The 101,658-nt window shown below is 37.8% G+C and overlaps 2 protein-coding genes across 3 annotated transcripts; both read right to left on the bottom strand.

Moving 5' to 3' along the window:
• Window positions 1-6,325: 6,325 nt before the first annotated feature.
• LOC127444423 (F-box only protein 41-like) lies at window positions 6,326-67,158 on the bottom strand. Of its 2 annotated transcripts, none has more exons than XM_051703788.1 (13): window positions 67,095-67,158; window positions 51,013-52,001; window positions 34,585-34,792; window positions 29,107-29,180; window positions 23,604-23,968; window positions 20,562-20,785; window positions 18,441-18,556; window positions 16,996-17,148; window positions 16,604-16,699; window positions 15,345-15,463; window positions 14,198-14,356; window positions 11,460-11,575; window positions 6,326-9,226 (listed from the first exon to the last, which is right to left on the bottom strand). In XM_051703788.1, the coding sequence occupies exons 2-13, from the start codon at window positions 51,729-51,731 to the stop codon at window positions 9,164-9,166; spliced, it is 2,412 nt and encodes an 803-aa protein (XP_051559748.1). In that variant the 5' UTR covers window positions 51,732-52,001; window positions 67,095-67,158; the 3' UTR covers window positions 6,326-9,163. The 2 variants fall into 2 exon arrangements, with proteins under 2 accessions (XP_051559748.1, XP_051559749.1); XM_051703789.1 differs by lacking the exon at window positions 67,095-67,158 and adding an exon at window positions 66,866-66,942.
• Window positions 67,159-90,623: 23,465 nt separating this feature from the next.
• LOC127444429 (zinc finger protein 302-like) lies at window positions 90,624-92,956 on the bottom strand. The gene is made up of 2 exons (XM_051703797.1): window positions 92,800-92,956; window positions 90,624-92,501 (listed from the first exon to the last, which is right to left on the bottom strand). The coding sequence occupies exons 1-2, from the start codon at window positions 92,954-92,956 to the stop codon at window positions 91,207-91,209; spliced, it is 1,452 nt and encodes a 483-aa protein (XP_051559757.1). The 3' UTR covers window positions 90,624-91,206.
• Between the last annotated feature and the right edge of the window lie 8,702 nt (window positions 92,957-101,658).

Here is a 101,658-nt window from a genome sequence, read left to right as displayed (position 1 = left end):
ACTAAAATTGTCTACAATTGTGTGGGGTTTTTTTCCCCCCGAATTGTTAGAGTACTTCTACCTCAATTGAATGTGCAAAGACAAATTCTGTATTATAGATCAGTGATAAACACTCTTTGACGTTTTGATCTGTTTGTTTGAGTAATCTGACATAGCAAATTCTGACTCAATCAATGGAGCGAGTCTTGGGCAGGACTACCTGTTTAGAATTATAAAACTATTAGTACACAATTACTCTTTTTTTGCAGTTCTGTTTGGTGCTGTTTAATGGTGCAGAAATTACACACACAACTCTTAAAGGGATAGTTCACCCCAAAATTAAAATTCTCTTATCATTTACTCACTTTCATGCCATCCTAGATGTGTATGAATTTCTTTCATCTGCAGATTTCTAGAAGAATATGTCATCTCTGTATGTCCATACAGTGTAAATCACACAATGGCAGCATAAAAATAATCCATATGACTTTACTGGTTAAATCTATGTCTTTAGAAGCGATATGATAGGTGTGAGTGAGACTTTACTCTGTTTAGAAGAGAAAGGTAGAGGAATACTACAGAGGTGTGGGCATCACTCCAAAAAATGGATGTGGTTCAGGGGGTGGAATAAGGTCCCGGGTCACTAAAGATGTGACGTAGGAATTAAAGAGTTAACTTTTAAGAAAGAAAGAAAGAAAGAAAAAAAAGCCTGCCTATTGCACTATACCGTTTGTAAGCTTTAAACATATTTATGTCCCCTTCATAGTGCAAGATCCTTATCAGACCTCAGAGCTCTCTTTGCTGAAAAAGCCATCTCTGTCATCTGCATTTTACAAATCAATCCATAGTGTTTTCTCTGGCCTCTGCGCTACTGACCCACTAACTTCACACTATGCGTAGCACCTGCCAGCATGTTCATGTTATCAAACACTTCACCTGCAAGTTCTTACACAACACACCTTCCTTTACTGATAAGCTGATAGGAGTGCAAGTAAGAGCTTGACACAATGAGAAGGCTGTACTGTACACAAATACACACAGTTGTCAGTTTCTTTCCTAAGGGGAAATTCCACCTGAAAACTGTTGTATTTTTCATCACACACAGGCTTTTACAGAAGTGCTAACCTCAAACATGGTGTGATAAAGAGAGGTTTATATAAAAACAAACTGTGTGATATGCATGGTGTAACAAATAAGTAGTGTATCATTTACTGTATGTCATGATAATAAATTATTTTCAAGTCATTGGAAAAGAAAAACTAAACATTGCACAATATTTTCAGCTTATTTGGTTTTAAGTGATGAATTAAGTTATAGGGTAGTGGAGACTTGGGCTATAGTTGTGACCTGGGGAAGTTGTCACAAAAGCTAATCCTCAGTAACTATAAGGTAATAATTCAAAAGTCCACTAATTACACAACACAAATCTCTGTGGTTTTATATCTTGGTTTTAAAAGTATACTTCGTCGTTTCATGTTCATGTCATGTTCAAAACTTTGTTCTCCAAACAAAATTTCCAATACAATCATATTTTTGTTAGCTCTTGGGAAAACAAGTGAATATAATACAATTAAATTGTCTTTACTGGGCTATAGGATGAAGGGAGATTTAAACCAAAAGGTTTATGTATGCACCTTTTACATTTTTGCGGTTTCATGTTAGAATCTAGCTGAAAACCCTAAAAAAAGGTTATTTAATGGCAGGTGCCCATTGTGTCAACATACCCCATATATTGTGACAACATGCCTTGTATTAGTGTGTTCAGTGAACTGTACCTTTTTTTACTGAGTAATAACAGCAAAAAATAGTTTTGTTGCCAAAACTTTTGGGTACGTGTATGTACAGAAACTGACTTTAAACAAATCAACCTGCACTGAGAAATATTCACTGGAGTAAAAATTGAGACAACTAACCCTGCTCTGCTCTTTAGCTACTCTACAGAAGCTGTACACTACTGGCCTCTGGTGGAAAAATTGCTGTGTTTTTATAATAATAATTGTTTCAAAACTGAAAATAAAGGTAAAATGAAGATTACCTACATTTTTAAAATGCAAACAATCGGAAGGAGACTAAAGAGGAGTACACAATGTTCAGTCCATGGTTTGTACAAAATGAGCCCACAATTAGAAACATTTGTTGACAATAAGCTCTGTTTTATCTGGCCAAGTGTGATAAAACTACTCTAATGATACTCCCAGAGGGTGCAATGCACCTCTTATTGAGTTTTATTTGCATGTAGACTTTTCACAAAGAAAACTTTAGAGGAAAAAAATCTGATTTGTAGTGTTGGCAGTGACAGTTTTTACAGTCTTTACAAACTTCGGTAACAACTGAAAAAATCAATTCAATTCCATTGCATTTGTTGGTGCTTCAAAAAAATTTGGAACTAAAGAAACAAACTAGTACATCTATTACTTATTCATATATGCATTGTAAACTTGTACTATAAAATACAAAGATCTCCACACATGATCCGAGTACATGTATCAGGGTTTTATTATAACTCATAGGGTATGCCTAGAATAAAATGGCTTGAAATTTGGAATGTAAACAATTTCATCACACTCTTACAGTATATTCAGCTTTTTGCAAACAGTGATAACCAATTGAACAGACAATTAGAAATGCTACAAAGCAGGCCACAGCAATACAACCAATGATAAAATGTTCTGCAATTAGTTGTTCTCACAGGCAAGAAAAGAGAGTTTAAGCATGGACATTTACAGACCATTATTAAACCAACGAACTTTGGGTAATGAATTGCCTTTGTGTGCAACGGCATATGCAGGGCATTCATTAAGCAATGCCAATGCAATTCACACTGATCTATTGGTATAAAGAAAAAAGAGCAACACAATTAATATTTTGTTGCCCAAAGATGTTTGAGGTAATGCATGAAAGCAAGTGGAAGTAAAATACAATCATTCAAACAAGATCCTAAGAGGTAATGACAAGCCAGTAAATATATCATGGCTAAAGAACACCATGGCACAAAGCTGGACACTGGAGAAGCAGTCAGATAAAGTACAGTACACAGCACATTTTGAAAAACAGAAAGATGCTTATAATGGACAGAGTAGCAGAAACATAAGAAAACAGATAAATTAAAGACACATGGACTCGATCACATCGTTATGCATGTACAGAGATGTATATACATTGTTGTATAATCATTCCAGGGCTGTAGAATTTAAATATGGCTATTAAGAAATGGCAGACTGTGAATGCTATTTGTACACATTTTGTCATATTTTACTGCAGCCTATTCCATAAAACTTAAAAAAAAAAAAAAAAATTCAAATGACAATAATAATTTAATACTAATAAATCATCAATTTATAGATCCATGTCTTTTTGACATACTCTTAAAAATAGCTCACTGATTCGTGATGGTTATAATTACAGCTACACATGAAATCTCACAATACCTGTTTTGAGAAGTTCTGCTCAGTGGTTCAAAAACAACAAAAAACAAGTCATATTTGTCTTTCTGATTGCTTCCGTTCTTCCCTGCTAAAGTAGCATACTGTGATTTATCCCTTTTCTTTCAAATTAGTTTTCTGTAATAAAAAAAACTAAATTTTCAAAGCATTTTATTTTCCCTTAAAGGGATAGTTCACCCAAAAATGAAAATTCTCTCATCATTTATTCACCCCCATGCCATCCCAGATGTGTATGACTTTCTTTCTTCTGCTGAACACAAACGTAGATTTTTAGAAGAATATTTCAGCTCTGTTGGTCCATACAATGCAAGTGAATGGTGGACAGAACTTTGAAGGTCCAAAAAGCATATAAAGGCAGCATAAAAGTAATCCATAAGACTCCAGTGGTTAATTCCATGTCTTCAGAAGCGATATGATAGGTGTGAGTAAGAAACAGATCAATATTTCAGTCCCTTTTTACTATAAATCTCCACTTTCACATTCTTTTGTTTTTTGCGATTCATATTTTTTGTGTATATCGTCACCTACTGGGCAGGGAGGATAATTTATAGTAAAAAAGTGATCTGTTTCTTACCCACAACTATCATATCGCTTCTGATTATATGGATTTAGCCACTGTAAGATTGGCAAACAGAGCTGAGATATTCATCTAAAAATCTTTGTTTGTGTTTAGCAGAAGAAAGAAAGTCATACACATTTGGGATGGCATGAGGGTGAGTAAATGATGAGATACTTTTCATTTTTGGGTGAAATATCCCTTTAAATCCACAAAGTTCAGAATCTCTTGACTAAATGTGCTGAATCAGGCATATTGCAAGTGCTTTCAGTTCACTAATGCACAGTTCACACATTACTAATCTTGCACATCACCAAGTACACCACCTCATGAAAGCAGAACAAATTAATAAAATAAAAAAATAAAAATCATGATATAATGTGTTTACATGACCAAGCATTATAACAATATATTAAAATTACTATTTATTTTATATTGCAGGTTATATGCATCAAATATGACCACTTCAATGGTTTCATAAAAAGTCACAAAACTTATTAACGGAACGATCACGTGATGAGCATGTTTGTCTTTGAGAGCTGATAGTCTTCTGTTGCAATATAGGAAAGCTTAGGAACATGAATTCAATGAATTCAACTGGACGAAACTAACCATCACAGAGCACTGTGAGCGCTCTGATAAAAAAAGTGCGTAACGTATGTCCAGTTCTTTAGAAAGGCTTGACATTAAACAAAATATAACATCCACAGCTTAATACTAAACATTAGCAGTTACTTTTTATTATAATAATGGTGCAACGGTTACTCATACTAAAAATGAAAGGCAGCAAGCAGTAATCCAGAGCACTTAGATCTAATAATCTAATAACATCAACAGCAGAACAGTTGAAAAGGCAACATGATACTGTATATATATAATGCTTTAGCACAAACATGCCATCATCATAAACATCTCTTTTTATAGAAATAAATAGTTGAAATAAATTGTTCTCTCTTTTTAAATTATTTCCATCTCTATAGGACTCTGATACACATTCAATATAAAGCATCTATCATACACAGCATACTACAAATTCAGTACTTTTGAGCTTTGAAAGTCATGTCTAGTCAATATGGGCACCACGCAAGAAATCTCAAGAAGAGTTGGTACCCTTGAAAACACTACCAATTATATCTTTCTTTATGTTACATTTCAAATATTTACACCTTTCCTATAGAAACAACATACAGTATACATACAGATTTAGAAAGTCTTCAGAAGACGAGAGTGCCAGCACACTCAAAAACTCATTAGGATGTATTGTGAATAGGTCGCCCCAGTTCTGCAACTTTCCACTTGGTGATGGTCTTAGTTAATGTCGTGTTCCATTCTGGTCCACATTGCCAGAATTTCCACATTGTGTTGTGAATTTCAGCAAACAACACCAAGTTTGTGGAACCACTTCCAGAAAAAAAATTTAAATAATAATTGTCAATGAAACTCATTCATCCTAGGCAATGTAAATACTCCTCTCATGTTAATTCAAGCCCCATAATGTATTTTAAGACAGGAAGTAGAACGTTGCACCATGGGAGTGCTCGCCTTGACTAAAGCACTTAGAGTAGACAGTTTGGACAGTAAGTGTTATTTAAGCTCTTAGGCAGGCCAAGGGGAGCAGCAATGCCTGACGGGTAAGTTGTACAGCACTGAGAGCAAAGAGAGAAGCAGAGAACATTACTTGCGTCAGACTTATTGCATCAACATGGCATATTGTATTATCTCTGTATCACTGAATCTTGGCCAAAACATATTTAGGTGCGTTAACGTTAAAGTAAACCTCTACCATGGATTAAAGGGATAGTTCACCCAAAAATGAAAATTTTCTCATCCTTTACTCAACCTCATGCCATCCCAGATGTCTATGACTTTCTTTCTTTTGCTGAACACAAACGTAGATTTTTAGAAGAATATTTCGGCTCTGTAGGTCCAAACAATGTAAGTGAATAATGACCAGACCTTTCATGCTCCAAAAAGCATATAAAGGCAGCATAAAAGAAAGTAATATTTTATGGTTAAATATATATATTTAGAAGTGAAATTATAGGTGTGGGTGAGAAACAGATCAATATTTAAGTCCTTTTTTACTATAAATCTTAACTTTAACTTTCACATTCTGAAAGTAAAAGTGATAGTGGAGATTTATAGTAAAAAAAGGATTTAAATATTGATCTGTTTCTCACCCAAAGTGACTGCATCACTTCAGAAGATATAGATTAATCCACTCATATGGATTACTTTTATGATGCCTTCATGTGATTTTTGGAGCTTCAAAGCGCTGGCCACCATTTATTTGCATTGAAAGGACCTACAGAGCTGAAATATTCTTCTAAAAATCTTTGTTTGTGTTCAGCAGAAGAAAGAAAGTCACACATCTGAGATGGCATGAGAATTTTCATGTTTGGGTGAACTATCCCTTTAATATAATACACAGTGAAAGCTAAACCTAATACATCAGTTGACTTACTCAAAAACACACCAAAATATATACCTATAAACCTTTTTTTTTTTTTTTTTTTTTTAATGCATGAAATATTGGTGACTATATCAGCATCAGCATATATTCATATTTTTTTTATTATAAGTATTGGTCTGAATCAGAGGTAACTCTTTACAATAAGGTTCTACACATTAACATTAGTTAAAGTTGTTAGTTAACTAATAACTAATAATGATTTTACAGAAATGTATAATGTCGGATAATGCTAATTTATTACTATACGATTGTTCATTGTTAGTTCATGTTAGCTCACAATGCATTAGGTAATGTTAATAAATACTTTTATTGTAAAAGAAATTTAGCAATTAATATTAACCAAGATTAATTAATGCTGTAAAAGTACACTATGTTGATTGTTAGTTCATTTTAACTATTGCGTTAACTAATGTTAAAAAAAATATTACCTTATTTTAAAGTGTTTCCGAATCGGCCAATATTGGAAGCATACTATCAGTACTTCATTTTTTCCATTTCAAACTGAACTTTTTTGTCAATGCCAGGGTTCAAAAGTACTAGACTCTTATCCATATTCTCTATGGTACATTCAAAAGTTTTCATATATGATTTTACTTCTAGATTGAAAATGTATAATATCTGGCTGTATAATATCATATCAGTTATCCATAGAAAACAAATATCAGCCCTCAGAATCGGTCCTAAATTTTGGAATTCTAAATTGGTTCATAGCTAAACTTTTCCCTTTGAAAACAACAGAGATTTAACTATTTAACTTCACAATGCTGACAGAGAGCAAGCCTATGAAAAGGAATTAAATCTCAGCTGTGCAGAATCATTTCTATACCTTTTGATTTTTGTAGTTTGACGTGACCACACAGACCTACTATGGATATTATTATAACTTCTCTCCTAGTTTAGACAACTTAAGGTCTATTTACAGAAACCAAAGCCAAACTCTAACCCAGAGATATCAGGTTCTTGCAGAGTCTGAAATGAACCCAATATAATACCTGAAAATATGTTTGTTCCTTCAAAGATGCATATGTAGTATGTCTCTAAATCCCTATTGGTAAGTGCAGTGTCTATATTCAGAACTCAAGTTCAGAACTGACCATTTCTCAGTCTACATTTAAAACACTTATGGGCCGTTCAGACCGAACGCATTAGCTAGAACAGAAAAGAACGGAGGCGTCTCAAGACATGTTTTTAAAAGTTGATGTTCTTTTACCTTTTTATAGTGTAAAAAAAGGGTAAAGTGCGGCATTCCTACGCAAAATGTTGCAAAAACAGTGAGAAGGTGCACAACAGTCAAAGAAGCCTGTCTCATACATGTTTACATACAAAAACTAATTGAAAAACAGATGGATGCAAAATTGCTCTCGGTGTGAACGGCCCCTTTGAATGCATCCTATCGATGGAGCAAATTTGGGGATGCAGTAGTAATCACTGATCTGCTAAGTAGCACCAGCCTGAGTTCCATATAAAACAAGAGATGTGAGTTCATCAAAGATTTGACTGGTCAGTAATACAGAGACGGAGACATATATATCTGAGGTGACAGTACACTGAAATGACAGCACCATGACTTCTGAATGTGGATTTGTACCATTCCCTCAAAACACAAATTTTCCCTTATGATACCTTTTGGTAAGTGCACACCTTGTATGGTATAACATACTGTAAATACCTCTGCTGTTCCACTAATTCGCTAATGGCACATTGGGAAAAATCAAGAACATGTAGAATGGCACGTTGGATGGCACATTATGGACAAGGCATTGCAAATCTGTCTGGAACCTCATTGAAGAACAACAGAGCCACAACATCAGAGCCACAACTCTTGGCCAGAGTTACTCTGGTCTCGGAAGTATGACTAAACAACTCTAAGGTCTGGCATGAATGAGGCAGAGGAGCAGATGTTAGAACAGCTTGCCAGAGGAGAAGTTCTTGTGTTTACTGGCTTCTTCATTCTGTATGAACTCATACATGATCTCTGCGAGTAATAGGAGTTTCTATGGAGACAAGGCATCCCTAAATAAGGGTCTCAGTAAGCCATGTCTGAAGCTGGTGATTATGTTTTGTTGAAATTGTCCTAGTAATATGGCTGACTGGTGCATCCAGTTTAAAGTGTAATGCTCATTAGTGACAAGTAATGTATTAATCTGTCTCTTTGCAAGTGTTGCTAAATACTCATGTTGACCACACAAATATAAACTCCCACATTTGTGAACACATCCTATTAACTTACTCCTGCCTAAAATGTGCATTTTAAATTGTGCTAATTAGATTTGGATGTTGATTTTATGTTTCAGGTGGCAAACCTGTCCACCAATCTGGAATATAAGACTGCTCCCACCTTGCAATTCTGTGCTATGAAGAGAGACATTATCTCTGGGATCTAATTAAAATTTGGCAAGTAGGGGAATAAGCCTCTGTATAGTGTTTTGAAATGGGTCTGATTGTATTTCGGAGTGTTTGTTTAACTGGAACAGCATTCAAGGCAAGTGATCATGCCTTCTTGTAGAGTGTGTTGAAGCTGTCTTTATAGACTCCTGTATTTGGTAATGTCAAAGCGCTAACAGATGTGCTCCCGTCTTGATATGGTAGACTGGTTTTTAGAGTTCAAACTGAAGTGTTTGATTCTTCCTTGTTTCATTGAGGACAGAATGACTCGATCAGGTTGAAATATTCTGTGAACCTTCATGTGGCTCTGGCAGCAGTAGAACAGCATTAGCACAAGCCATCAGCCTTCACATGGAGTATTTTGGAGAAACCAGGCCTCTTCTTTAATGCCTGAGAGGAGACAGCAAAAAGACATGAGTATAAATGTACAAGTATTAGAGTGGTCTTATAGAAGCCTTTCCACCAAAGACATTAAAGGTGTTAAAGCTACAGTCAGTATACTGATGCACACACCACAAACACACATAGCACTTCGTGTCAGTAATCAAATGATAGGGAAAGGAGCTCTTAACGCTATTTAATGTACAAAGCAAATCCAAAAGAGACTTGTGATAGAAATCAAGTATTTTTCAGCCTATGTAAGTCACATTTTAATTATCACAGAAGCACATAAAGTCTTAACTATCACCAAAACTCTGAATGAGATGATTTTGTTTACAAGCGCTTTTCATGTGGAGTTCAAAGCAGTGATGGACACTGGCGTTGACGCCCTGATGTGAATCATGAACGCGTCTTGAGGATTGCTGTAGGAAAGCGGAAAGCCACAGTCTACTGGCAGATTAATGTTATGGAATATGAGAATTTAAGAGATTTAATGCCCATAGCAATGAAAATGCAACCTATGGGGAGACTAGTTCTTTCAATAAGTCAACCTCCCAATTAGACTTTGGGAAAAGTTTAATGATACTTTTAATGAATTTGTGATATTTTAGTGCATTTCTATCTTTACACTATGGAAGGCTTTGTTTGGAAAATGTTAATAAAGCATTATATTTTTACATATTGTTTTCTTTTCTTTCCTAACATAGAAATAAATGCATTTTGGCAGGAAAAGAAGTATATATAGTCAAATTTCAGCACTTTCAAAATCTGCGATTAATCGCGATTAACAATTTTAATCGACTGACAGCACTAAATTATACATACAGTATATATCTATCTATATCTATCTATCTATCTATCTATCTATCTATCTATCTATCTATCATATATATATATATACTGTATAATACAAATCGATAATTCCTGCTAGCAGTGGACTCATCACAGAGCTGTCGCGTGACGTAAGCGTGATGGCTCGTTCATGCGAGAAGACAGAAGTGTGTGCTTTGTTTACAACAGAGGAACAAACATCATGTGAGAGTTAGGTCAGTTCAAACAGCGCTGGCAGGAAGTAACGATTTAAAGTTAAAAACGTTTTAGTTATTGATTTATTTCTTACACAAACCTATTGATTTGCTTCAGAAGACATCGAATGGAGTCATATGGATTACTTTTATGCTGCCTAAATATAACGTTTGTACCATTAAATAGCCAGCAGCCTGATGGCACCCATTCAGTTGCATTGAATGGACACGAGCTGAAATGTGCTTATAAAAATCATCTTTTCGGTTTCTGCTGAAGAAAGACATATACATCTGGGATGGCTTAAAGGTGAGTAAATCATGAGAAAGTTTCTGGGTGAACAAATCCTTTGATTGCTTAGTTGTCACAGATACACTCATATGAAATACCATTCGAAAGCTTAAAATTTAGGGAGTTCCTGTAGTTCAGATAATAGAGCATGGTGCTAGCAAATTCAAGGACGTGGGTTCAATTCCCACGTGATAAAATTTATACTAATGCATAAATGTTAGTTTAAATAATGGCAAGTACCAAAATGATCCAATGTGAAACATTTAGCTTTTTTTTAAAGTTAGAAAATGAAGAAATGTTCATCAATAGAGCCACAAGAAGGAGCCAAATCACCAAGATTATACTGATCTGCTTATAGTTATGGACACTTAAATTTGCTTCAGCATTGAGGTAGAAATCCACAGTGGGCAGTTCCTGAACAAGTACAAAATATTTTTGAGCCTCTTTTAAAAATGACATACGATGAGCAATGCACTCTGTCATCTACGGCAACCTATTTCAGCACCGCTTGTGTAAGACAGCAAGCCTGCATCCTAGAAGTTACATTAACTGGAGTTTTAATGTAGGCGGGTGTAACCCCACTTCCACTTGCCACACTTCCTCTCACAGTTTATCTAGAAACAGAGAAGAGGCAACTTCCTGTGCCCTCAAAGCAAGCAAACGCATGAGATGAATCACTATCATTTGACTCATTGTTCTTCGACACGGCAGCTGCGAGGGAGCTCTTCTGATTTCACTTACTCATCTTTGATGATTGAGTTTCAGACACAGGAAACCCCAATGGCCTAAGATGAAATTACTGCAGAACAGCTTTCGCTGGTAATTTTAGTCTGGCAGTGAATAATCAGAGGTCATATTTTTGTTGCCCTACAGTACCTTATCATGAAATGTTCCAGTCTAAAAGATCTGAAAACAGATGATTCCATACCTGCAGCTTGTTCACCATTTCGTCAAAGAGTTTTCTGGCCTCAGGACTGTTGGGGTCTTCAAAGTAATCTTCTACACCAATCTGCACCACAATAGACTTTAGGTTACGACACACACCTGTAAAGAGAGAAGAGTGGTTGAGTGAGTGAGTTATTGAGGGAAGAGAGTTTATTTCACAGGAGGTGTGGGAGTATTTTGTGCCATGCAAAGCCTAAATCTAAAGGTATTACCAGGTCCCAAGGAGGAATCTTAAATCTCTAGGAAAATACAGCTGTCTGAAATGTTTTTATATAATCCATTTGCCACAGGTAAGAGGTGTTCTTAGGCACAACCTGAAATAGTACTTTAAAGTGTTTTGCCCATCCTGATCTCATGAAATTTCCATGACAATGACAACATTTTTGCAAACCAAAATTAGGTGTTTCATTACACGTTTGGCTGCAGTTTGCCAGTGACATGTCCTGCAGGGGGCGCCATAATTGAGTGGAATGATGTTGTAATCATACAAGGGTTTTAAGGTGAATATTAGTTGGATGTTTTAATGAGTAAAATGTACCTCCCTAACCTAAAACATTAACCTAAACCTAACCAATAGTGTTCAAAAAGATAATTGAGAGGTGAACAAAACAGACATCTTTACCCTAAATCAACACCTAAACCTAACCAATAGTGTTTTAAAAGCAAGTTTGACATGAAAAACACAATTCCTAAAGAAACCACATTATTTTGTGTCGCTTCTATGGCACTTTCAATTTACGTGTCCTTGGCAGGGCTCGAGGCGTGGTCCAAAGTCCAACACTCTTCAGGAGAGCTACCGTGGACATTAATCACATTGGAATAAGTGTGTAAATGTTGGTGGGTCTGTAGTGCAAGCATTAAAATGTATTGTTTTTCAAATGAAGCGTTAGAGTAAAAGTCCTTTGTTTTAATAACATAGCAGGGTGTAAGTTATGGAGCGAAAAATACGTGTTTATAAAGTCATAAACAGCCATAGTACACGAGATTTGTATCAAAGTTAATAAAATGCACAGTTGTTGTAGTACCTCTAGTGCCAATTTCACCAGGAGACTGCAGCAAAATGTAGGAAGCGGCATATAAAACTCGTTTTGCAAAATTTTTGTAATAGTAAGATTAATTCAATGAGACTAGGTTGGTTTCCTTATGGTTATTTTGATTTCCTCTAGTGATACACTTTCTATATGCACTATTTAATTCACATAAAATAAAACAAAAAAATCAATTAGAAATTAAACAAAAACTAAATATTATGATTCCATATTTGGAAGCCCTATATGGGTTCTATATGCAACTTTTTCACTTAAAAGAGAAGCAATATGATAAAATAATCCAATGTTAAATAAACAGTTAAATGTATATAATAATAATAATAATAATAATCAGAACAACATCATATCATAGGTGTGTGTTTAGAATTTCAAGTCAGAGCTATCTGTTTGATAAGGCAAACTGAAGAAATGTCAAGTTTAGAAAATTAGACTGTTAGATTTCATTTTGTACAAGAATATCACTTGTACAAAAAGTTCAAGTTTCAAATTATAAAGAGTTTTGTTTCAGTGTACAGCCAGATGTTTTACAAGACAAATTGTGTAGGAATATTCTAGTGAGACGATTGTCTGCTCAGATAACAAAATTTTACTTGAACAAAAACTTTCTCTACACCAGCTGATTAATACAAGTTTAATTTAAACTTAAAGGCATAGCTCACCCAAAAATGAAAATCCTCTCTTCACTTACTCACCCTAATGCCATCCCAGATGTGTATGACTTTCTTTTTTTCTGCAGAACATAAACGAAGATTTTTAGAAGAATATCTCAAGTGAATGGTGACCAGAAATGTGAAGCTCCAAAAATCACATAAAGGCAGCATAAAAGTAATCCATTTGACTCCAGTGTTTAAATCCATGTCTTCTGAAGTGACATGATAGGTGTAAGTGAGAAACAGATCAATATTTAAGTCCTTTTTTACTATCAATCTCTACTGTCATATTCTTTCACATTTTAAAAAGTGAAAGTGAATGTGGAAATTTATGGTAAAAAGAACTTAAATATTGATCTGTTTCTCACACACACCTGTACAGATTCTGAAGACATAGATTTAACCACTGGAGTTTTATGGATTACTTTTATGCTGCCTTTATGTGGTTTTTGATGCCTCAAAGGTCTGGTCACTATTCACTTGCATTGTAAGGACCTATAGAACTGAGCTATTATTCTAAAAATCTTTGTTTGTGTTCTGCAGAAGAAAGAAAGTCATACACATCTGGGATGGCATAAGGGTGAGTTAATGATGAGAGAATTTGCATTTTTCGGATGAACTTTTCCTTTAAGCTCAGGAGGGATTCTTCTTAACTTTTTTCCCCCCTACACTTAAAAAAAAGAAAAAGAAAAAAAAAGAAAAACTTTTCAGGCCATGAAATACCACTAAAAATTATTTGCAGTAATGAATAATCAGCATAAGTGGTTCAAAAACATTCATTAGTTTCTAAATGAAAAATATGTACACATTATTATTACATTATTAAATTGATGCAAATCATCAAATGTAATAATGTTTGAGTAATTTTTTTATTTTTTATTTTTTATTACGCAGATCTGCTCTTGAAACCAGGTTTCTATTTGGTTGGTACTTAGAGATTTTATTCTTAAGCACTAATAAAACATAATGCATCAGTACAATACAAAATAATGTTCAGCATTCTACAGAAAGTGTGCACTCACTGTTAAAGTGGAGCAGGGCTTTAGGAGTTACAGGAGTGGAGGTGAGCACCAGCATCTCCAGACCCTTCAGACCTTCTCTGCACATCTCAGCAGCTACTTCCTGATTTATCTCACTGACATGGTCCAGTTCCAGCACCTGCAGCCTCATGCAGTTCCTTGCTGCGAGATATACACACAAAGAGGGTCATTATAGTGTTTCTTTATCGGCAATGACTACATATAAAGCCTATTGCCAGTCTATTGCTGCACTGGTTGGAGGCTGCATTAGTAATGCTGCTAATATTTTTAGTCGAATAATGTGCTGTATGACACTAGGATATTCTATCCTAATTAAATAAATTATTTTAAATAAACATTTTAAATAAAATGTGAGATACTGAGGAAAGTAAAGAACTGGAATGGCATTACAAAAATAAAACTTCTTGAAATACCACTGGCACTTAAACATAAAAATAAGACTCGGTGCTACTACACACAAAAATTTCATCACATGAGAAAAAACAAAATTTTTTCGGCAATAATAATCTGTATGTATTCCTGATTCAGTCTTCTGAGTGGTCTATTTAAGGCTGAGTGGATTTTAACTTAACAGCAGCAACAGACATAATAACATCTTGTGATTTAGAAAGGTCAAAACCATTATATCTAAATGTAGATGGCACAGTAAAGTGGGTAAAATGAATAACAGAAAGCAGAGCAGAAAATTGCCCTTCTTCATTCAAAACATGTATATTTTCATTAAGTCATGTACCATAAAAATGTGTCTCCAGTTTGATCACAGAAGCATGTTAAAAGTGTTATTTCCGGTGTCTCTGTGTCCTAGTGTGTAATGTGAATTATGAGTACTTTTCTAGGCTTGACATTTACAGTTATAAAATTCTCTGACAATTCATGTTTTCCATGTCTGTGGGAACCCTGAATAAACAACCCTATTTGGATACAATCTTGGGTTGCTAACACTGCACAACATTTAGAAGTTCACACCTCCCGCTAGGCCAAGTCTCCAACCTGACCCTCTTTTTTTCATTGTTAGCACAATTTATGCGCCATCTTAAAAATATATATATATATAACTGGGTTGTTATGCATCTTTTCTGACTAATTTGTTATAAACTGAAGGTCAGACACTTTTTTTACTCTCACTCACCCAAAGAGGCCAATCCCTGTATGCCACAGCCAGCCCCGCCCACACCCAAAGCTCGGAGGTGTGGCCAGCATCTGCCAATGGTCTGCAGGCACCTGTTACTGAAGCGCGCTGGCTGCTGACTGCAGAAAAATCATTAGAGAAAAAACTGATTACATTATTTCTCAAAATAACGACAAAATGCCAAATTTCAATGGATTTAATATTTTAGTAAACAAGCCTTTTAAAACCAGTTATGTTTCAAATGTTATTTTAGTGGATTTAGAATGTTAGAAAATGCATGTTAGTTGATTCAAACGTTTAAAATGCAAAAAAAAAAAAAAAAAAAAAAAAAAAAAAACATTTAAATGGATTTAATACTGTAAATAAAATACATATAATAGTTACATTTGTATTACTGTTTTTCACAATTGCTAAAAAACATTTCTTGAAACCTTCACCCACTTTCTCACAACTTTATACACAAAACCAAATCTTTCAACTATATTCAGAAAACTCCTGACACTTCTGGCAAAATCAAACAATCGCCTCAAAACCATTTCATCTGTGCTCAAAATCAAACAATGCTTTCAGATCATACACACAGCCAGACAATATATAAACACTACAGAGCATTCATTAAACACTACATATAAAAAAAATGGAGAACACAGCGTCCAGGGCATGTAGTTACAGTTTTATTTTTTTACATATTGTATATAGTAAATGCATTTTGCAGTTACGTAAAAAAGTATAGTACAGTGAATATATTGTGTACTGTAAGTACTGCAAGTAATACAGTATTGAATGTCTGTATATTCAACACTTGCATACTGTAAAAATACAGTAGCTCATCTGCAAAACCCCAATGAACAAAGAAAACTCTAAATGAAAAGCACATTACTGTACACTCAAAAATGTTGTGTAACTGAAAAACCGTTTTGCAACACATGTGCATCACAGTGTGAAATGTGTTTTAGTGAGTGAGAATGTATTTAGAGTTTTGCAAAAAGAGTGGATGAGATTTGCAAATGGTGTCTAACTACCTGAACTTGTTTAATGTTTTGCCAAAAGAGTAATTGATTCGACAAATGGGTGTAGGTCACTGAGCATTTGGTTCAGAGAATGGGGTTTAGTGTTTTAGCAATTCAGAAAAACTGTAATTCAATTGATTTATATATTAATGCATTTAAATTTATTTAATAAAGCCATATAAAAGCATCCACTTTAGCAAAAACAGCTGTCATTTTTTTTTAACCAATTACTGCATATTTCTGTCTTACCATGGATGCAACGGCGCCACCTGTAGTGAGATGATGTCTCGGCAACCTGCTCCCAATGCCCAGATAACCTCCTGTCCCACAGGATCTGTTGCACTCCTAAGAAACATAAAACATGAGACAAACTTGCAGAACAAATCTTTTTTTCTTCTTTTTTTTCTGCATTTGCAAACCCTGCAGAGTGACCACACATGTTAATTGAAATGGCTATTTGACTTATACTGCCCAGGCAGATAATGAAATCTTATTATGCATGAATTCCCTAAACACACAGTTAAAGATTCACAAGTGAGTATCTTACATGAGAAAACTCATCTTGGTGACTTTATTCCCTGAATAAAGTTAAATTATGCCAATTATATATAAAACTAAATAGTGCCATCTTGAGGACCAACCTGTATGTGACAGCCTGCAGTGCCCGGCAAAAACAGCTCGCCAGCCACAGAGAGCGATCAGTCAATAGATTAGGACAATGAGACACTTTCAGGATGAGCAGATTACTGCCAGTGGCTTTCAGCAAGGCCTCTAGACCTTCCTCCAGACACCCACTAGATTAAAGAAAGAAAGAGAGAGAGAGAGAGAGATAGATGATGGATAGAAAGAAAGAAACAGAGATTAGATAGATAGATAGATAGATAGATAGACAGAAAGATATATAATACAATACAATCCTAAATATATCAAAAATAGAAATAATTAATACCTAAAATGTGCAATATAGTATTTAGAAAATTAATTTGTGGACCAAAGATCATAAAGAATATTTTACAAATAATTTTTGATGAAGACATTCTTTAAATTTGGAATTACATGTACTTATCAACCGAGTACCATAAGGAATATGCATTAACCCTTTAAAGAAAAATCTGGTCTTTAGTGACCCGGGACCTCATCCATTTTTTTTGGAGTTATAACCATACCTCTTTAATATTCCTCAACCTTTCTCTTCTGAATGGTGTAAAAAAAAAAGTCAAAACTGCAATAAATAAATAAATACTTGACAGTGGTGAATTATTATTCCATATGCATGTACACATACAGGTGCATATTATACAAGATATTTCTTACTCAATGTGGCGCTGATGTTTCAGTGATCGACTTGATTTACATTTGACATTGCTATTTGATGAAGAAGCAATGTGGAAGTAAACTATAGCAAGTGTAACATGAACAGTATGATGTAGCTATTGTCATTTGGGTGTACTACTGAAATTAAGTAAGCTGTGCGTTGAAAAATAAAGCATCAAAATATATTAGAATACATTCCATTCTATTCTTTTTTTTTTTTTTTTTGGCTTGAAAATGTTTTGAAAATGTAACGCATTTTGTAGATCCATTTGCGATAGATCTGTACCAGGGTGCTGAAGACAAAAGTATGTAATAATGTTTGGCAAAACCCATGCATTAGTTCCTATAGCTCAGCTAGTAGATCATGGGTTCGATTCTCAGGGAAATGATCTAATGTATAGCCTTAATGTACTGTATTTAAGAATCAGATCTTAAATTCTTGTGAGGTTTTTGATAGATAGCCCTAGATTTAGACTGGCACTCTGGAAGAGGTGATTTAGCAGAGCAATTAACAGGCTGCTTTTTCAGATCCTTTTTCCTAATGCTAGAACCCTAAACAAGCACTTCACAAGTGTCAGATTGTGTGAGCAAGTGAGTGTGTATCTGTTTGGTGTGAAAGAGTGATGAGAACATCAGGACAGAGTGCAGAAAGTAATAAAATAGTGGAGAGAAGAGGAGGAGGTGTGTGGAGCTGTGGGAAGGCAGGAGCCGCACAAACAACAGGGTCAATGTGGTACAGTAAACAGCAGGTGCAGTGGGAGACTAGTGTTACCGTGTGCTCTTTAGATATTCCTCCTTTGTTTCTTTTTTGCCCCTCTGTCTGGGTTTAAGGTTCTGCAGGATGAGGGAATGAGTCTGTGTGCACCACTGAGACAGAGTGCACAATAACTAAACAAACACAACGAGAAACAAAATTAGAGAGTGCAGCCTTTTTCAGGACTTTCAGCTGTGAAGATGCTTCTATTTTGCCTTTTTATGTCCCCTTTTTGCAAACAGCATTTTGTGTGCTTATATTACTTTTAAAGTAAAACACGTCACTTTTGGACCCCAATGTGTGTGGACAGCAGACAGTTCATGCTACACTGTTATACATCTTATCTAGATCTGTTAAAAATGTTGTGCATTTTCTAGATTGGAGAGTTTAATTGTCTACACATGGATAAATCCTACAACAGCTTTGCAAATAGATTGCATCAGCAGGGTTCTGGAAGTAAAAATCCCATTCAAAATCACCATAGAGAAAATTATTTATAGCAATAACAACCTCTTTAGACTTAACCCATCATCCAAGGTTGTTAAAGGTGCAGTGTGTAATTTCCATAAGACCAAACAGAATTACAATCTGTGTGAGCTGTTTGACAAATTAAAAGGATGGCACACATTTGTGGTAAATCTAAAGAGGGATTTAACAATAAGAGGTGCTGTTACCATGGAAATGGGGATCCAAAATAAAAGTAAATACGGGATGCTGTAGTGTTACAGTTTAAACTACAGTAATAGTATTTTCTGATAAGAATACAGTATACTACATTAAAGGGACAGTTCACCCAAAAATGAAAATTAACTCACCCTCATGCCATCCTGGATGTGTATGACTTTCTTTCCTCTGAAGAACACAATAGAAGATTTTTAGTAGAATATTTCAGCTCTGTAGGTCCATACAATGCAAGTGAATGATTTGAAGCTCCAAATATCACATAAAGGCCAGATAAAAGTAATCCATATGACTCCAGTGGTTAAATCGTTGTCTTCTGAAGCAATGCAATCACTTTTGGTGAGAAACAGATCAACATTTCAATGCTATTTTTTACTATAAATCTCCACTTTCACTTTCACTTTCAGAATGTGAAAGTGGAGATTTAAAGTAAAAAAAAGCAGTTACATTTTGATCTGTTTCTCACCCACACCAATCATATCACTTCTGAAGACATAGATTTAACCACTGCAGTCATATGGATTAATTTTATGCTGTCTTTACATGATTTTTGGAGCTTCAAAGTTTCACTTGCACTGTATGAACCTACAGAGCTGAAATATTCTTTTAAAAATCTTTGTTTGTGTTCTGCAGAAGAAAAATGTCATACACATCTGGGATGGCATGAAAGTGAGTTAATGATGAGAGAATTTTCATTTTTGGGTGAATTATCCAAAATCCAGACAGATTCATTTTCATAATTCACAATGCATTATGGCAGGGTTTTTAAACGTTTTGATGCCCCTTTTGATACCCCTAAATATTACGGCTCCTTTGTAAGGGACCCCTTCCTAAAATATAGGAATATAGGAAGGCAGCCATATTTCTTTCATGTATAAAGACTTATTTATATTGTGTGTCATGAAAAATAGTAAGTGTGATATAAAGACAACATGTTGCATACAGAATTAAATGGCTTTTATATTGACATTGTACAAAGAAAAAAAAAAATATTACAATATTAAATGGAAATATTTACTTTGTGTTAAGTTGACAGCATATTTTTTTCTGCCCACAATAAGAGTAATATGTTAAATGTATAAACCTGAAGAAATTTTTTTTTTTTTTTACACCTGTTATCCATAATTTCAGCGGGCCACCTAGCACCACCTTGTGGCCCCCTGGGGGTTCTCAGGCCCGTTTTATGGGATGAAGACTTCATCCAGTCCCACATAATTTTGCTTTCTTTCAAACGTTGTATGTTGTGATTTATCTCTGAGCTATTTGGTTTGGTTCAAAGGTTTAGAACTCTTTAATGAAGAATTTTCTGAAATGCTTCTGGAGAAAACTAACAGGAAAATACTTCCTGAACCAGGGCTCCTTTAAAAAGTGGGCGGTCCATGTAGAGCTCAATTAGTGAACTGATAACAGGAGTACTACTGTCAGACTGTAAATGTAAAGGGTGTTAAAAAAAAAAACCTTTGAAGAGATGCGAGCATTCTCAAGCAACAATCTGGTCCACACTGCTGGATGACGGGCCACAAATTTCCAATCCCGGCACACCTCGGCTGCCCACAGGAGTGTCTTAGTGTCCAGGTAGGTGAAGATGCAGAACAGAGCGGCACGCATCTTTAGCACCTCAGGACTGATCACCTCATTGACTTTAGAGGGACTTTTCTCATGGCGGCAAGGCTTGTATCCCCCTTCAGAACAACCAGAGGACAGAGAGAGAGAGAGAGAGAGAGAGAGAGAGAGAGAGAGAGGACAATAAAGATTAAGAGAGAGCGAGAGGTAAACAAAGAAGATGCAGCAAACTTAAAGGGATAGTTCACCCAAACCTGAAAAGATTTTCAGTGAATTATGACTTAGAATTTCAGCCTTTGCATATTGCGCTCAACTGGTATAGATTAATTATTTGGTACTTTTTGACCTTTTTGGAGCATGACAGGCTCACAATTTTTTTGTTTTTCATGAAGGCTAGTAAATGAGGACAGAATTAAATTTTTGAGTGAACTATCCCTTTAAGATGAAAGGTTAAACTGTTTCTTTTTAAAGAAAAAAACAACATGACTTTATCCTCATTTATACTTAAATATCATATTTACATTTTAATAAACAACATTACAGTTGCTTTAGTTCTGAATTCCTTATTTACGCTTGGCTTGTCTCATTAGTTGCCTTAAATTTAGTATTATACTTCTTTGGTTCTGTGTTCTTATTGCTATTTAGTACTCAAGATGTATCATGTCATGTCAAATGCAATACATTATATGTGCTTTATTATCACATAAATAAATTATTTATATATAAAACATTACCTTTCATGCAAAGAAAATGGCAATTAATTCTATTTGAATGCACATGATTGCTTAAAACTCTTAAAAATAGGAGGAAAATCAAACCTCTCATTTACGATGATGTACAATAAATGACAATTATTTGCCTCCATGCTGCATTACTAAACATGTCCATATGGTGGTGCCAGAGCTCCACAAGGAGGACAGTTATAAGGCACTATTTGGTGTTCTCACTGCCTCCCACAGGTGCTGTACATCCTCCAAATCATATAATCAGCAGGCCATTTATATCTCACGACTCTAGTTTGACAGACTCATGTCTCTTCAGTCATACATGCTATGCATGAGATCATGGAGATCACACATTTGTTTGTTCTTTTGTTGTTGTTTTTTCAAATGCTGCTGAATAACATGCAAGAAGCTGAATGCTGAGGGGTGGTAGCATGTAGTCATTTCACTAATCTATGAGAATCTCCCATAAATTCAATGCCTCTTGTTTTCTGAAAGATACATATTAATTCGGAAATTCTGATTGGAGCATACAATTTTCACAAGTGCTTTTTTGTATGTAATATGCATCAGACAGTCAGTAAATGGACAGTGGGTGGGCGTGTTGTCTGAGGCCGAAACTCCTGCTCAGGTTAATAATTAAATTTTCTGGCATACAATCTGACAGGGGAGGAGGGAAAGGTGGCAATCTCAAAACAGCACACATTAGCCTTAGTCAATAAAACTTTAAAGCACATATACATAGAGAAACATACATCATGGCCTTAGGTCTCATTCTTTGTGACCATGACATGGTGTGTAGTTATTTATGCTGTTGTATAGTAGACTATTGGTTACTCATTCTGCCTTCTGCCCACAATGACCTTGAGTCCGTAGGTGGAAAACCCTGATCATTACTCATGGCTTTGTGACACATGCGCTCACTGCTCTCAGCCCTGTGTTTCCAACAGCAGTTACGTTCATTCTGACTTAATTTACCTGATACCCTGTACCAGGGTAAATTCTCTGGTCCTCTGACCTGACTGTACAGTCATGGCTTAGAGAGTGAGCACAATAGGTACTATGGCCCCAGGCCTGACAAAATGGAAGATAAACTGTTGACAACACTTTCATATCACAATGTTACATACTGCAACAGGGCAATAGACCTTATTCACAGCAGCGGCATCTTTGATTTTTGATGGGAATGATAACGAGGCTGTGATGGATAGACGTACAGTCTCTTCAATGGGCTGTAATGCAGTTTAAAGGGGTTTTGCATTCTTTCGCGGACAAAACATTGAAAAAAACATCTTCTCAAGAACATTCAGTAGACAAAAAAACTCCAGACAACATGAATGAAATCAGATGTGATCTAGGAGCTTTTTACAGCTTTATACTGTCTGTGCCACTGAAGAGATGGTAAGTCTATCGCTCACAGCCTCATTGTCATTCGCATTAAAAATCAAAGATGGCGCTACTGTGAATAAGGTTTATATTTGTTTGGTGTCATTTTTATTATTCTTTCAAATTTTCTGGAGCTAAAACTAAAAAGGTGTCCCACTCACCTTATCAGGTTCAAACACCAAAGGTCTGAAGTACATATTCATATTTCTGTATGTATTTTAAAACACTGTAGCATGTCAGAAATGAACTTTTCCATTAAGGGGCAAAATTTCAGGGACATATTTTATGGGGCATAGTTACCCTTTATAGGGTGTATAGGCGCATACCTACCCTTTATATGGTACAAATGGAGAATTAAAAAAAATGTTTTACCCTGTACTTGCCATATAATGAAAGTGAATGATGACTTACATTTCATTAACTGTTCATCACACAAAGTGATCATATGGCTTCAGAAGGCTTAGAATATAGTGCATGAGTAATATAGATCACTTTAACTGTGGTTTTATTGTGCTTTTTGTTTGTTTTTTTTTAAAAGGGAGTCACTATTCACTTTCATTATATCATGGAAAATAAACTGTAAAATCATTTTAAAAATTCACCTTTTGTGTTCCATGGAGGTTTGGAGTGACATAAGGGTGAGTAAATAATGTAGAAATTGTGCCATTTTTGTATGAAATATTCCTTTAACAGTGACAAAAAATACTGGGCATAAAAATATAGTGGTTCAGACAAACTGATTAAAAGAAATAACATTTAGGGCTTTACTAAATAAATTGCCCCAGAGCACCGCCCCTAGTAAGCCCATGCATGCAGGTCAACAATGCACCTGTAGCCAATCTGTATCCTCCACGGCTTCCCCTGTGTTGCTGGCAGTCTGCTCTCCTGTCTTGCTCCCACAACTCCGCCTCGGACTCTGTGGTGCGGGAGCCCACATCGGATACATCTCCCTCCTCTCCCTCCATGCTGTTCCGGTATGGCCGGCGCTGCCAGTTCTGGATGGCCTGTTTGCGGAGGCCCCAGCTCTGGGAAACAGCTGCCCTTTCGTAACCTCCCCCTCCATCTCCCTCCCCAAGTCGGCACTGGACGTGATAGTACTGAGCATCAGGGCAGTCCTCCAGAGCATGGAGGTCCACACTGTCACTGTCATAACCTCCTGAACCTTGAGACACAGACTTCATTCGACCTGATGCTCTGTTCAGGAAAAGCCCACAGAGAATAGCACAGATCAGAGAAAAAACAAAACAAAAAAACAAACAGTCAGGCACAATATTGTGGTTAATTTGCAGTAATTCATGCGTAAAAGGAAAAATACATTAGGACAGGAGTTCAAAACATTTTGATCAGCTGAACGCTGATGACCTAAATAATTTACTTGGACCTCCCTTCCACCTGGCATTAAGATGCATTTCAGGTGATCTGAGCACAAGTGGTCAGCGGACTCAGTTCTAAATACAGGTCTAAACATTTTGTGATCAGATCACAAAAACCACACACGAATGTGGTCAAAAACACGTTACCTCATCACATTTGAGGTGTAAACAGTAATCCGTCCTGTATGTGTCCTGGCAGCAGTGAAGCACTGCCCTTCACCTGTCAATCAACCGCTGTGCTAAAACAAGTGTTTAAACTTTGCAGTTTATGAGCGGCTTTAAAAATAAATAACTGTCCGATCGGAAATGTTAAAAAAGCGGTTACATACACAATCACAAGAGCTTCACAGATCTTCTTCAGTGTGTTTGATATCAACACAGATGAGAAGCATGAACACCTGATGCTCCTTTAATACAGGTAATCCACTAAAATAACGGATAATTCTGCATGACATGTTGCGTTTGTGTTTAGATGAAATTTCATCCGCATCTGGTAGAAACAGCGCAATAACAAGCTGACAGAGTGATTGATGTATGTCGTCATGAAACAGAGACTCTGCCCTCCAAATCCGAACACAAGAGGTCATAGGAGATGCATTTATGGGACCAGGTGTAAACAGTGATGTGTCTCACCTGACCACATGTGATCAGATCACTCAAGATGCATCGGAATACCAGGTGTAAATGGGGTCTTGAAGTTCCCTCCTTGTAATGTTATATTATATTTTGTAATATTAAGTAATGTTGACATTTTTAAACATTTTCAGAATTTTTAATTTTAAAATATATGTATTTTTTGAAAGAAAAAATGATTACATTTTAATAAACTTTTTTACATTTATGTTTTTTAATTATTACAGCTTTATAATTTAATTTAATTCAACCTTGACATTTCTTTGTCTACTGTATATTGCCTAATTAAAAAGAAATCAAAAATTGTAGGTGAAACAGAGTGTGTTATGAAAATGTCTCAAACTAGTATTTAACAAAGCTGTCACATGACCTCATTATTAAATTGAGCGAGTGGTGTGCAGTTATATTCTCTTGGATTTCATTGTTTTCATAAATTTTGTTGAAAAATAAAGACAATTGAATTTTTATTCCAATTTTGTGTACAAATGTCAAAACTTTTGGCATTCCAAACAAATAATGAGTCAGATGTAGAGATGTACAGTAGAAGTTAAAAATTACGATAAGATTCTGTTCAATAACATTAGTTAATGCATTAGTTATCATGAACTACATATGAACAGCATTTATTAATCTTCATTAATGTTCATTGCTCATGTTCATTCATAATGCATTTATTAATGTTAACACATAAAACTTTTAATATAAAATTAGCATAGGTAAAAATGCTGTAAAAGTATTGTTCATTGTTAATTCATGTTAACTACTGCGTTAACTGATGTTAACAATTACAAGCTTATTGTAAAGTGTTACCTCACGGCTTATATTTCTGGTTCATTTGACACACTGGAAATTTAAGGAAGGTCAAGTTGAGCTCACTGCATTGTGGAAAACCGTATTCTGTTTAGTGTGCTCTACTCTATACAGATAATTTTGGCAAATATAGTAGGTCATCCAGATATTCTGTGCATACAGAATATGTGCATACTGTGAAGAGTTATACCGTATGATACTGTACATACTGCAGAAATAATAAAAATAGTATGCGAGTATGCCATTCCGAACATAGCCTATGACAATTTCACAAAGCCCTTACAGTTCCCTCACAAACTGTTAGGGTAAACCCTCCTTTATGATGCAGGCAGGGTATGTGTTAAGAGTGTGTAAAAAGAACAGTGTGAGTGATACTGTCACTTAACTGGGAAATATAATCAGATTTGTCTAGACAGACTACCTAAAATACACAAACACAAACACACTCACTAATTTAGAAATATGAGACTTTGCTAATTCACATTGTAGGAAGAAAGATTTATAACTCTCATCTTATGAATATTGTTCTTCAGCCTGAATGAGTAATGGGTTATTCCCTAAATTGCACAAATGAAGTCGAGTCATGGCAGTTTTGATTCAAAACACTGCTCAGCTGAAGATTATTCTCATCACAACACAACAGATTCCACAAGACCTTTGCTTACTTTTTATAAGAAATCACTAAACTCAAATCAGAGGTGTAACAAGGGAACAGTTCGCATGGTATTGTGGTTCAGAAATGTTTTCCAAGGCTTAGCGGGGACAGAATTTCCACCGGGGATTCCAGGCAGACACTTCATCACTCTCCAGATGTTACAGTTTAAAAGTTTTCACTGAGACATAAAGAGACACAGTGCTACTACTGTAGACAATATTCACTATAGACCTAATTAGAGCCTTTAAAGGGATAGTTCACCCCAAAATGAAAAATCTCATTTACTCACCCTCATGCCATTCCTTACATGTATGACTTTTTATCCTCTGCAGAACACAAACAAAGATATTTTGTAGAATGCATGAGGTTTTATTTCGGCATACAATGCAAGTCAATGTGGATCAAACTCCAAAAATCACATAGAGGTAGCATAAAAGTAATCTATCCAATTTGTTTGGTATATTCCACATCTTCTTAAGCGATACGATTATGATATGCTTTGTTTGAGAAACACACCAAAATTGAAGACTTTATTCACTATGAATCTTGACACCTGGTCCAACTGAACACAGTGCAGGCTTCAAGAAGAAAATGCTTTGACGCTGCATGCGGTACCCAGGTACATTTTCATTTTCTAGTGTTTACCATGAACCTTCCAAAAAAAAAAAAAACAGAGACTCTATCATTTTAACCTGCGCCTAGATTTGAAAAAATACCCCATTTGGGCATGAAAACTGCGAACCTGGCAACACTGTGTCTGGTTTGTGTACAGCGCTATGCGTATGTGTCAAGTGCAGAGAGGCGTGAACGAGCTTCTCACATGAACACACATAGGAAGATTTTTAGTGAATAAGGACAGTATTTTTTATTTGTTTCTCACCCAAAACGACAGCATTGCTTCAGAAGACATGGATTAAACCATTTACATTGTACATTTATGCTGAATTTATGTCCTTTTTGGAGCTTGAATATTTTAGACCACATTGACTTACACTGTATTGAAAAAAAACAAAAAACGAGACATTCTTCAAAATATCTTCTTTTGTGATCTGCAGAAGACAGAAAGTCATATAAGTTTGAGACGGCATAAGGGAAAGTAAATGATGCCAGAATTTTCATTACTGGGTAAACTATTCCTTTAAGTCTTTGTTTTGTTATTTAATTTAACATTTAGCTCATTTACCATATAGCTTTGCTGAACGGAATAACTATATTAATAGCGCTTGTTCATTAATGCTATTGGGATTGGGGGTTAGGCCATAATGAGGGAACAGCAGTAATAATGTGCTGTCTGGTATTTCCATCATCTCCAGTCTGATTCATGAAGAAGACCTGTGGCATGTGTGATGCAAATTTAGAGGAGACCAGACAAACCCACGCTCCTTACTTCCCTGTCGGTGCACCAAATGGCTCAGTACACATCCATGCACAGGCGCAAACATGCAGACGTACATGCATAACAGATGGATGGTGCTGTCTCATTCACGGATCAGAACCTTGTGAAAAGAGCACTTACACAAAGGTCAGTTATGGTGTGTTATGAGGAATCGCACCAAAGGGTGAAGATCTAAAAATAAACGAGTTGTGTATCTTGTTTTTGATGCATATTAATGGTATTAGTGGGCGATATTAGTAATGCTGTCAAAGGGTGATCAGTTAAGAGAACAATTCGAGGTCTCACATCTTAAACATAGTAATATTCGCAATATTTCTAATTTGTCTTCATTTTCATCTGCCCAATTAAACCTTCATTAAACATTAGCATTTATAAAACTGACCTTAATGTGACATTGATTCTGTTAGTCATCCCATTATGGCTGCTACTGCATAAAATAAACATGCATTAATTTTACTTCATGGCTTAAAGGGGTCATATTGAACAGTTTTGTAATATTTTGTAGTCAAGGACTGTCCAAAAAAGCAGAGTTGAAACTAATGCGTTCACCACTGTCTCTTCAAGGACTTTGGGTACAAGCTTTGTTTATGAACATGTATTAAAGACCTTGTGCTTTGAGGTATTTTTCTTTGCCACACACTGCAGTGTTTTTATGAGTGTGTCTGTGTGTAACTTCTCTCTTTTCGCATGTCTTCTGCATGGCTGAGAGACTGCACACTGGTTTTACCCTGAGGCAATGCAACAATTTAGCAGTTTTCCCCAGATAAATCCCAAACCAGACTGACTCCAACATATCCAGCACTCACAGTAGATAAAAGACCTAGACTTACTGCTCTTCCATATTTGAGATTCAAAATTCTGGTGCCAAATTTAATGTTAAATTGTATACTTTGACTCTACTGTTATCAGCCATTTTAACACTCCTTCAGTTGCAATTGACAACAGTTCATTCAACACTTAAAACAAGTTTGCATTTCCTGAAGGAAATAAAAGGTCTTGCAAGGCAGCAAAAAAATAAATAAAATAAAATAATAAAAATAATAATAATAGTGTCAAAGCTTTAGGTAAGCTTAGGTTTTAGGCTTTAGTTCTTTGTAAACGAAAATGCTTCCTGCATCAGATTTGCTTTACTTTTGTCATGGCACATGCATGTGTCTTTTTTTTTTAGTCAGCTGCACACAAGAATTAACACAGTTACTGTGCAGTGTAAAGGCAGCTATAAAAATATTACACCTAATGCTGAAATTATCTAGAAAACAAAGTTTCAATGGTGTGTGTACGTTAAGTGGTTTGAGTCCAATTAATTGCTTAAATTTACAGTAATACTTAGGGCTTAGAATAATCCTTACCCAGAATGTTGCGTAGAAAACACTGTAATAATGATAAAAATGCCCATTTGCCGATGCCAAAACATGAATACTTTTGTAAACTCATGCAGGCAGAATTCTGATATCCTGGGACTTACGCAGTACTGGGCGAGGAACGTCGTTCGGACACTTGGTACATTCCCCTCGATGCCCTAGAGATACTGGAATTTCTCTATGAGAAAATGAGAGAGAAAGCAAAAGAGAGCGTGAGAGAAAGATTTTGCCTTAACATTTTCCAGCCAATGCGCTCCAAGTTGTCACTGATCACATCTGAGATAGCTCAACATCAGCCAGCTAAGTATCAACAGAAACAAAGCAAACAGAGGAAGGGTAAAATCTTGAGCTGTCTCAATGGTTCAAGCTAGATGGAGGATAGAGCATTACGTGTGAGAAACACGTCACATATACCTAGGTCAAAGAATATTCAGCATATTAAAGCATTGCTCCATTTCTTTGAGCATCCCGACCAGCCAACGATCGCTCAACCACTATCTGTTTGACCTACCATTGGTAGACAGGGGATATGTTTGGAAATCCTTTTTGAAAAATTGCTAAAAAAATTGCTAATGTAATGGTAGCCAGCTGATAGGTAACTGTACAGTGTGTAAACCTCACTCCCCATTAGCCTTCTTGTTAGCATGCCCACCTCCCCTGCCAGAGACCCCGGTTCAAATCCTACTCGGAGTGGGCTGGCAGGACTGGTTACAGTGGTGCCGTGACCCAGATGGGAGTGAGGATTGGGGGGTGAGTGTAACAGTAGCCAGCTGGTAGGTAACTGTGCAGTGTATAAACCTCACTCCCCTGACCTCAAGAGGCACACTAGCTACTGACGCTAGAGGCTGTAGCCTTTAGCCTCCTTGTTAGCCTCCCATGCTGGAGACCCCGGTTCAAATCTCGCTCAGAGTGGGTCGGCAGGACTGGTTACATTGGTGCCGTGACACTGATGGGAGTGAGGTTTAGGGGGGTGAGTGTAACGGTAGCCAGCTGGTAGGTAACTGTACATTGTGTAAATCTCACTCCCTTGGCCTCAAGAGGCGCACTAGCGACTGATGCTAGAGGCTGTAGCCTTTAGCCTCCTTGTGAGTGTGCCCGCCTCCCACTCCAGAGACCCCGGTTAAAATCCCGTTCGGAGTGGGTCGGCAGGACCGGTTACACAAACATTTGCCGTTTTTGCAATTGAGTTTGGCAATCAGGCCAGTTTATCCATTTTTGACCATTTGAATTTCGACATGTGTAAACAACACCTGTTTATTCCTTCCTTCTAGTTTTCTGTCCTTAAATCTAAATCCTATATCGGTCGACCAGTCAGAGACTGACCAGTCAGAGGAAATACAACAACTGTGCCTTAAAATAACTGCTGTAGAGGGCAAGGTGATAAACCCAAGAAGATGTGGGCCAAGCAAGGTGCCATAGTGCTGACAGGGCACACACATATTCACAAACACCCACTGAGCATAGTGCCCACAAAAAAAGAGGCAGAAGGGAAGCAGCACTATTCACAAGGGCTGGCCGAGATGCAGGAAATAATTTATATTAGAAGAACAAGAAAGTGGCTCCTCTTTCTTTCTTTCTTTCTTTCTTTCCATTTAATCTCATTGATGTCTACAAGAAATGGCTGAGACATTCAAGAGAACTACTTTGCAATTTTTTTTTTCCTATTGGTTCCTTCCTTCTCTGTTGCCATATTACACCACAGTGCCTGACTGTGCACTAGTTTAGGTCAAATGTCCTGGATCACAGCATGTATGCTCTTGTAACACTGTGCCCTTCTGACATCACTAAGCATACTCTGGACTGGAAGGCTTTGGGTGCTATTTGGAAACACAGGCTGCATGTGAACTCAAACTGAGTCATTACTGCTGTGTGCAATAGACTGTAGGAGCAAATGACAAATGTCTATTGCTGTCTCCATAGTGACGAAGGTGTGTTGGATGTAACGAATGTGCCGTTAGCAGTGGACGAAGAGCCTGGAGAGCTCTCAACTAAATAAATTATTTTCAGGTAATAACAACCCAAATGGGTCCTTGGTGATCTGAATGCATATAGACTTGTTGGAGGCGATGTTATGAGAAAGACTGCTGAGTAACCAAGCGTACTTTCAACCCTCTCTAGATGCAAGAAAATAAGACTGGTGCCCCACTGCAATCTATCAACATCCTAAGGGCACCTGGAGGTTTAATAAACACTCAGGTAAGCACTGATGAGCATTTAGTAGAAGACTACTGAGAAATAAGATTTATTTATCCCACAGCCACTGCAGACAGAACTGCCGTGACAAAGCACTTTTAGGGCATTTCCAATGCATACGCAGGGACTTACAGCTATACAGCACTGTATCTATACAGAAATGCCCTTAACCTGTGAGAGACCACATACTGTATAAATCTCTGAAAGCCCAAGAAATGGCTTCTCAGCATGGTCAGGTTACAGTAAGTGAATGCAGTCAGCAATTTTTTTTTTCTGGAAGTGATGGTAAATATTGTTCCCTGTCTGTCACTTGCTTGTTTGATAGCGTTTGTTTACTCACACATGAGCTGAGTTGTCAAAAACGGACTTTGTTCACATTCATAACAAATGGCAGTTTTCAAAATATCTGTTTCATTAAAATTTTAAGTTTCAATGAAAGTAAGAGACTTAGAAGCTTTGAGTGATTCACATTTTATTTTTACTAAGCAGTCTGGTGTTTATGCAAATAATTGCTTAGAATTAATTTGTAGGCACCAATCAGCTAAAACATCTTTCCTTATTAGCTTTATCTTGAACAGTACAGGCAATGAAATCATGAGAAAAATGGAGTAATTGTATTTGAACTAAGAAAGGAAGACCTTGTTGTCATGGGAACGAGAAGTTGTGTCGATGTAGTGACACTAGCGGTCACTCTTGGGAGCCCGAAACACCTCTGATCTTTTGAAAAAAGGCCAATGAGAATTGGCGAGTAGAATTTGCATGCCACTTCCCCGGACATACGGGTATAAAAGGGGCTGGTATGCAACCACTCATTCAGATTTTCTCTTCGGAGCCAAGCGGTTGCATTCAGTGCACTGAATACAATTCCTCAAAAAAAAAAAAAAAAAAAAAAAAAACTCACCCCGCTAAAGACTGCTGGATTTGATGGCGCATTTCAGTGGCTTCTCCCCCTCTGTGCCTGTGCAGTGCAGAAAACGCCCCTGGGCTCTTCAGCAGAGCAAAAAAAGAGTATATTCTGAAAAGAGTATATTATCCATTAATAAAAGAGCGGCACACACGGAACGTCTTTTTAAAGATGCCTTTCTTTTTGTGTGTTATTCCTGGTAGCGGTCACTATCTCTCCGCTTCCGATGGCCACGATCACTGTCTTACGTGTCTGGGCGCTGCCCACGTGGAGACATTGTTCGTGGATGGATCATGTCCTCATTGCGAGAACATGACCATGGCAACGTTGCGGTCGCGGCTTGCATTCATAGAAAGCAAGCCACCCCAGCGGCTCCCCGCCTCGGTCCTTCTACCTACGGGTATGAGGCCGTGCCGGTCAGCGCTGGGGGCGATTTGGGGACCTCAATGGGACCACCTCCGCCGGGTATCCCCCCACGGACCTCCCATTCCCCAGCACGCTCGCTTGCCCCGATCGCGTGCCGGCTCGTTTCAGGGCGGGTTCAACATCTTGTCCGGTGCCCCGGAAGATGATAAGTTATCGAGCGCAGCATCGGAGAGCGGGCTTATCCGGTCTGACGCTGAGGCTTCGGCTGGGCTTCCTCCTTCTGGCACAGTCACCCAGTCTCAGGCCGTCGCGAAAATGATGGACATGCTTTCCCGGGCAGCCACGAGTGTCGGGCTAGAGTGAAACCCTCTGCTCTCCCCTGAACCCTCGCAGCTTGACAATTTGTTCCTGGGTTCCTGGGCCCCGTTCCTTTCTTCCCGGAAGTGCATGAGGAGTTGACAAGGTCGTGGGAGGCACCTTTTACTGCCCGGTCCCGATCTTTCAGCTCCCCCGCTCTCGCTACCCTCGATGGTGGAGCGGCCAGGGGGTATTCAGTGATCCCCCAGGTGGACAAGGTGCTCACGGTGCACTTGTGTCCGCAGAGCACTGCCACCTGGTGCGGGCGCCTGAAGCTCCCGTCCAAGGCCTGTAGGTTTACGTCGTCTCTGACGGCTAGAGCCTACGGTGCCGCTGGACAAGCCGCCTCCGCCCTGCACGCCATGGCTCTCCTGCAAGTACACCAAGCCAAGGCGCTAAAAGAAATTCACAAGGGTAGTTCTGACCTGGGATTGATGCAGGAACTGCGCTCGGCAACCGACCTCGCTCTCCAGGCGACAAAGGTCACAGCGCGGTCTCTCGGGCAGGCAATGTCCACTCTCGTGGTCCAGGAGCGCCACCTCTGGCTCAACTTGGTAGAGATGCGAGAGGCTGACAAGGCACGGTTCCTTGACGCTCCCATCTCCCAGCTTGGCCTGTTTGACGACACCGTCGAGGACTTTGCCCAGCAGTTCTCGACAGTGAAGAAGCAGACGAAGGCTATAAAGCACATCCTGCCCCGGCGCGGCTCAAGATCTCGCACCCCGTCTGCTCGTCGCCAAGGGCAACATATCCGGCTCCGGCGCAGCCCGCCCCCGTGGCCCGGCCCCGGCATGCAGCCCATCGCAGGAAGCAGATGACCCCCATCTCATGGCTGGCCGCCAAAATCCGAGGAAGGCTTCGAAGTGCCCCTGAGATGGGCGACCCAGGGGCACAGACCACTCCATCCCCCGGTGGAGGGCCGGGAGGAGAATCTTTTGTTTCCTTTTTTGCCACATGCCCCAGAGGCTGCGGTACCCAAAGATTCAGCAAAAGAGCAGTTTCCTTGTTTCCTGGGTCACATGTCCGGTGTGCACGGCCGTCATCACGACTGCCATCCACTGCTCCTTTTTGGCAGGGTTGGTGTTCCAGCGGCGGACCCCCCCGCCCCTAGGCACCCAGCTGTGGCACAAATACCCCCACACGGGATTACTGCCGATGGACCTCGGGGACGAGACTCCTCCTCCCCCCTCCTCGGCCAATCTCATGGTGGGCGGCAGGAGCCAGGTAAGCGCTTCGATGTCCCTCGACTTAGCACGGCTATCAAACAAGCAATTGGCTCATTTAACTGAAAGGCAGGACTTCCATTCCTATAGCCATATTAAGTGTTACGACTTATCCCATGCATTATTCTACAAGTGGTCTGTTTCCTCCCCCTTATTCTGTCTCTGGAATGGCCAAATACTATTTTACTCAACAGGATTGCATCCTTGGAATAATATAGAACATACTATGCACTTTCAGATGTAGTTCAATTAGATTTATGTTCACCGGAAACACAAGAAGAAAAAAAATCCACTCTCTGAAATTAATAAAACTGTTAGATATCTAAAATTTGCAATTATAAGAGCTTTTCTTCTTTCAAATCAATTTATTTTTTTGCTGGATTTTGCATTGATAAAGAAATACAGTCACTTCACAATAGAACTGAAACTGTTTTGCAAGAGTAAATTATTACAAAAACAAGCATAATCTATGATTTCCCTAAGTGCATTGCTCTGATGGCATGTTCCTCTCCTTTGTCTCTTTATCACAGTTACTTTACCTGTCGTCCATTGCGTTTGGATCCCTGCAGGCTGCAGTGTCCCAGGCTGCCATTTGGGGTGGTGGCACAGCTGCTTATGATCTGGAGCTGTTTCTCAGCGCGGTCGGCCCGGTCCAACAGCTCCTCTATGAACTGCTGAAGACGCACTTTAGCATTGGCTTCGCGCGAAGCTGTTTCCTGAAGGAATTGGTCGATCTGGGCCACTTCTCTGAGTGAGACGAAGAAAGAGAAAGAAAGAAAGATATAAGGATTAAGAATATAGTGTTGCTTATGTGGTGGTAGTTTGTCAGTTACTTTTGATCAATGTATGATTTTTTTTTAGGATTGAGTGTATTAAGAGTATTAAAGGGATAGTTCACCCCAAAATGAAAATTCTATCATCATGAACTCATCCTCATGGCATCCCAGATGTGTATGACAAAAACAAAGATTTTTAGAAGAATATCTCAGCTCAATGGGTCCTTTCAATACACATGAATGGTGACCAGACCTTTCAAGCTCCAAAAATCACAAAAGCAGCATAAAAGTAATCCATATGACTCCAGTGGTTAAACATATAGCTTCAGAAGCAATAAAACAGGTGTGGGTGAGAAACAGTCAATATTTAAGTTCATTTTTACTATAAATCTCCACTTTCACATTCTGAAAGTGAAAGTGAAAGTACAGATTTAAAGTAAAAAAGGATTGAAATATGGATCTGTTTCTCACTCAAAGTGATTTTATCACTTCTGAAGACATATATTTAACTACTGGAGTCATATGGATTACTTTTATGTTGCCTTTATGTGATCTTTGTTTGTGTTCTGCAGAAGAAAGAAAGTCATACACATCTGGGATGGCATGAAAGTGAGTAAATGATGAAAGAATTTTCATTTTTGGTAAACTATCCCTTTAAATGTGTACTAAAAGTCTAAGGATCCAGTGAGAAAAATCCAGTCATTCAAAAACACTGAACTAAACTGAACAATCAGTTTTATAATGGAAATTAACTGTAAACGAATTAGCTTTACAAGTAAATGCTTAACAATGTACAATTGATCATCAATTAAGAGACAAATCTCAGAAGCAACAGGTGAAAAGGTCTTTCTTTGGCCAATGTATGTGAGATGTGACCCAATCCATACCCCAATCATAAGATGAGACATTTCCTTTCAAGAAATGTAAGTCTGCATAACATGCTAATTTAAAACCTGTCACACCTTGGCAAATGGGAAAAGGATCATCTGATATTCATCGCCTTTTCCCTCCCATTTGCCCATTTGCTCATGCTTGTTTATCTCCTCCAGCATTCTGAAAATCCCTGGAGCATGCAGACAGCCAATGAAAGCATGCTCACTGTTATATTTGTGTAGGAAATGTCTCTACACACATAAATACTGGCTTGCACTTCTATCAACACCATCACTTCAGCTATTCTAGGCAACTTGCTTTCTCTCTTCCCCCCTCTTTCAAATATGCAAAAATACTCTCTCCGTAACTTTCTGATTAGTCACGAGAATTAAAAGCATCAGTTTATTAAGTGGACCAATGGATGCGTATGACTGTAATCTCAATGACATTTAGGTAATTGTGTAATCTTAAATGATCCTGTAAATAAATAACAATATGTATTCAATTATCATGTCTGACTATAGTCTGTGCTGCAGCCTTTTTTAAATTCAGGGATCTGGAGTGCATCATATTAGTATTATTACTTTCAGGATGTTTCTTTTGTGCAATAATGAAAAGCTGCCAAATGGGATAGTTCACCCAATAATGACAATTCTTTGATCATTTACTCTCATGTTGTTCCAAACCTGTATGACTTTCTTTCTTCCTTGTAAAACAAAATTAGATGTTAGGCAGAATGTTTGCCTTAGTCACAATTAATTACATCTTTTTCCATACATTGAAAGTATATAGTGACTGAAGCAATTATTGTGTGTAATATATCCCTTTATTTTCCACAGAAGAAAGAAAGTCATATGGGTTCGAAACAACACGAGAGTGAGTAAATGATGACACAATTTTAGTAGTGGGAGGGGGTCTATTACCTATGGGTCATTGACAAATGACACCCCAAATTAAAATGAGAAACCTTTTAAAAATCTAGTTTAAACACAAATACAGTCATATTCTCAGAAATTTAATCTTTGTCCAATTTGGTTTTTTTTAAACACATTTATACCATTTTCTAAAAAAAATAAAAAAATGGTGTAACCATTAAGTAAAAAGTATTATAATACTTTCTTTGCATCTTGAATACATGAGAGTACAAACAACTTATTTATTAATTTCAAAAAAGTTTTCAAAAAAAGTTTTAATAAATATTATGAATTTTTGAGACAAAAATATCAAGAATTTTTCTCAGGGTTACACCACATGAACAAAATGTGACTTTTCATAAACATGTCAAAATAAATATCAGATTTTTTTTAAACATCTTCCTTTCTACATCCGTTGATTGCTGGGTGTTTACATTTCTCCCATTCATTTTAATAGAAGTGGCCCGTCTATACTAAATAGTCTCAGTACCAGTGTTTATCTCAGCAAACTAAATACTGACAAACACTATTTTACTGTGTTTTATAGTTTTTATGATCAACATAAACAACAAAATGACTACCTACATGTTGGTTACTCCCAAAGATTTTGATTTGGTGGACAAAAAGTGTTTTTAAATATGAATAATATTTAAAACAATTGTTTCACTGTTTATTTTTTTTTTAAGAATTAACAATAAAATATTATTCTGCACTAGTCATGCCAACATTTCTTTTTTCATGAATTTCAGATTTTAATGTGACTTTCTTTTTTTTTTTTTTTTTTTTACTGTCTCTGGACACCACTTGACATTTTTTACTTTAAGCCCCAGAAAAAATATCAATATAACTTTAAACTCAGCAGTTGAAAGATGTTCATCATAGAAGAGATGTATTCAAGTAAATGGTTTGTGTGAATTGCATTTTTTATGTATTTTTAATTTAATAGATCAGGACAAAAATGAGCGTCACTTCATTGACCCTTAGGACACATGGCCATAATATGCCTATAGCATATATTTCTATACCTATAGAAATCTGGCAACCTCATACATGTCAAAATCTAATTCTGACCGGCTAATCGCCCTTATTTAAAGTCTGTTATTTATCAAACGTATTAAAATTAAATATTTAATATTTTACTTGCATGATTAGGTCTAAGTAATACATGACTTTAGATTGATCTAAAAGGGATGGTAAGGGGGGATGGTGGTTTTACAAGGGGGATGCTTTTTTGGTATTTCTTGCAACAAGAGTGATGCCATCCCCTTGCAGCACCCTCAACTCGAGCCCTGACTATAATGTACTCCAGATCATTGAATTAAATAAAGGCTGCAGCAGTGGGATAAGAGAAAGTGTTTTAACAAAAAAATTACACACATCATGTGTACTGACAAGGGACAAAAGGACAGTCGGCTGGGCACTATAAAAAACACTAGCCAGCGAGTCAGTTTGACACATCAGCAGGTCTGAAATGTGAGCAAATTTACAAAGCTGGTGTATACAAGGTCAAAGTCAGTCTGCTGAGCATATAAAGTAGAATTAAACTGAATCTGCCAAAGCACTCATTCACTGAAGAGCAAGAATTTGTTTTAAATAACTTCTAGTAACTCTTTATTGTTTGTACAACTTTGAAATTATTGATTATTACATAATACAGCTTTGTAACAAAAGCTGTTTGCATTAAGCTCAACATTGAATATACACAGGGGATTTCGACAGAAGAGTCTTCATTTGAAGAACTGTATAAAGAGACAATGAACAATAAATATTAAATGAATAAACAATAATTAATAGGAAACCATAGTAGTACAACCAAAAAACTAAAGAAAACAACAACAACTAAAAAACAAACAAACTACATAATACAGACAATAACCACTGTAAACCTAAAAAAGACGTTCATACGGTAGATCATCTGTATATTGTGTGATCAATTATTTAAGTCATGACTCATGACTGCTCTTAATTTGCTCAGGGAAATTAAAGCAATTGAAGTTGTGTGTACATAGGCTGTAACTGGAGCACAATGTTTTTTTTGTTTTTTTGTTTACTAACACAAGAGAATGACAGTCAATCAACAGAGTGTAAAACAGGCTAATTACAGGCCAATTGGAGGCAGGCCAGAACAGTGTGGGTTCACTGTGTACTATAACACACATACATACTGTACATACAGTGCATTAAGTCTGCCTCTCACCGTATCTTGAACTGCAATTGTGACTTTCCAGTAATTAAAAGGATAGCACCTAATTTATTTGGTCAGCTTGATAAATGTTTTTATCTGTCCTTCTTGTGTGATGCCTCTCTAGGGATTATTGAGGACTGATTTTAGACTGTCCATTGTGCTGATGTTTTGTAGTTTTAGCCCATGAACACTTATACAATAGTTACTCAAATTCATATAAATAAATAAATAAAATACAGAAACTGTTTCTTATCCATTGACAAAGCTGTAGATTTTGGAACTGACACAAGGGAGAGGTAGCACTTCTGTTCACTAGTCAAGCAGCCATGGTTATCGGCCAATGCTGATAATCTCAAAACTAGGGTTGGGTATTGACACAGATTTCCTGATTTGACTCTGAATCACAGGCTCTCGATTCAGTTGTGATTTTAATTTGATTCTGTTTCATTTGGGTAATTATTAGTTACAATGTCTAATTTGCTTACCTAGGAAAGCAATTTTCTCTCAGTTAATGCTGTTAATTACACAGAGGATTTTTTTTTTACTTGGTGCATTATGAATGTACACTCACTAAGCACTTTATTAGGTACATTATGGTCCTAATAAAGTGCCCGACGTGGTCTTCTGCTGTTGTAATCCATCCACCTCAAGGTTCGACGTGTTGTGCATTCTGAAATGCTATTCTGCTCACTACAATTGTACAGAGCGGTTATCTAAGTTACCGTAGCCTTTCTGTCAGCTCGAATCAGTCTGGCCCCTCTCCGTTGACCTCTCTCATCAACAAGGAGTTTACGTCTACAGAATTGCCACTCATTGGATGTTTTTTTGTTTTTGGCACCATTTTGAGTAAACTCTAGAGATTGTTGTGTGTGAAAATCCCAGGAGATCAGCAGTTACAGAAAAACTCAAACCAGCCCTTCTGGTACCAACAATCATGCCACGGTCAAAATCACTGAGATCAAATTTTTTCCCCATTCTGATGGTTGGTGTGAACATTAACTGAAACTCCTGTCCTGTATCTACATTGTTTTATGCATTGCACTGCTGCCACATGATTGGCTGATTAGATAATCACATTAATAAGTAGGTGTACAGGTGTTCCTAAAAAAGTGCTAAGTGAGTATATACAGTATACATTTTACACATTTTATTTAATCTTTTTTTTCCCCTTTCTTTTTGTATAATTTTGGTATCATAAGAAATAAAAAAAAAATGACATGTATTCCATCCATAAACTGAAATTGCATTTATAATATATAAACCGTATTTTTTGGAAATAAAGTCTCACCTGGTCAAAACTGCATTATTGAGAGAGAAACAAAACTGTTCATTTAGCACAATTCTAAGGGCACTGGACAGACAGGGAGCTGAGCAAAACCCCTAAGTCTTTTTCTGCATGATTTTGTGATAAATTCGAAACATTGCCCCAGTGGCCAAAGCGTTAAGTGTTGTTGGGCATATGGGCATGTGAGCTCCATTTTTGGGGTGTACTGTCCACAGAGGGACGCCAATTAGATTTGTGAAGCAAGTTGTTTTTAGCTGTACAGGCTGTAATACATTGAAGAGGAATGTATATTTTACAAAACTGTACCCCCAACCTAAACCTTCCCATCAGCGGAGTAAAAATGTAACGTTTGAGAAAAAATGCCACCTCAGAATCGATCTCGTCACTGATAATGCAAACGTGATTACTTCCTGGTTTCATCAAGGGATCTGAACCCGGATCTCCCACAATGCTGATGCAATGTGGTTTCAGTCACGCCATAAGGGAAGGTAAACATTGGAGCTGATGCAAAAATGTCTGATTGCAGATGGAGCTTGTCAGTGAGACGGCATAATGTGGCCGATCCTAGGGAACTCCAGGAAACAACATGCCGACTTCCCGCGTGATCAAGGTAAGACACACTATAAAAGATCAATCTTGGTATTTAAGAACTGATATCAAGATTTTGTTAAAAAGATCACAATTAATTGGAAAATCTCTATTTTTACCAAGCCCTACTCAAAAAAGCCAAATATCAGTCGATTAATTGGACCGGCCAATATTAGTCTATCACTAAGAGTGACATGCAAAATGTGAACACAATTAAGTAGGTGAAGCAGCATGACACATTTTGGTGTGCCTCATGCTGTCTAAAACAAGCTAAAAAAAAGTCAACTAATTTAGTATATATATACAAACAGTTTCATCATTTACTTAAACTCATGTTTCTCCAAATAGATATGACTTTTTATCTACTATGCATACAAAAGGAGATGTTAGACAGAATAATAGTCCCGTTTATAAAACACTTTCATCTTTTCACCAATCATTGCATCTTTTGGCCATACACTGAAAGTGAATGGTGACTGAGGCTATCGGTCCCTAACATTTTCTTTTGTGTTTCATGGAAGGAAGAAATTCAGTTAAATTATAATTTTTTTTGTTTTGTTTTTTTTTTGGCTTTACTATTCCATTATCTCAGCGCAATACTGTTTGGAAAAAAATAGTGTAGTTGTATGATTTGAAGACTGCCTGTAATCAGTTTTAAGTTTAAAATAATCCAGTAAAGACTGATGGGCACTGTAGGTATCAGTTCAGAAAACAAAATATGTAATCTATCAAAAATGACTCACAATTTAAGTTATTTATGACATTTTTGTGTAACATTTTTCGGTCACAGTTTATATAAAGTGTATTTAACTTCTATGCGCTAAGATAAGAATACATACAATACAATGTACTTATTCTGTATCTACATTAAGTTCTGCAAAATTCTCACAAGATTCACAAGTTTAGGTAGGTTTAGGAGTAGGGGTAAAGGTTAGGGTTTAGGGTTAGGGTTGGGGTAGGTTTAGGTTTAGAAGGTGTTTAGGGGTAAGGTTAACAGTGTAACTACAGAAGTAATTAAATGCAGGTACTTTAAATGTAGGGTTAAGTTTAGGGTTAGTAATGCAACAATACTAATGTATACAATAAGTACATTGTATCAAATGCTTAAGTACATAGAAGTTGAATACACCTAATATAAATTAGGTCCATTCACTGTGTTCACTGTATAGTAAAGGCTTATGCAAGGCTGTAAGCAACACACAGTCCCCACAGAGTATGTATGATAATTAGATACAAGAAATAGAAGAGAGAAGAGTTGGCAGAAATGAAGTGAGGAGTGGGTAAAAAGGTCTTCACGAAGTATGCTGATGCATCTATACTTGAAAATGTTCATGTACTTGTGGGTGTGCATTCATAAGCTTGACTAAACTGGTTTAGTAACTCTGAGTAGACCCTCAAACAAGTGTGATATCTATATACATTCACTACATTATAGTGAGCAGTGAGCATAGAGCTCTGGATACAACATGTGTGTACTTTTCAGACATTCTTCTTTGCTGTCGCTCATAGGCTTTATCTATCTATCTATCTATCTATCTATCTATCTATCTTAAAGATCTTGTCATTTCCAGTCTATCATCTCCTTTTTTCCTAGTTACTAGTATGGTTATGTGATCGTGTGCTTGAATGGCATATCCATATGGAAATATATGCAGATGAGGTTATGCGTAAATAAAGAAAGGCATGGGCTGTCCCCTGAAATTGCAAGAGATAACTAGGTAATGATGACAAGATTATGTCCCCAAATTGTGCCTATCCTTTAATTTAGAATAGAGACCTGTATGACAGGATAGGTCACAGTGGTGTACCAGCTATAGTTTGCCAGAAATAACAAAAGTGGTGGTGACACAGTTCATAGTAAGCCTACAAACAGAGAAAAAGAGAGACATCAGAAATAGAACACTGGCAACCTCATACATGTCAAAATCTAATTCTGGATTTTGGATCTGAGTGCAAATAAAGGAGTGAGCCCCTTCTGTCCTCTTCGAGATGGGCACTATAGCACTCTAAATGCAAAAGACAGAGGTACGATGCAGAGGTACTAAGGTATTCTTTTTGCAAAAGACAGATTCATTAATCATGATCCACAAACATCACGTTTGCATAATAATGGCAGCCATGGACATCAGCTCTGTGAATATTTATATTTAAAATAGTTGAATAGGGTATTGTAATACAAATGAGTACCCAGAGAATTCACATAAGGATGATCTGTCTCTTATGAATGTGAAAGATTGCTTTTCCAAGACAAAGATTTAACTGGCAGTCAATCTAACATTTTGTATCTCATGTAAAATAAAACAAAAATAAGCAAGTGACGGAAAGAGCGACTCATCACTGCACACAATAAAGTGATCAGATGGGGATATGAGGTGCTAACAACATCAAGGTGACAGTGAGAGGAAAAAAGAGACAATGGAAGAATGGTATTGAGGGTCAAATCACAGAGAGGTGAGAGGGAGAGAGAAGAACATGAGACCTCTTTCTTTCTACCTGCCAGCAGTGCGTGACCAGCTTCTCAAGGAAGCTCTAATCCACAGGCACTGCAAATCAATCACAGCGGGTATATATTTCAAATGAAGCCCTGCTGAGACTATCCACTCCACATGACTCTCTAAAACTCAGATGACTTCACAGGGAATAGCCCAACTTCTTTGTACAGTATATGGAACAAAAATCAGTTTGGGAGATGTGATATTCTATTTGAATGGGGGATGGAGAGTTAAGAACCCTGTGACCACTTATGGCAGCGCTTTAACCTGTTAACTCTAGGTGTCTCCTCAAAGGGGGTGTCATTTTACTTTGAACTTATTTTTTAACATTCATTATTAACTTATCTTGACAACTAATATACCACTTAAAAGCTGTTATACTCAAGATTCAATATCTGGAAACTGTTTGGATCTCAGACTCATAGCAACAATATTATCTAGAGTTTGTGTAAGTAATGTTCAGGCTTTTGGTCAGAAAGTAAAATCAGAAGTTTTGGAAAGCACTTGTAACCATCACGCAATGCGCGTGACTTGGCAATCCATTTCCAGTGTGACATATGAACAGTAAGTTATTACAGCAGTGATTTTTACAGTTCCCTATCTGTCACTCTCTCGACGTTGTGTCGATGTAGTGACACTTGGGGTCGCACTTGGGAGCCCCAAACACCTCTGATCTTTGAGAAAAGGCCAATGGGAATTGGCGAGTGCAATTTGCATGCCACTCCCCCGGACATACGGGTATAAAAGGAGCTGGCTCACAACCACCCATTCAGATTTTTTCTTCGGAACCGAGCGGTGTTCATTCATTAAATTTATTCATTGAATTCCACTGCCGTTCCATTCACCTCTGCGTATGCTGTTGGATATATGAAATTCTGAGATATATACTGAGAAATTCAATGCCGGCCCAGTATGTGTGCTAGTAGGCCATGTACTGGGGTAGGTGCTCCACATGCACTGGTTGCCCGTGAGTAACCCCGTGTGATGTATCTTCCGCAGTACGGTTTCCCCATTGGTAAACCCACGTCTTCCTTGGGCAGAGTTCCCTCTGCTACCGGTCGCCGTGTTTGTAAAGCTCCGTCCCCTTCACATGTGATACTGCCGGTCGGTAAGTCCATGTGACATATTTACATACAATTACCTCCCCTTCAGGCAGGGTGTGGTCTCCGCGGTGTCTTTCCCCTTGGGACGCTCAAGCGTCCCCTGATGCGGACGCTTAAGACCCCAGCTGAACGATTTCCACTTTTTGGGGAGAAAAAAGAAGAGAAGAGGCCACGGCTGGTGCGGCCTGTCCCCATTTTGGGCAGTCGGCTTGTCCCCGAGGTGTGGGGGACCATATGACGCTCGTGGAGCATTGGGGGAGGTTACATGAGGGCCGGGTGTGCTTGCTTCGAGGCATGCAGTGGCTTGCCCGCACCTGCACCATTCAGCTAGTTGTGGCGTTTCGTATAGGGACCCCAAGTGTCACTACATTGACACAACGTTGAGTGATTGACAGATAGGGATCGTCTTGGTTACTGTCGTAACCTCTGTTCCCTGATGGAGGGAATGAGACGTTGTGTCCCTCTTGCCACAACACTGAACTAACCGCTGATATGGCCGGGACCCTGTCTCAGCTCCTCAGTGCAAAACCTGAATGAGTGGTTGCAAGCCAGCTCCTTTTATACCCATATGTCCGGGGGAGTGGCATGCAAATTCCACTCACCAATTTCTATTGGCCTTTTCTCAAAGATCAGAGGTGTTTGGGGCTCCCAAGAGCGACCCCTAGTGTCACTACATCGACACAACGTCTCGTTCCCTCCATCAGTTAATGGAGGTTTACGACAGTAACCAAGATGTTTTTCTTAATCACTTTGGCTCAATTCTCGAATGAGAATAATTTTTTTTAAAAACAATAAGTTCAAATCTCTGAACAGTTAGTTTCTTGTTCACAACAGATTTGAATTTCTTATACATTTAAGCAAATTGCACGTGTTTTGGAAAGAGTAAGTACAATGTCTACAATTTGCACAATAACTAAATGCACATGGCTTGCTGATCAAAACTGATGAGTTGATTCTCAGTGAAATTGTCATATTCTTCACAACTTCTAAACATTCTTTCATTGTGTGAGCCATCGCATGCAAAATTATCCATTCAGTTATCAAAATCTGTCAGACATACATGAATATTCCATAAATATCTACGACATGGAATGTTTGTGATGTCTATTAAATCTCTGGCCAGACCAACAAGAGCGACAGGATGTCCACCAAGAAGATGGGAACTTGTAGTGTTACGCACTGTGAGGAGGTACAATTTATTGTTTTTTTACAGAACTACCGCAGGTTTTTTCATTGTTGTGTTTTTTTTTTTGTTTTTGTTTTTTTTGCATGGATGTAATTTTGTGGCAATTTTCTGTTGACTATATATGACTTTACATGTAAGAAATGTGTAAAAATGGACACACAAATGTGAATTTTCTGTTTACATGTAACATATTGCAACAAAAATAAATTTACTGTATACATACAAAAGTGCATATCCTTTTTCTGTGTACTACAGTATTGTATAGTATTGACTTTTCCCAGTAAACACAATACACGATAGCATTCAGCTAGACAAAACTGACATTCTTGTATAGTACAGTAAGCAGTCAGTGTCAACAAAAAAGTAGAGCAAAAATGAAATTTGTATATAACAAAAATTTCCAGGGTTGACTGCCATGGTGAAAAAAACATCTAAACATATTAACCAGTATTGCTCACACGATGAAAAAACAAAACAAAAAAACTGCTCTCAAAACAATTAACACAGCCATCTGAAAACTTTGTAATTGTCCTAAACAGATTGTGCATGTTTCTTGATTTTCCTAATTTTCTCGAAACACTAAATACAAATTTCTCTGACCCAAAACTCATGCTTTCAAAACAGTTAACACAGACAACTATATTAAAATCATATTCTCAAATGCACGTCAGGTTGTCAAATCCCTTCATATTAATATCGGCTGTGTTAATAAATGCACACAGCAAAGAAAATGCAATTTACTAAACTTTTCACACAAATATCATGACTCTGCTATCTATAAAAGGGGTAAAATATGAAAATTCAGAGCAAACAAACAATGAGGAAGAAGAAGAAGAGGTAGAGTGTGTAAAGAAAGAGAAAATCTGAGGAAGAAGTGATGAGAAAAGGAGAAAGTTTTCTCAACTCTTTCAGGTGTGTGCATGGAAAGACTTCAGGAAAGACCAAATGGAGATGGTGTAATGATGGTGAACAGAAAGAGGACATTATGGTGGAAGATTAGAGTAAAGAAGGCTAAAATGATCTGCAAGTCCCTCTAATTGATCATGTTATGAATTATGGTCTCTCTAAGACACACAGAGTGTTCAGCCTAATGTGAGCAGATCTACAGTGACTTCAATCTCAACAAAAAAGACGAGGGAGGAATGGCATTGGAAGAGGAAGAGCAGGGACAACTAGAAATTTAGAGACATTTTATGAAAATGCATGGAAAAAGGTCTTTATGGTGGATTTTTATGATAAATGTGTTAATTCAATAGTAGAGTTGTGTGTCTATAGCAGAACATGTCATGAATTTAATAGAGAACACATCTATTGCTTTGATATTAGTATTTATTTTTAATAAACGCATTATCAGAAAATAATACATTGCTTCATTATGCAGTGAAATTTAATTGTTCTGCAAATTTGAGTGTCTGTTTCTACGGCTGTGTGAATTGTTTTGAGAGCACTGATTATAGTTTGGAGAAATGTATAAAATCGACTGAGAAAAACTCTAAAAATGTAAAACAACCATATTATTCCAATGATAGGTACATGAAGTAGTGCATGTCGGTTTGAAATTTTGTCCGACTTTAGAAGGCGCCAGAGTCGTGTAACCGTGACGTATGCCATCAAAGTACTGCAACTGCGATTCGAGACCAGCCATCTGGCTAAACCGGCGCATTTGCTCCAAAGCGGCTGCACAAGCTCTGATGACGACACAACTTATTTGCGATTAGCCAGACTCAACGATGAAAACGTATGCAATGGCATACTACACATACTACACATACTACTCTTACTACTTCTGCTATGTCAGTCTATGGCAGAAATAATAAGTGTAGTATGGTAGTATGCTATTACCAAGGTGTTTATTCCGTTGAACTCTCACAAATTTGTGTTCTTATAATAGTGCACCATGTTTATATCATGTTATATTATGTTTATCATAGTAATATCATGTTTATTCATAAAAACAATTCAAAATGATTAAAAATACTGACTCCTTGATTGGAATTAAAATAATATAGGCTTTTATTGGACCTTCTTCTTGTACACACATTAGGGACTGCATTAAGCAGAACATAGCCTTTTCAAATAAATAACGTTTCTGGTTATTGTATGTAAAAAAAACAACATTTTGCAATCTGCCATGACTGATGTAGGTTCAGCACATGATGAGAAGCGCAATGTGTCCGGCTTAACGGTTCTTTTCAACTCCTTCCCTGACTGCAACAGGCAAATCTCGGCATTCGGTAAGTCATGGCGCAGTTCAAGTTGAACACACCTGATAACTTGATGCCACCCTTATGCAACATAACGAGGTCATGTGACAAGAGTTTAGCATACCACTGTTTGAAACGATTAGCATTGAATAATGCCTACAGCTTCACTTAGCTACTTAAAAAAGAGTAGGCAGCATACAGTGTACACTGAACAATAATCAGTAAGAAGTAAGCTAGTATTCCATTCAGAACATAACCATTGAATTTAATGCAATCAAGTTGGTTCAAATCGACTCATCCTTCTGTTACAACACTAGACAATCTGAATGGCTTTTAGAGTGCATTGTTTAACGTTACAAGCAATTTATATCTTATGATCCCATACTATGTGAAAAAACTATACACAAGTAATCTGATGGCTTCCATTTATCACTTCCTTTCAGTGTCACCACTCCCTTATGACAGTGAAATCTTACTATGATAACCTATTATTGCGTTTTAGTAGGAGCTGCTACAGAGGAATCATGTTAGGAGATTGATAGTCTCAGTGAATTTGTATCAGCAGAGGACACTGGTGAAAGACAATAGCAATTGGAGGCAATGGCCCTTAAGGTGGACAGAGAGTCTAAGAGAGAGACAATAAAACTTTTGTAGCACTGCTGCATGAGTACATGTCTTCAGAAAATAGCATTACACATCATATCTGCTGTTGTTTAATTTTGGAGTTTGGTCTAACCCAGGTTCAATGCTGGTCTCACTTCACAATATTTGACAAGGAATGATTATAATGCTTTCAGAATGGTGCAAAACCATAAGGAAGTTCAAGCTACAGGCTACAGAGAAAAGGGATGCACACAGTGCTGAATGTGGTGAAAGCGTAATCGATAGAGAGATGACCATAGAGATACTAATGTAGTGATATGGTTGACAACAGACATAAAGAGCAGTTCCTGCAGCTCAGCTGTATGGATTCGACTACCAGGGAAAGCACATGTTAAAAAAAAAAATGATGGCTTGAGTGCACCATAGTGGCTTTTGATAGGAGCATTTGTCAAATTCCAAAATTAGTAACCTTATAGTGTAAGTTTATATTGTGAGCAGGGGCAGTTCAAGGGTGAGTGGATATGAGTGGATTTGCCTCAGACCTCTGTCGATACGTATACATGGGGCCATCCTTTGATGAAATGTTGAAATATAATACACTTTAGTGTACAATATTAAATGTAAATTTATCTGTGATATATATATACATATACATATATATATATATATATATATATATATATATATATATATATATATATATATATATATACATACATACATACATACACACACTCAATGAGCACTTTATTATGAACACTATGGTCCTAATAAAGTGCTTGACATGGTCTTCTGCTGTTGTAGCCCATCCGTCTTAAGGTTCGAAGTGTTGTGCATTCTGAGATGCTATTCTGCTCACTACAATTGTACAGAGTGGTTATCTGAGTTGCTGTAGCATTTCTGTCAGCTCGAACCAGTCTGGCCATTCTCCGTTGACCTTTCTCATCGACAAGGCGTTTCCGTCTGCAAAACTGCCGCTCACTGGATGTTTTTTGTTTTTGGCGCTCTAGTCGCTGCCACACGACTGGATGATTAGATAATCGCATGAATAAGTAGGTGTACAGGTGTTCCTAATAAAGAGCTCAGTGAGTGTATATTTATATTTTAGTACTGACTCGATACAGAAGTACTGGTACTTCTAACAACCCTACAAACTGATAAAAGCATTCAAGGCTCTACTAAAAACATTTGGGGCTTAACCCCAGTAGCCTACCACTGGCACTGCCAGTACTTTGGAATGAGAAAAAATAAATAATTTTTTTTTGCCATATATAGACAAATGTATTGCTGTTTTTGTTATTATAATACACAGTATAAATGAGGAACAGAGATTTTCTCTGCTGAAAATGTTAATGAAGTTATGTAAGGTCAAAACACTAGATTCACACAAAAAGTAAAATTGCCCTTAATATTCTTATTTTTTTTCTTCTTCTTTTATCACACATCTTATGAGTAACTATGCAGATTATGGGGGAATTAATAAAAGCCCTCAACTGTGAGCAACTATAACTTTCTTTCACAAAACAAAAACAACAACAACAAAAACTAATGGCAGGGCACATCATTTCTATGTTCCAATGAAGATACCCTGCTGGGAAAAAGCTTTTGAACATTTAAAAAAAAAAAATGTATTTGTATTTATTTGTTTTAAAATGACTGCTTTCATTGAAAGTAGGAAATCTAAAGCTCACTCCTTTGATTTGACCTACCGGTGAATGCGAGGTAATCTCACACACAAAATCTTGCCAGAGCAGAAAACTTCAAATTGTTTTCAGAGACTGTGACCATATTTAGAGAGAGCTAGAAAAGCAGAAAAGTCTGTAGCTCAGGGATGGTCTGGACCCGTTTACAAGGTTTAGTAATTTTGGTCTGCCACAGCTATGATGTCCTTCCATTAATATGATGAGGTTTTTCCATCTCTGGCCCAAACAACCTTTGAGAAAATACATTAATGCCACTTTAGTGTCATAGCTGACTGTTTTATTGGTTTGAGCTGTGTGGAGTTCAACCTAAAAGATCAAAATGGTAGATAACACGTGTGACTGAACCAGAATAATTTAGAAAACAGCATTATGGCAAAACAAGCACACATACACGTACTTATTCACCATTTTCTGCTAAATGCAGCATACTGTAACTGCCTGTGGCTGACAGTTATGAAATCAATAGCCTTGTGTTTACAGGTCTGGACAGATTGGTTCTGCTGACATGTATCACAGATAAATCTCAAATCACAATGCAATCAAGGCCAGTATGAGAGACAGTGAGATAGAGAGGTTATAATGAAAAACATGAGAATTGAAAAGGATTATCCAATCAATTATTACTATACACAAAATATACAACTCTCATGCTGGGCTGAGTACTACAGAGTAAAACAATTATAGAGAACAAAACAAATTTGATAGAAGAATGGCTAACCTTGTAAGGAAATATGAACTATGAGAGGAACTTCCTGAGAAACTTGAAACTACAGATAATCCATGAACAAGCCACTTTGTCTGTATGTAAGGGTGGTCATGAATAGAGATAGACAATACTAACTGTGCAATACTAGTTTTGTTAAGCAGGTTAATGATGATTGAATTAACTATTTTTGTGTCTCAAAGCAGAAATAAAACAATTAAAAATCGTTATGCATTTCGGTTATCATACATTTAAACATAAACATATTCAGCATTGGTCATAAAAAACAGTATCAGTCAGTCGATGTTTTTGTCATGAATTAAGGTGGAATATCGAAGAGGATGTAACTTACTGTTGTTTGTGTGACAGCTCTTGTTCCTTGTTGACCAGATCCTGCTTAAGGCTGGCTAACATCTCCACAGACACATCAACCTGCCTTGAAAGCTCGGTGGCCTTGTCCTCTAGATCTTGTTTCTCTTGACTAAGCCTCTCACTCTCCAGCTTGGCCTTATCGAGCTCCGAGCTCTTCCTCTCCAGCTCCGCCTGCAGACGGCCAACGCGTGATGCTATCTTCTGCTCCACCTCCTCTGACAGCTTCTCCAGCCTCTCATCCAGCTCTAGCCTCTCAAATGCTCGAGCTTTTAACCGAGCCAGGCCCTCCTCATAAGCCGCTTCCACCGCACTGGCGGCCACATTAGCTGCTACCGCGACAGCGTTGTTCCCTGTGGAGGTCAAGGCGTCACCAGAGCTCATGGCTGTCTTCACTAAGATCTCACCCAGGGGAAATTCTACATTGGGCAGGTAGCAAGATGTAGAGGAGGGAACAAGGCCAAGCTCTTCGCCAGAACAGGGCAGCTCGCGGTACGCAAAACGAGATTCGGCGGCGAGGGCTCCGTCGGCCACTAGGGGGAGCAGCGCAGCGGCATCACAAAGGCTGTTGGATTTGGACAGCACATACAAGGTCTCGTAGGTGTGGTTGTACTCCAGATGGGCGCGCAGAGAGGACAGGCTTCGAAAGCGCTTGTGTTCCCCACAGCGAGGACAACGGTACGGGAGGTCCAAAGAGGCCATTCCACGCTCCCGTGGCTGCCAGGATGGAGCAATCTGCTCACGCCACCAAGCACTGCCAAGAGCAGGCAGGTACAGTGGCTAGGCACCACAGAGGACCACTCATCTCACATATGCTGGGTTTGCTAGGGGATGAGGAAGGATCATCGCACATTCTACTTCTAAGTCACAATGTAAAAGTTATTGAATTGGTTCTTCAATAAGGTCTTGACAACTGTTAGGTCTCCTTCTGGTGCACTTAATCTGTCTTTCTTAGGGTCCCAAACTTTTGTCCTTGAAAAAGAGAGAAACAGAACAACACAAAAATAATTTTAAAATCAGTGTTTAAATTACCCTTTTCATCAAAGCTATTTCAGTTTGATTTTGCTTTGACAGCTAAATGTACCGCAAACTCAATGAGCAAAAGTTGCATAGGCATGCTTTGCTTGCAACCTAACAAATATAAAAGCTGATATCATCTGATTTTACACTGTGCAACACAGATAGAATAAAACCATGGGTTAAATAAAAATCTCTCTTCCTCAGAGCAGCACAAACTGAAAAACTTTCCTTTTTTGGAGCTCCATTATATCATCCTCACTAAAGGGAAAGTTAAATTATTTCTTTGGGTACTGCTCCAAAAAAAGATAATTTACAACAACAATAAACCATAAACAACTTTCTACAGCAGTACAATAATAATTTGCCCCAGAAACCAAGAGACAACTGCTATAAACAAAGCAGAATATACAATATTTTGGACAGTTTCAAAGTATGGACAGTGTCAGGGTGCTGACCAGTGTCAGAGATTAACTTTACCATTAAAGGGAAATATTTGCACCATGCATTTGATTCTCAGGAGAATTTTTAAACTTTATCAGAGCAAATTTTTCCTAAGTATATATAAAAGATTCTGTGTCATTCAGGTTAAATGCTTATTAAATGTAATAATTATCATGATTGCCTTTCTGTCTATGAGCTTCAATTACTTTACATCTGAGTAACTAGCTGTTCTTCTTTGCATCAAGTCTCAAGTTAATTTAAAGCATGACTTAGAAAGTAAAATATGTCAGGTTCACTTATCTTTCTGAGTGGTTTCAATCTCACCCTTGATGGAACTGAGAATGGACTCAAAAGACAGTGCTGAATGTACACTCGTGTGCAATAAAGTAAATTATATATGAGCGAGCCTCTGTCAAGGAAACTATATCTTTCAATATGCCAGAATACATGCTGATAACTCAATGTAATGTTTGGCAACATTCTAGAAACAGTGCCTAGGGGTTTAATAACATGGCAAAGGTGGCACAAATGGTGTGAAATTAGACATACTGGTTCACGTGTCCTGATAATTAATCTAATAGCCTGTTCCCAAATAGAAACTTGCTCAACATAAATCAACTTTCATTCTCACAGTACTGTGGACACTGCAAATAAGAATGAGCACCAATTCATCTGAAATGCTGAGTACCAATCATGCATGTTTAAGGAATGAATTTCGACCTAGGCCCAACAGAACAAGACAGTCATACACTTAAATGCATTCAAATGGGGATTAGGTGAGCACAATTCCCAAAATTAATCCAAGAGTCTGAACCAAATAATATGTTGTGGTAGGTCATGTGCAGTTCATTTAAACAACCATTGCAGCCTTTGAAGTATCAGTAATGTCGATAAAAATAATTTGATAAAGCTAAATGTTGTGATTATATTCCGGGTTCAATACAAGTTAAGCTCAGTCGACAGCATTTGTGGCATAATGTTGATTACAAAAATTAAATTAAAATTAAATTTTATTAAAAATTATTTCAAATTGCTCCCCTTTTTTCTTTAAAAAAAAATAAATAAATAAAAAAATCTGGGTTACACTGAGGCACTTATAATGGAAGTCAATGGGGCCAATTTGTGAACGTTATACTCTCTGTTTAAAAAGTATAGCCACAAGACATAAACAATATGTTAACATGATTTTAGTCTGATAAAATTGCTTACTTTATCGGTGTAAAGTTATATAATTTCACAACTTCGTTGCCATGAAAACGTAACGCCGTAAACCATAAAACTTCCCATAAAATAAGTTTTAAACAACTCTACAGCTCAAATGATAAGCTTCACATTTCTGCCTTTAAACCCTCCAAAAATTGGCCCCATTCACTTCCATTGTAAGTACCTCACTCTAGCCTCAGTGTTTGCTTTAGTTTTTTTTTTTTTGTTTTTTTTTTTAAAGAAAAGAATGGACAAGTAGAAATAATTGTTGTGGTAATCAACATTATGCCATAATTGTTGTCAACTGAGTTTCACTTGTATTGAACCCGAAATATTCCTTTAAGCTAAATGTTGACATTTACTTTCATGGTATGTAAAAAAAAAGAAAGAAAGAAATGAAAGTAGTTGGTGATTGAAGCTAACATATTCTGCCTCACATTTTCTTTAGTAGCCCACAGATAAGAGAAAGTCGTATGGGTTTGGAACAACATGAGGGCAAGTAAATGGTGACAGAATTGTATTTCAGTTGAAGTATCAGCGGTAATACCTTCCATCACATCTCCTATACAACTACCACTTTACAGTAGATGTTCTGAAGAAAAAGTTCAAAAAGGAAAACAAATCTGACAACACACAATCTTGTCAACACTGAGACCACATCTGCTGTCTTTGGCTCATCAAATCATATATGGTTACCGTAGTGACTTTCCTCTCCCACACACTACAAAACCTAGGCTCTTGCCCTGAGGCTACATGTTGATTTAACAGCATCATCATTATATCATCTACTGTGACACACATTTCAAAGTGCAGAAACACATGAGAATCCTCAAGCTGTGCAATCTGTTTCATTATCTGGATGTCTTCATATGTCATTCTGTCAGGAATGCACATCATTATTGGTATCTGTCTCCTTCTCGGTCTGTCCATATTATGCCACAAATGATCTCTCTCTTGGTCTGTCTCACACTTTATTACCTCCTCCCTCCTTAGCAGAGAAGACAGAGTAAACCTTTTCATTTTCTAATGGGGTTTGAAGACTCTCGTCTCGGATCTGTAATGGGATAACAAAAAGGCTTTTGATTAGGCCCTTCTTTCCAAGCAAAAACAAAAACAAAAAAAAACAAGGAAAAACAAAAGCTACCTAAAATCATCAAAGAGCTCTTTTAAACTGCAGCCATTTAAGAGTGAGTTACAACCCTGTGTCATCAGAGGCTATGAATGAGGGACTGGTATGATGCTACAACACGATCAACATTGCTGCAATCAGCTCTGATCTTGATGAGACAAACTGCTTCTCCCAAGATGGAGGTCCATTGTTGCCACGGATACAAGCTCAGAATGTGAAACACAGTAATAAATGGATTCTAATAAGACAGCCAGTAATGATGAATCATCACAAAGGTAACAAGGAAAGGAGGACAGGGTGGAAAAGTAAAAGAACACAGGAAGAATGTTGGAATGGGCTGAGAAGAGGGTAAATAAAAGTCGATTGGTTTTTGCAGAGATGGGTGGAGGCAGATACAGCAGAACAGAGTACAAACAAAAAAGAATGCTTTGAAAATAATAAATAAATGGAGATAATGGCCTCAAAAATATTTGGACACTTCAACCGAACTTGCATTACATACAAAGTATCAAACCAAGTGGTATCTGCTAACAAATGATGCAGGCATTTGCCCAGAACTTCACCTTTCTTAGCAATCATTGCAATCACTTTTAACCAACTCGTCCCAAGGTAATTTTTTAGTGGATGTATGAGGTCAATTCCCCTTACGTTCAGACAGCTGCCCTGATAGATTAACCAACTATGGACATGTTCCACTAAGTTTGACAACAAGAAAGTGTTAAAGGGGTCATGATATGCCTTTTTTTTAATTATTTTAATATGTTCACATAAAATGTTAGCAAAGTTTTTTGCACAAAAACAGTCATATATTTGTAAAGCATGATCATTTTCCACCCTCATTCTGACCCATCGTCAGAAATGCTCGGTTTTGATGCTACTCTCCTTTAAGACTTTATAGTAAACGCCCACTGCTATGATTGGCTCTCTCGACTGACCTGTTCTCTCCTTGCCATCTCACCACTCACTGCTACTGGGCGGTCAACCAAAGTGATATGGTAAAGTTAGCGGTGATATGTTGTTGTGGAGGCAGTCAGATGCAAATGTCTACCACAATGTGACATCACAATGTGGAGGAAGTAGAGAACGAGTCGTTTTGGCAGCTTGGTTACAACAAATGCTTTTTTTGCAGTGATAAATGTCACTGTTTTTTTTTATTGTTTTTTTTTTATTCAATGATATTCATTTTTAAGTGTTGCTAAAAGGTGCACTCAGTAACTTTTGTCTTTGTGTCATCTTGGACTTACACTGACACCTAGCGGCTTGGATGCAGCATAATTTAAAATCAATAGTTTTCAGTTTCAGATGCCACTGTAGAATTTAGTATTCACAGTCAGCCATTACTACTTCAATCAATGAGTGAAAATGTCAGATAACAGGATGGTTACAGAGATTAAGCGAGTAGTTTTCAGCTGGTCATGTGATTCTTAAATGGCAGCCCCCATGTGCGGACTCTCTCCATGCACAACCCCAATTCCGAAAAAGTTAGGACAGTATGCAAAATGACAATAAAAACAAAAAGGAGTGATTTGTAAATTATATTCACCCTTTGCTATATTGAAAGCACTAAAAATTATGTGATGTTTTACCTTGTGAACTTCATTGCTTTTTGTTTTTGTTTTTTTATGTACCGTAATTTCAAATCAGATGATTGCACCATACTCCAAAAAAGTTTGGACAGTTGAGCGTTTACCACAGTGAAACATCACCATTTCTTCTAATAAACTTATTAAGCATTTAGGCACTGAAGACACAAGTTTGTTATGTTTAAAAAGTGGAATTTTTTATAGGGAATTGTACGGGGTCTTCATTGTCGTATTGTGCACTTCATAATGCACCACACATTCTCAATTGGAGATGAATGAATGTTACATTTATATAGCGCTTTTCTGACACTACACTCAAAGTGCTTTACACAGTGAACAGGGGACTCTCCTCAACCACCACCAGTGTACAGCATCCACCTGGATGATGCGACGGCAGCCATAGTGCGCCAGTACGCTCACCACACACCAGCTACTGGTGGAGAGGAGAGAGTAGAGTTATAGAGCCAATTAGTGGATGGGGATTATTAGGAGGCCATGATTGAAAAGGCCAGTGGGGGGAATTTATCCAGGACCCGGGGTTACACCCCTACTCTTTACAAGAAGTGCTCTAGGATTTTTAATGACCACAGAGAGTCAGTTTAACATCTCATCCGAAGGACAGAGATGGTCAGGACTGCAGGCAGGCCAGTCTAGCACCCGCACTCCCTGCTTATTCAGCCAGTATGTGGTTTGAATTTATCCTGCTGAAAATGTTGGGACATCCATGGAAAAGACAGTGCTGGATGACAGTATATGCTGCTCCAGAATTTGTATGTATCTGTCTGCATTAATGGTGCCCTCACAGATATGTGAGTTACCCATGCCATGGGCACTGACACACCCCTGGACCATACAGACATTGGCTTTTGGACCTGACACTGATAACAGCTTGGATAGTCCTTTTCCTCTTTGGCCCAGAGAACACGACGGCTGTGTTTTTCAAAAACTATTTGAAATGTGGACTCATCGGACCAAAAAACACAGTTCCACTATTCTACTTTCCACCTAAGATGAGACCGAGCCCAGAAAAGTCGGCAGTGCTTCTGGACAGTGTTGATGTAGTGCTTCTGCTTTGCATAGTAAAGTCTTAACTTGCATCTGTGCAGCAGCGAATGCTGTTGTTTACTGAAGTAATCCCAAGCCCATGTTCATGATATCTATTACAGATGAATTACGTTTTTTAAGACAGTGATGTCTTAGGGATCAGAGATCATGCACATTCAGAAGTGGTTTTTGTCCTGCCCTTTACACACCAAGATTTTATCAGATTCCTTGAATCTTTTAACTATATTGTGCACTGTAGAGGGTGAATTGCCCAAAATTCTTCCAATTTGTCTTTGGGGAACATTGTTCTCAAAGTGCTGGATTATTTGCTGAAGCATCTGTTAATCTCCAAAAGAGGGTGGGGTTACTCCAGAAGGGGGTAGTGTTATTCCAAAGGGGGTTGCAGCAACTGCAAAAGGGGGCATCACTTCCACTCACGGTTAAGGTTAGGGAAAGGTTTAGGTTAGGGGCTTCCTATATCTTTGCTGGCGGTTTGGAACTCCCACCTCTTTTTGGAGCTCAGCCTGCAGCTATATCCTCCTCAAAAAATCTGTGAAACACTGGCCTCTGTTCCTGAAATGATTTTCCTTAAGTCCTTAACTTTCATGGAAAATTGTCAACAGCATTACTTATCCAGCTGACATGGAAACAGAATCACAAAGACAATATTAATGTTTGAACCACACAAAAAAATCCTTTCTCAGCTGCCTCAGCAAGTCCAAAGACAGTCATGGCTGATTCCAAAAGTTGAAACTCCACTGGCTAAAGGGTTGTCTGACTTTTATTGATCCATGAGATTTCACTGAGCCAATTATCCCTCATTTCCCACTACTCATCTCATGTCACTAGTCTAAGGAGAATAAAACACTAAAAGGCCCTCTCACGTATCCCATGCTGTACCACTAGCTGATGTGGGCCAGTCGATAACACAATGATGTTATATTCCATACAGGTTAGCAAATTTTCACAACCATTGAGTGTAATGTTTGCTGTGGTTCAGTTGCTAAGAATGCACATGCTGAAACAACACATTAATACTGTTTTAACTGATGCAATTAAGAAACATAACCACTGCATTCACTTGCCTCTGTTTAAAGTGTGTTTTCCATTTAAATGGTCGAGTTTAATCAACATCATTAGCCTGCAGCCACACCATTTGTAAACTGTAACCACTAAACTGTAAACTGTAGCCCTGCCCAGCAGCGGTGAGCAGTGAGGAGGCAAGAAGAGAGCAGGTCAGTCAAGAGCAGAGAACCAATCAAAAGTGGGCATTTACTGTCAAGTCTTAGAAGAGAAGAGCACCAAAACTTGCGACATGGGGGTGAGCGCAAACCGCCTTGGTGGTTTATGTACACTACCGTTGCCGTGTTGTCCATCCGGACCAACACATGCTTGCCCTGGATCAATGGCTGAAGCCTCCACAGGGCTAGCAGTACTGCGAGCAACTCGAGGCAGTTGATGTGCCAACACAGACAAGGGCCTGTCCAGGAACCTGCAGCTGCATGCCCATTGCAAACGGCGCCCCAGCCCGACTTGGAGGCATCTGTCGTGATGACAACTCGCCTGGAGACCTGCTCTAGGGGAACCCCTGGCTGTAGAAATGCCAGGTCCGTCCAAGGGCTGAACAAGCAGCAGCAGATCAATGTGATAGCCACATGACGCGTGCCATGGTGCCATGCCCATCTCGGGACTCGAGTCTGAAGCCAGTTCTGAAGTGGTCTCATATGCATCAACCCGAGGGGCGTGACCGCTGCTGAGGATGCCATATGCCCCAGGAGCATCTGAAATTGTTTCAGAGGGACCGCTGTTCTCCCCCTGAATGCCTTCAGGCAATTCAGCACCAACTGAGCGTGCTAGTTTGTGAGACGAGCGGTCATAGCGACCGAGTCCAACTCCATCCAGAGAAAAGTGATGCTCTGCATTGGGGCGAGCTTGCTCTTTTCCAAGTTGACCTGAAGCCCCAATCGGCTGATGTGGGTGAGCACCAGGTCCCTGTGTGCACACAACAGATCTTGAGAGTGAGCTAGGATCAGCCAGTCATCGAGATAGTTGAGGATGCGGATGCCGACTTCCCTTAGCGGGGCAAGGGCTGCCTCTGCGACCTTCGTGAATACGCGAGGTGACAGGGACAGACCAAAGGGGAGGACCTTGTACTGGTATGCCTGACCCTCGAAGGCAAACTGAAGGAACGGTCTGTGACGAGGCAGGATCAAGACATGAAAGTACGCATCTTTCAGGTCTACCGCCGCAAACCAATCTCGGTGCCGGATGCACGACAGAATGTGCTTCTGTTTGAGCATCCTGAATGGAAGCCTGTACAGGGCCCGATTCAGTGCCCGCAGGTCCAAGACTGGTTGTAACTCACTGCCTTTCTTGGGCACGATGAAGTAGGGGCTGTAGAAGCCGCTCTTCATCTCGGCCAGAGGGACAGGCTCTATCGAACCCTTCTGCAGAAGGACCGCGACGTAGGGCAGCGGCGTCCTTGCCACCTACCAAGGTGAAACGGATGGCACTGAACCTGGGCTGGCGCCTGGCGAACTGAATCATGTAGCCGAATCGGATCGTCCTGGCCAGCCATCGCGATGGGTTGGAGAGCGTTAACCATGCCTCCAAACTCCAGATCAACTTCCTGCGGGGAGCTCTACGCCAGGGCCGAGCCATTGGCTCAGGCTGCGGTGGAGCCAATGTTGGTCACCTTGCTGAATGGCCTTGGTCTGCTGCTTTACCGTCGAAAACTGCTGCATGAAGTCTTCGACGTGTGTCGCCAAAAAGGCCAGCCTGGGAAATGGGGGCGTCAAGGAAGTGAGCTCCTGCATTACTCCCAGGTCAGGACCACCCTCGTGCAACTCTTTCAATGCCTTGGCCTGGTGGACCTGCAGGAGGGCCATGGCATGCAGAGCGGAGGGGGCCCGCCCCATGGCATTGTAAGCCTTCACTGTCAGAGACGACGTAGCCTTACAGGCCTTGGATGGGAGCCTAGGATGGTTCCGCCAGGTGGCGGCGCTCTGTGGGCACAAGTGCACCGCAATTGCCTGCTCCACCTGGGGAACATCCATGTAGCCCCTGGCTGCCCCACTGTTGAGGGTGGTGAGAGCAGCAGAACTTGAAAGTCTAATCTGGGCAGTGAAAGGTGCCCACCACGACTTTGCAAGTTCTTCATGCACCTCCAGGAAAAAGGCACTGGGGCGGAGCACGGTCGTGAGCGCCGTGACCCCAGGAACCAATCATCAAGCCACGAGGGTTCAGGGCAGGGTGGAGGGTTCCACTCTAGCCCGACGCTCACAGCAGCCCAGGCAAGCATGGCCATCAGCTCGGCGTCAGCCTCCGATTGGGTTGCCACACCCGAAGGCGAAAGCCCATCCGAGTCCTCCGCATCGGACTGAAGCAGCCTGCTCTCCGACGCTGCTATCGAGCGCCGAATGAGAGGTCGAACCCGCTCTGAGGCGGGCCGCCTGACTCATCCCGGAACTCAACTGGGGCGCACGAGCGTGCTGGGGAATGGGAGGTCCGTGGGGATTCACCTGGTGGGGTTACTTCCATTGAAGTCCCCAAATCACCCCCAGCGCTAACCGTCGTGGTCTTGTGCCCGTGGGCAGAAGAGCCGAGGCAGGGAGCGGCTGGAGTGGCTTTCCCTCTGAGGAAGGAAAGCCGCGATCGCAACATGGCCATGGTCATGCTCTCGCAGTGCGGACATGAACCATCCACGAATGCTGTCTCAGCATGTCTGGAGCCCAGACACGTAAGGCAGCGGTCGTGACCATCAGAAACAGAGAGATAACAACCGCAACCAGGAACTGCACATAACCGGAAAGGCACCTTTAAAAAGACACTTTCCGTCAGTGCCCACTCTTTTAGAGAATATACACTCTTTTAAGGAGAAATATACTCTTTTAGCGCTCAACACGCGCTGCCTAAGCGCCCAGGGGCATTCTCCGCACTTATCTGTGCGAGAGGGGGAGAAACCGATGTGATGCGCCATAAAATCCAGCAGCCATGGAGATCGCTCTTTGCTTTCTCTTGCAGAGGTGAATGGATTGGCAGTGGAATACATCAACACCGCTCAGCTCCTAAGAAAAAATCTGAATGAGTGGTTGCACACCAGCTCCTTTTATACCCGTATGTCCGGGGGAGTGGCATGCAAATTCCACTCGCCAATTTTTATTGGCCTTTTCTTTAAACATCAGAGGTGTTTGGGGCTCCCAAGAGTGACCCTAGTGTCACTACATCGACACAACGTCGAGTGAGTGACAGATAGGGAACTTATATTATAAATGAACCTCAAGGAACATATTAAAATAATACAAAAAGGCATGCCATGACCCCATTAATGGTAGCACTGAATTAGAACTTGATGTTTACACATTAATTTCATACCAAGTTGTTTCACATTAAAGCCTATTAAAAATGCACAGCGGAAAACCATAAGTACCTTCCTTTCTTGGTCATGATATACAAATATTCCTTGATTTCTCACAGGTCACACATAATAGGTCCTATAATATAGCATTGGGGCAGTGGTGGCTTAGTGGTTAAGGCTCTGGGTTACTGATCAGAAGGTCTGGGGTTCAAGCCCCAGCACCACCAAGCTACCAATGTTAGGCCCTTGAGCAAGGCCCTTGACCCTATCTACTCCAGGGGCATTGTATCATGGCTGACCCTGCACTCTGACCCCAGCCTAGCTGGGATATGTGAAAAAAAGAATTTCACTGCATATGTGTGATAAATAAGCTTAATTATTATAATTAAGCACTGTGCCAGTATGTCATGTCAGGTCTCATAATCTCTTGTCTAAAGAGGCAGATCTTTTCCTGTTTTTACTGTCTTTGTCTTATGTGTGTTACCTTATGAGTCTGTATGCATACTTTCATGACATTAAGCGCTTCAAAAATATTATCCAATGTATAAATATATATGTATATATGCATGATATAAAGAAAATGGAATGCAGGTGCCTTGTTTTCAATGCAAGATAGTCAATAGTTCCTGTATCTTAAGTGGTAGAGAATGGCACTAGTAAGGCCAAGGTCATGGGTTTGATTCCCAGAGAACACAAATAATAGGCTAATACATTTCTACATTGAATGTGCTGTAAGATGCTTTGGATAAAAGCATCTATCAAATGAATACATTCAATGTATGGCCAAAGTTTTATAGAATGAGATATTAAATTGAGCTTGAGCTCAGAGGCATTTTTTGGTTTTATGTTAAAGGACTATAGTATATGAAGTTTGGTTACTCAAATGTAGTTAACAACAAAGGCTGCACTGAACCCCAGTCAAAACACTGCCTCAGTCTGTTAAGAAATTACAGACTGTTATTAATGGGTCTTCCATATGGGCAAAAGGTTAGTCTTATATTGCAATCCTTTTTTATTTACTTTTAGGCTGCAACATGCTACTGATTGCACTGACACAGTATATAACATCTTAGAAAATATGACTACATACCAGAGGTAAATTAACGAGTCCTGAGATTGCTTCATAATAGATCAATAAGAACAGTCACAAGGGACCACCAGTGTTTGAATCAGTAAATAATCCCATTGTCATTTCTCAAAAACTCTCATTATCATCATGTATTCCTAGGAAAAGAGAGCACGGGTGAGTATTTTCAGTCCAATAGGTTGTTCTATAACTAACAATCTCTGGGCTTTGTTACTTATAATGGCAGAATAATTGGGGGAAACAATAATGCCCCTAAATAATCAGAAGATGACAACAACAGTCCCAATAAAATTAAACAAACCAGACATTACTGTACATTGCATTCTGTTTAGAAACATAATTAACTATTGAATTAAAAAATCTGGGCCTTTGGGGCCTTGAATTGATCCATCTGGGAAAGACTTGACTTCAGTCTCTCTGGACTTCCATTAAAGGAATAGTTCACTCCAAATATTATTATAGTTTACACACCCTCATGCCATCCCAGATGTGCATGACTTTCTTTCTTCTGTTGAACACAAATAAAGATATTAGAAGAATTTCTCAGCTCTGTTGGTCTATACAATGCAAGTGAATGGTGACCAAAACTTTTAAGTTCCAAAAGCACATAAAGGCAGCATAAATATAATCCATAAGACTCCAGTGATTAAATAAATATCTTCAGAAGCGATATGATTAGCGTGGGTGAGAAACAGATCAATATTTATGTCATCTTTTACTATCAATCTCCACTTTCACTTTCACATTCTTCTTCTTGTGTTGTTGACGATTTACATTCTTTGTGCATATTGCCATGTACAGGGCAGGGAGGAGACTTTACAGTAAAAAAAGACATAAATATGGATCTGTTTCTCACCCACATCTATTAAATCACTTCTGAAGATATTAATTTAACCAGTGGAGTCTTCTTGATTACTTGTATGCTGATTTATGTGCTTTTTGGAGATTCACATTTCTGGTACCTATTTACTTGCATTGTGAGCACCTACAGAGATTAAATATTCCTCTAAAAATCTTTGTTTCTGTTCAGCATAAGAAAGAAAGTCATACACATCTGGGATGGCATGAGGGTTAGTAAATGATGAGAGAATTCAAATTTTTTGGTAAACTATCCTTTATCATTAAACTCCACGTACTCTGACTTCATTAGGGCCCAAGCACTGGAAGCGCAGATGCCCTATTGTTCTTCTAAGGATTATTATTATTATTAGGGCCCAAGGACTGAAAGTGCAGAGGCCCTATTGCTTTTTAGGGCCCAAGCACTGAAAGTGCGGAGACCCTATTGTTATTCTAACGATTATTAGGGCCCAAGCACTGAAAGTGCAGAGGCCCTATTGTTCTTCTAAGGATTATTATTAGGGCCCAAGCACTGAAAGTGCAGAGGCCCTATTGTTCTTCTAAGGATTATTATTAGGACCCAAACACTGAAAGTGTGGAGACCCTATTGTTATTCTAAGGATTATTATTGTTAGAGCCCAAGCACTGAAAGTGCGACAGCGCTATTGTTCTACTAAAGATTTTTATTATTATTATTTTTATTTTTTTCAAGGTTTCGGGGATTTTGGGGCACTTAACATGCTCAAAAACTCATGGAATTTTGCACACGTGTCAGAGTCGTCACCATTAGGGCTTGGCCAGAGTTCACACATTGGCGTGTAGAGGGGGCTCTGTAGCGCCATCTAGAAGATGGGCATGTTCGGGGGCTCTGTATCACACCCTTTTTGAGGGATTCTTCATATATGAAATAGTGTTGCCATGGCAACACATTAAATGTCATTATTCCTTTTTATGTATATTCACATGTTTTTGAGGTACTTGGCATGCTTAAATTTTCATGATATTTTGCACGCACATCAGAGTTGACGGCCATTAGGCCTGGGACAAATTTAACACATGGGCGTGGCTGGGGAGCTCTGTAGTGCCACATTTTGACAAAAAGTGTTGGGGTCAGTTTCTTCTACGGTCACCAAACTTGCTACATATATTCTTCAAGCCAGATAACTTTCAAAATGACAGTCATTAGCTCCGCCCAACAGGAAGTCAGCCATTTTGGACTGAATGTGCAAATTTAGGCAATCTTATGCCTTGACATTGAAGATCCTAAAATGTTAACTGATTTTTGATATATCGAATGGTGTTGCCATGGCGAGGCAATAAATTAAGGGCAAAAATGTGAAACAGGAACTGCCTTATATCTTCTGTGTGCATTATGTGATTTTGATGAAAATTCAGCTGTATGTTTGGTAATGGGGGCTGATCATATTTATATGGCTATTATGGGTCACGGTCATAGCACCACCAACTGGCAGCAGGAACTATGGCATTTTTAACAGACTTTGAAATAGCCCTCTTATGTTTACATGAATTGCTTCAAAATTCTCTAGAATAATCTCAAGACAATGCTGATGTAACATTATCAAGGGATATTTGATATCTGAAATAGTGTTGCCATGGCAACACATTAATTGCTATTATTCCTTTCTTCCTATATTTGGGTGTTTTTTAGGCACTTGGAATGCTTAACGTTTCATGAAATGTTGCACACATATCAGAGTTGTTGGCTATTAGGGCTGGGTAAAAGTTCACGCATGGGCATGTAGGGGGGGCTCTGTAGAGCCCGCTTTAAAATGGGCATGTAAGACGGCCTCTGTAGCACCCCCATTTTAACCTACATTCACCAAATTGGTACATATATAGTTCTCATCAAGCCGGACAACTTTAATTATCATAGTCATTAGCTCCGCCAACAGGAAGGCAGCCATTTTTATTTTTTTAATATTGCAGTCTCTGAACTTTTAAATACTCCTCCTAGGGGGTTCATGAGACTGTCAAAACATCTGAAGATGCAAAATTGTGAACAGATTTTTGATATATCGAATGGTGTTGCCATGGCGAGGCATTCAATTAATGGCAAAAAATGGGAAACAGGAAGTGTCTCAAATCTTCTGTGTTCAATGTGTGATTTAGATCAAAATTGAGATGTATGTTTAGTCTTGGGGGCTAATCACATGGATGTGACTATTTTGGGTCACGGTCATAGCGCTACCACCTGGCAGCAGGAAGTGTGGCTCTTGCAACAGACTTTAAAATAGTCCTCTCATATTTACCGAAATTGCTTCAAACTGTTTAGAATAATGTTAAATGCCAAATGCATGTGTCCACCTTGCATTGTTTTCCGAAAGCCATCGGGTGGAAATGGACCCATGGTGCTTGGGCCTGTCATCGCTGCTTGCTGCTATATTTAATATTGATATTGAAACCACATTCATCATCAATCTGAAATTACTACAATTACTCAAACTTTTGAATGTATTTGGTTTATTTAGCAATTAAATTAGCCTGCTTGAAAAATAGTAATAAAAGGCACCTTTGCGTGCAGTAAATGTACACTGCAAAAAACATATTTTCTTCATTTTCCAATAAAAATATCTAAACATCCCTAAAACAAGACACATTTGCTTGAAAAGCAAAATGACATAAGATATCAAGTATATTTTCAGAAAAGATTAGGGAGGCTTATGCTAAATAAATGTAATTAAATCTTTGGGTTAACTGTTCACACTCTTTGGGACCCAGCAGACAATGAACAGCTAGGCGACATTATGGCCAAAAATGATGTCTACATAGGCAACTCACTATATTTAAGACACAGCCCATCATTTTACAGGGGATCGCTCCCTAAATAATCAGAATTGTGCACCGCGTCATTGACAACTGATGAAGTCGTGGGTAAACATGTAATTTAAGATAGGTGAGCACGGTAAAAGGTGGAGGCACTAAATAATAAGAAATGGAGATCACTCTATCTCTCTTGGGTCTGAGGATGTAAGAAATGATACCGCATGCGGTTCTACCTCTTTTCTTATTTACTGTGGAGATCCAAAACTATGGTAATAAGACAAAAATACAGATAGTAATGTCAAATGCAATTCAAGCAAATCTGTGATGGGCATATGTTTGGAGGTCTGTTACCTCGCTGTAAATTCGTGCCCGGCGGCGCAACCAGTCAGATTTTCACAATTTTTCTCCTATAACGTAAGCGAGCCCCGGTCCAAGTCCGTCTCCTCTCGCCCTTACATGATCGCTGATTCGCCGTTTGCTAATATTAGGCAGGTTCCTCCCTGCAGCGAACGCATCGAACACGCTATTCCGATTGTCACCATCCAAAACATGTTACATGTGTCAGAAGTGTGCCTCTCACCTCGCATATCTGTGCCCATTTTCCGCCCGTGCCCAGCAGCGGTTCAGCAGGATGACGTCACGAGCGCCACTCGCTGCAGCAGAAGACGGGCGCGAACGTAGCGCAGGGAAATAAAGAGTGTGTGTTTGTGTGTGTTTGTATGTGTTTGTGTGTGCGCGCGCGTGCGCGTGCGTGTGTGTGTGATGCTCACTGCTACGAATGGAATATATGCCCTACTTGTCCTGCCTGGAGTCATGGAGTCTGCGTTTAAGATGATTGTGATTCAGCTTTTCTAGCAGTAACTGAGAAAAAAGCATTCGACCATTGCGGATTGTTAACACAAGGTGATGATAAAGGTAGCCTACAACACACACTTTGCGTTTTATGTGTTTATTATATGTAAACACATATATTTTATTTATGTATTTATTTATTTTTTCTGTATAAACAAAACAGCATATATATATATATATATATATATATATATATATATATATATATATATATATATATATATATATATATATATATATATATCATAAGTTATAGTCAGGGGATACATTAAATAAAGAAATTAGTTTACATTTTATTTTCAAGTTAAATGTTGTTTTCAAGGATTGTCGGACTTCTGTTTAAAAGGTTAAAAATAGAGGTTTGTTCTTCCCATACTTAACTTTATGTGTACCAATGTAAAAAAAAAAAAAAAAAAAAAAATAAAATAAAAAAAACCTAAGAGGAGTAGGCCCTAACTGAAAAATCTAATGACATTCTTTACAATGAGACATATAAAAATTAAAGAAACCAAGCAAAACGTTTTCAAAGCAAAGTTGGAAATTAGACACAGTACAATATTTAACAAATGAGCAGCAGTTTGACCAAGAACACACTAAGGGAAAATCCAAAATAAATGAAAAAATATGTCTGGATGCAATCCACAAAATGAACAAGATACATCAATATCGCGAGCACATCACTTGTATTGCAATTATAGCATCATCATTATTTTCTTCAGAGAGCTTTTGAATCGAGAGAGAGGATGTGAATATACAACATTCTTCATATAACAATGAGAAAGAAGTTCTGATGTAAAGTAACTACCCATAAACATTGCTCAGTTATTATAAATCACTTGTTTTACAGCTGGGGAGCACATCATGTTTATCAGGGGCAGTGCAGAAATTGAGAAACAGTTTGAACCCTGGAACAGGTGCATTGACTTAAGAGGACATGTGAGAACATAAGTCAATAGCGTCATCTTGTGGCTCTATTGTAAATGCACAAGAGCCATATCAGAAAAATCTATCTATCTATCTATCTATCTATCTATCTATCTATCTATCTATCTATCTATCTATCTATCTGTCTGTCTGTCTGTCTGTCTGTCTGTCTGGATCATCAAGGTTAATAATGTGAAATTTATAGTATAGTATATAATATAGTAAATATAGTAATATAATATAGTAAATATAGTAAAGTTATAAATAATATAGTAAAGTTATAAATGTAACAAAAGAGGCTGGAGTAACTATCTGTTCTGCCAAAAAAGGTTAAAAAATATGACAGTGTAATTCTTAAAAAAAAAAAAATAATCACCAGGGCTTATCAAAACTCAGGAAAACCAAACCTCAAGTCAAGTAATTTTTTCATAGCGCTTTTCACAGCAAATTTAATTTCAAAGCAGCTTTACAGGAAATTATGCTTTAATGTCTGTAATGTCTTAAAGTCCTCATTGAGCAGTTAAAATGAAAAACATGATTGAAAATCATCCTTTAAAAATTATTTGTCTTTAGGCCCCAAGTGGGAAAGCCAAAGATGACTGTGGCAAAGAATCCAAATCTCAAGTTCAGTATAGGACACTTTCCCTCTGACTATACGGCATTCATTTAATGCCAATACTAGTTATTTATGTGTAATATTCAAGTCATGTATTAATTGAGTAAACTGAGTAGATGTTGGTGGGCACTGTTTAAAACTAAATATATTGATTGAATTGTAAGATTCATGATTAAGTGTCTTTGAAGTCCATCCCGAAATAAACTGTAGAGGTGCATGTAAATGTAGCGTCATTTTTTTATTTGGCTGATGAAGGCTTTGGTTGGTGTTAATATATTGTCTCTATATTCCATTTTAAAAGACAGTAGTCCATCCAAGCTTGTGGCAGTTCATTTCTGCTGAAGTCCATCCTTAGTCTGAGTTGCAGTCAGTGGCCAGTGAAGTATCCCTTGCTGTAAGGTTGGAGCTGGCAACAGTTCATCCTCTGTAAAGTCCATCGTAGTCAAGTCAAGTCATTTTTATTTGTATTGCGCCTTTCACAACACACATAATTTCAAAGCAGCTTTATAGAATATCATGTTTTAACAGACAATGAAACTGTAATATCTATAAAGTCTTAGAGTCATCATTGTGTAGTTTGATTAAATATGATTGTAAATTGTATATACAAATAAATCATTAAATAATTGTATTTAGAAGCCCAGTGAGCAAGCCGAAGGCGACTGTGGCAAGGAACACAAAACTCCATAAGATGTTGGTTAATGGAGAAAAATAACCTTGGGAGAAACCAGGCTCACTGTGGGGGCCAGTTTCCCTCTGGCTAAACAGCATGAATATAATGCCAATATTAGTTATTTATGTGCAGTGCAAGTCATGGTTTAAAATTAGTTAACTATGTAAGTGTTAAGGTCCAGTGTTTAAACAAAGATTTTGTATGAACTGTAAGATAAATGACTAATGTCTTTGAAGTTCATCCTGGATTAACTGCAGAAGCTCACATAGATGCATTGTCCTTTGTTAGTTGGCTGATGAAGGCTTTTGTTGGCAATTAACTGATAGTCTATGTATTCCATTTCAAGAGTGTAGTCCATCAATAGACAAAGGTGATGCAGGCAGAGATCAATGAGGTGCATCGCAGTTCAACCTGCAGGACATTTGGTGAGGTTCGGTGGGTTCCATCCTAAGTCCAAGTTTCAGGCAGTGGCATGTGAAGTATCTGATGTCTTACAGTTGGAGTTGGCATCACTTCATCCTCTGAAGTCTATCGTAAAAGACAGAAGTGATGTCTGGCCAGCATTGGCTGTAGTTTATTGTCATCACTCAGGAATACGTAGCAGTGGAGTCCGACACCAAGCAGGAACAGAGCTGGATCTGGCCGGCTCTCTTAACCTCGGGATATGAATCCCGGGGGTGAGACATGGAAACCAAAAAATGTATATTAGCGTAGATGCCATTCAATTTTATGCAGAGTTATAGATCATGATTGATGTTTCTGGTTCTGGCAGACCTAACTAAAGCAGCCTAATTGTGATTCGAAGGATAAATTAGGTGTATGCCTGGTTAAATAGATGAGTCTTTAGTCTTAACTTAAACTGAGTGAGTGTGTCTGCATCATGAACAGTGTTAGGGAGAATATTCCATAGTTTTGGAGCCAAATAGGAAAAGGATCTACCTCCTTTTGTGGATTTTGATATTCTATGAACTATTAACAGGCCAGAATTTTGTGATCCTAATGAACATGATGGAATATAGTGTGACAGAAGGTCACTTAATTACTGTGGAGCTAGACCATTCAAAGCTTTGTATGTAGTAAACAGAATTTTAAAATAAATATGAAATTTAACAGGTAGCCAATGTAACGATGATAAAATTGTGTTAATATGATAATATTTCTTGGTTATTGTCAGCACTCTGACAGCTGCATTTCGAACCAATTGAAGTTTATTTATTGAACTTGCAGTACATCCTCCCAGTAATGCATTACAATAATCTAGTCTTGAGGTCATGAACGCATGAATTAGTTTTTTGGCATCAGCAACAGAAAGCATGTGTCGTAACTTAGCAATATTTCTGTGGTGGAAGAATGCTGTTCTACAAACATTGGAAATTTGATTTTCAAAGGACAGATTAGTATCAAATATAACACCTAAATTCTTTGCTGTAGAAGACGACGTAACAGTACATCCATCAAGAGTCAAATTATATTTTAGCGGCTTATTTTTAGAGGTTTTTGGTCCAAACTATTCCATGATCGTACCTCTGTTTTGTCGGAATTGAGTAGAAGGAAATTCTGGCCATCCAATCTTTGATTTCATTGATACACTCTGCAAATTTGGAGAATTATGAAATTTCGTTGGGTTTAGAAGAAATATAAAGTTGGGTATTGTCGGCATAACAGTGGAAACGTATTCCACAATTCTTGATAATGTCTCCCAAGGGAAGCATATATAAGGAGAAAAGAGGCCCTAAAACTGATCCCTGTGGCACTCCATACTTTTGTTTGATTTGACAATTCCTCGTTTACACATACAAAGTGGTAGCGGTCTGATGAATTGGACCTAAACCATGCTAATGCAAGTCCACTAATGCCAACATAATTCTCCAGGCTATTCAAGAGAATGTCATGATCTATCGTGTTGAAGGCAGCACTAAGATCTAAAAGCACTAGAAGAGAAATGCAGCCACGATCAGATGATAAGAGCAAGTCTTTTGTAACTCTGATAAGTGCAGTCTCTGTACGGTGATGGGGCCTAAATCCTGACTGAAATTGTCCATATATACCATTTCTCTGTAGAAATTAACATAGTTGTGATGACACTACCTTTTCTAGTATTTTCGACATGAATGGGAGATTTGAAATTGGTCTATAATTAGCCAATTCTCCAGGATCAAGCTGTGGCTTCTTAATAAGTGGTTTGATAACTGCCATTTTAAAGTTTCTTGGGACATGTCTTAAGGATAGCAAGGAATCAATAATATTAAGAAGAGGTTCTGAGATTACAGGGAATACCTCTTTTAAGAGCTTAGTTGGTGTTGGTTCTAACATGCATGTTGTGGCTTTTGATTTTTTGATAAGTTTTGTTAGCTCTTCGTGACCTATGACAGTGAAAAATGTAAGTTGCTCGTGAGGAAATTTATGAGACACAGTTTTCTGAGGTGCAGTGACAGTTGATTGCATAATTCCAATTGTATTTCTGATTATTTCTATTTTATCAGTAAACAAATTCATGAAGTCATTACTATTGTGCTGCGATGGAATATCTGGTTCAGTCAATGCTTTATTCCTAACAAATTTAGCCACAGTACTGAATAAACATCTAGGATTGTTGTGGTTCTTTTCTATGAGTTTGCTATAATATGCTGACCTGGCAGCTTTTAATGCCTGTCCATAGCTACAGACACTATTCTTCCAGGCACTGTGAAATACCTCTAATTTTGTATTCTTCCACTTGCGCTCCATTTTCCGAGCTGCTCTCTTGAGAGCATGAGTGTGATCATTGCACCATGGTGCGGGGCTTTTTTCTTTAATTTTCTTTAATCGAAGGGGGGTGATACTATCAAGAGTGCTAGAGAAGACTGTATTTATATTTTCTGTTATTACATAAAGTTCTTCTAGACTTTTTGGCTTACTGAGTATGTGAGACAATTCTGGAAGATTATTAGTCTAGCTATCTTTAGTGGTCAATAAATAGTTCTACCTGAATGATAGCGTGGTGTAGATTGAGTGACATTAGCTGATTGCAGCAAACAATAGACAAAGTAATGATCTGAGATATCATTGCTCTGCGGTAGAATTTCTATAGTATCAACATCAACTCCATATGACAGAATTAAATCTAGCATATGATTATGGCGATGAGTTGGTCCTGTCACATTTTGTTTGACTCCAAGAGAGTTGAGAATATCAATAAATGCTAATCCCAATGTGTCATTTTTGTGATCTATGTGAATGTTGAAGTCAACAACAGTTAAAGCTCTATCTACAGTAACTACAAGATCTGATAGAAAATTTGCAAATTCGTAATAGATTGAAGTGATGCAGACAGTGATCATCGAAGCGGCCCTCACTGTCTGGTTGGCCCAGACTTCAGTTAGTTGTCATCGCTCAGTGACACAAAGTGACGGGAGTCAAACATCGGGCTGGACCGGAGCAGGGTCTAGCAGGTTCTGGTAGCAGGGAAACAAATAAAATAATATTAGCGTAGATGCCATTCACTTTAAAGCAGAGTTATCAGAAATAAGAAGTGTTTCCGGATCCAGCCGACCTGACTAATGCAGCATAACTATTTTATGATGGATAATGGATGGATAAATTAGGTGTATGCCTGGCTGAAGAAATTAGTCTTTAATCTAGACTTAAACTGAGAGAGTGTGTCTTAGTCCCAAACAATGCTAAGAAACTATTCCATAGTTTAGGAGCCAAACAGGAAAAGGATCTACCTCCTTTTGTGGATTTTTATATTCTAAACAGGGGCGGACTGGCCATAGGGAGAACCAGGATTTTTTCCAGTGGGCAGGCCATGAAACGGGGCCGAACAGTGCCGAACGGGCGGCAATAAGCTGAAACAGGCTGCAAACAACCTTTTGGCCAATGAAACAGAGAGCATGTGTCGTAACTTAGCAATATTTGTGACTTTGCAAAATTCTATGTTTATCTTTTTCTCCTTTTCTTATTTATTTCTTACTCCATCTTAGGTCATGCATTGTTAATTCATTCAGAATTTAATGAGTGAAGCTCACAATGGTGTTTAAAGCACTACATTTCAAGCAAACTAGCACAGAAAGACTCCCCATTAACACTACTTCTATCAAACTGGCTTACACAATCCTAGCCACCACAGCATGTCAGGAATTTCTCCAGACATTTCCCCTACAAAAAACAACATTCTAACAAACATATTACATGGTTGTGTGCATTCTGGTGGCCTCATTTAACCTTTTTTTTTTTTAATGAGACAAGTATTTGCCAAACACCCACTGCAGATGAAACATCTTCATCACTCCAAATTAAAGGAAGCGTTCTCTTTACCCCCTTCACACATACACAACACACACACACAATCTTCCCAAAGTCTTTCTTAATTCAGACATTTCAAAAAATGACAACCACACTATGGGCTAATTACTAGCCTGCCATCTACTTTTGTGATTTGATGGATTCCATTCATGACATGGTTTGCTTTTCTGTAGCTTTTTAGCAATCACTGCTTACTGTGGGGATATTATTAGTTTCAGTTTGCTTAGCAACGATACCATGTGTCTGAAATGTGCTGCTTTTCTTCTATAATTTAAACACTTAGACAATGGGGATGTGCAGTATTAGAGAGAAAAGCAGGAAATAGGAAGAATGCAAATTGTTAATGTAAATCAGGATTGTATTTTTGTGTATAATAGTACATTATGTAAACTTATATTAGGACCTCATGGAAAGGAATACACCTGCAAGCAATATGCATTACTCACATCCTGTATTACAAGGGTCCTACCAACAGGGGACAGCAAAAGATAGAGGTTCTCGAAGGGGGCAAACGACTGTGTGTACCAAAGCTACAAAAGTGCTTAAGTCACTGAGACTGACAAATGTAAATGTGAAGGTGCCAAAGGCTACTTGTTTATAGGGTGGTTAACCCTATAATGCGGGGTGTATCAAATTTGAAGCATGATTTTCTAATGCCCCTACATCATCATCAATATGATCAAGATTTTAAAATTGACAATAACTAATATATTGTTACTGGTATTTCAAAATGAGTATTTGACTAATTGAATCAACTTGGGCATGGATAAAATTTCATAAATTATTTTATTGAAAAATCTGGTTGAAATGTGTGTATCAGATATGATACAAAAGTCTTTTGAGGTATATTTCTCAATCATCATTACGTTGTATTCATGCCCACCACAATAACAAACACAGAGCTTTGAAAATACTGACATATAATTTTCATAAGAAATATTTTAAGTGGGAACAAATATTGATTTGTGTTTTTATATATGCAACCTGCTCTGTCATTATAAAGATCTCATTCCTTTACATTACAAGATATTATGATGCAATCTTACAACAACCTCCTGAGACTCAGCTAAAAAAATAAATAAAATAAAATAAAATAAATAGTGTTTACTAGTGCTTACTGTTTACTTGTATACTTCTTCTTTTTTTTTAACAGCTCCATTAAACAGCTCCATATATATATATATATATATATATATATATATATATATATATATATATATATATATATATATATATATATATATATATTAATTATTATTATTTTTTATACTGGGCTTTATAGGTTTAACTATATAGTCGCCATTATGGATACTTTCATTACAATAATATTTGCTGCATGAAAACAGCATACCCTCATACCCAAAAAAATTAAGTGAAATCCAACAATGTCTGTTTCATTTTATTCTTAAAAGACAATAATAAAACAGTCACTGAAAATGTTACTGAAACAGCTATTTCCTTTTTACCGTAATTCTACAACAACATTCATATCAATATTTGACATAGATCAGACAACAGTGTTACTGTATGTTAAAAAAGTTTATTATTAAACAGAATTCGGTTTAAATTTTGACTTAAAATTAAGAATCCAGAAGCTAAATTAACAATACAGCAAACATTCAGAAGTTTTTCTCCATGGAATATACTGTAGTGATCCAAAAAATGAAAAAGCTACTTAAAACAGAGTGCCTGCCAGCAGTATAACTCAAGTGGCCGTTGCGCATACTGAGAGGACAAAATGAGCAAACAAGACCTAGGTGAAGGGCGTGATTATGACTAGCACACAATATGCATATCAGCTTAGATTAGGCACTAAATGCCATAAAAAGCACTGATTTCAAGGATTCCTGGCTAGAGTGTCTTTGTAGTTTCACAGAAATGCAATTGTTTAAAACTGTAACACATGAAGTGAAAACGTGCAAAATTATGCAAGTAATATTTCTCTCTTAATGACACTGTGCAAACGAATGTGTGAAAATCACGTTCAGCAATGACAATAGTACAGACCTCTGCATTCTTATCTTTAGCCACAGATGTTGCCATAGTAACAGAGTACATCTTATAAAGTATGGCTCTTGTGTTTTGTTTTGTTTTTTACATTTATTTTTTATTCTGGAACTTATTTGGGCTTTCAGTGTAGGTATGACAACAAGCTGTTGAGTTGTTACACTGATTTGCATGTTAATAGATTTAACTCTGTGGTGTGTTTGTTTAACCCTTAGCAAGGGTTCGCATAAAATTACTGCCATATAGCCTGAATTAGTATCGATATGGGCTTTTATATAAATGGTATAAGATCCTTGTAAACTAAAAATAGAGTCGCTTCAGAAGAGGGCGAATCAATGGCAATTTCAACATTAGGGTGGTCATGGTCGTCTTCGCTCTGCCAGTGGTATTAATTGTACATTGAGCCAATTTTTTTACACCACAGAAAAACACATCCAGTTTTTCAATGATTAAAGGATCAACATTCCACTCATAAAATATTGCGCCTGTTTGCATCCTGGGGGAATTTACAATCCTAGGCAGCAATGAATGACAGGTGAAAAACACCATTCCAATCCATGGCTTTGACGCTCTGCTGTGAGGCGACAGCGTACAGGAATTCATCCCAAAGTCTTTTCCCTTCTTACCCTCAATTCAACAATCTCTGAGCACAAGGCAAGATGGGTGGCCTGCGGGCCATGTTGCATATCCATAAAGATTAAATTGTTTGAACCTGTTACACTATATAGCCCCCACTCAGCTCAGGGAATCGCCTGGCACATATCCCATTGTCAAATATAATGAGGGTGTTTGATGTTAGGGCACTATGGTAAATAATGAGGAACATTTGCTGCTCTGAACACATGAAAGTATCTGGCCTACACTGTAAAAAATGTCTGTAATTTTAACGATAAAAGACTGTAAAACTGCTACAGAAAAAAAAGTTAACTGATTAACAAATATTAACTGTAAAATATACAGTAAACTTTTTAAAATATATTTTAAAAGACACTACAGTAGTTTTTACAATAAAATGTTTATTTTATTATTTTTTAGATGTAAAAAGTATGATTTCCCTGTATAATTAATTGTAAAAATGTACATTATGTTTAACAAGAGAATACATGTACTTTTTACAGTAAATTGTTCTTAAAATTACAGTAAAAAACAATAATCTGGCATTTCCACAATTCCCTGCATGACCCATCATATTTCATTATATTTTATGGGAATAGTTATGTTTCTTCTTATTTTTAATATCAGTTACGTACATTGGGGTGTTCTGTTTTATATTTGATGTAGTTTAGTTAATGTTTACTGCATTATTTAAATTTCACATGTGTTAATATGATGTTGTTTTGTGTTTGTATGAGTGACACTGAGCACTGTCTCAACATGTTTATTTGTCATTGCTTCTGGAAGAGCCACTACTGGTGAACTTTGTGTCATCATGTGCTCTTCTGTCATTTTTACGGTGAATAACAATACCTTATAAAGTAAAAAGCAGATTTTTACAGTTTCAGAAGGTTAATATAAAGTTTATGACGTTTTCTACTGTAAATGTAAAAATGTTTTTTTTTTTTTTTTACAGTACCAGCATGGTCATGTAAATTACAAAAGTTTTAAACTATAAAATTTACAGGTTGTTATGTAAAGTTGTTTACATTTTTACTGTAATTATTCTGGCAACCACAGCTGCCATTGTTTTTTTTTTTTTTTTTTTTTTTTTTTTTAAACAACAGGATTTTTTTTACAGTGAGTAATGTTAAGCCTGGGTGGCCTGGACAGAGGATGTGGTCATTTTTAATGGAGATACAGTATGTATAGACCACATATACCTAAATGTAGTAATGTTCTTTCATGGACTTTAGTGTGGAAAAATCAGCAGATATGATACCATTTGTATGCTTTCAAAAAGTGGGCATCAATCTGTGAAAAAAAAAAAAAAGAAAGAAAGATAAAATACAACCATGTAGCATGTTTGATTTAATGCATTTAGATACAGATGAGCTGGTATTGTCACAGGAAATGCATCTGGGTTACACAATGGAAGCAAATCCATAAACATTAAAATACTCACTGTTTCAAAAGTATAGTGATAAAACATAAACAAATGTATAAACATGATTTTAGTGTAATAAAATCATATAATATTACAACTTTGTTGCCATGATGACATAACGCAGTAAAGCAACTGTAAAAAAGACCATTTAAACAACTTTACATCTCAAGAAATACACATGTTTTACAGAGGAATTAGTTTAAGTGATTTTAAAAAAATTAGAAGCTTCACATTTCTGTCTTTAAACCCTCCAAAAAACAAAACAAAACATTTTTGAATTTTTAGAGCAAATTTTTTTCCTTAAAATGTACATCTTCATAATGTATGTGGACAATGGGACTAAGTTGTGAAAAATAATACCAAGCTATAGAAAGTCAGATTTTTGTTTAATGAAATTGTTTATTATGTTTCCAGAAGTGTTGGTTATTCATGTTTTTGAGACGTTACAGACACTACATTATACATTAGCATAATTAATTCTGATTCAAAGTAATGGCCAGCAGCGTCCAGTCACTGCCAACCATGTTAAAATTAAATTATACATTATAAATTCTAGATCTATGTACTGATTACCATTGTCCGATGTCTGCACGTTGAATGGTCCAAATGTCATCTGCAGCCTGAAACTGAACCTTTGTTTGGACTTTGTCTGTCTGCACTGGTCTCAGAACAGTTCGAAGTGCACCTTATTTTCATCCTAACTCCATATAAAGCCTCTGAAAGCAAAATTTTTCAGCTTTTATTTGAACCCATAGATTCTTAATGTAATAATGCACAGTAAATATAGGATAAGGGGAAATGTTTTTGCTAAAGTACATATTGTACATTGTGTGTAGCATCATGGTGTTTTGCTATAAATCGCTCAAATAATTATTATTTTTAAACTGGCATATGGATGAAACTTGAGACTTAAACAGGTTTCAATGTAAAAAACTTAATTAGGTTTCTTTCCAGATGAAGTTTTGTTGGCATTTCTCTCAAAGTTTAACACTTTACTGACAGCCCAGAATCCTTTGAACTAGATCAGTCAGTTGAAATGAATTTAAATTATGCGTTGCATATAGCGAAGCCAAAATACAACGTCCATGCATGTGTACGCGGGGTCATACGAGGATAATGTGCACAAAAGGTAAATAATATTTTAAATATTAGAGTTTTTAGAAGAAGATTATTGTTGATTAATACCAGCTTCGCTTAAATGCGCAACCTTGTAATTGTGTCGCAAGCAGTTGAGTCATGGGTATCCCATTGTTTAGTGGATGAACACCCTTGCCAGTGCCCAAATTTGTGTTCATGATATACTGATTTATGACATAGGGAGCTAGGGAGCGAGAAGTGATGCACCCTTACAATGACATTCAGACATTTAAGTGTGACTTACTGTAACTTAGTGTCCAAAAATGTTCCAAATACATGGGCCCAGTGTATCTATCAAGGTCTGGAGAATTTAATAAAGGAAAATACAGAACATAGAGCTAGCTCATTATATTACAGGCCATAAGTCACTTGAAGGCAGACATGTACTACTGTAAAAATAAAGATGGATGACGGACGTCATGCCTATGGAGATCTTTGACATGCTCAATTGTTAGGCTGAGCCATCAGAATGCCCATCAGTTTTACCACAGGCATTCTGATCCACTAAACTGGGTTAATACTTAACCTGTACATCCTGACACCAGCCTGTTAGGCACAAAGAAGCAAATGGAGTAGAGCTGCCCAGTGAAGGATTGGGGTTGCCTCTTCAGAGTTTGTTTCCCTCCTCAAGTGATTGCCAGTGGCAGTAGGTTGACATAGCATGAATGCATTGAGCCATCAATCTAGTCCACTGTCAAAGCTTGCTGAGAGAAGGACGAGACAAAAAGGACTGAGATCTGTCTCCCACTGACTTCTAATAGATCTGAATGGCCAGCTCAACTCGAAGAGGATGTAAACAGCATCTAACAAGCAGTGAACATCAAGGGATCAAAGGTGATCCTGCTGTTTGATGTATGGTACCCTTTTATGCTATAATCACCTTCCTCTTTGGAGTATTTTAAAATAAAAATAGTCTTTGATTTGTCAGCAAAATGAACTAGATTAAAATCGAAGTTAAGTTGTGAAAAAAGAAGTGTCGTTGCTGTGAGAATATATCACATTTACCTAGGTGAAGATTGTGTTGTGTCCAGGGAGTGATGATTTTTTGCTAGGCACATTTATATATCCTAATGTAATTTTTTACAGAGAATGGGAAGCTAAGTCTCTGTCGGAAACACTTCCTCTCTGTAGTAAATGCTGATAATTACTGTAGAGAGGAGACTCAAGACATTTGTCCTCCCAGTGGTTCACAAACACCTCACCTTATTTGCCACCATGAGAGGGAGAGAACCAGGTTTTCTAAATTGAGGAAATAACCACCAGTTCCTCTTCTACTTTAAAAGGTAAAATCCTATTTAATTTGCACATACACTCCGAACATCCAACCACCTATGTCATCTCAGTAATCACCATGCCTTAGATGAAGTCAAATAATCTTACTATTTGTAATGGCTTGGTAATTAAGGAAGTAATTAAATGGCTTTAATGAGTGTTCAAGCACTGTAGGATAATAGAGGATGTCAGTTTCACCCTCTGCTATGGTCTTACATACTAACTGGTCAAGTGGAGTCCTTAAAGAGCAACTGTGTTTTCACAGCAAGGTCCCTGAAAATATGGACCACATCCTTCATTTCAGTCTAAGTGACAATCCATTTTCAGTAAAAAGCCACAGTGGGAGGGACTGTACCAATGTGAAGGAGAGGAGGTGGGGAGATGACAAAGCTCTTACATTTTTTGCTCAAATAGAAGAAGAAAAACATTTTTTTGTTTCACAATACTCTGCATATATTCTCAAAAGACTAATAACAGATAACACACAGCTTGAAATCAAACCTGTGCACCAGGGACTGTTAATGCTAATTAGTTTACATGAGAATGAGGTTGCAATGCTCTTAAATCTCCCATATAATGTATAATACAGAGGAGATACAATTATAAGATTTCATATTTGAAATAAACTGTTCAAGCAGATGTAAGCATATCAGTTCCTGCATTGTTATGTAAGTCAGTTTCACAATCCAAAATGACCAAATTATGTCCTGCTCAATCCAAAATGATAGCTTATAACATTTCACTACCATCCCTGTTGAGACTGTGACACGTACTCTCTCTCTCTTGACTGTCCAACAAATTGAAGGCAAAAGCCCAAAAATAGGAGAAATGCTCCCTGGCAAGGTCTATTTATTGTAATATAATGCTCTACACTACACTATGCCAACCACGACAGCTCGGAACCTGGGAGTTGTGGTAGATGACCAGCCTAACTTCACTGCCCACATCTCATCAACCGTCAGGTCTTGCAGGTTCGAGCTTTACAACTGCAGGAAAATTAGACATTTCCTGTCTGAATATGCTGCACAGCTTCTGGTCCAAGCTCTGGTCATCTCAAGACTGGACTACTGTAATGCTCTGTTGGCCGGCCTCCCAGCTCGCACGATTAAGCCACTGCAGATGGTCCAGAATGCAACAGTGCGTCTGGTCTTCAATCAGCCAAAGAGGGCTCACATTACCCCGTTCTTGATTTCACTGCACTGGTTACCTGTAGCTGCGCACATCAAATTCAAGGCTTTGACTCTAGCCTTCAGGACAGCCAATGGAACATCATCCTCTATCTTCAATTCACTCCTCCAAGTCTATGTCCCAACTCACTCTCTGGGGTCAATGAACGAGTGGCACCTGATGGTCCCGACGCATAGAGGCACAAAGTCTATTTCACGATCATTCACTTTCTCTGTTCCTCTGTGCTGGAATGATCCACTGAAACCATCTCAACATTCAAGAACCAGCTGAAAACATCTGTTCCGAGAGCACTTAACCAATCCACACTAAATGTACTTACTTAATATTTAACAATATTTAAAAAAATAATAATAATAATTGTCTGTCTCTTTCTTCTATGCTAGCTTCTATACTACTCCAGACACTTTGAGATCTTGGCAGTGCAATACTGCAGATATTGTTGTCATTTGTATGACAAATTGCTTGCTATGTTCCTCATTTGTAAGTCGCTTTGGATAAAAGCGTCTGCTAAATGACTAAAAGTAAATTTAAATTTCTTAGTAGTCATCCACTAAAAATAATAATGATAAAAAAATCAAGGTTACAGTGAGGCACTTACTATTTATCTGAATGTGGCCAATTTTTGGAGGGTTTTATGGCAGAAATGTGAAATGTATTATTTCATAAAATTATCTGAGCTGTAAAGTTATTTAAATCGTCGTATTTATGGTCATTTAAAGGTTTTAGGATTTAAAGTGTTATGTCGTCATGGCAACAAAGTTTGGATATAACAACAAAAGAATTGATATACATTTACACAAAATGGTTAGTAACGATTTTAACATACTAAATCATGTTAACATGCATATTTTTTTCCATCTTGTGGCTATACTTTTAAAACTGTGAGAATTTAAACGATTACGGATTGGCCCCATTTACTTCCTTCCAAGTTCAAACATATTTTTTGCAGTAATCAGCATTATGCCACAAATGCTGTTGATTAAGCTTAATTTGTATTAAACCTAGAACATTCCTTTAACATATTTTCTTAAATTAATGTGCTTTCAGCCATCACATCATAGCAGAATATGCAGCAAACAGGTGCCCTTATTACAGCATGACTTGTCAGACAATGGCATTGCATGTTGTGCCACACCATATAAAGATATTATATGTAGACAGTCAGATGACCAGACACAAACTTTCAACACATTTATTAGTGTCTGTCAAGGGCATAAATGTTAAAGGGATAGTTCACCCAAAATAGAAAATATCCTCATCATTTACTCACTCTCATGCCACTACAGATGTGTATGACTTTCTTTCTTCTGCAGAACACAAACAAAGATTTTTAGAAGAATATTTCAGCTCTGTTGGTCCATAAAATGCAAGTGAATGGTGATCAGTCCTTTCAAGCTCCAAAAACAACATAAAGGCAGCATAAAAGTAATCCATAAGACTCCAGTGGTTAAATATATGTCTTCGGAAGCAATATGATAGGTGTAGGTGAGAAACAGATCAATATTTAAGTCTTTTTATTTTTTTTACTATAAATTTACACTTTCACTTTCACTTTAGCATTCTTTTACATTGTGAAAGTGAAAGTGGAGATTTATAGTAAAAAAAGGACTGAAATATTGATCTGTTTCTCACCCAAAGTGGTTGCATCGCTTCAGAAGACATTAGACCACTGGAGTCATATGGATTACTTTTATGCTGCCTTTATGTGATTTTTTTAGCTTTAAAGTTCTGGCCACCATTCATTCGCATTGAAAGGACCCACAGAGCTGAAATATTTCTTCTAAAAATCTTAATTTGTGTTCAGCAGAAGAAAGAAAGTCATACATATCTGGGATGGCATGAAGGTGAGTAAATGATGAGAGAATTTTCATTTTTGGGTGAACTATCCCTTTAATTTCCTGTATGTCTACATAAGAAAAGCTATTTTCTTTTGAAATAAAGCTACCTACAATTCTTCCTTCATGCTTGTTCATATCCTAATAAAAATTTTCTGAGATTGCAAAAAATATTTAGACGATGCATTGAACATCTCTTCTTCTTCACAGATTCTTTGACTGGTAATGGTTCTACCTAAACCTTGAAGAATCTTTTAAGAGTGCACAAGGGGCCATGGGCATTTCAAGTCGCATTACCTCAGTATTTTTTCAAAAAACTTGTCAATTCTTAAGCCTATACATGACCAGTATGAAAATTCCAGCATAAAACAGCAATACCTCTGTTCACACACAAATGATATATGTGCATATAGCTCATGCACATATAATGGTATTGTGATTCACAGGCAGAGTGTTGAAGAATAGTACAGGAAGGGTATGTATAGACTACTCCTGCTGAGCCCTGACAGTATGAGTTAAGCACACCCAGCCCACTCATTTGCTAATGCCCTTTTGGAACAGGATTTCAACTATTACATTCTGATGGTGTGGGGGTGGTGGGGGCTGGGGAGGGTGGTATACAAAATGGAAAAATACATGCAGAAATCTGTTACCATATAGAAATGTATACTACCAACATAGAAATGTATTTGCTAAACACTGAGGCCAAGATAATAAGCTATACATACTAGATGAATAAACGTTGGCAATGAATTGAATTGAATCTAGCAACGCATTACTGAAGTCTGGTTCCAATAGTGGATTCCAGTGTGTTCATATGCGGTAAACTTAATTTGAGGTAACTGTTGCCTCACTCATTTGTCACTGTACATGAACCATGGACAGTGGTGTGACTGACCATACTGTTTTCTCTCTTTTTTGCTCTCTTTCTTTCTTAATCACTTTCAATCTGTTTTGCTCTCTATACATACATATATTTCTCTCTCTTCACAATCTCAATATCTCTCCACATCTGAATATATGTCATGCTGTTTCTTTCATTTTATCTTGCCCAATTTCATCCTTTCATTCTCTTTCTTTACCTCTTCCTCTCTCTCTCTGACACACGCTGACATGGGTGGCCCAATGTGACTTGCCAAGCCTTATTACCGCAGCAAAAATGTCAGCCACACCACAATCACTGTCCCAAGCAGAACAGGGAAATGGCCTCTATTCAAGGCTTTTTCTGACTTACAACTACAGAATATGCTCCATGGATGTATGGGTATTTTTGCATTTTAGCTTAAGGTGTAGTGTTGGGTAACCATGGTAATTATTGTAAAACTGAGTTTCAAAATATTTAGGTGAATCTCACGAAAACGTGCTCAGGTCATATTTCACCCCAAAATGTATTCCTCAAACTATCTCAAAATTGCAAAATATATTTTGTATCTTTTTATAATAGTTTAAGTACCAAAAGTGTATAGGGTCTTTAGAGACCCGAGGTATGTAACAGTGTCTGTTTTTTGTTTTTGTTTTTTTTTTGCACTTCCATAAATTATATTTTTAATGATCTATTTAAGTTTACTATCACATGATATCTATTTCTTTGTTTATTACTTGAGGAATGAGTACTATATTCATACAAATAATCACTACAGTGTATATCACATTGATTTTCTGTGCAACAATTAATTTAAACAACAAGGAGGTATAGCTGCAGGCCGGAGACCTTCAAATGGGGGCAGACTCTCCAAAAGAGGGCAGAGTTACTCCAAAAGGGACGGGGTTACTCCAAAATGGGGGTGCGCCAATTCCACTCACGGTTAAGGTTAGGGAAAGGGTTAGATTAAGTCAGGGGCTCCCTATATCTTCAATGGAGATTTGGAGCTCACGCCCCTTTTTGGAGCAATGCCTGCAGCTATACCCTTTTTGAATTATCAGTATCCAATTTGCATGTACACATACATATTATACTTATATTTCTTACTCTGATGTTTCAGTGATTGATTTGATTTACAGTTGACATTGCTAGCTGACATAGAAACAACACTGCAGTAAACTATAGCAAGTGTCCCACATGAACTGTTTGGTAAGACTATTGAAATTTGGGTGTACTACTGAAATAATGTAAGTCATTCATCTATTTAGACTCAATATGTGCCTGAGAAAACACATATGTGTAACTTAGGTGTAGCTGATGTGTATCTTATGTGTTGATTATGTGTTATGTGTCGCTCAATATGTGTTCGACATCCAGTTGCATCTCATTAAATTTCAGTGTGAGGATAATTAATCCTGTTCTAGATTTGTCCTGATTTGTTGCATAATCTCTTTGATTTATGAAAAATAAAACATGAACTAACAACAAACAATTGTATTTTTTATTAACTAGCATTAATAAAGATTAATAAATGCTTTAAAAAATATATTGTTCATTGTTAGTTCATGTGTTACCTATATTTTAAGCAAATTATCATTTCTAAATTCTTTATTTTGATTTGAGGAGATGCATTCTCTCATGCAACTATATCTATAAAGTTGTTTTACTGTCAATAATAGCAGTCAAATTGATCTCTTGTCTAACTGTCAGTAATTTGAAGTAGCTCAGGGTTAATGCAGTAAAATTATTTTTTTTTTACCAGCTTCAAACCTAAACTTTAATCTTTTAAATGTATCTATCATTGTCACATTAACTGCCGGTAAAAACTGCATCCTGCCATTAAACACAAAAGGAGATGCAATGGTATGTCTATCACAGGTTTTTCTTTTAAAGTAGATTTTAAAATCCAGTATTTAAAAATTCAGCTTGGAAAGCTATGTCATCCAGACAGGAAGCAACGGAGTATCCTATATGAAACTAAATAGGTGGGTCACTGATCTGCATGATGCTAAAAAAATAATAATAATAAAAAAAAATGTTATTTATAAGAATGACAAATAGCATTTGGTGACCTTATCTCAAAAGAACATCAAGGTTTAACGTAAAATTGCAGGTAGGCTTAATGTTCACTGTGTTCTACAAACTTACAAATCTTACACAAAACTAACACAACAATGCCTTTTTGCCACACTGTAAACCCTAATAAGTTAGCAGAACCAAAAAAAAAAAAAAAAAAAATTATAAAAAAAAAAAAAAAAAAATTAGGCAATCAGTTACAAGTTATTAAACTCTCAAGTTTAAGTTAATAGAACTTTTAGATTTTGATTTTGGACTACACATGCATGTTAATTGCCCCTAACTTGAAATATTAAGTAAGCTAACTCATACATTTGAATGGCATTTAACTTTAAATGTAATTCTTTGGCTGAACTTAAATTTACCATGTAAAAAGCAACTAAAATAGCCTACTGTACTTCAAGTAGAGGGAATCAAGATTAATTTATTTGAACTAATTTGTATAATTTAATGTTTCCCCTACTCAAAACAATTAAATATTTTGAGCATTACAGTGTAGACTGCTCATAGCAATAGTGGAATTCACAAAAGGACACATTATTTGTTTGTAAGAACCCTCATCATCTTCTCTTTCATCAAAGCTTACAGTAAGGCTGTTATTGTGTATTGACTCAACTCTCAACTTCTAACATTTTGTGGAGTCTAAAGGCTTTATGCCTCCACCGCACCATCAAGGACAGTTCTGAACTTTTCTACCACGTGACTGAATTGCTTTCGTGCAATTCATCTCACTTAAAACGTTCACCTCTCCATTCCGTTTTGGCGCATCGTGACGCTTAACCCATGTTGCCATAGTGATGTTTCACGGTGGATAACAGCGGTAGCCTGGACAAGACTCCTTGACCCCTTGGATTAACTTGCCATTTAGTGCGGAATAAAAACACCTCGGCAAGCTCTCGAATCCATCCACTAGTGTCTACCCTGACCGGTAATATTAATGAAGAAATTCGCCTTCGGAACAATGGTGAGACTCAAACACTTAAATGTTTGCATAACGAGCTCTTTTACCTCGCCACTTCTCCATCTTAATGATTTGCACTCTCCAAAACACCCACACCCTTCTTCAGGATCGGAGACAGGTCTGTCGGGCAGGGGAGCCATCCGACGAATTAATCCGCTAAGGCTGATTGCCATCAGTAGTTTATGATTATGCACCCTGATTACGAAGCCCACCCGAGGACCATGCTACGCCGGCTACACATCGTCAAGGTGGATATAAAATCACGCAATGATTGCACTGGGACGGATCAATCTAGCGGCCGCATCGTCTTTTAGCTTAGTCTGAAGTGCAACTATGATTAATAAGGTGTACTTGAGACCTATATAGCTAGTAACACTTAGCGAGACCTCCGACTTTTAAAAGTCGGGCCTTCTTAACGCATCATAAAACAAACACTTAATTTGACGGGCATGGAGAAACTCACTGGCTGTGAACTACCACTTAAGAATGCAACTGAAAAAGTGTTCACCCAAAAATGAAAATTCTGTCATAATTTAATACTTAACCTCATGTTGTTCCAAACCTGTATCACTTTCCTTCTTGCACGGAACACAAAAAGAGTTAGGCAGAATAAATGAGTCATTGTTCACTTTCATTGTATGGAAGAAATATGCACTGAAAGTAAATGGTGACTATGGCTGTCCATCCCTAACATTCTGCCAAACATCTTTTGTGTTCCTTGGAAGAAAGAAATTCATGTTGGTTTGAAACAACAAAATTTAATCTGGGTGAATTAACCCTTTCACCTCCTGAAACCTGAGTATGACTGCTATGTGCATTTTCCATTTCCCTTTTTGATTTGTAACTATAGTATCACTTAAGACACATGAACATTTATATATATATATATATATATATATATATATATATATATATATATATATATATATATATACTGTATATTTTAGAGCAAACAGTTTTCCTTAAAATTGATGTCCACATATGTGGACACTGGGGCTAAATTGTGAAATTTGGAATAATACCAAGCTATAGAAAGTCAGAAATACACCATATTTTGATCCTAACTCCATATAAAGCCTCTTAAAGCAAAATACTTTTTCTTAATTTGAAAATGCACAGTAAATATAGGATTTCTAATAGAAACCTTGTGCTTTTGTACACATTAGTGTACATTGTATATATCAGCGTGATGTTTCACAATAAATCGCATACATTTGAAAAAATTGCATATCGGATGAAACTAGAGACAATCTTTTGACTCAAATAGGTTTCAATGTAAAAACGTAATAAGAGTTCTTACCCTTAGACGAACTCCGCTGTGATCAGCGCTATGTGGTTTAATCAAATGACTCTGTTCGTCAAAAGTTCAACCCTTTACTGACAGCCCAGAGTCTCCTGAACTGAGTTTAGTCAGTTTAAATGAAATTAAATTATGTATTGAGTTTAGCGAAGCCAAAATACAACGTCCAAGCATGTGTACGTGGGGTCGCATGAGGTTAAGATATTTTACTGTCTGCCTGTAGTTTACTCTATAGAGCTAGAGTTAAATCCTGACAAATAAATGATCAAGGTTATGGGCTAGTTGGCAATGTTTATTTATTAGCAGATGATTTATAATAGTTTATTCAAAAGAATACACATTTTTGCTGAATGAGTTTGAAAAACCAATTAGGTGGCTATTGATATCTGTTAAAGACATATGGCTGCCTAACTTAGGCACTTTTTTTTTTTTTTTTTTTGTCACATTGAGACATATCAACTGAAAGTTTCACCAAAATTTTATTTTATTTGTATTTATTTATTAATTTGTTGTTGTTGTTGTTTCTGTGAGGGAAGTATAGTAAGTAAGACTTTAGCTGTGAGGCATTTACAGTTTGTTTTAATTTTAGCCTAACTCCAATCTCCAATTGTGGACACATTAAAATGTTTGAGACTTCTGAACTAGGTTGCCAACCATCAAGTGCCCTCCCACTTGGTTATATTTAGAAAATAGAAAATGTGTGGTTTCTTGCATGGTATGAATATATGCTTCCCTATGTTTCACTCCCGCAAATGTGAATATTATTCAGTTCAACAATGCTTTGTAGATGAAGTGCTGCACTATCACAATGGCCACTGAAGTATAAAAGCATTACTTAACCACTTATCATTAATGACACACCCTGTTTTAAAAAAAAGATAGTTGTGGCATCAGAAGCTACTTTCAAAGAGATCTAAGCCTCAGTCTGATGAAATGCATTACAGAATGTTGTAGTGTAAGGTCATGCAGTTTATCACATGCTGATCATTGACAGTGCCTGAGTGTCAGGGAGGCATCACAATCTCTTATGCATTGGAGTGGGAGACAGTGATGTACTGCCAGCGGGACGCGTCATGTGTACAGGGCAGCCTACATGCTGAGGAGTCCCTGTTGCTGCTGCTTAGCTCTTGGCGACAGATTGCAAGAACTCAGAGCCAGCGGAGATATCTGTATGAGAAGGGCAGGACAGATGGGAGGAGTATGTATGCAATAACATTTATAGCAAATGTTGCTAACCATTTCATCTGAATGACAGATTTCTCTTTAAACACCTCAAGAAATTTTTTATTCATAAATATTTGTCATAAAAATAACAAACATCAATGTTCATTCAAAGTATTGCGCGTAAACTGTCTTGATATGTACAAAATAATTTCTCCAATGTAATTATTATATCTTAAGGCAAGTTCACATTTTTTTTCTACATTTGGCCTATTACCTCTATTGATTATTCGAGCTATGACAATACAAAAGCTTTTAGTTTGAAGGCGTGTCAAAAGTGTTCTAGTACCATCTGAAATTACTATTAAAAAACTTCACCAATGTATGCTCTCTAATCACTCAATAACATTGTTGAATCCTGTGCTATTCTACTTTTTTCTCATCATGTCACAAAATATAGGAACCATGTGAACTGAATTATTCGTAATTAATTCATGAATTATAATTATGCTGACAAGTTCAAACAATAACACACAAGTGCAGATAATGGTATTTTGAAACCTGCTTAATACATTCAAATAGATTCAGTCATCATTATAAATTTAAGACATATTTTGGTGTGGCCTGTGTTGTCACATTGAAAATACGGATATAAATACTTTCAGTTAAAAATAAAATGTAAAAAGTAGCAGTTGTTAGAAAAATACAAATACAAATGGCATATAAATGTATTTATTTCTTCCCACTTGCTGTGTAAATTTGACAATAGTAGAACGTATTTATTTAATTGTACAACACAAATACCATTGGATAGTAAAGCAACAAAATGAAACATATGGGGGGGGGGGGGGGGGGGGTACGTTGAAAAAACCTTGGCACAAGTGAACAAATAATGCCACAATGTTGTAAAACGAGGTAAATCTGATTTCTCTATCAGAGATTATTCATATCACGTAAACATATACATGCTTTTCAAAGAATTCTTAAACAGGTGACAGCGTTAAATATAAAAGACCAAAAAGCACGAATTAAAACACTCAAGTTCAAAAGTGGAGATAAGTGCAATACATTCCAGCTGTGCGTTTTACTACCGCATTACAATGCAAGGTCGAGGTTGGAGCTGTTCCATAGTGAAAGTGCTGAACTGCAATTCATGTGTTCTGCAACACACGCTCCCCGATTAAGAAACACGATGGTCGAGGAAACTAAAAACACAAGTTTATGCAATTGCTGCACACACTGCAAGCTGCACGCAAGGTTCATTGTGGGAAGTCCACTTTTAAAATTATGTCCCCTGATCACATGGAAACGCGATCCGTCACCTCAGTAGACCTTTTAGCTCTTACGGGTCTCTTGCAACAGTTGCCACAACGTTCATGTCGAGCTTTGGAATCCTAATCTATAGCTTAAAGAACTGTTTTAGAAAGCTTGAATCTTCCAAGACGGTAAGATTTGACATCGCGCACAACAAGAGCTATTACGCCCTTTAATTACAATTCTCGCTCAGATGGTCTCGGGCAAAGTGAATGGCCACGCATTAACTACTTGTGGCTTCAACTCCATCTTTTCTTTCTGTTTGAGGTGCACGCGGCCGTGCCGTTTCCTTTCGTCGCTTCTGGCAAAGCGTTTGCCGCATACATCACAAGAGAAAGGTTTCTCACCCGTGTGCGTGCGAGTGTGTGTGGTCAGATGGTCACTTCTGCTGAAGCTACGCAAACAGATTCGGCACTGGAAAGGTTTGTGTCCCGTGTGGATACGGATGTGTCTGTTGAGCTCATCCGATCGAGAGAAGCGCCGGTCACAGGTCTCCATGGGACATGTGAAGGGTTTCTCCTTGGCGGGCCCGGTGGAGGAGGCAGGGCTCTTTCTTACTCGATTAGGTTTCTGAGCCCTTGTGTAAGTTTGACTGAAAGACTCCGGCAATAAAGATGAATACAGAACAGAGTCTATAGTTGAGGTCGAGAAGGTTGTGTCGCAACTGGACTGGAGTTCAATATTTGGAAATATGGTCGGTTTCAAAAGATTGTTGGACGAGATATCCATAATAGGCGCAGAATAGTTAAACATGTGAGTACTGAAACCTTGCGCGCATGCATCTCCAAAGCACTGCTCTTGTTTAAGGGAGCTCTCCACTTTGAATTCAATCTCTGGATTTGGGCAAATTGGAGAATACGAGTCTATAAGCTCTTTCACGTCCACCTGTTGATCGGTTGGGAAAGTATTCGACATTGTGAATGCCTCTGACTGAAAGCCAGCATCCAAGTAGTTATCAGACTTATTAAATGATCCCCACTCGTAACAGCTGCTCTCGAATTCATTTTTGATCGCCACTGGGAACATTGCAGACTCGGAGAGCGGCTCCTCGTCATGGGTGGAAGCTTGCGCTGTGGAGCAAAAGTTCAAATTCGATACAGAAGAGTCTTGGGCCTGTGTGGTGGTGGTATGGGAGTCCGGGTAGTTGTGGCCTGCCTGACCTGGGGAAAACAGCGGCGGGGAGGCCTGTCTCTGGACCCCCTCGTCTCCAAAACTGCTACGGCCACTGTCCACAGAGGAATGGCTGGTATTCATCTGGCCGTTTGTACACTGATGGGCATCCGACATGGGGGTTGTTGAGATGCCAACAATTTCGGTTATCATGTTGAGCAATGTTTCCGTGCTGCAAGGCGCTCCTTGAGATGTTTCTACATAGAAACTGCCAGAGTACGCCAAGGAGGTTGGGTATCTCTCTTTAGGACCGTGACAAGAGTTGTACTGATCTGTACTTGTGGGCTCCGTTTTGGGGGTAATAAGCGCACCTGCTATGGAGAAAAACAGCCATGCGTCAGTACGAACAGAGTTGCCTTCAGTGAAATGTGCAATCAGTTATATAACTGCACGTTACATTTACTAGCTAGCTATATAGTTTCTTGAGTATATTTGAAATAACTTGCACTAAATTATATATATATATATATATATATATATATATATATATATATATATATATATATATATATATACATATAATGCAAGAGTATGCAAATCCTAAAATCTGTCGGTAATAAATGCAGCTAACAATTTGAGAAAGTGCGATGCAGAAGTCTGTCAGGTACTCACCGTGTGCAAACTGAGCAGGTGCTGTTCTTCCAGAATCCATGAAAGCATCCTGGCTGTCTTTTGAGCCGTGAGATTCCAGCCCAATAGCAGAACTGTTACAGTTGTCGAACTGAGAGTAGAAAGAATCTTGAGAGTTCAAATCCATATTGTTAAGCATCTTTCCGTAAATGGATTTCTAGTGGCTGTTAGTCCGAGCAGGTTATATATATATATATATAAGAGGGTATGCAAACACAATAGAGAGCAAAACAAAAAGCATCCGATAGTAAAGTCCGTAAAGGTTTTCGTCCAAAAAGAAATGTAAATAATTTGAAATCCCCCCTTTTATGAGATCTGCATCAAGGTATTATAGCTCTCCAGCAGTCTGTAGTAGATCTGTTGATTCTCACACCAACGGCTTCCCTTCGCTCGGCTTTTATACACTCTGTCTAACCGATCAGCCCTCCTCCCCATTCATTGTCTCCAGTGAGAGGATTCCCCGCTGCGTGTCATTTTCGTGACCATATATGGACAGAGGATATGACGGGTTTCCCCAAAAAAGGAGAGTTACGGTTCTGACGCTTCAACAAGTCTGTTGTTAAGTGTAAAGAAACGAGGGAGAGCCAGGCTCTAGCTAAATAAATGTTTCTTAGCTAATTCAAAATAAAGGCCTAGATGGTTTATATTTTCATAGACATGTGCAAGGGTTCTTGACCAGGATAAATGTAAAGTAGCCTATTTCATAAAGTGATATAAATGATATAACTTTTTTTCTGGTTAGTATTCAAAAAATATGTGGTAGGCAATTTTATACTCTTAAAAATTAAAAGATAATTGAGGCACAATTTGCGGTTCCTTATCTGTCACACCGGCAGAACCGCAAATATTATGGAACTTCAAAATATATTTAAAGTGCCTCTAAGTCTTTCCTTTATTATTGGGTTATTGAAGGAACCACTAACAGTCCGTATAGAGTTCTTGCAGGAACTAAGAGTACATTCTTAAAAATAAAGGTTCTTTATCAGCAAGTATGGTTCCATAAAGAACCTTTAACATCTGTGGAACCTTCCCAATGCCCAAAATGTTCTTAGTTATGGGAAAAGTTTCTTTAGATTGGAAAAAGGTTATTCAAAATGGTTCTTTTGATAACCTTTCACTTAAGGGTTCATTGGGGAACCAAAAATGGTTCTTCTATGTCATTGCTGTGAACACCCTTTTTGGAATCTTTATTTTAAAGACACCGAGTACAGTTGTAACAATTTTTGCTGTACTGCACAAATATACAAAGCAAGGATGTAACCACATATTCAGGATTATTAAATGTAATAATTTAATAATCAGCCATGTAAAAAACCCATATCAGTTGACCACTATTTTGAATATTGGTGGGGACATGTCCCTCTCAGTGTCTATGGTGGTTACAGCCCTGATACAAAGCAGAATAAACATGCCATTTTTTCCACAGAAGATACCTTTATCTGTCTACTAACAAAATCATTGACAAAAACCTGCATACATTGTTCCTATTTTCTACAACTAGTGTTTGAAGACAAGTAGTGCTTTTGTCACAACTCTCCCCATACCATGTACAGTTGTAACACTACCACGGGACAGTCAATGTGCTAAATAAAGCATTATGCGTAACTTAAGTGAAATATACTGACGCATTTTATACTCTGTGATTGTTTTAAAAATTTCTAATGCTTGCATATGTATCATTTCCAACACATCAGCTGAAAATAATACTCTCTTAGTTTTCCTCACCCTCACTCTTAGTTTTCCAAGACATCCTGTGAAATGAACACACATCCAACCAAAATTCTTGTTTACAATCATACCTTTCTACAGGGTTGGGAAGTAATGGAATACATATGGGATTACATATTTAAAATACAAAATATTAGTATTCCACTACAGTTAAAATCATTGGTAATCAGAATACAGTTACATTCAAAAAGTATTTTGATTACTGAAGAGATTACTTTGCATTTTATTGTCATTTGTTCCATTTAATATTTAATCTATTCAGTAGGAAAACATTTATCCATATAAATGATGCGATCCAAAGTGCATTTGAACAGCAGTGAAACACTTCCTTAAGATGTGTTACATTCATACGAGCAGACAGAGGAGTAAGTTTGAAGTAACTTTGGAGCAGCAGAAATAGAAAGAAACCTTGTGTAAATTGTCATGTGAACATTTTGCTTTATGGTAAGCTAAAATGCTATTTCTGCGCCTGTCACCAGGCACGATTATATTTTTTTTATCAAGAAAACTGACAATAGATCATAATTTTTGTTCTCTAGTAAGATCTTTGATATTAGCGCAAAAATCGTATTCATGATGAGAATTGTTAATGTTTTTCTGTAAAAATATCTAGAAATCCGTAAAACGAGATCAATTTACTTAATCTTGTTTTGGAAGCAACACTGCCTAAGATATTCAGGCTTTTTTCTGTGTATTTTGTCTTACTGTACAAGTTTAATAAATAATCCATAGTATTTAGATTACATTACTGACCTTGAGTAATCTAACGGAATACATTACAAATTACATTTAACAGCATGTATTCTATAGTGGAATACATTTTAAAAGTAACCCTCCCATGTCTGTCTGTCTGTCTGTATTAATTAATTAATTTGTTTTGCTTACTTTTCTAAGCTTTCTGACTGTATAAAAGCTAACAAAACTCTAGAAAGAGCATTGGCAACCATGTTTCTAATGTAGCGGGTATAGTTGTACCACTGTAACACTGATCACCTTGCCTGATTTTCTTTGTGACCTTACATCCTAGGATGTCCAAAAATACATAAAGTGAAGGTAGACAAATCAATAATTAGAACAGCAAAGTTTCATTTCACTGTTAATCAGAAATAATTATTTATTCACAATTAAAGAGTAAGAAAATGAAAAAATTGCCCCCAAAATTGATGTTCTCTAACAATTCCTCATCAATGTGGACTATGTTCTCAAATTCCCACACAGGATGCTAATGTGAATATGCCTGCTGAAAATGAGACATCAAACTGGCATTAGAAAGGGAAAATTGACAGTGTTTCAACTGTACACCCTTACAACTGTATTCGGTCTACCCTAAGTTTCTCAGTCAATTGAAAGTGTGCCTGCATGGAGCATCTTCCGAAGGTTCTGCCTATGTGGCAGCTGAGGAACACCAAATAGAGCCTCGAGTATCTTTATATTTATGATGTACCTGATTTAAAAACATTTTGCCACTCATATAGGCGAAAGTCAGTCCTTTCCCCTTTTAATTTAATTTTTATGAATGCATTTGACTTAATTTACCAGACAACCGATGATGACATAGACAACATACTATGATTAAGTATGATCAGCTTTAATATTTATTGAATATTCTGGGTTCCAAACAAGCAAGATGTTGATCACACACAAAAAAATGTTGTCCCTCCTTAAAAAAATGTGTTTAAAAAAAATCGAGGTTACATTGAGGCACTTACAAATGGAAGTGAATGGTGCCCGTTTTTTGGAGGATTTAAGGCAAATGTAAAGCTTATAATTTATAAAAGCATTTCCATTAATTCATCCGTTAAAACTCGTGTATTATTTGAGTAAAGTTGTTTAAATAATAGTTTACCAGGATTAAAGGGTTTACGGCTACGTTGTCATGGCAACAAAGTTGTAAAATTGGATATAACTTTACACATAAAAGGTGAGTAAGTGATTTTATCACACTAAAATCGTGTTAACACGCATATTTTTTATGTCTTGTGGCTGTACTTTTGAAACGGTGAGTATTTTAACGTTTACAGATTGGCCCCCATTCACTTCCATTGTAAGTGCTTCACAGTAACAACCCCCGTAAAGGATATTCCTTTAAGGTGTCCGTGATTGTAGACATATTTTTTGTATTTTTTCCCAAATAATTTTTCAATACATTTCTCCAGGATAGCTGAAATTAATTACCAACGATTTAAAAGCATCTCAATGTCAAAATATGCAGCATTAAATGTGGATAGCAGCTCATTTCATATAGGTAATATATTTCATTACTTTGCCTTTCACTTATGTTTCCTCGTTCCCTTTTGTCATTGTATTCCCAAAACGGAATTGTTCGTTATCAAACATCTTTACATTAGTAGTCTCTAGCCTCTCAACAGAGCGCTTAGCAAACATAAAAAAAACAAAACTAACTATAGTATAACGTGAAAAAGACCTGTGCTAACATCAAAGTGAATATTAACCACAAAAGAGTACATTAAGTAAACGAAATGCATCCGTCGCGCTGTTTGCTGAAAGCAGGCGGTAAAAGTGCACGGATATCCAGCACCACGGAGAGCGCCACATGAAATAGTAGGCTACTCCATACGGCAGTTCACAGGCAGCAGACTGTGTACAATGCCCCTATAGGTGGCATTCCTGCTTTTGGTGTAATGTAACAGCAGAATGGAAAATAGTCCGGTTAACGACAGAGTTGCAACTGTTTCACAAAGCTCCCTCAAACGACAGAGGAAACATTTCGTGAGGCGGGTCCTCATTGAGCGTTTCGCAGTCTGTCTGCCCCCTTTTGTTTGGCACCCCTGTATGTGTTGAATTAATTGCAGCTATAGGTTTTGCACCACATTATGTACGGCTGAACCAAGAGCAATTTCTTCACCACATCTCTAGAATTTTGCTATTAACACGTTTGTCAAGAAAAAAAAAAAAGATACTTGTTAAAGTAAATAGATAAATTAAAAATGCAGTTATTTTACCTTTATTTCATAGCTTGGCAGCCAAATGTCCTAATAATTATGAAAGTTGCATGTGAACGCGGTCACGAGTTATTGGCTGAAGCTGTTACACTATACAACATTATTTGCAAAACCCCAGTCAAAGAGTCACCGGGAAAGAGTATTATCATTTGTACCAGGGAGGTAGAAACTTTATCAGAAGTTCAGGTGCTTTCAAAATCACCTTGAGAATTGTGGTTTGCCCTATTAATGTGCAGTTATAGTGGTGACTTCCACACTATAGCCTATTACTTTGCACAGGGCTCTGGAGCCCAAATGGAAGACGAAAAGAGAGATGAGAAAGTGTAAGTTTAGCAGTGGGCTGAAAAAACCAAGGCACTCATTTAGCACATGCCTACTCAAGTAGGCCTATCTATCCCAATCTGTTCATGTATTGTTCTTTTTTTTTATTATTGAAGTGCATGTGAAAACTTTAGAATGGTTGAATTTTTATAAAAAATATTTTTGGAACAGACCTAAGTAAATAGATTGACTAGTAGACAGTCAAGTACAACTAATAAAAGTCCATAGTCTTTTTGGGTGTACAATAGGTTTTCATAAATACATATGCATGATGATAAAGAGGTGGTCTTATACACCATGGGGCCAGTTTGACAGTGCATGAAATATTCCTCTTATTATGATGCTAAAATTTGCACTTAACAATGAGTTTGACATTTTCTGGAAGTAACTTCGCATTCTAGTACTTTCCCGTTCAAGACCCTAATATCCCCCTCTCCAGTGGTCTATCCCAGTTGACCTAAAGCTATTAAAATGCTCTCCTCTTAAAGAGTTCATAACACTGAGACGCTGTTGTGATAACAGCAGAGTAGCGCTCACCTCTCGCCTCTGCAAAATGCCACGAAGCTCAGTAATGGGTTTATATAATTCCTGCACTTACCAAGATTATTATACCGAAGAAATGCAATGCAGGTAAAAGTGTAATGAGACCATGGATGCATCTGTATTTTCTCAAAAGTCTGTTTGAAAGGAAACATCGGATGATCTGAGCTGGTACTGCAATCTCGAACCCATTCAGTTGATGATCAGCTGGCTACAGTCGCTTTATTTGTTAAACAAAAAGCTTTGAACAAGCAAATGGCAAAATAGATCATGTCCTAGTGCATGCTTAGCCACAAATTCTTGCAAAGGACCAACAAAACTTGGGATGTTCCTCAAAGTGCAAAGGATGTGAAAATGAAATGAACTGTATCTGTCTTCACTCTTCTCCTTTCATGCTTGTTTCTAGAACTCTACACAATTCTATTAACAAATGGTATAATCGGATCCATTCATAATTGGACTAATTCCCAAAGCAAAGACTGAGCCAAGGGAAGAAGCAGTAAAAAAAAAAAAGAAAGTAAAAAGAAATATTGCATAATATTTGCCACATTCCTCTAACGCCCAGGCACAGTGGAAGAACTAAACAAAGTGTGTACTCTGAATCATAGGATGCTAAGATGCAATCCCAGTGGTTGTGTTTTTGGATAAACAATAAGTACCTTTGTTACAGGTAATCAAATATTTTCTTTTCACCAACATAACTCTCTGCTGCAACAGATTTTTCAACAGAAAATTGTCGAATTGCAGAGCTATAGGGAGGCATCACTGAAGGGAAATATACTGAAGAAACCTCAAGTTCAAGCTTATGGCAGGGAGGTCTTTGGAGCACTTTCAAGAATGCCTGGTAGATTTTCCAGAGGCAGAAGAATCATATTCCTGCTACACATCCCATTTTACAAACCCCCCAACGGCACTGGATGAAGGCTCATCTCCATCAAACCATAGCAACAATGGAGCTTCTGAGAAACCGAAAAAGGGGATTGGGAGAGCTAACATCATAAAATCCTCAACCGGAAACACGACTCTCTATAAATACTCGACACTTGTCTCGGCTGCCAAATATTTATTTTCTCCTTTTCTCTCTCACTCTTAGTTATATCCTTTTCAATGCAAGATTATACACCAGTGCTAGAGCCCCTATCAGAAAGAAGCATAAATATGGTTCATTTAAACTAGTCGCTTTTATCTCTCTCCTCCATCTATGAAGTGTGGGAGTGGGGTTAGGGAAGCCCAGTTGCAGAAGCAAACCCCACTCACAGACCTGCAGGTTTCCCTTGTGTTCCAGAAATACACCCGCTCGCCCACCCTTGTCCCCGGACATCCATCCTCGCCTTTCAGGCTGGGAGGGGCTGGAGCTCCGGCTTTCTTCCTGATCGTGACTGCAGAGGGTTCCAGCAGTTCCCCGCCCGCTCTAACTGACTCCCCCACATTCCCAGCAACCTCTTCTCTACTCTGAGCCACAGCTACAGAGCACACCAGCAGGCCAATCTGGCTCTCCTCCAGCTACCTGGAGTTATCTAATCATTATAAATGAGGATAAATTCACCTAGCACCGCAGTGATATGGTACACTTTATGTTACACAGCAGGGTGCTCAATGTTTTAGCGCTCTGGCCTGTTATAAGGATGAGGTCATTTACTTTTCCTCAGCTCTGCAGCTGTCACCTGAGTTTATTTGGAGAAATTAACAAACTCATCTTTCATTCTGCTACAAACTCTCCTGCAAACAGCATGTTCACACTGGATAGCAATTCTCTCCAACTGTCAACAGTTTGCACTGTACACATTTCTTCACAAGGCAGACTTCATAACAACTGACCCTATCAAGGTGATTCAGTAAAAGCCTTTAAAATAATTCATCACCTTCACTGAGCGACAACTGCAGACTGAAAAGCGATGAGTCTATTCAAACAGATTGCACTGCTGCTAAGAGGAAACCAACCAAGAATGTGTCGTCTTTCTCTCTCACTATTCTCGCTAACATAAGTAACTATGGTAACAGGCGCTCTGCATTGCACTGTTTCCACAAGCTCTCCAGAAATAAAACTGTTGGGCTAAGAGTGAGCAGGTAAATACAAAAGATCCCGGGTGCCACTATTTATAGCAGCAGACTTACATAATCTCTACACAGACCAGCACTGGCCGAGGAAGGTTGGGGTTTGGGGTGAGTGGCACTGGGGAACTAGCCCACTGGCCCTGGAATGTAGTGTGTATCAGAGGGGTTTTTGGTGGTTACTCTACAGATTAGGAGCAAATGCTACTGGAGGGGGAGCAAGTGGGAAATAAAAAGCAATAAAGAACAGATCGGGTGGAAAACAGAGAAACAAAGGCTGGACTGGATTTTTCACGGTTGTTCTGCCAAAGGGTGAAAACTTGGCTAAGCTCAGCATATATGCGCATGTTGATCAGTAACTGACGCTCCCATGGGAGACATATTAGCCTGTGGTGGTGGGAGAGGATGCCCATCGAACGTCACTCTATCAGTGCTGACATCACCTCCCAAATCACACAGGTAACAAGCGTTTATGACAGAGGCAAAAAACATTGGCAAGGGAAAAAAAAAAATAAAAAATGGAAATACTTTACCCACAAGGTGCTGTGAGCCATACTCAGAAAATAAATTACATACAAAATCTAAGCATCAGATCATGACATCAACAGCTGAAGTCCTGAGATGAAAATGTCACAATTTGACCAATTATACTAGAATGATATAAATTTAAAAAGGTTTAATACAAAATAGCTCATTCAGATTTGAATGGGCCTTCAATAGCTGATGGATTCTTCACTTACCTTCTGCACTGTCAGACCTGGTGTAAAATGTATTTTTTGTCTTGTGATTAAATGGCTCCACCTAGCAGTCATATGCCATTAATACACTCTACACTGTAATATGAATGCTTTGAAGCATGACTGAAATAAGTGTGAATGAAAAGCTCCATTCTTATCCATCGCTAGATACAATGAGCAGATGAATCCAGAAAGCTTGAGAATTTAACGTAATAATTGCCCCATTAAAGGGCAAAAAGTGTGACTCACATAAATATGCCCCAACTACTCTTACCAATGGATGCAAATGGGGCTCAGGATCTCATCAATACGCAAATGGAGGAACTCTGACTCATCTATTTATGCCTGTGCGTTAGATCTCGCTAATGCTGTTTTGGCTATTATCCCATTGTACTGTGCGTCTGTAGAGCGGAAGGGGGATTGCGCATTGAGTGTTTTAGTCACACTGATCAACCAAAAACTACAAAGAATGGGAGATGCATTTAAAAAAGCAATAGCTG

Source organism: Myxocyprinus asiaticus, chromosome 7 (assembly GCF_019703515.2).
Source record: "Myxocyprinus asiaticus isolate MX2 ecotype Aquarium Trade chromosome 7, UBuf_Myxa_2, whole genome shotgun sequence".
Taxonomy (NCBI): Eukaryota; Metazoa; Chordata; class Actinopteri; order Cypriniformes; family Catostomidae; genus Myxocyprinus; species Myxocyprinus asiaticus.
Note: the sequence above shows the minus strand (reverse complement) of the source record. Positions and strands in the feature narration are given on the sequence as shown.

Coding starts and splice junctions, on each gene's coding strand:
- LOC127444423 (XM_051703788.1), bottom strand. CDS start 51,731: ATGGCCTCTTTGGACCTCCCGTACCGTTGTCCTCGCTGTGGGGAACAC. Junction 15,464..16,603: donor GTGGCGCCGTTGCATCCATG/GTAAGACAGAAA, acceptor ATTTTTCTGCAG/TCAGCAGCCAGCGCGCTTCA. Junction 11,576..14,197: donor AGCCCTGCTCCACTTTAACA/GTGAGTGCACAC, acceptor CTCTCTTTACAG/GTGTGTGTCGTAACCTAAAG.
- LOC127444429 (XM_051703797.1), bottom strand. CDS start 92,956: ATGCTTAACAATATGGATTTGAACTCTCAAGATTCTTTCTACTCTCAG. Junction 92,502..92,799: donor ACCTGCTCAGTTTGCACACG/GTGAGTACCTGA, acceptor TTTTCTCCATAG/CAGGTGCGCTTATTACCCCC.